Source organism: Tursiops truncatus, chromosome 13 (genome assembly GCF_011762595.2).
Source record: "Tursiops truncatus isolate mTurTru1 chromosome 13, mTurTru1.mat.Y, whole genome shotgun sequence".
Classification (NCBI taxonomy): Eukaryota; Metazoa; Chordata; class Mammalia; order Artiodactyla; family Delphinidae; genus Tursiops; species Tursiops truncatus.
Window position 1 is genome coordinate 18,001,622 of NC_047046.1, and position 141,531 is coordinate 18,143,152.

Below are 141,531 nucleotides of genomic sequence, written 5' to 3' on the forward strand. Positions count from 1 at the left end.
CACACATAAAACCAGGTTATATATTGATTGGTTGGCAAAAATGTGGCCAGAAGCCTGTAGGAACCTAACCTTTTATTTCCCCTAGGAGCAATGATTCAATATTCACTTGCTCAGTGTTTCTGTTGACTTTATAGAATATAACTACATAGAATAATGAGAATTGATTGTATCTTTGCATGTCACCATGATTATTGCCTTAGGATAAATTTCTGACAGTGGAATTACTGAGCCTGGGTAGAATACCTGTTCTGAGGTCAAGTTTGTATCAGTTAGTTCCTGCTGTGTAACAAACCTCTGTTTCCACCTCTGTAAAATGCTGATTTAAAAAAGCCATATTAGGGCTTCCCTGGTGGCGCAGTGGTTAAGAATCTGCCTGCCAATGCAGGGGACATGGGTTCGAGGTTTGGTCCGGGAATATCCCACATGCCACGGAGCAACTAAGCCCATGCACCACAACTACTGAGCCCGCGCTCTAGAGCCTGCAAACCACAACTACTGAAGCCTGTGCACCTGAAGCCCGTGCCCCGCAACAAGAGAAGCTACCGCAAGCCCACGCCACTGCAATGAACAGTAGCCCCTGCTCACTGCAACTAGAGAAAACCTGCACATAGCAACAAAGACCCAACACAGACAAAAGTAAATAAAATAAATAAAAAATTTTAAAAGCCATATTATTTCTCATCAGCTTAGTATGAGGATTCAAAGAGTTAGTGCCTAGCAAGTTAGTAACACTGGGCCTGGTGAGGACTAAGTGCTTAATAAATACAAGCTCCATCATAGTGTTTATTTGTATTAGAGATCTGTGGCAGGTACTCTCACAAACACAATCACAGGTTAGTATTATTTCTCCCCATTAAAGAGATGAGGAAACTGAAGCCCAGGGAGGTAACATAAGTTGTCCAAGATGTCCGAGCCAGGAAGTGGCAGGGCCAGTCATTACATCAGGGCTTCTACCAGCAACTCAATTCAGCAGGGCTATTGTGCATGGACTTAGCCTCCAGCACATGCCAGGCCCTAAGCCAAGCATGCAAGTTGCATTTTCTTCATAGATACATTTTCTCATGGATGCTCCCACAACACCAGTAGGACAAAAATTAATCCAACATGGATCACAGACTTAGATGTGAAATGTAAAATTATAAAACTTTTAGTGAAAGCATAAGAGAGGGACATCCCTGGTGGTCCAGTGCTTAAGACTCTGCGCTTCCACTGCAGGGAGCACTGGCTCAGTTCCTGGTCAGGGAAGTAAGATCCCACATGCCGTGTGGTGCGGCCAAAAAAAAAAAAAAAAGCCTTGGAGAAAATCTTTGGGATACATGCAAAGCATTCTTAGATCTAATACCGAAGCATGATTCCTAAAAGGAAAAATTGATAAATTGGTCTTCATCAAAATTGAAAACATTTTTTTCTGTGAAAGACTCCATTAAGAGGATGAAAAAACATAAAGCAAACTACAGACTGGGAGAAAATATTTGCAAACCACATATCCAGCAAAGGACTAGCATGTAGAATATATACATATATATAATGCTCAAAACTCAACAGTAAAAAACCAAACAGTCCCATTTAAAAATGGCAGAAGAGGGCTTCCCTGGTGTCACAGTGGTTAAGAATCCACGTGCCAATGCAGGAGACATGGGTTTGAGCCCTGGCCCAGGAAGATCCCACATGCTGCGGAGCAACTAAGTCTGTGTGCCACAACTACTGAGCCAGTGCTCTAGAGCCCACGAGCCACAACTACTGAGCCCACATGCCGCAACTACTGAAGCCTGCGCACCTAGAGCCTGTGCTTCTCATCAAGAGAAGCCACAGCAATAAGCCTGCGCACCGCAACGAAGAGTAGCCCCGGCTCGCCGCAACTAGAGAAAAGCCCGCATGCAGCAACAAAGACGCAATGCAGCCAAAAATAAATAAAATAAATAAATAAATATATTTTAAAAAAATAAATAAAAAGTAAAAATGGCAGAAGACACGAAGAGATATACAGATGGCAATAAGTACATGAAAAGATTTTCAACAGCATTAGCCATTAGGGAAATGCAAATTAAAACCACAACGAGGTATCACTATATACCTATCAGAAAGGCTAAAATAAAAAATAGCGACAACACCAAAGGCTGGTGAAGATGTGGAGAAACTGGATGCCTCGTAGATTGCATGTGGGTGGGACTGTAATATGATACGGTCACTCTGGAGAAGAGTTTGGCAGCTTCTTAGAATACTAAACATACAATTACACCCATACCTCATTTTATTGTGCTTCACTTTATTGCATTTTTTACAAATTGAAGGTGCGTGGCAACCCTGCATCGAGCAAGTCTACAGTGCCATTTTGCCAATAGCATTTGTTCACTTCATGTCTCTGTGTCACATTTTGGTAATTCTTGCAATATTTCAAACTTCTTCATTATTATTACTATATTTGTTACGGTGATCTGTGGTCAGTGATCTTTGATGTGACTATTGCAAAAAGATTGTAACTCGCTGAAGGCTCAGATGATGGTTAGCATATTTTAGCAATAAAGTGTTTTTAAATTAAGGTATGTACATTGTTTTTTAGACATAATGCTATTGCACACTTAATAGACTGTAGTACAGTGTAAACATAACTTTTATATGTTCTGGGAAACCAAAAAGTTTGTGTGACTGGCTTTATTGTGATATTTTCTTCATTGTGGTGGTCTGGAACCAAACCCGCAATATCTCTGAGGTCTGCCTGTACCATACGACCCAGCAATAGTACTACTGGACATTTTTCACAAAGAAATGAAGACTTACGTTCACACAAAAACCTGTACATGAATGTGTATAATGTTCATAGCAGCTTTGTTCATAATAAACCGCCCCAAACTGGAAACGACCCAGATGTCCTTCAATGGGAGAAGGGTTAAACAAACTCTGCTCTATCTGTGGAATACTTCTCAGCAATAATAAGGAACAAAAGGGACTTCCCTGGTGGCTCAGTGGTTAAGAATCTGCCTGCCAATGCAGGGGGGATCCCTGGTACAGGAAGATCCCACATGCCGCAATTAAGCCCACGTGCCACAATTACTGAGCCTGCGCTCTAGAGCCTGTGAGCCACAACTATTGAAGCCCGTGCGCCTAGAGCCCCTGCTCTGCAACAAAAGAAGCCACCACAATGAGAAGCCCATGCACCGCAACAAAGAGTAGCCCCTGCTCGCTGCAACTAGAGAAAGCAGCAACGAAGACCCAACACAGCCAAAAATAAATAAATAAATTTATTAAAAAAAAAAGAACGAAAGAAAAATGAAAAGATAACAGCAACAAAAAATAATAAGGAACAAACATGTAACAACCTTGATGCATCTCCAGAGATTTACACTGAGAAAAACCAGTCCCCAAAGGTTGCACACTATATGACTTCATTTGTCATTCTTGAAATGACAAAATTATAGAAACTGAGAACAGATGAGCAGTTGCCAGAAGCTAAGGAGGGGATGGGGGCAGGAAGAAAGTGGGTGTGGCTATGGGTGTGGGTGTGAGAGGTCCTCCTGTTGATGGAAATGTTCTGTATATTGTATCAAGATATCATTATCCAGAGTGTGATATTATATACTATAGTGTTTTGTTAACCTCTTTATTGAAGTATAATTGCTTTACAATGGTGTGTTAGTTTCTGCTGTATAACAAAGTAAATCAGCTATACATATACATATATCCCCATATCTCCTCCCTCTTGCGTCTCCCTATACTATAGTTTTGCAAGATGTTAACCACTGGGGGAAACTCGTAAAGGGTACATGTGATCTCTTTGTATTATTTCTTATACTTGCATGTGAACCTACAATTATCTCAAAATCTAACATTTACTTAAAAAAAGGCGTCCCAGGGAATTCCCTGGTGGTCCAGTGGTTAGGACTCTGCACTTTCACCGCAGGGGGCCCAGGTTCGATCCCTGGTCAGGGAACTAAGATCCCACATGCCTCACCTTGTGGCATGGCCAAGAAAAAAAAAAAAAAGGCATCCCATACTATTATATACAGAATGGATAAACAACAGGGTCCTACTGTATAGCACAGGGAACTATATTCAATATCCTGTGATAAACTCTAATGGAAAAGAATATGAAAAAGTATGTGTATATATGTATAACTGAATCACTTTGCTGTACAGTAGAAATTAACACAATATATTTTTTTGAATTTTTGAATTTTATTTTATTTATTTTTTATACAGCAGGTTCTTATTAGTTATCCATTTTATACACATCAGATTACTCTAGTAATCTGAGATTACTTCCAGTCACTCATTTAATTAATAGTATTATTATTTGTAAATGCTTCCACAGGGCTAATCCACTCAGCTTCCATGTTGCCCTGGCAACCTAAGGCTAAGGTCTCCATTTGCTACTAAGAGAAACTAGAAAAATGATTTGCTTAGGAGCTTCCAAATGCACGTCCCGCAGTTCTTTCTTCTTCATATAAGACCTGGCCTGTGTATCATGTGGGGTATGGAATCATTCTTCTTTTTCCTGATCATTAAATTCATCTTCATCTAGCATCAATCTTTTAAGGCTACTTCAGAAATCAGGTTTTGAGAGCAGGAAAAGACTCTCAAATCCAGCATCTTACCTGGACCTGAATCTCTCCATTTAGGGCCAGTTTGGACAGAACCAAGGTTTCCTTTCGGGCCCACGAAGGAAAGGAATTCAAGAACAATGGGATGATGGGGGAGGAGGGGTTTGCAAAGAGTTATGCAATTTTCCAGCTGCTTCTGGGAGTAGCAGCTCTCCACTGACCACATTTGGGTCAGGTGTGGTGAGGTGGCATTGCTTCTGGCTTTACATCCTTTCTGTGCAAGAATCACCTCCCCCACCTTAAGGATAAAACTGGAAGGCAAAGGCCTTGGGATCTTTCTCAGCGTATTCTATGGTTGCAGTATGGTGGTGTCATCCTGGGGGAATTGATGTCCTGGGAAGTTTTACTTCTAATTTTATCATTTATAGAACTGGGAGATGGGAATCCACATGTTTTAAATACCTACTGTATGCCAGGCACTATGCTGGATACTTCTCCATGATTTAATTCATTAAATCTAAACTCCTGAATCTTCAAAACCACTCTCTGAGGTAAGCATTTAGACGAATCCCACTGTATAGACGAGGCGAGCAGGGCACGGAGAGGGGAAGTGATTTGCCTGAGGTCACACAACTGGTAAGACGTGGAGCCTAGATTTAAAGCCGAGTCTGTCAGAATCTACAGTCCATGTTTTTCTCTTCTGTCATGCTGCCAGAGAGGCATCTTTAGTGTCATGACTAACTGACGGCTTATGCTGAGTCAGGCACCCTGCTAAGTGTATTACTAACCAGGAGCTCATGGAATCCTTCCCAAGGTGCATCTGCTATTATCCCTATTTTACTGATGAAGAAACTGAGGCTTAGAGAGAAGTAATTTGCTGTGATAGCTGTTTTGGTTCAGGTGGGCCCTGATTTACATAACACATATTTCTGTGGCTGATGCTTAACATGAAAAATTCCCCCGCTGTGAACTGCAAAAAGGCCTTGGTTTGGGAAGTAAATAGCCTACCCCATCAGCAGGTCTGCTTTGTTCATTCAGTTCATCAGTCCCAGTTTCCCCAAACCTTGGCATTTCAGAGCTCGGTATGTGAGAAAGGAACTCTGGCTATAAAGAGGACAACTTCACGCTACAGGTCAGGAGATTCAGGCCCACAGAGATGAAGGGAACTCAGGACACACAGTCTGACAGCAACAGAGATGGACTGGAATCCCGGTGCTCCGACTTTCAGGCCTGGGCCGCCCAGTTATTAAGAGAGGGTCTTTGGCCAGGAAAAAGAAGGGAGGGACCCTGTATCCTTCATTTCCTCACCTGCGAAATTGGGTCAAGATAGGCCCTTCTGTGTAGTGGGGGGGGGGATATGTGGGTGTGGTCCAGCCTAGGGGCCGCCACCTTGTGCTAGCAAAGTGACAAGGTCTAGTGGAAGGAGGATCATAGCGTCGCGAATCCCCAGAAGTGGTGGTGGGAGGGTGTGAGGGCAGCAGAAGCGGAACTTCGGGAGCCAGAGGCGGGGATTCGAGAATTCTGGGCGGGGCTTGGAGAATTAACGCTGTTAGATGGGCAGTGGGCGGGACTTGCGATGCTGCGAATAGGGTTACCAGCCCGTGGGCGGGGCTTCTAGAAATTGGGGCGGGGTTTGTGACGCAGAAGGGCCAGTTCTGAAGGAATGAGAGGGGAGCTGGGCTTAGGGAGCCAGGAGGCTGGCAAGGGGTTTGGATGGGGCAATGGGCGGGGTTCAGAGGAGCTGATGTTACGGTTTTAAGGGACTCTGGGGGAATTTTTGAGGAGCCGGGGGATGTGGCCCTGCCGAGCCGAACAGGTCAGTGGGCGGGGCTCTAAGGTAACCGCTCCTGGTTCTTTGGGGTCAGTGGGCCTGGCCCTCCGGCCACTCAGAGGACTAGCGGGCGGTGCTTGCACTTGGGCACCGCCTTCCTCCGCGGCACTCCTGCATCCCTCGGCGCGACCAGAGGGGGCGCTAGAAAGAGTGAGGCGTGGAACCCCGGGTGGGACGCGGGCTTCGCCTCCCGGAAGTGGGCGTGGTGCTCCGCAACCTGGCGGCCCTGGTTGGGCGCGGTGCGGCGCGGGGGCGGGGCCTGCGTGCAGCGGCGGGGGCGGGGGCGGCTGTCCGCGCCCCTCCCCCGCGCGGCGCTCAGTGCCAGGCGGGAGGCGGTAGCGGTTGGAGGTTTCTCCGGGCTTTGCAGTGGGGACTTCGGCAGCGGCGCCTCAGGCACCTCAGCCCTGGTGAGCTGCGCGCGCCCTGCGGGGCGGATTGGGAGCGAGCCGGACGGGCGGAAGGACCTGTCCTTTAAGCGTGTGCCGGCGCCGGCTGACAGGAGCGGGCGGGGCGTGGGACAGGGCCCGGTGGAGCGGACAGGGCTGGGTGGGCGCGCGCGGCGCGGATCCTTGGGCCGGGGGTCCGCCCTGGCCGGTGTACATGGGATAGGGGTAGGGGCTGCCGCGGGAGACTTGGGATCCGGTGGGGGAGGGAGTTGGGGACCGAACCGGTCGGCCTGGGGAGAGTGAGCCCAGGTTCCTGTGGGGAGGAGGCTGCCCTGGGGAGACTTTTAGGGATCCGGAACCCTGGCCGGGCGAGGAGCTGAGGGGGGACGAGGCTGCCCCGGGAAGAATTTTAGGGGTCAGGGCTCCGCCAGCTTGGGTGGGGTCTTGGGTGGGGAGGGGCTGCTAGAGGCTAGGGCGCAGAGCCCGGGGGGCGCCAGGCCTGGGAGGTGGGACTTGAGCCGCCCTGGGGAGCGAGTGGGTGGGGGGTGGCTAGGGGCCGGGCTCACGTGGCGCCGGGGGGAGCTGGTCCCTGCGTGGGAGGGGCGAGGGCGGTGGTCCGGCCTGGGGGTTGCCAGCTTTGGGGTGCGAGGCCGGCTCTGGACCCTGAAGAGCTGGGTTGGGGGTCGGGAAGGGTGGGGCAGGGCTGAAGCTGGGGTGATGTGGGTGGGGGCGACTCGGGAGGAGGATGAGCCGGGCGTTGGGAGCGGAGGGCTGGGAGTGGCGGGGGAGGGGCGGGGGGGCGGGTTGGGAGAGGAAGAATGGGGCAGGAAGGCTGCAGGGTCGGGGGCCTGGAGCGTCCGCGTGAACTGGGTGATTCAGAGATACGCTCGCCTAAGAGCGGAGCAGCTGGCGAGGGACGCAGTAAGAAGGAGCGAGGTGCAGGTGGGGCTCCGCTGCGCCTAAATGACTGAGGATGAACTCAGACGTAGAGGTTGGAAATGCAGGGACCGAGCCCTCTCCCGCCTGTACACACAGGCGCGCGCACACAGCTCTGTGTCTCTCAAATGACTTGAATGTGTTGGGAAGTGGCAGGCTGCGGGGAGAGCCGAGAAGAAAGGGGCTTCCTCTTGCAGGGAGGCGCTGGCCCTGCCGTCCTTTTTTGGGAGTGTTCAAAGGGTTTTTGATTGCTGGAAAAGGAAACGTACGCTTTACTGCATCGCGGTTTAGAATCACATCCTATATTTGGCCTTAATGTAGGCTGTCCTTGTTTTGTGGTGTCTGAAGTCCTTGCTCTACATGTTGCAAACGTGGGATTCAGTGTGAGAAGCAAATTGCAAGTCGCTCATCTCCCCCAGGAGAGCAAGAGGCCTTTCTTTCCTATAATACATTAAAACAGAATTGAATATAGTGCGTGTTTTTAAACTGGTACTCGGTGGCGAATGTGTTTACTTTTGCAAATAGTTATCACAAAATATAATATGAGGCCGTCTCACTAAAGCCTTCCTGCCCGGGATTACATCCTCGAACAGTACTTGTAGGGCTCGTAGTCACTCTGTGTAATAATGCATTTCATTGTCCTTATCTGGCAGAGCTCTCCTGACACCAGGGCCTGCTAGAATAGACAGAAACATGATTAAGTATAAGCAGTTGCTTTGCACCGTCTGTTCAGTTGTGAAGGCAAATAGATATCTGTTTATATGACTGCACTCTCTTCATTCCCTATAAAACTGAAGAAATGGGAAAAATCTATTTTGGACTTGATTCTGTATATTTCAGAAAACTAAGGAAACTAATTTTTTTTTTTTTGGCTTGGAGGTACATTTCAGAGTCACAATGTTTGGATATGAAGCCTAATAGTAACTCTTGGGTCTGAGAGGTTGCATAAATAAATAGGGGGGGAAAGTGAAATAAAAGTGGGAATTGTATATTAGGCCTTGAGCTGCCATGTTTTGTGGTAAATGTCATGTGTACTGGGTATAAAGGTTGGGTACACACCTTTTTGACAAATCTGGAATGTGCCCTGTCCGTATTTGTTTTTCATTATTTGCGGAAGGTACATGAAAGCTTGATGAATTCTAATAGACTCATACCAATGAGAGATCACTGCACAAAGTATTGAATTTTTCATGATCATTTGTTACTTTACCTGTAGATTGTGCTAATCAGAAGTTATGTCTATTACTTTATATATAATTTGGGATTAGATTCAGGGTTGACAGGACTTTCGGTGTGTGTGCTACTTCATTATTTTTTTTAAAAATTGAGGTATAATTGACATGTAACATTATGTTAGTTTCAGGTGTACAACATAATGATCTGATATTTGTATACACTGAAATGGTCACCACAATAAGCCTAGTTACGGTGTGTCACCATACAGAGTTACTTTTATTTATTTTGTGACGAGAACTTTTAAGATTTATTCTCTTGGCAACTTTCAAATACGCACTGCATTATTATTGACTATAGTCACCGTGTTGTCCATTACATCCCATGACTTAATTCATTTTATAACTGGAAGTTTGTACTTCTTGACTTCCTTCACCCATGACATACAACACTTTTTAAATACTTGGATTTTTTTGATGTAAGTTTTATGCTTAACGCAGCTGTCACTTTTGAGATTCACTCCAACCATGAGGAGAGTCACTCAGATGCCTATGAAACAGAACGTTCAAAAGGATAAGTGATCAGTTCTTTGTTATGTCACTGGGGGTGTGGAAATTCTGTATGATGGCGAATTATTTCTTAATACTTTGATTTGTCACAAACGGTGCTTTAGAAACATTATATTAACCAGGTTGTTTTACCTTTGACTTCTTTTTTCAGAGGTGGAACAATAATAAATTTGAGTGCCACTTTCAGATTCAGGGTACAAATCCTGTTGTTTCCTTTTGGTGACTTCCCAGTGTCACCTTATTCCTGTCAGAGCTCTTTTCTGACACTTGTATGTCTTTTTAAACTTAAGATACCTTTTCTTTATTAAAACATGGAAATACTCATGAATATTTCAGTATGACCTAGTACCTAGAATGTTAAGTAATAGAATCTCTCTGGGTTTTCATTGCCCTAGTTCAGATGCTTTAAAATGAGTGAACAAGATTCTACACTGCTTTTGAGAGCTTATTTTGTATTTCAGTGGCACATAATGGAATCTTCTTTGTTTTATAACCACTTTATTGAGATATAATTTACATACCATACAGTTCACCCATTTAAAGTGTACAATTCAGTGGTTTTTAGTATATTCACAGAGTTGTGCAGTCATCACCACAATTTTATTTTTTTTATTTTTTAATTTTTAAAAATAAATTTATTTATTTTTGGCTACGTTGGGTCTTCATTGCTGTGTGCACACTTTCTCTAGCTGCGGAGAGAGGGGGCTACTCTTCTTTGTAGTGCACGGGCTTCTCATTGTGGTGGCTTCTCTTGCTGCGGAGCACGGGCTCTAGGTGCGGGCTTCAGTAGTTGCGGCTCGCGGGCTCTAGAGTGCAGGTTCAATACTTGCGGCACACGGCTTAGTTGCTCTGTGGCATGTGGGATCGTCCCAGACCAGGCCTCGAATCTGTGTCCCATGTATTGGCAGGCAGATTCTTAACCACTGTGCCCCAAGGGATGTCCCACACCACAATTTTAGAACATTTTCATTGCCTCCAAAAGAAACCCCATACCCATTAACGGTCCCCCGCCCCCCTCCCCCCAATTCTTCTCCCTCACCTGCCCTAGGCAACCACTTATCTATTTTCTGTCTCTATGGATTTCTCTTGTTTTGGACATTTCATATAAATGGAATCATGCAATATGTGGTCTTTTGTGTCTTTTATTAAGCATAGTGTATTCAAGGTTTATCTATGTTGTAGCATGTATAAGTACTTCATTCTTTTTCTAATGGTTGAAAAATATTCCATTGTATGGGTATATACCACATTTTGTTTTTCCATTCATCAGTTGGTGGATGTTTGGGTGTTTCTACATTTTGACGATTATGAATAATGCTGCTGTGAACATTTGTGTCCAAGTTTATGCGTGGATATATGTTTTGCGTTCTCTTGGGACTTACTGGGTCATACTGGTTACTCTGTGTTTAACTGTTAGAGGCGCTGCCAGACTTTTCCAAAGCAGTTGCACCATTTTACAATCCCACTAGCAGTGTATAAAGGTTTCCGTTTCTCTACATCCTTGCCAACACTTGTTATTCCCTGACTGTTTGATGCTAGCCATCCTAGTGGGTGTGAAGTGGTATCTCATTGTGGTTTTGATTTGCATTTCCCTAATGGCTAATGATGTCCAGCATCTTCTCAAGTCATTAGTGGACAATTGTATATTTTCTTTGGAGAAACCTCTGTTTAGATGCTTTTGCTCTTTTTAAAATTGGGTTATCTTTTTGTTGTTAAGTTATGAGTTATTTATATATTCTAGATACAAGTGCCTTATCAGATATATGACTTGCAAACATTTTCTACAGTTTGTGAGTTATCTTTTTTTAAAAAATAAATTTATTTGTTTGTTTGTTTTTGGCTGTGCTGGGTCTTTGCTGATGTGCACGGGCTTTCTCTAGTTGTGGAGAGCGGGGGCCACTCCTCGTTAACGGTGTGCGGGCCTCTCATTGCGGTGGCTTGTCTTTGTTGCAGAGCACGAGCTCTAGGCGCGTGGGCTTCAGTAGTTGTGGCACATGGGCTCAGTAGTTGTGGCTCGCAGGGTCTAGAGCGCAGGCTCAGTAATTGTGGCGCACGGGCTTAGTGCTCCGTAGCATGTGGGATCTTCCTGGATCAGGGCTCAAACCTGTGTCCCCTGCATTGACAGGCAGATTCTTAACCACTGCACCACCAGGGAAGTCCTGAGTTGTCTTTTCACTTTCTTTTCTTTTTTAATTTAATTTAATTTATTTTTGGCTGCACTGGGTCTTTGTTGCTGCGCGTGGGCTTTCTCTAGTTGCAGCGAGCGGGGGCTACTCTTCCTTGCGGTGCACGTGCTTCTCATTGCAATGGCTTCTCTTGTTGCAGAGCACGGGCTCAAGGTACCTGGGCTTTCAGTAGTTGTGGCTCGAGGGCTCTAGAGTGCAGGCTCAGTAGTTGTGGCGCATGGGCTTAGTTGCTTCGTGGCATGTGGGATCTTCCTGGACCAGGGATCAAACTCGTGTCCCCTGAATTGGCAGGTGGACACTTAACCACTGCACCACCAGGGAAGTCCCTCCTTTCACTTTCTTGATGGTGTCCTTTGAAGTAGAAAAGTTTTTAATTTTGGTGAAGTTTAATTTATGCATAATGGAGTCCAAACTGATAATGAGTTAGAAATTATTTAGACGTTAAATCACATCCTCACTGGTAGTTTGGTTATATAAATTAAAATCCAAATGTGAAAGGATTAGGGAAAGATTTGAGTTAGTTCTACATCAAAAAGGGTTCATCAGGGAACATATCATTACCTGTTTAAATCCTCTCGTGGTCTCCCACCCCATTGTCTGTGGTTAAAGTTCAGACTTAATGTGGTGGTGGATGAGGACAGCTCTGATTTCAGCCTGTCTCATCTCTCACTGCTCCCCTTCCTGTGTTTTCATCTCCATTGCCACTCCCTGAACTGTCCAGCCTTAAGATCTTGTGATGCGCTTACTACTCGGCTCCCCTTACACCTGGTGAATCCCTCTTGTCCTTTGGGATTCTCCATGAAACCTTCCTTAGTCCTCACAGGCAGACATTGTCCCTGCTCTCATGCATCAGACATTCATCACTCCTGTCTGCTACGAGGAACTGGATTTGAACTTGAACCTACCGTCTGAAAGGCGCCTTCCCATAGAAGGCAGAATGTGGGAGAGAAATTCACATGGAAAGCAGACGGAGAGTGGTCTCTAGTGCCTACTGGATATTTGCTGAATGAAAGATTATTTTTATTGACGTTAACTGGAAAGATCCTGAGGTCAGTGGGTTTCTCTGGTTATTATTTACACCTTTGTTGCCTATGTTAAAATAACGTGAAGTACGGGGGTAATTCCTCTCTGCCTTTCTGGCACCCAATTCCAGCTCTTACCAAAAAATTGCTCAGATGTAAACCGAGTGTTTGAAACATTTTCCTGAGGGCAGAATATTCTTGTCCAGGTTCTTTCCCCCTAATAAACAGTGATGACTGGCGCACAGCCTTCTCAGCAGGGCAGATGGCCAGGGAGCACATTTGGTTTGGGATGATTTACCAAGACCAAATGCAGCAGGCTTAGCCTGGTGGTGTTGAGGCAGTCAGTGCTGGAACTACCCCAGTGCACGCCTGATGGTGGGTGTAAATTGGGTTTTAGAGGTGCATACTTCCTTCCTTTTCATTCTTTTGTTCATGCTCTTGCTTCTCTCAGAGCATCTGGTTAATACTTTAATTAAAAATACTGCACTTAGTATCTTCTTGAGAATTAGGAGAAACCAGTTGGCCATTTCGGGTATGTTTTCTGTGTGTTCACTGAAGTGATTGGATTGTGGCAAGGCAGTAAAAAGAAAAATAAATTTCAAATTTGTTCTTTGTCTCCTTAGGCTCAATGAGCTATCTGTACTTACATAGTTTCTTGCTCTAAGAGTTCTGTCTAGAGAAATTGAGGCAATGAAGGGTGCAGACCTTCAGAGCCAGACTGAGCTGGGTTTCACTCTCTGCTATGATTTTGTCAATTAACCTACCTCCCTGAGCCTCTTCTGTAATATGGAGATGCTAACGGTACCTTGCTGGGTTTTGAGTAGACACCCAATAAATTTGTGTTCCCTTTGTCTTCACTCTTAAATGCCTGTTTTGGTTTTTTTTCTTAATTAATTTATTTTTGGCTGTGTTGGGTCTTCCTTGCTGCGCGTGGGCTTTTCTCTAGTTGCAGTGAGTGGGGGTTACTCTTTCTTGCAGTGTGTAGGCTTCTCATTGCGGTGGCTTCTCTTATTGTGGAGCACGGGCTCTAGGCCCGCGGGCTTCAGTAGTTGTGGCATGCAGGCTCAGTAGTTGTAGCTTGCGGGTTCTAGAGCGCAGACTCAGTAGTTGTGGCGCATGGGCCTAGTTGTGTGTGGGATCTTCCCAGACCAGGGCTCGAACCCATGTCCTCTGCATTGGCAGGCAGATTCTTAACCACTGCACCACCAGGGAAGTCCTTAAATGTCTGTTAATGAATGGAACTCGGGAGAATCAAGTAGGGTAAATTTAATATATTTTATTTCTGATATTAAGCTATTGTTGTGTGGATTCCCCCTCCTGCCTCAGCATTTTAGACTTCAAATCAAACTTGAATCATTGGAGAGGAAAAAAGTGTCTAATTTTAGGATAGGAAGGTAGTGTTAAAAATGAGGCAGTTTTTGGCCATCTATCTGAATTGGAAATGTCTATTCAGACAGACTTCTCTTATTCAGGCCTTATGCTTCTATTCAGTCTGTCTGTCTATTTTAAGGGAAAAGGTTTAGTTCCTGGCAAAAGATTGATCTTTTTAGGGTTTGGAAGGAGATTGTACTGCAGGGTGTGAGATGCTCATGGGGTTGAGTATGATGTGAATGGCAGCATTGTGATACATTGTAACATTCTGTGTGGGAAAAGAGCCTCCATAGTCTCATGGGATGTTAAATTAGGCCTGTCATTTGAATCTTACATTAATGACAAAAATTGTTCCTCCTGTTTGCCATGGTCAAGAAAAATCAAATTAATGCAAAGATGGGAGTGAGAGAAACTACTATAAGTGGGAGTAGGAAGGCTTGTATTTTGTATGACTGAAGGTGGGTATTTCACAATACATATTTTTCCCCCTTCGGTCATGCAGTTATCTACATTAAAAAAAATTATGAATAATGGATCATATTTTTAGCCCCAGTGTCTCACCACCTTTTGAAAAATATATCATATTGGGGGGTTGGGAGATTATTTCTCACGCCCAGAGGTCCTCAACTTGATGCCCGTGAGGATCAGCTCTAGACCTTGGTCAGTCCAGCTGCCTGGGCTCCAGCTCCCTGGTGACTCTGAATCACAGCCAGAGCGGAAGGTACCTTGCTGCCTTGTTCCTCATCTGATGGACGAGGGGACTGTGGTCACAGGTGCTTGAAAGACTTGCCCAAGATCAGGAACTTGACTGTTTCTCCCTTCTGCCCCCACCTCCTTCCATGGGTAGTGTGAATTCATTTTTGTAGTAGGTGGTGTGGATTTATACTATGGTGTGGATTTTTTTTTTTAAACAGTGTGAACCCAGTGTTCTTACCCTGAGTTTTAGTCCTTGACCCAATGCAACAATTCCCTCTTAAGCTTCTGCCACAGTCTTTTGCCAGATTTACAAACTGAGCCTACTCACTGTTTATCGCTTCAGTTCATCATCACAATTGGTAATTAGTACCAATGGGTTCCCCCCCACCTCACATCTTCAGATCGTACATGTATTAAACTATGAAGCTTGGTCCAGATTTTCAGGGTTTCTTTTTAGTTGCAGTTTGGGGAAACTTGAAAATACGTGGAATCTCTTGGAAAAGCCTTTGGTAGACTTCATTTCCTAGTTTACATGTAAAGTTCCTTGACAGTATTTTATTGATCCCTTTTTGTGTCCTCAATCATGCAGTCTGACCATTAGTATGCAGTATGCAGTCTTGGTAAGGATTTATCTAGGGTGTTTCAAAGACCAATTAATATCACAAAGGTCATCCCCATTAAGCCATCCATATATGAAAAGGCTGATTTTGACAGGAACAACATCCAGCCAGTACTGGAACTACAGACAGGCATAATGAAAACCCCGTGGCATTGGCAGAAGTTGATCATTACTTCACAGCGTGGTCCTTCTATCTCTGGGGAACCAAGGCAGCCTGGTAATCTGGGCACATGGCAGTTCGGTGTAAGAGCCTTTTTTGCCCCATTGTGGACTCATATGTCCCCACGTCCTGACAGTTGCTGAGGCCTTCATTCTGGATGAACAAAGCTCTAGTTTTTCAGTTTCGTGAACGGCCATAAACACACATGGGAAGGGAAGTGTTGGGAGTGTGAAGCCTTTGGGGGTGTATTTCCACTCTTGACATTGTCAGGGTTCTTGACAAAATTCACAAGCTCCCCCTCTGTAGGACGAATGTTTACTCACCATTATTTGCTTACTTCACATGAAAGATACTTAAATTCCTTTTCATAATGGTCAAGCATTCTTTTCTAGTTAAAGACTCTAATTCCTTTCATTCTTAGGAACTTAAAGAATTGAGGCTGGTTTATTAATGTAAGAACTCAAATGCTGCCTGAGCGGTGACTGAGAAACACACAGAAACTTGAGCTATCATCTCCGTTAAGCAGAAGGATTTATTAGGAGACTGACTAGTCACTTTACAAGCTAGATGGTGAATTAATTTTGCGGTTAGTAGTGTCTTTAGCTTAACAATGTCATCCGAGTTTTTCTTGGCAAGCAAGAGAAAGGCCAGAGCCAACAAGTGCTGGCCACAGCTCTTTGGGGTGATATTTAATAAGATGCATGTTGTCTGTTTTAGAAATAGAGTAACCATCCCTTAGGCTCTCTCTCTTATGGGAACCGCTGTTGCTTTACAGTGTTACATAGGAAAAAGGAAATTGGAAGTATTTATTTATTTATTCATTCATTCATTCATACATACATACATACATACATACCCTGAAACGTCCCTGGTCTTCTTATGCAGTATAGAGCTATCGTACATGCACTGGGCTGAATTATTATACATCGTCAAGTGGAACAAATGATACATCTTACCTGCGAAGGATAGTTGCGAGTCATGTGGTTCTCCAACCATGAAAGGTTGAGAGCCCAGAGGCAGCTTCTGTTTTGGAGGCAACATGTACATTCAGTCCCCAACCCAGGACTGGGTTGTGTTCCAAAGTCTAACTCAGTTATTTGGAACTGAGAAGGCATTTTTGGGTACAGATTCAGTGTTACAGTGGTGGGTAGGTTCCCAGCCTAGACTGAAGAAATCTGTTTAATTCACAGCACAGCTTTTTAAACTGTTAATGATGATAGCTGAATTCTGGATCTTGGAAGCTGGGAGTCATGTGACAAAGAAGTAAGGAACCCTGCTCCACCCCAGATGCCTGTCTGTGTAGGCTGTGTGGCATCCATGCCACAGCAGCCCTCCAAGTTCATCTTCCTTCTCTCTTAACTTGAAGCTTCCACTCCCCTGGTTAAGCTGATCTCCTTTAAATAGTAGTCGCCAGGCAGATGGTTCAAATTCATTTCTGCTAATGTGCTCCTGGATGGCTACAGTTCCTACTAGGCTAGCACCGTTATTCAGTGCTAGAAGGACTGCGGGCTTTGTCTTATTTCACTCATATCTCAACCCTTTTAGAGCTACAGTGTTAATATTTTTACAAAGGAAGCTCCTTATTGATAAACATCATCTCTCTGAAATGTTGGCATGTAGTCAGTATAACAATGTTTCAAGGGGAAAATTGAAGGAAGGCGAGTGGGGTCAGACAGAGCCCATATAGAAGGCTAGCCCTGGTTGCTGGAATCGGGAAGAAGCCTTGCCTGCTTTAGAAAGGTTCCTCCTGTAACCTCGAAAACAGTGAATCTGCTCAGCTTTTTTCAAAATACACAGGATCCTTTTTTTTTTTCTCTCTTTTCATTTGGGAAACACAGCTTGAAAGGGTCTTATGTTTTAGCAGTGACTGGTTTCCAGGACCTTTGAGAAGTAGATCAGGGCAGGGTAATGGTTGTGAGTTGGGGCAACTTGTGCTACTAGAGCTGTGTGCTGGTCCCCGACTATATCTCTGTCCCTTTATAAACTCTTACCACAAAGCCCCTTCTTTCCTCAGAGGGAAATAATTGATCTTTCCTTTTTGTTATTGCCTCTTTGAAGGGTTTGGATTGTCTGGTTTTTAAGAACGTCTTATTCAAGCATTTTATGATGCTAAGTGTGATAAGGATCAGGGACTTGATTTTTCTGGTGCAGTTAGAAAAAGTCTTGTTCACAAAGTGTTAATGGCAGGCTTAATAATTTGATTTACTTTTAAAAGATATAATAGTTTTAAAAATACATTACAAGCTTCTTCTAGCCCCCAAGTATGTAATTCTTGACGCTGAATTCTCTGTGTGGAGCCTGAGCTCTGCGGGGGTTGAGAGGACAGGGTGGTGGGGAGTCAGTGTCTCTGGGACACTGGGTCGAGGCCCTGCCCGAGGGTTTGTGAAATAGCGCTGGGCTGACTCAGAGGAGGTGTAATTGGGGAAGAGTAGTGTCAAATGGATAAGGGAGATGGCCCAGATTGTCCAGGGTCATGAGAACAGAATACACATTTATACAGGTGTGTTTGTGTAAAAGGTAAGCATAGTTTAGATATAGAGCTATAAAGGTAGCTGGAAGTGTAATTTGTGGGTGTCCCTAACGTTATTGATTTCTGTGCTATTCCTAATTACATTTTGGGTTAAATGAGTAGAAATTTTAAGTAAACGTAAGTGTGGAATTATTATTTTCCACTTTGTGAAAGTGAACACTAGCCACGTTCTGTGAAGACAGAGAATGTCACAATGTTTTTGTGCCTCCGTTTCCAAGTGGGCTGTGTGACACATGGTAGGTGCTCAGTAAATGTTAGTCGAATAATTGAATTTCAGTTTTACATGGTACACTTGTGGTAGTGATTGTTAGTCTTCCCATTTTCCTAGAAGATGAAAGGAAAAGAGGAAATTTTCTGTGGTGTAGAAGGACTACTGATTGTAAACATTTGCCTAGTAAATTATCTTACGATAAGCTAGTCATGATTTTCATTTAAATAAGTGTGTTAGCATATACACACATTTATTTACTGAAACGTTTTATCTGTAAAGCAAATTTTGGAGTTCTGGTTATTTAAAGTGTGAATTCTGATGAAAAATAGGGTGGCATCACATATTGGTACTTTATTGCAAATTTACCTAACTAACTTCTTGAATAAATTGAAAGTACTGGTGGCATGGAGTTCTTAGGGCTTTGATTTGTGGTTTGGTTAGCAACTTCGACTTCAGAAAGAATCCATGAAGGAACGTCCTAGTGGAAGTGAGTGTGCCTTCAGCTGGAGAGTTTTGTCAAAACAGATATGGGAAGAACCCTAATTTGTATCAAGATGAGGATTTAAAGTTAAGGTAGCCCTCGAAAAAACTGAGTTTCCCTTTCTTGTCTTTCTCCTTTCCTCGAGTTTCTTATCTTTTAATCGACTGCCTGTAAAGTGTCTGCATTGGACGCTGAGGGGCCCCTAGGCCCAGCCCCAGGGGAATCACAGGGCAGGTCTCAGCTCATTTCAGTGGCTCCTGGATCTCCAAGGATTTAATGTGCTTGGGTTCATTTAACTTGAGAAATTGACAAGAACCAAGTACGTTAAGAAAGGGTGAATTGGGCACCCTTTCAGCTGTTGAATCATTTAGGAGTTCATTTGTGCAATATTAAAATTTGAAAATCTGTAGGCTTTGATTTATATCTTTTTTTTTTTTTTCTTTTTTACGGTACGCGGGCCTCTCACTGCTGTGGCCTCTCCCGTTGCGGAGCACAGGCTCCGGACGCGCAGGCTCAGCGGCCATGGCTCACGGGCCCAGCCGCTCCACGGCATGTGGGATCTTCCCGGACCGGGGCACGAACCCGTGTCCCCTGCATTGGCAGGTGGACTCTCAACCACTGCGCCACCAGGGAAGCCCTGGTTATATCTTATTAGTAACATGTGATCACAAAAAAAGAATCATTCTGTAGCTGCGTTTTTGTGTGTGTTATTTCTGGCCGTTTTTAGAGGTTACTACAAACCATACATGTAGTTTGTTTGTTGTAAATGTAGTTTTTTAGAAGAGTACTGTTAGGGGTGGGAAGCCCCTGATCTTTCTGCTAACCTTCTACTCAAAATGCTTAGAAAAGGATTCTTCCTGCTTTCATTTGAGGCGTATGGAATTTCTCTTTTAGTAGTTACTATTATGCAGTCCAATTAATTTAACATAAAGGATTAAGGACTATGATTTTCTTTTCAAATCTTTACCCAGTTTGGAGGGAAATTGGGATGGTTAAGGTTACAGTTTTACCAGCTAAGGCTGGTAAAAGCTTCTAGTAATAGAGAATTCACTCCCCAAATACTTAGCCCAAGTGTTTCCTCCTTAAAGTGAGTTTTGTTTGTCTCCACTTCCCCGGAGGTATTTTCATTTTATTGGTAAAAGGAGATGTGTGGCGTTTTCCCCCTAAAGAACTGAGACCTTCGGAAGGTGTTGGGTGGTGGTAAAGTATTTCTTTGGTAGTAACTACATTTTCCCCAGTTTCTTGTACGCTGTTGTAGACACTGATATTCTGAGTTTTTTGTTTTTCCCCTCTTTAGAAGAGAGGTGTGCTGATAAGGAAATAGTTTGTAATTTTACCAAAAAGGATCAGACAAAACAATTCGTCTGAAGATGCAGTAAGGTTTCAAGAGGTACAGGCACACCTCATTTTATTGCACTTCACAGATACTGTGTTTTTTACAAATGGAAAGTTTGTTAGCAACCCTGCATCCAGCAAGTCTATCAGTGTCATTTTTTCCAATGGCATATGCTCACCTCATGTCTCTGTGTCACATTTTGGTAATTCTCACAATATTTCAGACTTTTTCATTATTATACTTGGTATGGTGCTCTGTGATCAGTGATCGTTGATGTTACCATTGTAATGGTTTGGGGGCATCACAAATCACGCCCATAATAAGATGGTGAACTCAATAAATGTGTTTTCTAACTGCTCCGCTCTCTGGCCATTCCCCTGTCTCTCTCCCTCTCCTCAGGCCTCCATATTCCCTGAGACACAACAATGTTGAAATTAGGCCAGTTAATAACCCTACACTGGCTTCTAAGTGTTAAAGTGAAAGGAAGAGTATTATGTCTCTCACTTTAAATCAAAAGCTAGAAATTATTAAGCTTAGTGAGTGAGGCACGTCGAAAGCCAAGATAGGCTTACGGTTAAGCTTCTTGGGCCAGTTAGCCAAGTTGTGAATGCAGAGGAAAAGTTCTTGAAGGTCTCCAGTGAACCTGGAATGATAAGCAAAGCAGCCTTATTGCTGATATGGAGAAAGTTTTAGTGGTCTGGAGAGAAAATCAAACTAGCCACAACATTCCCTTAAGCCAAAGCCTAATCCAGATCAAGGCCCTAACTCTTTTCAATTCTGTGAAGGCTGAGAGAAGTAAAGAAGCTCCAGAAGAAAAGTTTGGAGCTAGCAGAGGTTGGTTCATGAGGTTTAAGGAAAGAAGCTGTCTCCATAACATCAAAGTGCAAGGTGAGGCAGCAAGTGCTGATGTAGAACCTGGAGCAAGTTATCCAGAAGATCTAGCTCAGATCATTAATGAAGGTGCTCACTAAATAACAGATTTTCCACATAGATGAAACAGTCTTCTACTGGAAGAAGATGCCACCTAGGGCTTTCATAGCTAGAGAGGAAAAGTCAATGCCTGGTTTCAAAGCTTCAAAGGACAGGCTGACTCTCTTGTTAGGGGCTCATGCAGCTGGTGACTTAAGTTAAAGCCAGTGCTCATTTACCATTCTGAAAATCCTAGGGCCCTTGAGAATTATGCTAAATCTACTCTGCCTGTGCTCTATAAATGGAACAACAAAGCCTGAATGACAGTACATCTGTTTACAACATGGTTTCCTGAATATTTTAAGCCTACTATTGAGACCGACTGCTCAGAAAAAGATTCCTTTCAAAATATTGCTGCTTGTTAACAACTCACCTGGTCACTCCAGAGCTCCGGTGGAGAGGTACCACGAGATGAATGTTGTTTTCATGCCTGCTAACACAGTATCCACTCTGCAGTCCATGGATCAAGAAGGAGTTTCGACTTTCAAGTCTTACTATTTAAGAAATACATTTTGTAAGGTTGTAGCTGACACAGATGGTGATTCCTCTGATGGATCTTAGCAAAGTCAATTGAAAACCTTCTGGAAAGGATTCACCTTTCTAGATGTCATTAAGATCATTCATGATTCATGGGAAGAGGTCAAAATACCAACATTAATAGGAGTTTGGAAGAAGTTAATTCCAGTCGTCATGGGTGACTTCAGTGGAGGAAGTAACTGCAGATGGGATGGAAATAGCAAGAGAAGTAGAATTAGAAGTGGGGCCTGAAGATGGGACTGGATTGCTGCCATCTCATGATAAAACTTGAACAGATGAGGAGTTGCTTCTCATGGATGAGCAAGGAAAGTGGTTTTTGAGGTGGACTCTACTGGTGAAAATGCTGTGAAGATTGTTGAAATGATAACAAAGGCTTTAGAATATGACATAAACTTAGTTGATAAAGCAGCAGCAGAGGATCGACCCCAATTTTGAGAAAAAGTTCTAGTGTGGGTAAAATGCTATCAAGCAGCTTTTCATGCTACAGAGAAATCTTTCGTGAAAGGAAGAATCAATTGATGTGGCATACGTCATTGTTGTCTTATTTTAAGAAATTGCCGGGAATTTCCTGGTGGTCCAGTGGTTAGGACCCTGTGCTTTCACTGCCGAGGGCGCGGGTTCAATCCCTGGTCGGGGAACTAAGGTCCAGCAAGCCGCGCAGCGTGGCAAAAAACTAAGAAAAGAAAAAAAAAAAAAAGGAAATTGCCACAGCTACCCAACCTTCAGTAACCACCACCCTGATCAGTCAGCAGCTATCAACAGAGAGGCAGGACCCCCAACCAGAAAAAAGATTATAACTCTCTGAAGGCTCAGATTAGATAGTTGGCTTTCAACAATAAAGTATTTTTAAATTAAGGTGTGTACATTTCTTTTAGGCATAATGCTATTGTGCGCTTAATAGTGTATAGCTACAGTATAGTGTAAACATAACTTTTATATGCACTGGGAAACCAAAAACTTCTTGTGACTCGCTTTATTTTGAGATTTGCTTTATTGTGGTGGTCTGGAACCAAACCTGCAATATCGTTGAGCTGTGTATGCCTGTATACTGCTGCTTTTTCTATAGGATGGCTGAAAATTCATTTTTATTTTAAACAGTGTTAGTTTCATTTTCAAATAGCCTGTTCAATATGTTTTTTGTTTTATGGTTATTTTTTGACTGCGTTGGGTCTTCATTGCTGCGTGCGGGCTTTTTCTAGTTGCGGCGAGCGGGGGCTACTCTTGGTTGCGGTGTGCGGGCTTCTCATTGCGGGGGCTTCTCTTGTTGCAGAGCAGGAGCTCTAGGCGCGCAGGCTTCAGTAGCTGTGGCAAGTGGGCTCAGTAGTTGTGGCTCACGGGCTCTAGAGCGCAGGCTCAGTAGTTGTGGCGCACGGGCTTAGTTGCTCTGCAGCATGTGGGATCTTCCCGGACCAGGGCTCAAACCCATGTCCCCTGCATTGGCAGGTGGATTCTTAACCACTGTGCCACCAGGGAAGCCCCTGTTAAATATGTTTACCTTCGAGCTCTGGGCACCTCTGTGGGCAAACTACCTTAATTTTGAAGCCACAGATCCAGTTATTAATCTGAAAAGGCACAATAAGTAATTTAAATATTTTCACTATGTTTTTGCTCTTTTCAGACACCCTACTTGTAAAGAGAAGGCTCTTGGGAGCTGCTCCTAAGAAGTGGTTCTTTGTCCTGTATTGACTCCCTGCCCCCGTGAACTTCTGTGTCCCAGTGTTTGTCGCAGCAGCACAGTGACGTTGGTGTGAATAATTGATTGTGGTGTCTCCTCCTGGAGACTGTCAACTTCGTGAGAGCCGGGCCCATCTCCTTGCTCACCATTGCATCTGCAGCGTCTAGCATCACGCCAGGCGCACGGTCAGAGTTCAGTAAATAGTTGTTGAATAAATGCGTGATGAGTGACTGGGATTAAAGACCTCTTCAGCATTCACAGTCGATTGTATGTGTTTTGTGTATAACCCCGTGGGTGCTGCAAACTCCGTTCTCCTTGAATTGTGTGTGTTTTGTTAGGGGATGTGAACTGGATCCCAGTGAAAGAAGCGTTCTCTATAGATTTGTAGGCTTTAGACTATAATAATTATATTAATAATAGGACCCTAGAAATAATTTATTTTAGTTCTCCTATTTTATAGATGAAGAAACAATCAACCATAGGACTAAAATGATTTAGTGGTTAGGTGACTGTGTCAGAATAAGCTAGTCTTGCATCCAGGCCAGAGTTATTCCTACTCTTACCTCCCCTTGAAATATGGTCAGGAGTATGTTTATTTAATCACTGCTTGCCCAGGGTATAGGGTATTAAAAAGGGAAGACAGGGCTTCCCTGGTGGCGCAGTGGTTGAGAGTCCGCCTGCTGATGCAGGGGACGCGGGTTCGTGCCCCAGTCCAGGAGGATCCCACATGCCGCGGAGCTGCTGGCCCCGTGAGTCATGGCCGCTGAGCCTGTGCTCCGCAACGGGAGAGGCCACAACAGTGAGAGGCCCACGTACCGCAAAAAAAAAAAAAAAAAAAGGGAAGACAGAAATTCTTCAGTTGAATGAGATTACTCTGTTTTTTTGACATTGCTACTTTTGCTATGGCTAGCCTTATGAGGGTCTTCATAAAAATGCCTTAAAAAAACCCACAAAAAGATCTTGGAGTCCAGTAATTTCATTTCCTGGTATAAGTATATTGCCAAAGAATTATGAAAATTTTATTCCAAGAGAAACTCCATCTGACTAAGTAGTGGAAACAGACTTAGCAAGTTTGAACAGTCGTACACAGTGTGCTTTCCCCCAGTTGTTGATAAGAAAAGTAGGTCATCAGTATAGAAAGAGTATTTTGAAACACATTCGTCATTAATTTTTAAGTGAGAGTGCTGGGCCAGTCATGGCGGTAAAAGTTCTGCAGTTGGGATGAGAGCTCTTGGGATTAATTTGGCTCTTTGAAGAGAGAGGCAGAGTCGAGCTTCCGAGCCTGATCTCCTGTGGGGCACTTTAGTGAGATGTTAGCAGCTCAGAGGATTCTACTCAGTTCCACCGTGTTGTCTGGGCAGGCAATGCCTGCTGCTGTCTCTGATGGGGTTTCTTCAGCAGTCCTTTCTCAAAGCTCCAGGGGGGGGTATAGTGGGTGTGTTTATAAAGATGCTGGTGATGAGCAGAAAACTGGGAGATAGAGGGATTGTAAACATGTCATCCTGACACATTATGTTCTGAAAAATCTGCTCTTCCTTTGATAATGTAGTTAAAAAAAACTCTGTCATTGAAGAGCTAGAGATGACCCCTACAACCTTGTAATCTCATGTGTTAGTAACTGTAAAATTCATGTCGTGTCATTCTTCTTTATTTTAAGGGAGTTCCAGGCCCTTTTTGGGCATCTTTTAGTTGTAAAGGGTCTCTCTTTAATACAAGTGTGAGAGAGTGGATTTGAGGGTTTTGGGTTTCTGTATTTAGGATCTTTATCTGTTGTTATTTTGCTGTCCATGTCACGCTTATTTCTTTTTTTTTTTAAATTTCAGCCTTACTGAGTGTAGTTGACACACCGAATTGTAAGATATTTAAAGTGGGCCTCGCGGTGATTTGATGTACCTACATAGCTCGTTTGGTCTCTTGTCAGACTGCGTTTTCGGCAGTCACTCTCAGAGCTGCACGTCTCACTCTGTCATCGGGGAGCGGGGAGTGCCTGTGTTGATGGCAGGCAGCCCCCACTTCTTTTTGTAACCAGTTCCTAAAATGAGTACAAAATTGTAAAGTGTGAAAGTCGAGTCCTTTTCTTAGAAAGCTTTAAAAAGAGTAAAAGCCTGTCCGTTGCACCTCACCTTTTAGAACTTGTTCTTGATGTGTTGATTCCAGCCTTTTAGGCATGTCGGTTCAGGCTCTTGGACAGTTGAGCACAGAGGCCTCTGGCCTAAGCCTGAGGGTTTTCAGTCAGAAGCAAAGATTGGTTTCCTTTGGCACAGCTAATGCTCTCTCTCGTTGGTCTCAGCATATTTGAATGCGAACAGCCAGTTTGTGTATTGTATAAAGTGTGAGCCAAGCGCAGTTTCCTATTTAAAAACGGCACCCACAGGCCAGGTGGAACTGTGAGCTGTGGACGCAGCACCCCATGGAGCGGTTCTGAGAGGCATCACTGGCTGACGTGGGAAAGCCAAACTGTATGTGTGTGTGGAGTTTATCACTGAAAAAGTATGAAAGTTCAGGCGGTGAAAAGTTGAATTGCTCCGTACTTTGTGGTTCGAGGTCATCGTGTCTCTCTCCGAAGTCCTTTATCTTTGGGCAAGTCACACAGTGTCTCTGGGCTGAAAATGAAAGTCCGGAACTGGTGACCCTTTTTACTCCAGGCTTCTGTGAGGACCCAGCCTGGATGTTTCTTGGTAAATCCGACTTGCATTTCTTTGTCTTTTCATTCCAAGAAACGTTTAAAAACCAAATAATAATGGGTTCTTGAGTCGAAACAAAGTGCACTTAGAGTCGGTACGCCTCCTTCTTGGCATTTTAACCTAGTACCTGGGTGGATAATGGGATGAAAGCGTTTGGAAGGCTATAATGAGTGTGAATTTTCACCCTTTACTTTCGCCATTCTTGGTGTCGTGATAAATTGAACCAACATAAGGGCTGTTCCATACTTGCAGTCAGTTGTCTTAAGTGGAGTGCAAACCTTTCAGGCTTAGCTGCTGTGTATGAGGAATGTTGTGTATCTACCTGACTTTCTGCTGTGCTTTATATAAAGCAAATTGTTGCATGCGGTCTTTTTTCTTCCTTCGTAAAACAACTTCTATTAAAGTAGGTAAATTAGGCGTATTTTTCTTGAGTATCTCATATATGAATCTGTTAACTAAGGAATTGGATGCAGTACAAATGATTTGTTAGGTGAACTCTTCAAGTGTCACTGATGAATTTTGTTTAAGGACATTCAAAAAAAAGCACAGCCGTCTCATATCCAGAAATGATGAACGTTGAATTTTTGTATTTAATCAGAGCACCTCCCGTATTTGCTTTCGGTGTCTGCTTTCTTGTGAATGTGTCTTCTACGTAGGCTTACATATTACCTTTCTAACTTCTTACAAAGAATTTTTAACTGTTGGCATTGCCATTTAAATAGCTGATTTCGGGACATTTGTTTCCTCCTCTGCTGTCCTGCTTGCCACTTTCTATTAAATAACGTGTCCGATCTCTCCCACATTAAAAAGGGCCAGAAAAGCATCAACTTAGAGGGAATGTGTTCTTTCCCTATTGGGACATTCTGGAGTCTCCTGTGGTTGCTGCTGGCTAGGGGACGTGCTCAGCCTTCTGAGTCCTTGAGTAATTGACGCCCTGGAATGGTCTCAGCTAATGTGCCGAGCAGGATTTTGCTGCTAGTAGGGGTTTTCCTGTATGTGTTCCTAGCAGGATGTTTTTCCTTTCATACAAACCATAGAAGTGCATCTGCTGGAATCTTTAAACAGGAAAATGTCAAAATTGTCGTCATTTTTTACGAGATTGATGGAAGTAGACAGAGAGAATAGAGAAAAGGTAGTAACATTTATTCAGGTGTTTTGAGTATATTTTATTTGGTGCCATTACAGTATTGTAAACACCCTGTCTTGTCTACAGTTTTCCCTCCCAACACCCAACACATTTCTTGTATGGCCTGTGCAATAAATTTTCTCTGTAACTTGACTAGGCAGTACCATAAGAAGCATGCCTTCACACTCCCCTGGAGGTTGAGGATGATCAACTGACTGTAAGATGGAAATTTTCTTCTGAGAATGATTTTTATCAAACTTTACTCTGATGCTTATAAAATAAGTCCTTAAACCATAGACCTTATTTTTACAGCTTGTTCTTGGTTAAGATGTTTACCCAACATGTAAAGAAAATTTTAATCATTTTTGTTTCCTTAGATGAGCTGCTAAGTATTGTGGATCTTGGTAGTCAGCTTTTAGATTTTCTTTATTTGGAGCAGAAAACAAGAATATATTATCTACTCATTAGAAATTTATGTGGGAATGTAAAATTGGTGCAGCCACTATGGAAAATGGTATGGAGGTTCCTCAAAAAATTAAAAATAGAGCTACCATATGATCCAGCAATTCCACTTCTGGGTATTTATCCAAAGGAAACTAAATCACTGTCTTGAAAAGATATCTGCACCCCTGTGTTCACTGCAGTATTATTTACAATAGCCAAGATAGTGGAAACAACCTAAGTGTCCATTAACAGATAAATGGATGGGAAAATGTGGTATGATGGAATATTATTCAGCCATTAAAAAGAAGGAAATCCCGCCATTTGTGACAACATGGGTGGATATTGAGGGCATTATCCTAAGTGAAGTAAGTCAGATAGAGAAAGACAAATAACATTTCAATATATCAGGGGTCCACAGCCTGTTAGGAATCAGGCCACACAGCAGGAGGTGAGTGGTGGGCGAGCGAGTGAAGCTTCATCTGCTGCTCCCCATGGCTCGCATTACTGCCTGAGCCATCCCCGCCACGCCATCTCACCTTGGTCCATGGAAAAATTGTCTTCCATGAAACCGGTTCCTGGTGCCAAAAAAGGTTGGGGACTGCTGCTCTATATCACTTAACATGTTGAATCTTAAAAATGAAAACAAAAACAAAACAAAACCCAAACTCATGAAGACAGCACATTTTGGTGGTTGCCAGAGGTGGTGGATTAGGGGGGTGGATGAAATGGGTGAAGGGGTCTAAAGGTACAAAATTCCAGTTATAAGATGTAATGTACAGCATGGTGACTATAAAAAAGATAGATAAACTAAAAAGAGGTTTACTACGATGGCTGCTGGACAATCAAGACTTAACTCTTGCTTGGCCTTCAGTATCATCTAGAAACTTGGGCAGAGGAGACATGTGTCTTTGTTTCTAAAACTGAGGTTTCAACCACATCTTAGAGAGAGCATTTCAGAGTTGGGCCTGTGCTCTCAACCTGCTCTCACATTGTCTTTCAAAGACACCTCAGTTTTTATTATAAAGAAAACCATTCTAGAATAGTCCCAGTCTTATTGGAAATTTGGGCAGGCCTATTATAAGGCCTTGGGTAGGGTTTGTAATTCCCAACATTTTGTGGAAATTAAAAACCACGTTGCATTTTTTCTAAAATCAGTTTATTTTGAAATTTGTAAACATTTCTTTCATTTGCTTAATGAATGACTTATTGCTACATTGTCTCCCTCCTTATTACTACGAGGATCCTTTATTACTGTGATAATTGCTAAGAAAAGTCCCTATGCAGTTTGAAGAATTTGTACTTGAAAGACCTAATGAGCAGGCAACCTCTCCAAGGTTGAACTCTGACAAGACATTTAAAATTGAGAACTTCCCTGGTGGTCCAGTGGTTAAGACTCCAGGTTTCCACTGCACGGGGCGTGAGTTCTATCCCTGGTGGGGGAAGTTATGCATGCCTTGGGGTGTGCCACCCCCCACCCCCACAAAATTGAATGTACTCTATCCTTGGACTTTGTGTCTATGTATTAGTTCAGGATTCTTTCACTTACTCCTTTTAATATAACTGAAAATTAGATTTCTTTATAAAATGCTTTAGTTTTGGGGACACTCTAGTTGTATAATTTGGAACAAGATATTTAATAAAAGAACGCCTAAGTTTGATGATATGACGTTTGGAAATTTATAGCCAAGCGTTTAAAAAATTGGTGAAACACTAATACCATTTGATAATGCAGGCCTCTTTCTTGAGAAGAGGGTTTTTTTTTTTGTAGTAAACAGCATACTGAGGTGGGAGAACATAAAATTTTGTAAAGGTTCCTTGATAACTGATACTAGTTCATTAACGTGAAAATCATACTTTTGGCTCATAATCAGTAGGAAATTGATTTGGGTTTTCTCCCTTTGGGTAGGGAAACCTATTAGCAGTCTCTTAAATAACAATTGTTGACATTTATGGGACAGTGCCTATTACTATGCTTCAGATTCTATGCTAGGTACTTTGCAGATTTTTAAAGAACAGCTTTATTGAGGTATAATTCACATACCATACAACTCACCCTACTTGAAGTGTACATCAGTGCTTTTTAATTTGTTCACAAATATGTGCAACTGTCACCACAAATTACAGAATATTTCCATCACTTCGGAAAGAAACCCTGTGCTCTTTAGCTGTAACCTGCTATTCTGCAGTACCGCTTCCTCCCCTCCAAGCAACTGCTAATTTACTTTCTGTGTCTCTAGGTTTGCCTATTCTGGGCTTTCGTGTGAATAGAAATCATAATATGTAGACTTTTGTAATTAGCTTCTTAGCGTAATATTTTCAAGGTTTATCCAAGTTGTAGCATGTATTAGTAAGTACTTTATTTTATTTTATTTTTTAAATATTTATTTAGGCTGCGCTGGGTCTTAGTTGCGTCATGCAGTTTCTTTAGTTGCGGCATGCAGAATCTTTAGTTGTGGTGTGCGAACTCTTAGTTGCAGCATGCATGTGGGATCTAGTTCCCTGACCAGGGATCGAACCCGGGCCCCCTGCACTGGGAGCTCAGAGTCTTAGCCACTGGACCTCCAGGGACGTCCCCGACTTTTTTTTTTTTTTTTAATTGCCAAATAACATCCCATTGTGTGGATATATCACATTTTGTTTTTCCGTTCATCCAGTGGATATCCAACTATGGGTTGTTTTCACCCTTTGGCTGTTGTGAATACGCTGCTATGAAAATTCCTGTACAAGTATTTGTGTGAATACCTGTTTTCATTTCTTTTGGGTATATTCTTAGTTGTGGAATTTCAGGGTCACATCATTACTCTGTTTAATCGTTTCAGAACTACCAGACTGCTTTCCAAAGCAGCTGCACCATTTTACATTCCCGCTACCAGTGTATGAGGGTTCTGATTTCTCTGCATCCTCATCCGTACTTGTTATTCTCTGGCCTGATATTAGCCATCCTAGTGGGTGTGAAGTGGTATTTCATTGCGGTTTTTTTTTTTTTTTTTTTTTTTTTTTTGCTGTACGCGGGTCTCTCACTGCCGTGGCCTCTCCCGTTGCGGAGCATAGGCTCCGGACACGCAGGCTCAGCGGCCATGGCTCACGGGCCCAGCCCCTCCGCGGCATGTGGGATCTTCCCGGACCGGGGCACGAACCCGTGTCCCCTGCGTCGGCAGGCGGCCTCTCAACCGCTGCGCCACCAGGGAAGCCCTTCATTGTGGTTTTGATTTACCTTTCCCCAATGGCTAAAGATGTCCAGCACCTTTTCATGTGCTTATTGGATGTTTGTGTATCTTTTTTGGAAAGATATCTATTCAAGTACTTTGCTCATTTTTAAATTGGATTATTTGTCTTTTTATTATCGAGTTGTAGGAATTTTTTATATATTCTAGATACAAGTGCCTTATCAGATATATGATTTACAAAAATTTTCTCCCATTCTGTGGGTTGTCTTTTCACTTTCTTGATGGTGACTTTGAAGCACAGAGGTTTTTAATTTTGATGAGGTCCATTTTGTACACTTTTTATTTTGTTGCTTGTGCTTTTGCTGTCATATCTAAGAATCCTTTGCCAGATCCAAGGTCATGAAGATTTATTCCTATGTTTTCTCCCAAGAGTTTTAAAGTTTTAAGCCCTTATAGTTATATCTTTGATCAATTTTGAGTTAATTATTTTATATGATGTGAGGTCAGGGTCCAGCTTCTTCTGTATGTGGCTATTCAATGGTCCCAGCACCATTTGTTGAAAAGACTTATTTTTCCCCTCATTGAATGGTTTTGGTACCCTTGTCGAAATCGCTTGACCAAAGATGTATGAATTTATTTATGCGCTTTCAGTTCTATTCCGTTGGCCTATATGTCTGTCCTTGTTCTGATTTTGTCAGATTTCTGTGAGATGATCATGTGATTTTTGGTTTTTATCTGATTGATACATGTTACATTAATTGATTTTCAGATGTCACACCAACCTTGCATTGTGGGATAAGTCCCACTTGGTCATGGTGTATAATCCTTTTCATATGTTGCTAGATTTGGTCTGCTAGTATTTTGTTGGGGATTTTTGTGTCTATATTTATAAAAGATATTAGTCTAGTTTTCTTGTGATGTCTTTGTCTGATTTTGGTATCAGAGTAATACTGGCCTCATAAAATTTGTTTGGAAATTTGTTCCTGTCTATTCTTTGTAAAAATTGGTGAAGAACCGGTATTAATTCTTTAAATATTTGATAGACTTCAGCAGTGAAGCCATCTGGACCTGGGTTGTCAGATGTTGTTTTTAATTCTTATGATGGGTATCATCCCCTTCATTTTATAGATGAGGAAACGGAGGCTCGTAAAGGTTAGTGGCAGAGCTGGGATTTGAATCTGGATTACCTTATGTTAAGTACTAGGATGATAACAATAGCTGACATTTATTGTGTATTTAGTTATGTGTTTTTAACCAGACAGGGTACTTCAACGAAATCATCTCCTGCTATAGTCCCATTAGCAAGTGCTCATTTAATATCACTTTAACTTTATATGTAATGTACCCCTTTCCAGATAGAGAATCTGACACTTAAGGAGATTATGACTTTGCCCTACTGAACCACGGCCAGGAAGTAAATGGTACAGCTGTGCTTCTCACTCACAAGGTTGCCTGACTCTGGAGCCTGCCCTCTTAATTGCCTTTCTCTATTGTGCGCAGCAAAAGCAGCTGTGCCACATGTGGGCAGCTGAGCCCAGATCACATTCGACCTTGGATGTGAATGGCCTGGCCCAGACAGCACAGCACTCCGGGAGCCCCGGCTTTTCTCACTCTCTCTGCTCTATAGCTAACTGTCCTCCATGGTTGTAGCAAAAGAACCTGTTTATCATTCTGACTTCGTGTAGTTAGATGAAAATTTGTGTAACATACGTCACTCTGTGTAATACAGAAATGACTTTTAAAGGTGTGTCAACCAGCCGGCAGATTTGTGTGATATCTTTCAGTGAAGACATTCAAAGCACTTTCCATATTTATGTTAATATTCATATTGTTGGTGAGATTAGATGGTATCTTGGCCTATTTGAGTGAAGAGGAAAGATTGTCTCCATTTTTCAGGTTGAAGGGCTTCCTCAAATGTCCGTTCACATTGATTAGTGGGCCCCAAAAAACTGACCCCAGTGCCTGTGTGGGTAGGGGGGCTGGGTGGGTGGTGGGCCTTACAGAGGGTGGTGAGGGCTGACTTCCTGTGGGGCAGGGCGGGTGCTATCTCAGCCAGGCAGCCAGCCTTCTGGGAGCTTCCAGAACACAGGGCTGGAGGCTCCCCTGTGCAGGACCAGGTCGTCTGTGTGGTACCTGCTGGTACCCGTGCTCACCTGTGCTGGTGGTGTTCTGTCCAGGGCCTGCCCTGTGGCTTCTGGGACGGGTGAGGGGTGGCCCCTGATGGTGCAGCACTCAGGAGCAGAGCTGGGTGTCTAGCTGCTCCTAATTAGGTTTTTGGTCAGTTTTCCCTGCAGCCCCTCTCCCACGTCTGTTTCCCTTCTGAGTGCTCCGCGGTTTCACAGTGGGCCTGGTGTCCTTCTGTGAGCCGCTCCTCCTGAGACCGCAGCTGAGTGGAGAACACTCACTTCTGTCAGTTACACTTGCCTGACAGCTTTCCTCTTCCACGGTTTTGTGGTCACGTTGCTCTCTTGTAGGCTCCTTTCCAGTGTCCTTTCGCTTTTCCTTTGGTGTTTATACCAGCTTTTATTCCTTTCCTGTCATTTTGTTAGGATTTCAGGAAGGAGTGGAGGTAAAATGCCATTTGTGTTTCTTTTGTAAATTACCTCTTCATGTACTTTGTGTAATTTCCTGCTGGGATTTTCATGTTTGGAATCTATAAAAACTTTATATATGAAGGATATCAACTCTTTGGTATATGGTGTAATTCCCCCTTCTTCTTTGTTAACTTTACTTTTGAAACACTTGCTGGAAGGTAATGGCAGGGATTCCGGCTTCTGCTCACTTGTGCAGATGGTCGGGTAGGGAAATGGATCCTGAGACCAGCTGGCTGTACATTGGCTTTTGTGTGGATGTGCTTTTCTTTTGGTTTTCACCACCTCATGGAAGCTGTCTTATCTCCTCCAGTTTGAGAAGTATTCATACTGTTTCACACATGGAGGACCCCGGCCAAGCGGAAGCAAGTCATTTGCCGTCTCCTCCACCAGGTGCTCTCAGCCTCTGGTCCTGGTGGTCAGCTGGGAAGGTCTGGCAGCAGCTGGGCTGAGGAACACGCCTGCTCACCAGCCTGCCAAGGCTTTGTCACCTCAGCCCAGCCACACGCCCTAGGCTTGGAGAGAGGCCGCTTCTGCACATGCCTTGAAAGGGTAGAAGGAGACTGGCAAAACTAACTTCTCTCCTTTTGTGCTTAGCAGTGGGCCCAGAGCCACGAGGAAGGGAATTCAAGGGGAGGAATTAGCAGCAGCCCCACATGTGTCCCGTTTGGCATGAGTGGACAGGTGTTAGTTAGCCCTCCTGTCCTTGGGGATCAGGCGCACTTGTTTTCAGCTGAGCTGTGAAGGTTTGACTGTGTTCCATCTCCACTCGTGTTTTCTCATGGCTCCTTCCTCCCTAGCCTGCGTGAACAGAATGCCCTGGCATTAGCAGACGGGAAAAGGACGCTGTGGTGCAGCCCAGGAGACCTCAGGCAGGTGGGGCTGCTGATCCTAAAGCCTGAGCGCTGTCAGTGCACATGTCAGTTGGACAGCCCAGTGGAAGTTGGGGTCCGAAATGACCCATGAGGAAGCCTGGGAATACCAGCTTGGTGTCACTTCCTGTCCCCTAGGCCCTCTGGTTTACTTGGGAAGTGGCTGTGGTGAGTGATCAGCTCTGACATCCTGGTTTCCGTTACGCTCCCTGAGTTTTTCTGTTCCTCTGTCTCACTGCCGCTGCCGGGATCAGTACAGGCCTTTCTCAGGCCCGGTTCACCATCACAGCCTCTTAGCCCATCCCCTTGCTTTTCGCTTCTTGCTCTCTTAAGAGGTCCAGTGTGCTAGCGTCAGACCACTTGTCATCCTCGTCTCTACTTTCCATTAAAATTTTTGCTACTCTTTTCCAAGACCTGGCTTTTGTCCCATGGTAGCATTCAGACTTCTGGTAGCAGTCAGCACCAGGAGTTTGGTTCCGAGTTGCTCTGATTGTCCTGCCTGTGTTGGAAGCCTCTTGAAGGCAAGGGTGGTTTGCTTGTGCTGAATTCTCCACTGCATGTAGTTGGTCTTGTGGAAACGCTCGTGAGCAGTCTCCGCTCTCAGACCAGAGTGCTGATGTCTGGAGAAAAAGCTGAAAAATGGAAAAATTGCCTTGGCAGACTGAGGAAAAAGCCACAATATCATAATTTGGGGGAGGAAGGATTCCTCAGTTTCAGATCTGTCAGATAACTTCACTTTGGAGTTTCCTTATCTGTAAAAGGGGAGGGCGGGTTAGAGTGGATTGTCTTTCCATTCCCACCCAACTCTGAAAGGCTAATTTCCCTTCATTCTTTTTTTTTTTTTACATCTTTATTGGAGTATAATTGCTTTACAATGGTGTGTTAGTTTCTGCTTTATAACAAAGTGAATCAGTTATACATATACATATATTCCCATATCTCTTCCCTCTTGCATCTCCCTCCCTCCCACCCTCCGCATCCCACCCCTCCACGCGGTCACAAAGCACCAAGCTGATATCCCTGTGCTATGCGGCTGCTTCCCACTAGCTATCTACCCCACGCTTGGCAGTGTATGTATGTCCATGCCTCTCCCTCGCTTTGTCACAGCTCACCCCTCCCCCTCCCCATATCCTCAAGTCCATTCTCCAGTAGGTCTGTGTCCTTATTCCTGTCTTACCCCTAGGTTCTTCATGACATTTTTTTCCTTAAATTCCATATATATGTGTTAGCATACGGTATTTGTCTTTCTCCTTCTGAGTTACTTCACTCTGTATGACAGACTCTAGGTCTATCCCCCTCATTACAAATAGCTCAATTTCGTTTCTTTTTATGGCTGAGTAATATTCCCTTGTATATATGTGCCACATCTTCTTTATCCATTCATCCGATGATGGGCACTTAGGTTGTCTCCATCTCCGGGCTATCGTAAATAGAGCTTCAGTGAACATTTTGGTATGTGACTCTTTTGGAATTATGTTTTTCTCAGGGTATATGCCCAGTAGTGGGATTGCTGGGTCATGTGGTAGTTCTATTTGTAGTTTTTTAAGGAACCTCCATACTGTTCTCCATAGTAGCTGTACCAATTCACATTCCCACCAGCAGTGCAGGAGTATTCCCTTTTCTCCACACCCTCTCCAGCATTTATTGTTTGTAGATTTTTTGATGATGGCCATTCTGACTGGTGTGAGATGATATCTCATTGTAGTTTTGATTTGCATTTCTCTAATGATTAATGATGTTGAGCATTCTTTCCTGTGTTTGTTGGCAGTCTGTATATCTTCTTTGGAGAAATGTCTATTTAGGTCTTCTGCCCATTTTTGGATTGGGTTGTTTGTTTTTTTGTTATTGAGCTGCATGAGCTGCTTATAAATTTTGGAGATTAATCCTTTGTCAGTTGATTCATTTGCAAATATTTTCTCCCATTCTGAGGGTTGTCTTTTGGTGGTGTTTATGGTTTCCTTTGCTGTGCAAAAGCTTTGAAGTTTCATTAGGTCCCATTTGTTTATTTTTGTTTTTATTTCCATTTCTCTAGGAGGTGGGTCAAAAAGGATCTTGCTGTGATTTATGTCATAGAGTGTTCTGCCTATGTTTTCCTCTAAGAGTTTGATAGTTTCTGGCCTTACATTTAGGTCTTTAATCCATTTTGAGCTTATTTTTGTGTATGGTGTTAGGGAGTGATCTAATCTCATACTTTTACATGTACCTGTCCAATTTTCCCAGCACCACTTATTGAAGAGGCTGTCCTTTCTCCACTGTACATTCCTACCTCCTTTATCAAAGATAAGGTGACCATATGTGCGTGGGTTTATCTCTGGGCTTTCTATCCTGTTCCATTGATCTATCTTTCTGTTTTTGTGCCAGTACCATACCGTCTTGATTACTGTAGCTTTGTAGTATAGTCTGAAGTCAGGGAGCCTGATTCCTCCAGCTCCATTTTTCGTTCTCAAGATTGCTTTGGCTATTCGGGGTCTTTTGTGTTTCCATACAAATTGTGAAATTTTTTTGTTCTAGTTCTGTGAAAAATGCCAGTGGTAGTTTGATAGGGACTGCATTGAATCTGTAGATTGCTTTGGGTAGTACAATCATTTTCACAATGTTGATTCTTCCAATCCAAGAACATGGTATATCTCTCCATCTATTTGTATCATCTTTAATTTCTTTCATCAGTGTCTTATAATTTTCTGCATACAGGTCTTTTGTCTCCTTAGGTAGGTTTATTCCTAGATATTTCATTCTTTTTGTTGCAATGGTAAATGGGAGTGTTTTCCTGATTTCACTTTCAGATTTTTCATCATTAGTGTATAGGAATGCCAGAGATTTCTGTGCATTAATTTTGTATCCTGCTACTTCCCTTCATTCGTTACCTTGATCTTTCTCTTGAAATTAAAACTGTTGAGCTGTTTCTGGATCTTGAGTTAGGAATTTTTCATTTCTTTGTCATTCTTGCCCTGACACATTTTGCAGTTTTCTCTGGCTACGTGCTGCTAAAGGAAATTTGGATTTGCTATTTGGCTACATATTAGAAGAGCAGACAAAATGCCATACCATTCTGTTATTTTTCAGCTTTTCATTTGTAAAAGTAAAGCTTTCACTCAGGGGCATGATTTTAATATACTTTTTGTTCTCCCACAGACACGATGAGGCGAGTGGTACGACAGAGCAAGTTTCGCCATGTATTTGGACAGGCGGTGAAAAATGACCAGTGTTACGATGATATCCGGGTTTCTCGAGTGACCTGGGATAGTTCCTTTTGTGCTGTCAATCCCAGATTCGTTGCCATAATCATAGAAGCGAGTGGGGGAGGAGCGTTCCTTGTACTCCCTTTGCACAAGGTAAGTCATCTGACTTTCCATCCTGTGAGACACCCTCCGGTAATCTCTGTTTAGTCAGTAATAGATTGATTTTGGAGATTGATAGTCACTAAGCATTGTGTGATTTCTAGGAACATTAGACTTGGATGTAATTGAGCTTAAGTTCCACACGCTTTACTAACCACATCAGTTTTTCTCTGACAGAGAATCATTAAACAGAATGGCAAATTCTGTTCTGGGTGTGCTCTCTGCGGATGAAAAAGATTCTTATAATGATGCTGTGAGCATGGACAGGCACAGGAATTTTGCGACTTGGTTCATAATCATCCACTTTTCATAAAAGTTTTTCCCAAAAGTGCAATTTTAGAAACAGTTATGTTTTTAAATGGGCAGAAATTGATAAGATTATAAGGGAATCTTTTTTGTGTGTGAGGTCATGAGGACTGAGACTTTTCGGTTTTGCTTTGTTTTTGGTTTTGAATGGTAAATGGGATGAGGGCTCAAGAAAATGTCCGCAAACAATGCAGATTTCAAGTCTGGACAGCAGTAGGTTTCAGCATAGGATCTAAACAGCGTTAACAAGCGGTGGAAATAAAGGCTCTGTATTGAAAGTGGTTCTGTGTGAGTTTGAACCCGCTGGGCTTCCTAGTTCTCCCTTCTTCTGACTTTATCCTTCCAGAGAGCCCTCTCCAGTATAGGGGAGAAGATTGGAGATTTGTAATTTTCTGCCTGTTCTTGAAAATTGTAGATGAAAGTCTGTACTAGCTTTAACAGGAAATCCCAGAATTGCAAATAATGGGGGGTGGGAAACACTGTGAAGAGAGAGCTTGGAAAGAGTCATTTTCTGATTAGCTTTTAGGAGGAAAATAAGTTTGGTGAGTCCTGAGCCCTAATGATAAGGATGCAGATGTTGGGTCATGTTACAGCTGTTTCCACTCTGCTGGGAACAGTGGGTCTCCCTGAGTCTGAGCCATGCCTAGTAGAGGCATGTCTCATCATAATGGACCATGTGATTCTGAAAGTGGTTACAGTAACATGAATTTCTGTCAAAGTATTGTATTTTGGTGTTTTTTCCTTAGGAAAACTCTTGCTGGGAAAACTTCCAATTCTCTTGTACTTTTCATTCTCTCAGATGCTCATGACTAACTTGTTTTATTTTAACATCTGATTTGTATCTCAGTGGCTGGATTGATGTGATATTACACAATAGAACCATCTCACTACAGAGGAGATGGATGCCTTTGGGGAACAAATCTGACATATGTTTCCAAACGTACTTTCTTATTGGCGAAGTTGTTAATCATGTTTTAAAGGAGAATCTTTTCATTAAATTGAAATTAAATTTTCTACTCAGATACTTTTGCTTTTGTGGAGGAGATTGTTGTTTCAGTGATGAACAATACATTACACTATTGTAGCTGTACTTACCTGATTTGGGAGTTTGGGTTGGAGTTTAATGCCAGTCGCGTTTGATCTCCACGACTTTCTAGTCGATTTGTTCACCAAGAGCAAGGAGCATTTGGAAACTTGACTTTTCAGTTGTGGGTCTTATGGCAGCCAGCTGAGAAGACACCTCAGCTTGTCAACCAAGGTCAGGCACTGAAGTACCATGATCTCTTTTGAGTTCAATAGGGATAAATTTACGACTTTTTGCTTCAAAGAAGGAGAATAAGCCAATTAAGAAGCCCCAAATAAACTTTTGAACGGCTAATCTTCCTCCAAGTTCAGACAGTTCTCTTCAAGTCCCACATTCACAAAAGGCTCTGTGAGTCCACCTTTGCTTTCACAAACCGTGGGAAACTTAGAGTTACATTTATACTGTTTAAGGGGGCCCTGTGTGCAGGTCCTAAGCTAACTGGATCTTATGCTTTGGTTTTCAGTTGCATTAAGTGACCAATACCTAATAAATAGGTTTTATTATTTTGTTCTTCAACCAGCTGTTTAGGAATTGGGACAGAATAAGTTGCTTCAGAAATTATCATGTTTGAACGAAACATTGGTTTTTGGAGGAGCCTCGAGGGTCTGTCTTTTTCCCAGGCTTATAATACATTCTGTGTGGCTCTACTCCTTAAATATTAATTTGTGTTGGAAGAGGTGACATTGGCATAAACTAAGCCCAGTGACACCCATTGGAAATAAGGTCAGTACTTGGGGTTATCGACTTTTATAATCGACAGGTTCACACGTATTCTGGGATTTTTGTGTATTAAAGTGTGTGTATTGAGCCCTTAGGGTCAGTGTGGCATCGAGGAAGGAACATGGGTCTGGAGCCAGGGGTTCAATCCTGTCTTGGTCACCGACTTGTGGTGAGACATGGATATGTCACTCTGTCCTTACGCTCTCCCATATCTCTACCTGTAACGTGAGGGGCTCTATATAAAAGTGATTTTCTAAATGGTTCTGAAGAACTCTAAAGAACTTAGGGGCAGGATAAAGATACAGACGTAGAGAATGGACTTGAGGACACGGGGAGGGGGAAGGGTAAGCTGGGACAAAGTGAGAGAGTGGCATGGACTTATATATACCACCAGATGTAAAATAGATAGCTAGTGGGAAGCAGCCGCATAGCACAGGGAGATCAGCTCGGTGCTTTGTGTCCACCTAGAGGGGTGGGATAGGGAGGGTGGGAGGGAGACGCAAGAGGGAGGGGATATGGGGATATATGTATATGTATAGCTGATTCACTTTGTTATACAGCAGAAACTAACACACCATTGTAAAGCAATTATACTCCAATAAAGATGTTAAAAAAAAAAAAGTGGTTTGCTACCCAAAATTCAGCAAAGGAAACACTGTTGTTCCTTTTCTTTCCCTCCTTAGTGTCAACATGTAACTTTGGGAAGTAGATGCCTTTTTACTCGTGGCTGCTTTTCCTCAAAGGGCAAGGCTGAGCCCAGCAAAGAAAAGTGGTCTGTGGCTCCTGTAGACAGTTCTGTGTCTCGGGAGGTCTTAGAAGGATCCGCTGTGATGGCGGGGCCTAGCCCGGAGCCCCGAAGTGTCAGGTGACACCCACCTTTCTTTTCTTCCTAAGACCCTTTCCCTTGACTACTTACTATCTAGGCTTTTAGAAAATAGAACTATGCTCCACGTTGTCAGAAAACCTGCATTTCTGCCTGCATTAAAGGGCTGATTGCCCTCTGGATATCTATTTCCTTATAATTTTAGTATAATAATGAAGATTTGAATACGGATCGTAAGTTTTACATTTTTACAGATATTTCGTTGTTCATATAGTACGAGGTCTTCACTGTTCTTTGACTATGCACGTGTAGTTTGATTGTCTATAGACTGAGTGTCTGCTGGGTGCCATCTTTGCTCTCCAGGAGCACTGCATCTGCTTTTCATTGTGGTCAGTTTCCCCGGCCCCCAGGAGATTGCTGGTACTGCGGTGTTTGTCTCACCTTTAGAAGTGCAACCTTGAAGGACGAAAACATTGGGGACCTGAGTACATGGTGAACCCACTGATCCTAGTACAGGACTCTGCCCTGGAAAAGAGATCCTACAACTTCAGTGTCTTGGCAAGTTTGAAATAGTTTTACAATGAGGTGCTGCTTTTGTTTAAAGGCAAAGAAAAACCAAATTCCCACATATAATAAGAAGTGATGCTTGAAATGAAGATTGTGGGAAATGATGCTCTGGGTGTGTACTGGGCTCCTGTACGTGTTGATGGCAGTCTAGAATTTCTCTAAACATGAACTTAAGGAGGTGGGTATGGTTTTTAATCACTATCTCAAGAGACTTCTGGCAGAGTGTGTGTGTGTGTGTGTGTGTCTGTCTGTCTGTCTGTGTCCCCCCGCTGCTTTTTTTTTTTCCTGGTTATAGTCAGCCAGGTTGGTTTTAGTGATGCTTTGGGGGCTTTCTGTCCATGTTAATATTGAATATGTGTGTACTGATCTTAAGATGTATTGTGACTCTTTCTGAAAGGCTCCCATTTTAAAGCATGGCCTTCCATGAATTCTTCTTCAAAGTTAGTTAGCGTCAGCAGTAAGTAGGACCTACTGCAACCTCGTGAGGCTTATGATTAGATTCCAGGAGAATCATGGTCTCTGTCTTCCAGGACTTCAAATTAAAAATGGAAAGAGTGGTAGAGACAAATACATGGACACATACACAGCAAGAGGTAAGCTTAGGAATGCATATATGTTTATTTAAGTGTATGGTTTATGAGGTTTTTGTTCGAAAGGTTTTATTAGAGAAAGTAGGATTTTAAGAGATCACTGCTGGGGGAATACGGAAAGTGCTCAGCCCTGAGGTGGGGCGATTTAGATTAGCACACATGATTCAGGGTTTCTTTTGTCATGCTTCCCTCAAGCTGTGGCATGCTGTTCAGTCATGACTTCTCAAGGTGTGGCTTAGTACATTTTCTTATTCTTTGGTCTTTCATAGGATGAATAATATCAGTCTTGTTGAACAGAAGTTGGCTTTGTGGTTTTGGCCGTTGCGTTCTCCCCACAACTACACAAGCTGCCTTGTCAGGAGCACACAGGTTCCAGCCCCCTGTGCGCTACCACGTGGGCACGAAGGGCACGAACGAGCCTCTCCTTGTGCAAGAGCCACGCTCGTGATGTGAGACCAAGGCATTCCCATCCCTGTTGTGAGCCACGGTGGCTCCTACAAACAGCAATGTTAGATGTGTGTGGGCACAGGCGTGCACATACACACTAAAACTTCAGATCCCAGTGAACCTGGAGCAAGGGTTGAGGGAGTTGGTTAGAATTCTATGCTCTTGATGTCTTGACATCCGCTTGGAGGGAGGATGCAAATTGGAGGGCTCCTGTCTTCCCTAATCGCTTTCTCCCTTCTTCCCTTGACTGTTCTTACTTTGGAGGATTGGAGTGATGGCTAATTTCATCTTCCCAGTAATTGCCTAGGAGAGCAGCTCTGCTCTGGGCCATGATGGGATGGGTGTGGCCAAGTCTTTGTCAGCCTTTTGGGTCACTGTCTCCTCTCTTCTTGCTCCTCTGGTGTAGCTGTGAGGTGCCTTCTTATACACAGTTATGTTTCTCCCATATATTTTAAGAACTGTGTGTGGGAATATTTGGGATCTTGCTTTATTTATGTCTGTGAACTATCTTTTCAACTCATTTTGTAGTCTTTCTCAACTAGAGTTTTGTGAAAGAATTCAGCCCCTACAGAAAATCATTTCAGTGAATATTTTCTTAGTTTTCTCAAGAAAGGGACATAGCTAAGCCTTATAGATGGATAGGAGAGAAATTAATCCATTACATAAAGTAGCTGCCTTAGGGCATTAGGACTTAATTCCTTCACAGAACCCAGGTTGACAAGGGCTGCTTTAGTGTATTTTTCTGTCATATTTATTGAAGAAGAAATTTATTGAGGAAGAAATCTTGATTCATTTCAGTCAGTGTTCTAAGTGCTCCTTCTTAATGTTTAGTATCCAACTCAAATTTTATCTCCAATTTGTTGAGACAGTGGAAATCATCCTCTGGGATTCCTTAGCTGCTTGTCTCATGCCACTAGTACCACAGGCTGCATTATCACATTGTAATGTAATTATTTTCTTAGCCACATAACAGATAACGGGAGGGTGGTTGGAATGATATGCTCTTGATCTCTTGACCTTCGCTTGGATGGAGGATACAAAATGGATGGGTGTATGGTAGGGTTCTCCAGCATCTCACCTTACTCTCTTGTGGTAGCAGCCTCCAAGATGGGCTCCAATGGTTCTTGCCTCCTTGTGTCTTGCCGTTGTGTGGTTCCCTCCCACATTAAATAGGGCTGACCTGTGTAGCCACTAGGATATGGAGGAATTGATGGAGTGTGACTTCTGAGACTCGGTCATAAAAGCATATTGGCTTCTTTATTTCTTTTGGAGCTTTCATGCTGTAAGGACACTCAAGCAGCTCTGTGGAGAGGTCCATAGGACCGCCCGCCAATAGCCAGCACTGACTTACCAACCACGTGAGTGTGTCATCTTGAAGGTGGATCCTGCAAACCTAGCTGACACCTTGACTCAGGAGAACCCTCAGCCAGAACCACCCAGATAAGCTGCTTTTGAACTCCTGACCCACAGAAACTGTGTGAGATGAGAAATGCTTATTGTTTTAAGTAGCTGAATCTTAGGGTAACTCATTAAGCAGCAGTGATAACTAAAACATGTACAGTTGACCCTTGAAAAACCTGCCACGGGGGTTAGGGGTGCAGACCCCTTGGCAGTTGAAAATCTATATATAAGTTTACAGTTGGCCCTCTGTATCCATGGTTCTGCATCTGTGGATTCAACCAACCATGGATCTTGTAGTACATATTTTTTGGAAAAAATTTGCATATAAGTGGACCTGCATAGTTTAAACCTGTGCTTAAAGGGTCAGCTGTATTCTCAGGATATGGCACTTGACTCAATAATGTTAGGTCACACAATGCACAAATAAATGAGTAATTCAAAGCGGCCTAAAAGGCCTTTGGATAATTTTAAACACTCTTTCCACCTCTCCTTTTAAAAAAAAAATCTGTATAGATAGATACATACATATAGATATACAGCATTCTATAATAAATCTTAAATGAATAATTGAGGGATTCTGTAGTAGTAATATCAGAAATATTACCAAAGCTCTATGAAGAGCGAATTGTTGTTTAAGCTTAAGTGAAATCTAAAACAGTACTTTAAAAAAATTACATTAATTCATTCACATACTTATTTCTCAGACATTTGAGCACCTGCTCTGTGCCAGGACCTGTTTCGAATCTTGCTCTTAAAAAAGCTTTGCTAACAGTTGACCTCGATCTCTCCAATGGGGAGGTTTGTCTGTGTCTAAAGGGCTCTGACACAGCGATGGGAGATGAGTTCTAAATGAGGCTCAAGGAAGATGTCACAGAGAAGGTTCTGTTGGAAGTTGGGTTTCTCCTGAGTGTAGGAGCCAGGGATGAAACAGAAGAGGAGCCCAACCAACTCACTAAACTGATGTGTTAGAAGAGGGGCTCTGTTCCCAGGAGGGCGAAGAACGGGGGGGGGGGGGGCACATTCCTTCTTTCTGCGTTGGGATGGCCTTTTCTCGTATTGGAGAAATGGAATGCTTGATTGGAGGGGGATTGGGAGGAGCTGTAGGACAGCTTTTTGGTAGAAAAATTACATACTTCTTGGCTCTTTTTTTCCTTCACTTCCAGTGTAAATAGTACAAAACTAGTGTTTTCCTTCACTGTTATACGGAGAAGAACCAGGATAAGCACTGCTCTGCATTTTAGGATTTTTGTTAAAACTGGATCTACGTGGCATCTTTCCACTGTTTCAGCTTCAGGAAAAGGCAGTGACTTCATGTTATATTCATAAAAATAAGGCTCCAGAGTGACATCAGAATGTGCTTGGAGGGTCCCCTTCATATATGATGTCTTAGTTTTTGCACACGGTGGGGTTGCTGTCATACCTCTGTTCTACAGTTGCAGAAATTGAAACTCAGGCTGAGTGACTGCCTGGAGCTGTGGGGTCTTCCATGGATTAGAACCTAGGTCTCTGAATCTTTATTTGGTTTGTACATGTATATGTGTGTGTGTGTATATATATATATATATATATATATATATATAGTTTTGTTTTTTTGAGGTACACGGACCTCTCACTGTTGTGGCCTCTCCCGTTGCGGAGCACAGGCTCCGGACACGCAGGCTCAGCGGCCATGGCTCACGGGCCCAGCCACTTCGCGGCACGTGGGATCTTCCCAGACCGGGGCACGAACCCGTGTCCCCTGCACCGGCAGGCGGACTCTCAACCACTGCACCACCAGGGAAGCCCTGTACATGTATATTTTTGATTAACATTTTCTTCCCACTGAGTGTGAAAGATTTTTTAATAGAAACCGTGGTCTAATTGACACTTAATCCTTTGCATTCTTTCTCTGGGATTAGAAGACTTAATAACAAAAACACTAGCCTGTCAGGGCTCTGATTCTGGCAGCTCGGAGAATTGTCTCAAGGTTTGGAAAGTGCTTGGTCTCTACCGTGCCTTGCGAGTAGACAGTGGCAGTGATGGAGTCGCAGCAGCTCACATCATTGAGGGCTTCCTTTAAGTGCCAGGCGCCGTGCTGATAAGTGCCTTCTTTCATGGACTAGTTCAAAAGAAATGGCAGTCTCCCGATGGTGCTTTTCTCTGTGACCCCCAGTTACTGCCAGCACCTGCTGGATTTGCATTGGCTGCGCCTCCCCCTTACTGTACGCTGCTGACAGGCAATTTCCATTCCCACAAATAGCGGTGCCCCATTTTGGACAAGGGTGGCGATGCTAGTAGCCCTTTGTACAGATGTGGACATCTGGCACAGGGTAGCTTTGGTGTGATGGGCAGGGGCTTTTATTCAGTGCCAGTGTCCTGATGTGTCCTGGGATGCCCATTCACCGCCTCCTGAAATAGATGCTGTCTGTCTGCTACCCTGAGCACCTTAACTGTCAATTGTGTGGGCTGTGAAAGGCTGGGAGGCAGGGCAGGGCCAGCAGTGGAGGATGCGGGGTGGGGGGCACCAGGTGCAGAACAATGACTTCCAAATTACTTCCGAGCTGCCAGCCCCACGAGCATTGCACGGCCTCATTACCACATGAAGTGCCACAGAAGGACCTTTTCATCTGCTCCCAGTGACTGTTTTCCACAGTCTTGTTGGGTGGAGGGGGGATGGGAGGGGGACACCCTACTCACCCCCAGTTAACAATGGAGCACAAAGTCCTGGCAGAAGGAATCTTACCATGTACCCTGCGGCTATTTTTGATTACAGTGAGTGGCTGTGACTCAGTGTGCCCTGGCAGATGACAGCTCCCCCCTCCCCTCCCCTGCCTTCCTCCTACCCCCTCCCCTGGAGATGAGCAAGCAGCCTGTCCTTTGTGCGTTTCCTTGGCCGGCCTCTCACGCTGCTGCAGTTCACTGATATGTCCACAGCAGCCGGCCTGCAGGCCTGACAGGGCTCTGACAGTGGTTTTTACCATATATGGCCATCAGAGCGCTGGGGCTGTCAGCCGGCCAGGATCATTTCCTTCCTTTGCTTTGATTGGCTGCCTGGCTCGGAGAATGGTGGGATCTGGGAGTGTGTGGTGAGGGGAAGCCACTGAGTCAAGTGCAAAGAACATTTAACTCTTTCCTGGTTTTCTGGAGCGTGAGTCTGGGCTGAGCACATGGGCAAGTGCTGCTGCCAGAAGCCGCCTTGTATAAACGTGATGATGACCCAAGTCAGGGAAGCAGCGAAGAGCAGGTTTCTGAATACTGATTACTCTACTAAAATAGACTCCAGGTGCAATGGACAGATTTCTGCTGTCCCCGTTTGTCCAGAAGCCTCTTTATAACCATATGTAGTAAACGTTCTGCTCTCACCAAGTTGAATTCCATGCTAGTTGGGGGTGGGACCTGAGCTGAGTCCAGGGAAGGCTGAGCCTGGAGGGCAAGTGATGAGCACAGCACGTGTTGGCTTTCTCAGAGGAACGGGGACTAGGGTTTCCTTTCTGGCTGAGCTTTAAGTCGGGAGTAAATGATACAGGCTACTGAATTGGGTCTCTGCTCCAGTCCTCCTGCTGTTTACAACCACTGCAAGATGTGAGCTGCCTCGGCCATGCAGCCCAAGGCATTTGCCTAAAGAAAAAGAAAAAAGAGAGCTGTGATATTTTTCTGTTTTTCATCCCCACTTCAAGAAGGGTGGGTTTTTGTTCTGAGGCTTGTGGGTAAACCAGTGCAGAGCTGGGATTGGAAGGGGTAGCTCTGGGGCTTTTCCTCATTCACCAAGGGTCCCATGGGAGGAATCTCCAGTGTCATTGGAGATGACACTCAGTACCAAGGGTTAGGCAACAAGTTACTCTCCTTTCTGCTTGGATATTAAATGCTTTGTTTTAATTTCCTATATTTGCACTTAGTTCGATAGTTCTTTTGCTTTCCAGTTTTTCCTTTCGAGCTGAATTGTATTTTGACTAGGTTCTACCTCATCTTGGGCTCCTAGTTTTTCTTTGTTCTCAGACCAGAGGGATCGTGTGGAATTACTTGTCTGCATTGATGAGGATTTTGCTTTATAAATTTTCTGCTAAGTCAGGAAGTTAAGAAATAGAGCTTCTCCATTTGCTGTTGTGTATTTAGGTGTGGTTGAGTAAGGAAATGCCAACTCTTCCACCTTTTTGCTTTGTGATAATGAAATATCCGTAGTTTTATAGTAACTGCCCTCAGGTTCTTAATGGACTTTTAAAATGGTCTGTTCACTATTCAACGCAGTTTTTAAAGAGGACCTGTGATGCCAAAATGGTTTGCTTGGCATTTTCACTTGTGCCCGTAAAGACTGTTCCTTTTCACTCACAGGCAGGGGAGGGCTCTCAGCACCATGCTGCCTCTCCCTGGCAGCTGTGGCGGCTGGCTTACTTTCCAGGACCCGGTAACCCAATCTCTATGTGCTATTCCAGAGCACCTCCTCTCACCCTCAGGGTTGGCGTTTCTGGTTCCCTTAAAGTAAAACCTCCCCAGAATGTTTTATTCCTGGGCCACGAACTGTCACTCTTGGTGACCAGCCTGTCAGCAGGCCCTGTACTGTGTGCATCGGTCTTCCTGGTAAGCTGCAGGGGTCCCTGTCTTGCTCTTCTGGCCAGTCTCTCCCCTGTGCCACGACCACTGTCACTGTAGCTCCTCCCTGTGAGGGAGCAGGACCTGAAGAGATTGCAGTGGAACATGTATCCACATAAATAATACTGTTCCAAGAAAAAGGAAGTTGAAAAAAAACAAAAACCCACTTCAATAGATATCCTTTTTTGACTCCTTTGAACTCTGCACAATATGAATGGAGGCCTTATGCCCAGGCTGCAAACTTTTCCTTTGCTTCCGAGCACATGTTTGACTTAACCATTCTCCTTGTGGAGGGTTCAAGAATTCTCAGGGTATTACTCCAAGGCCAGTAATGAGGTATTATCTCTGCCTTTGAAAAGATCTTTTAATGTGTGGACAATATGATAAAGTTACTGAACTTTGGACACATCAAGTGATTTTGATGAGCATTTTTTCCTAAAATGAAAACCTGTATGAATATAAAGTAGGGAATGAACAGTTTGAAAATCTTTGTTCCTTGAGTCAGGGTGGGGGGTGGAGTGGGGCCTGTTTGGGCCTTACATCTGAGGGTGGTGTAACCAGTTTGGATAAATAATAAGCTCAGATTATAGTAATGGATTATAAAGTGGCTGGATTATAAGAAGAATGCAGATGAGAAGTTTGGAGGGAGGTCCTGGGAGGGAGCTTCCTGCTCTGGACTAGCTGAGGGAGATGGCCTAGGAAGCGATCACAACCCACCGCCCCAGACCAGCTTGCGTTTCTAGAACTGAATCCAGAGTGTAAACTAGAAGGACATTGTATGTCGAATACCCTGAGCATCTGAAAGGGGAATATTTGATTTGAGTGATAAAAGTAATGGGTGTCACTTTTTAGCACCATAGGAGTTTTTTTTTTTTAACTTTGTGGAAATGTATGTTAGTTGTGAGAAAGAGTAAGCCTGCTGGGTAAAGTGTTATGTGGCTTTAACCAATGTTACTTTTGGAAGGAACCAGTAATTATTAGATTGAGCCTCGTTGGCACCAGTTTGGTAGTATCTTCAGTCTAATATTGAGTGAGCTAATGTGTGGATCGAAAACAATTACCATGTGAGGGGTCTGTCTTACACTAAGAAACAATCATTCTGAATGATTAATGCAAAGGTCATATGGGAAGCATCCCAATGTTGTATTTTGAGACTTTGGGAGGGTGAAAATGCCTGCACCTGTAAAATACGCCATTAGCTTCCTTGAAAATAACATCCTAGGGTGGAACTCCTTTATAGAAACATCTATGAGAAGATTTCTGTACGTGTCTGTTTGTATATATTAGAATTCTTTTGATTGAACGGTAGTGTCTTCGGCGTGTGGGATGAGTGCACTTCCTAAATATGGATGCCTTTTTGAAAGGAGATATGACAAATAAGTAAGATAGGACCTCCCTCGTGGTGCAGTGGTTAAGAATTCGCCTGCCAACGCAGGGGAAACGGGTTCGAGCCCTGGTCTGGGAAGACCTCACATGCTGCAGAGCAACTAAGCCCATGTGCCACAACTACTGAGCCTGTGCTCTAGAACCCGCAGGCTACAACTACTGAGCCCACACACCGCAACTACTGGAGCTGTGTGCCTAGAGCCTGTGCTCGGCAACCAGAGAAGCCACTGCAATGAGAAGGCTGCGCACTGCAACGAAGAGTAGCCCCTGCTCGCTGCAACTAGAGAAAACCTGCGTGCAGGAGTGAGGACCCAACACAGCCAAAAATAAATAAATAAGTAAAATAAAATTACCAAAAAAAAAAATAAGGTACACTATTTGATATAAATGGATGCAGTTGTGGTTTCCTATTCAAACTAATGGGAAATACCTTTACAACTAGAAATATCGTTTCATAAGAGTTACATTGAATTTTGTATGCCTAAGGAGGAAATGTTTTTGCCAACTTATTTAAAATTATAAACATTCCTTCTTAGAGCAGTTTTACAAAGATATGTATTTACTGATGCTTCAATTTTGATTTTTCACCCCTCCCCCCCCAGAAAGAAAGAAAGCGAGCCTGTAGGAGGAGAGTATTGCCTAACTCTGTGAGCTTAGTTGAAGCATCAGTCTCCAGGAGCTCTGCTGAGGCTTTTGGCTGCTTTGAAATTTTTGAGGGCCTTCCCCATACCCAAAGTGAATGATAGTGCCGGTGTCTTGGTGGTTTTCTGCCACCGTAAGGGCTGCTAGCCAGAACATGTCAAAGCCATCAACCTCAGCTTGGGCCGCCGCATGGAAACTGTGCTGTCACACCTCTCCCTCGTGCCAGCTGTACGCACACTTTGGAGGCTGCATTTTCCCTGGGGCTCATATTGCTGGGCCTCCTGCAGGCCACCGGATCTTTTAGATAATAATAGTCCTTAAGCCAGTGCCCTGACCTATTTCACCAGCGTCCCACAAGTGTATGAACTGGGGTCTGGGCCAGAGCCTTTGGGAACCTTGGTGTTGGTCATTTTCGCCACTTGAGTTGACTTGCTGGTAATTCTCATCACTTGGAGTTTTAGCTAGAGAGGTACAATAAAAGCTCTATGGCATGTGATCGGGATAACTAGTAAGTAATCAATACATTTGAATAATTATTTAAAGCAAGAAATCTGAATCTCCAACTGGCTAGTCTCAGCTAAACTTTCAATTCCATGCTAGCAAAGTAGTAATATTCTAGATGATGTAACTGAGGTGATGCATCCTTAATGAAACAGTGGACTGATTTGTTAGTAAATGAAATTATTCTATATGTAACCCTTGGGAAATTGATGAGTAGTTATTAAATCACTGTTCAGCCAAAAAAGATACTTTAAAAGGTGTTACTAAGTTTTTGTCAGTCTTTCTCCCAGCCTCAGCATTCATTTAAACTTGCTGCTTAGACGTGCAGGTAAGCCGTGTTGTCACCATGACTTGCAATGATGTCTTTCTGAATGGTCCTTCACAATCTAGAATTAGACATGGATTCCTTGGTTTATTCACGGGATGATAAATGAGGATGTGTCATGATTATGAATGAGAAATGCATTCTCATTAGATCCCAGGGCAAAATGACTTTCAGAAGTGATGTGCCCTCATCTTTACCATATAAGGCCGTTACTGTATGGTTTCCTTCAGTTTCCATGGACTTGAGCTCTCAGCAGTTTATAATTGCCCAGCTCCGCCCTTTTAAAGATACATACTTATGGGTGAAATATGTTGTTGTGCTTTAGGTTTGATTTTGTTATGGGTAAGAAGCTATTTGGAGGTGCAAGCCCTTGGAATCACAGCAGCTGATAACTTGACTGTGTGTGGAGCACACCCTGTGTGTAAACCCATCATTGCACATTTAAAACGGCATTTTTTTCTCATACTTCTTTTTGTTCCTCTATCACTGTCAGACATTTAGTCGATTCCCTTTCTGTTGTGCTGCAGGATGATGCTACTTTCCCTGTTTTATTTGTTGTGAGGATTTATGATGATGTTATAACCAGAGGAAGCAGCTGTTTGCAGGGTATCATTTTTTATTAACTTGTGTTTCTGATGACCAGCTGCCACTAATTTCAACATTACTCTTGTGCCTTTTTCACAACCCCATGGCATAGTGGAAATTTTCTTTCTCTGTAGAAACCTAGTAGGATTGTCAGTGATATTTTAGATGTCTGCTTCTTGGTTTTCTCTGTTCCTATTTCTTTACTTAGAAAGTGGGAATAATAGGGTTGCTGTTTCATGAAGGTAGTTGTGATAATGCACATAAAAGATTGTCCTACAGTTCTTAGCATGTAACGTAAGCACTCTGAAAGTGCTAGCGATTTTTATTACTAATTATTTGTTTTTGATAGAAAGGGGGGAAATAAGTGGCAGTTGTCTTTTGAATTACATTCAAGTTCCCGTGAAACTGTTGGGCTCTTTATTACTTTTATGCTATAGACTTTTCGGGGCTGAGTTGAGAATGGCAGAAACGCTTCTTACTATTCTCAGATATCTTACTTGATTGAAGAATACTGGTGAGTAGCTATTTACTTTTGGCCAGGGTTGTATAATTTTAACCTTAAAAAGAAAAGTCATTTAGTAAGCTTCTGAGTATAATTAAGAGCAACTAGTATTAATGTACTACCAGATTCCCCTCAAAATTGCTGTATATCTGAGCAAAAGCTCTTCCTAGCCCAGATTGAAAAAAATTATTTGGTGTCCTTGGATGTTTAGAGTTCACTGACTATACTCTGCCATCAAGGATGCCAGATGGGGTGTGCTGGGGTGAGCCTCCGAATGCAAAGACCCTGGGATACAATAAAACATTTCAGGTAGAAAAACTCTTTTCCTTGGGATTAAAGGGTTTTTTTTTTAGATTTTTAAAATAATTAATTAACTAATTAATTTATGGCTGCGTTGGGTCTTAGTTGCAGCACGTGGGATCTTTGTTGAGGCATGCAGGATCTTCACTGTGGTGTGTGGGCTTCTCTCTAGTTGTGGCTTGTGGGTTTTCTCTTCTCTAGTTGTGGCGCACAGGCTCCAGGGTGCGTGGGCTCTGTAGTTGCGGCACGTGGGTTCCAGAGCACGTGGGCTCTGTAGTTTCCGGCTCACGGGCTCTAGTTGAGGTGCGTGAGCTCAGTAGTTGTGGCATGCGGGCTTAGTTGCCCCACAGCATGTGGGATCTTAGTTCCCTGACCAGGGATCGAACCCACGTCCCCTGCATTGCAAGGCGGATTCTTTACCACTGGGCCACCAGGGAAGTCCCATAGATTTTTTTTTTAATGTAAATTAATAACAATATATTGGTGTGTTTCTCAACTTTATTATATTTTAGTTATTTTTTAAAAATAGGAAACAAAATAATAGGACACTCATGTACTCACCTACAAGGTTAAACAGATGTTAATATTTTGCCATGTTTGTTTCATATCTCCCTTTTTTGAAAACAGTAAAGCATAACAGATGTAGCTAAACTACCATTCTGCTTTCCATTTTTTCTCCTTCCCCAGAGGTAATTGTCTCCTCAAAGTTGGTATGTATCATATGTTTGTACTTTATTACATGTGAATGTACCTATAACATAGGCTATTATTTGGTATGTTTTAAACTTTTATATAAGTGATATTTATTCTCATACCAAAGGACAGTTACATTGCTTCTGCTTTTTTCACTGTTTCCAACAGTGCTTCCATGAATACCCTTGTGCAAAATATGGGAGCGTTTCTCTCGCACAGACCATCAAGAAGTGGTATTGCTGAGGGGCGGGCAACTTCAGCTCCAGTTGTTTCCAAATTGCTCTCAAAAGGAATCGTAGCAGGATACTCTCCTGTGCGTAGTTTTTATGAGTTCCTCTTTCCAAACATGTTTGCCAGCACTTGTATTTAGACTTCTAAATTCTTGCCAATTTTAATGGGTGTCAAATATTACCTTATTGTTTTAATTTGCAGTTCCCTGATTACCAGTGAGATGGAGTACTTTCCATACATCTGTTGGCTTTTCAGGCTTCCTTCCCTGTGGATCCCTGTTCATATCATTTGCCCCTTATTCTATTAAGTTGTTTATTGATTTTGTCAGGTATATATTTTATGTATACATACATGTATATATGTATGTATACACACACACACACGTAGATACAAAATCTTCTCCCAATCTGCAACTTGTCTTTTCACTTTACTTGTGTTTTTTGAGAACAACCCACACTGCTGAATTTGCATTACTTTTTTTCCCCCTCCTTTTTTGAGGGGAGTTTGCATCAATATTTATAAGTCACATAAGCCTAAGTTTCTCTTCCTTACACTGTCCTTCATATCAAGGTGGTACATTCCTTATGTAGTGAGTTCAGCAGTGCGCTTTTATTTTTTATTCTCTGGGAACACTGGTTTGAGATGATTTCTTCCTTGAATGTTTGGGAAAACTCATCTGTAAAACCATCTGGGCCTATTATTTTTGGTATTTACTGATTGATTTTGGGTGGGCAGTGATGTATGGAGTTACAGTACTGGTTCTTTTTTATTATTATTATTTTTGACTGCGTTGGGTCTTCATTGCTGCATGCGGGCTTTCTCTAGTTGTGGCGAGCGGGGGCTACTCTTTGTTGCGGTGCGCAGCCTTCTCATTGCAGTAGCTTCTCTTGTTGCAGAGCATGGGCTCTAGGTGCGCGGGCTTCAGTAGTTGCAGTGTGCGGGATTCAGTAGTTGTGGCTTGCGGGCTCTAGAGCGCAGGCTCAGTAGTTGTGGCACATGGGCTTAGTTGCTCCGCGGCATGTGGGATCTTGCTGGACCAGGGCTTGAACCCGTGTCCCCTGCGTTGGCAGGCGGATTCTTAACCACTGCACTGTGGGAAGCCCACAGTACTGGTCCTTTTATGATTCTGGGTCTCTTTAGGTTTTCTGTTTATTGAAGGAGTTTTGATACATCACACATTTTCTAGGTGCTTACTTATTTCATCTGGAATTTTAAGTTTTGTTTTAGCTATATCCCACAAGTTTTGATATGGCATGTATTTACTGACCAATTTTAACCTTTTTCTGTTGGCTATTATGACTTTCTATGTGAATTATTTAGTAAATTAGAAATTTTGGGGGGACTTCCCTGGTGGTGCAGTGGTTAAGAATCCGCCTGCCAACGCAGGGGACACGGGTTCGAGCCCTGGTCCGGGAAGATCCCACATGCCGTGGAGCAACTAAGCCGGTGAGCCACAACTACTGAGCCTGTGCTGTAGAGCCCGCGAGCCACAACTACTGAGCCCGCATGCCACAACTACTGACGCCTGTGCACCTAGAGCCCGTGCTCTGCAACAAGAAAAGCCACTGCAACGAAGAAGCCCCTGCTCACCACAACTAGAGAAAGCCCGCGCTCAGCAACGAAGACCCAACGCAGCCAAAAATAAATAAATAAATTCATTTTTTAAAAAAAGAAAAGAAGAAGAAGAAGGCTGATACCGTTTATGTTCCTGGTACGGTGGGAAGGGTAGGAGTGATGTCGAGGACTTGGATAGGTTGGCAAACACTTTTAAAAAAAAACAAACTTTTCAGATGCTTTGGAGATTTTTGGCTTGTACTTTTCTGTTAATTTTTAATTGTATTGCGTTGTACTCAGAACATGTTCTGTACAATATCGATTCCTTGGTAGTTTTTGAGATTTGCTTTGTGGTATTCTATTTGGTGATTTAAAAAAAAATGTTTATTAGTGTGCTTGGAAACAAAAAAAAATGTGTGTTTTAAAATGTTGGCTATGGGCTTCCCTGGTGGCGCAGTGGTTGAGAGTCCGCCTGCCGATGCAGGGGATGCAGGTTCGTGCCCCGGTCCGGGAAAGTCCCATGTGCTGCGGAGCGGCTGGGCCTGTGAGCCATGGCCGCTGAGCCTGCGCGTCCGAAGCCTGTGCTCCACAACGGGAGAGGCCACAGCAGTGAGAGGCCCGCGTACTGCAAAAAAAATAAATAAATAAAAATAAAAAATAAAATAAAATGTTGGCTACAAGTTGTATATATCCGTTAGATCAAGCTTGTTACTTTTGTTAAAGCCGTTTATATTCATACTGATTTTTGTCTGTTTGATCTCTTAAGTCTTTATTACAATCTCTTAAGATTATGGTTTTGTCATTTTCTCCTTGTACGTCTGTCAATTTCTGCTTTAATTATTTTGAAGCTTATGTAGTTAGATGAGTTAAAGTCCATAGTGACTATAGCTTTTCTCTGATTTGTTTCTTTAAATGTTAAAATGTAATCTTAAATAATGCATTTCACCTTAAAATCTATTTGTTCTGGTATAACCACCTGGTACATATTTTTATATCCCTTCCCCTCCTTTAGTTGCCTTTTTGTATTATTATTTTGTAAATGTGTCTTATAGCTGGTTTTAATCTGATCTGAAGCACCTCGTCTTTTAGCAGGTGAGTTTAAGTCATTCATATTTACCGCAGTTTGTGATTTATGGTTGGTTTTATTTCCACCATCTTATTTTGTGCTTTCTAGCTTTCATGCTTTTTCTTGCCCTTTTTTCTTTTTATTTCCTCTTTCTCTTATATTGAATGAGTTTTTAAAATTCCACTAACCTTCCTACCACTCCATACACTTTTTGGAAGTTATATATTCTCTTTTAGTGTTTACCCTTAATTTTAACATACTTACATGACTTAAAGTCTAAAACTAGTCAAATTTTCTGCCTTTTTCTAGGGAAGGGCCCTGAAACCTTTGAATTCTGGTCATATCTTTCTATCTTACATGTTATTGTTGTTTAGTGTTTTAGTTCTGCCTTGTCTTACCTGTACTCCAGTTAGTCATAATTACTACTGTTCTATACAGTCAATGCCTATTTACATTGACCACATTTACCAATTTGTTTGCTCACTTCTTGTTTTGGTATCCCAGTTCTTTCTTCTGGTTCACTTTCTTTTCCTGAAATAAGTCCTTGAACTTAGTTCTTTGAAATTAATTTTGAAATTCTTTGAGATAAGTCCAAGAATTTAATTCTTTGAATAAGAGTCTTTAAATGGTAAATTTTCAGTATCTTTTTGTTTAAAAATGTTGGGGTTGTTGTTTGTTTGTTTGGTCATCACTTTTGAATGATAGTTTATCTGGGCATAGAATGCACAGATGGTTGTTTTTCTTCCCATTTCTGAGATAGTTTCTGATGTCTTTGTTTCTGTACTTGCTTTTGAGAAGTCTGCTCACAGCTAGTCTAGTTATTCTCTCTGTAGGTAATCTGTCTTTTCTTTATGGCTGCTTTGGTTTGAGATTTTATCTTTGTTTTAGGTGTTCTGAATTGCACTAGGATATTCTACTTGGGACCTGTGCTTCTTCAATCTGAAGACTTATGCCCTCAGTTAAACTTGGAAAATCCTCAGCCCTCATCTCTTCAGTTTTTTGTTTCTCTTGCATTCTCTCCTTCTGGAATGTCTGTTGCAATGTGTGTCAGACCTCAACCTGGCCTTTGTGTCTCAGAATGTTTTAAATTACTAAATATCACACATTCAAGAGAGTAACTATATCTATAGCTTAAATAATAATAATACATAATAAAACAGTAATAATATTAGAAAATAAAACACCTGTGAGGTCACCGCCAGCACCTTGAGTAGTAGACCATGACGTGGGGTAGGAACTCCAGGGGAGGAGCACTCACAGGGGGAATTAGGTGAAACTACCTGGCTTGGGTGCTTAGTAGCAGCTCCTTCTTTAAGGAAGGATACGGTCAGGGGTGTTGGTAGAATGGATTCCGGCAGTTGTTAAATGTTGGGTAACGTTTTTTGAGCACTAGAGGTGCTGGGGCGGTACCAAGTGCTTTACCTTGATTGTCTCAGTTAATTCTCACATCAGCTCTTGAAGAAAGAATTCTAGCGTTCTCATTTTACAGGTGAGAAACTGAGGTCATTTGGCCAGAGCCTCGGGAGAAAATGGCAGTGCCACACCCCAGCCCTGGCAGCCTGGTCCCTGACCCTCACTGCTTCTCGGCCTGTCAGTGACCCACGTGGCTTCTCATACAAGACCCAGGTTCTCTGTAATATTGTGTTTCTTCCTTGGCGTTTTCGTTTATGAATTCCTGTTTTTGGTGATGCAATTCAGGAGACCGAAACTCTGGGTTGAATTAGTTTTGCAAGAGAAAGGGGGAGCGTGTGAAAAAACCCAGGCCTCAGGTCCGTAGGCTGGTGCACCTTCACACCTCAACTCAGAACTCACCTTTCTGCGCAGAAAACCTTCCCAAAGGCTGGAGCCCCCGCACAGCTGCTTGAATGTCCTTCTTCTGTGTTCCTGCCGCCTTGGGCCTGTCCTGGTGCTGCACGTCTTGTGCTGCGCTGTAACTGGAGCTTTAGATGGACTCCACGCTCGGCCAGGACGTGGAGGGTGCCCTGCTCACCTCTGTGTCAGCTCAGCTCAGTGTCTGGCCCAGAGTTCACGGATAACACACGCTTGTAATTCTTTAATGATTGAGTAAGTTAACATTATACAGGAAGAACTAATAGTAAGCGCCAGCTTTTTATTGAGTAGTTACTGTGCTCTGGGTACTCTAATTAATTTAGTTACTGTGCTCTGGGTACTTTAATTTTTTACACACCTTATACAGATGGTTGTAATGCTAGGTTATGATTTACCTCATTTCTCATTTACTCCTCACGGTAATCCTGGGAGGTAAGTATTACTGTTACTCATTTTACAGATGACAAGCTGAAGCTTAGAGAGATTACCTGTCTGAGATCACACACTGTTTAACCAAGAGAGCCTGGACTTCAATCCATATCTGTCTGACTCTGGAGCCTGTGGTCTTTGTGCTTTAGCACACTGCTTCTCTGGAGATTTCCACAGTCAAGTCAAAGTGGAGAAATCCAAATTTACTGATCTTGAAAATTTTCCAAGAAGCCTGCCCCCGTGTTGTGACAGCTGGCCATAACAGGAGAGTAGCATCAACCAAAAAATAGGTTCACTTTTGCATTGTGGTGATTCCTTTCTGTTCACCTGCGTTTAGCATATGTAGAAGAACGTCAGCAAGGACTGGCATTAACCTTTTTAAAAAGAAGCAGCCTTTGTACAGCTGTTGTTGTAATAGCATTTGTCTTGGTTAACACCAGACAAAATTGGTCCGATAAGCCAGATTGGCTGGTTAGGTTCAAGTGTGTAACATGAGCACGTTGTGATGGTTGCTATGACCAACATTAGAAGTTGTGTTCTTAATGAGATGTGGATCTGGGTAATGGCTGAGAGCTAAGCTGGTTAATTAGAAGGCCCAGCTGGCGTTTCTGTTGACGGAAGAGACCGAGACGTTGAAACGTACTATGTCCTTCGGCCACTGAGCAGTGGTTAAAGCTTTTCTTTTCATTACCTTCACTTTGCTTGCTCACTGGAAGTGCCATCCACTTGCAGAACTGTTAATTTGTATATTCAAGGGCATTAGCTTATCATATTAAAGGTTATATTTTACATTTTGAATAATACCAGGTTTGGTTTTTTTTTTAAACAGTAAAAACACACCTATAATTTACAGTAGGCTATTGTTAGAATTGTATTGTGATGAAAAGACTCTTGTATTCTCTTTTGCTGTGTCTATTAGTGCCATTGATTAAATAAAATCTCTGTGGTTCTGGAAATGTAGATCCTTGATTTGATGGAGTATCCTTGGTAGTAACTGTTTTTTAGAAATGCAAGTTGACATTTCTTAACAGTTGACGTTGGCTGATATGAACGTCATAATTTGTAGATTCTTGAGAGTTTGGGGTAGAAGTAATAAAGGAGAAGTGGGTCTGACAAAACATAAGAACTCTGTGGCATTGATGTTACATAATAGGTCTGTTTCTCTCTCCTTTCAGACTGGTCGAATTGACAAATCCTACCCCACAGTGTGTGGTCACACAGGACCAGTGCTGGACATAGACTGGTGCCCACATAACGATCAGGTCATTGCCAGCGGCTCAGAGGACTGCACGGTTATGGTAAGTTCCCTCGGTGTGGCGGGCACACAGGCCAGCGAGACTCACCTACTGCCTTCAAAGAGTGTGTGTGTGTGTGTAGGCTTGAAATGCAGAAAATCATAGAGCTTTGATTGTCCATTGGACTATACAAGAATTTAGTGACACTGAAGTTTAACTGCAGATAAGCCGTTTTACAAGTTTATATCAGGGAGTTGTACTCTCTTGTCTTTTTCCTTCTTTTGCTTCTGTGTGTGCGCATACTTGTTAACAGTTGACACATCTGCTTGATGGGAAGATTTTAGGGAAAGTAAAATGACTTTCAAATAATTCTGTGAATGCCGTTACACCACATGACCTTCCTCCCCTCTAAAAAAGGAGAGATAAAATTGCTACCATGATATATTACAGTGCATATTACAGTGAAATACGATGCCAAAGGTTATATAGACAGATGGAATGTGAAACAGATATTGAAAGATAATAAAGAGTTTTTGTAGGTGCTTATTTCCAAGCTAATGTCTAGTGGACCCTGGTTAACGAAGTCATTTTTATGCAGATATACAAATAACCAATTTGAAAGGTTGTTAAAGTAAGTTCTGTATGTTCCCCGGTTTAGATTCCAAAGGTACGTTATGTATGAAACCAGGCTTTGGAGTACTTGTGAATGAAACCACGCTTTGGAGTACTTGTGAATGTGAAGCTTCTTGTTCTTGATTATGTTCTTCTTAGCCTTCAAATGTAATTATGAGTTTGGATCCATTTTTAATCCTAGCGCAACATCTGCTGCAAAGACTGGGCAAGAGCGCAGACAGGGAGCCCTGAAGTCATGCCTGGAGTGGATGCAGGTCGTCCCTCAGGCACCCTCACACCTGGCAGGTGGAGAGCTGCAAGACCTGCACTCTGGTTATCCCCCTCTTGGTTTTCTGTGCACTGAACCAGACTTAGAAACATTGTTTGGAAGGCTTTGTTAATTACAGTTATTTTACATAAAAGGAAATTAATTCCTGAACTGTGCCATTTAAACGTTTACCCATTTTTCCTCATGGACTTTTGGCTAAGGATAACTCCTCCTGTGATCTCATGATTTTGGCAGCCAAAGTGTATTAAAGAAATATGCTGCTATTAAAAGGAGTTGTTCCATTTAACATGCCTTGCTAAATTGATCATTTGAATGGCTGCAGACACATTTTGCTAAGGGGAAGGAACAGTATTTAGACCTGATGCCCAAATCTTAAACTGAGAGTCTTAACCTTTCTTGGAGAAGCGGGTTTGATCCATCCCTCCCCATCTCCAGCATTATTGGTCACATTGCCCTTTAAAAAAAAACCTTTGTATTATAAAACAGACTAAACGAGCAGTTAAGTGAGTTCAATTAAGTGAAAAAGTGAATTGAGGGACTTCCCTGGTGGCACAGTGGTTGGGAATCTGCCTGCCAATGCAGGGGACACGGGTTCGATCCCTGGTCCAGGAAGATCCCACATGCTGCGGAGCAACTAAGCCCGTGCACCACAACTACTAAGCCTGCGCTCTAGAGCCCGCGAACCACAACTACTGAGCCCACGCGCCTAGAGCCCATGCTCCGCAACAAGAGAAGCCACTGCAATGAGAAGCCCGCGCACCACAACAAAGAGTAGCCCCCGCTCGCCACAACTAGAGAAAGCCCACCCACAGCAACAAAGACCCAATGCAGCCAAAAATAAATAAATTAAAAATAAATAAATTCATTAAAAAAAAAAAGTGAACTGAGTTAGGAGGTTTATTACTGAGTGAACACCCTGTGACTGCCACCCAGGTCAAGAAATGGAACTTTCCCAGGCTTCTCAGTCTCTTCCCTGTGCCCCATCCCAGTCCCCATCCACCCCTCCCTCTCCAAGTAACCAGTAAAACTCACTTCCTTGCCTTTCTTTGTGGTTTTAATCACTCAAGTGTGCGTCTCTGGACGCTAGAGCTTAGTCTTCCAAGTTCTAAAAACTTGATATGCCTTTTAAGTCTTTCCTAATCTACAGGTTCCTCCTCCATCCTTTTCTTGTTGAAGAAGCCTGATCTTTGACCTGTTGCTTCCAGAAGTCCAGAGTTTGCTGATTGCACCCTCGTGGTCCAGTTCAACCTGCTACTCTGTCTTTCAGATTCCCTGCAAGTTGGCAGCTGGATGCTAGAGCATGATTAGATTCAGATTCCATCCCTTTGACAAGCCTAGAGCTCGTGCTCTGGTCTCCCCTCAGGAGGCACGAGGTGTCAAGATGCCTGGTTTTTTGCTGTTTTTTGATTTGTGATTGATGCCCAGCACCTAGATCCAGCAACTCATTAGGGGGTCTCAAAATGGTGATATTAAATGCTGTGATTTTGTTTTCAGTTTTCAGCTGGTAAAATTTTTAAGGTGATGCTCTCTCTTATCTACTATTTAGTTACCCAGGAGTATAGTTCATATAGGAAAGCAGGATAAATGCTTGATTCTTTCCTTTTATTTACCCAGTTTTCAAAATAATGAATTGGTTCTTTATCTTCCTCAGAAGGTGACCAATTAGTTTTTCATTTGGAGGTTTTTTTCCCCCTTTCATTTCATTTTGAACTGAATGGGTTTCAATCTGTTACAATTCTTTTCTCAAAGCTCAGGGGATTCAGTCTGTGTTGATGGGAACCTCTTCACAGTTCCTGAGTCCTTCTGAAGTGACCCTACTTGTTTCTGTTGCTTCCTTGCTCTTCTGTATGTCCAGGTGTCTCAGGCCCATCCCTGACCCCACACCTCAAATCCGCCACTTCTCTCAGAAGCTCTGGTTTGTTTTAATGGAAAATGGAGTTTCTAGATCACTCTCTGAGTGCTTAGGGATGCTCATTGTTACCGTAGCGATCATTGTTTTTAAGACTTTGCAGTAAATTTGGCTAGAATATACATATATATTTAAAGATATAATACCTTGTGACTTCGTCTTAATCTTTCCAGTTCAAATTCAGGACTGTATAGTTTTTACCTAACTTCTTTAATAATACATCTCTGCTCCTTTCTTTCACACCAAGAATCCTGGTTCTCAGGAGTTCAGGATGAATTAGAATATCCTAATCTATCTCATTTGCTTTTTCACAGTATACATACAATAGTCTCACACTAAAAATACTAAGAGTATCACCACCATTATGATTACTGAAAGCAGTTTAAAAAAAAAAAGGCACTTGGATCATCTGAAGCTCCTTCTCTAGTAGATTCTAGACCCCAGTACTCTGGAAACCAACCAGAGAGGGCTCCCTTCCAGGACAGGCCCCACCCTGAGGAGCAGTTCCAAGGGATGGAATCAAATAGGAAAGGCTCGTGGGAACTGTATTCTCTAAGTTCTTCTATATTGACAATAGCTTGTTGTGACCTTTATACTTAAAGGTGAATTTTTCTGGATATAAAATTCTTGGCTTGCAGTATTTCCTTGAGTATCTAAATATTTCATTTTCTTTTGGCATAAAGTGTTGCTGTAAAAAATCAGATGATCAGAAAAAATCTGATTTTCTTTTCCTTATAGACTATATGTTCTTTTTGCCTAGATGTTCATAAGATTTTTTTTTCTTAAAATGTAGTAATTTTACTAGACTATTGTTGGTTATTCTGAGTTGGTATTTCTGTGTGTGATGTGCTCTTTCAATATATGGTTTCAGGTGCCGCCAAACCCCCCCCCCCCCCCCCCCCCCCCCCCCCCCCCCCGGGCAGGGAAGTTTTATTGACTTAGAGTCTTCAGTATTTGTTCTGTTCCTTTGCTTTGGTTTTTCCCTTCAGGGACTCCTCTTATCCAAATGCTTTATCTTATTTACCTATCTTCGATATTTGTCAGTTTCTCTCCAAACCTTTTTTCTTACTCATTTCTTTTAGGCTAAAATTTTTCTGCTTTTTACCTTTTATTTCTTTGGGGACATTATTTATGTTTATTTGCTCTTAGCTTCTTCGTTAGTCTTCGTTTCTAAAGTACTTTTCCTTTTATTTCTATTTTTTTTCTTGATTTCCGCCACCTTACTTTTGAGTTTTTCAAGTTCTGATTTATGTTTCCTGTCTTGTATTGTTTTCTTAATAATGTCTTTCGAAATGTGTGTGATAGTTTTTATCTTTCTTTGGAGCTGGTCTTACTCGCATTCTTGTACTGTCTGCAGGGATGTATTCTCTTTTTTTCTCCTAGTAATTTTGGAGCCTTGATTTTTTTTTTTTTCTTCTCCCGCTCTTATTTTTATGTGAATTTAGTTTTCCCGAGCTTTCAGAAGCTGGCTTCCTTCATAAAGCTGTTCTAACTTCACAGAGCTCCCTCTTCTGTCCTTTTCAGGTAGTGTTCAGAAACATGGTGGCTTGCTGTCAGATTTCCTGACCTGCTTTTTTTTGGTCTTTCTGATTCCTTTGTCCATCTTATTTCTGTCCTGCTCAGATTTGAGTCCATTTCTTGGAATTTCCACTCAGTGTGGGCCTGTCTCAGAAGGGAGTCCTCTCTGGTTGGTGTCTAGGGTATTGGGGTTTAGATTTCTCCAGCCCCTTCATACCTTTTTCGTTTCAGGTCCTTGTTCTCACCTGCTGTTGGAGAAGGCAAAGCTCCTTCCCGTTTCCGTTGTGGCCTCATATTGGCCTGCTCTTCTCAGATCTGTGGGGCACCCCATTGCTGCCCCATGATTTTTTTCGCACAGAGGCCGACAACACACGGGTTGTGTGGCTGTTGGTGGTTTTCCTCCACACACTTGCATTTGGGTTATCACCTAGTTTTGTGTATATATTGTCCCTGTGTTTTTGTTTTGTTATCTGCCTGCTCTGTGTTTTTCTTGAGGGACTTGGGAAGATCCCAAAACTGTGCTGCCACTGACACCACCATTGTCCCAGAATCCTCTGACGTTGCCCCTTTATTGGTATTGCCCGAGTGAACATTTTGTAAATTAAATAATGCTTTGGGATAAATCTTCCTCCTAGTTTTTTTTCACTCCCTTAACTATGGTGCTGATATTTTAATCACTTAATGTTTCCCAAATCATTTGTTATTATTATTGGGGTAATTACAAAATGCTTTAACAACTCAGCAGTTGAAATAAAATTTTAAAGAAGTATTTGATCTTCTACCCCACATGCTTCTTTTTTTTTATTTTTGAATTTTATTTTATTTATTTTTTATACAGCAGGTTCTTATTAGTTATCTATTTTATGCATATAAGTGTATATATGTCAATCCCAATCTCCCAATTCATATCACCACCACCCCCATCCCTGCCACTTTCCCCACTTGGTGTCCATACATTTGTTCTCTACATCTGTGTCTCTATTTCTGCCCTGTAAACCAGTTCATCTGTACCATTTTTCTAGGTTCCACATATATGCATTAATATACGATATTTGTTTTTCTCTTTCTGACTTACTTCACTCTGTATGACAGTCTCTAGGTCCATCCACTTCTCTACAAATGACCCAATTTTCTTCCTTTTTATGGGTGAGTAATATTCTGTTGTATATACGTACCACATCTTCTTTATCCATTCATCTGTCGATGGGCATTTAGGTTGCTTCCATGTCCTGGCTATTGTAAATAGTGCTGCAATGAACATTGGGGTGCATGTGTCTTTTTGAATTATGCTTTTCTCTGGGTATATGCCCAGTAGTGGGATTGCTGGGTCATATGGTAGTTCTATTTTTAGTTTTTTAAGGAACCTCCATACTGTTCTCCATAGTAGCTATATCTATTTACATTCCCACCAATAGTGCAAGAGGGTTCCCTTTTCTCCACACCCTCTCCAGCATTTGTTGTTTGTAGATTTTCTGATGATGCCCATTCTAACTGGTGTGAGGTGATACCTCATTGTAGTTTTGATTTGCATTTCTCTAATAATTTGTGGTGTTGACCAGCTTTTCATGTGCTTCTTGGCTATCTGTATGTCTTCTTTGGAGAAATGTCTATTTAGGTCTTCTGCCCATTTTCTGATTGGGTTGTTTCTTTTTTTAGTGTTGAGCTGCATGAGCTGTTTATATATTTTGGAGATTAATCCTTTGTCTGTTGATTCGTTTGCAAATATTTTCTCCCATTCCGAGGGTTGTCTTTTTGTCTTGTTTGTAGTTTCCTTTGCTTTGCAAAAACTTTTAAGTTTCATTAGGTCCCATTTGTTTATTTTTATTTCCATTACTATAGGAAGTGGATCAAAAAAGATCTTTCTGTGATTTATGTTAAAGAGTGTTCTTCCTATGTTTGCCTCTAACAGTTTTATAGTGTCCAGTCTTACATTTAGGTCTCTAATCCATTTTGAGTTTATTTTTGTGTATGGTGTTAGGGAGTGTTCTAATTTCATTCTTTTACATGTAACTGTCCAGTTTTCCCAGCACCACTTATTGAAGAGACTGTCTTTTCTCCATCGTATATCCTTGCCTCCTTTGTCATAGATTAGTTGACCATAGGTGCATGGGCTTATCTCTGGGCTTTCTATCCTGTTCCATTGATCTATGTTTCTGTTTTTGTGCCGGCACCATATTGTCTTGATGACTGTAGCTTTGTAGTATAGTCTGAAGTCAGGGAGACTGATTCCTCCAGCTCTGTTTTTTACCCCTCAAGACTGCTTTGGCTATTCAGGGTCTTTTGTGTCTCCATACAAATTTTAAGATTTTTTGTTCTAGTTCTGTAAAAAATACCACTGGTAATTTGATAGGGATTGCATTGAATCTGTAGATTGCTTTGGGTAGTATAGTCATTTTCACAATATTGATTATTGCAATCCAAGAACATGGTATATCTGTCCATCTGTTTGTGTCATCTTTGATTTCTTTCATCAGTGTCTTATAGTTTTCTGAGTATAGGTCTTTTACCTCCTTATGTAGGTTTATTCCTAGGTTTTTATTCTTTTTGTTGCAATGGTGAATGGATTGTTTCCTTCATTTCTCTTCCTGATCTTTCGTTGTTAGTGTATAGGAATGCAGGAGATTTCTGTGCATTAATTCTGTATCCTGCAACTTTACCAGATTCATTGATTAGCTCTAGTAGTTTTCTGGTGGCACCTTTAGGATTCTCTATGTGTAGTATCATGTCATTTGCAAACAGTGACAGTTTTAATTCTTCTTTTCCAATTTGGATTCCTTTTATTTCTTTTTCTTCTCTGATTGCCATGGCTAGGACTTCCAAAACTATGTTGAATAATAGTGGCGAGAGTGGACTTTCTTGTCTTGTTCGTGATCTTAGAGGAAATGCTTTCGGTTTTTCACCATTGAGAATGATGTTTGCTGTGGGTTTGTCATAAACGGCCTTTATTATGTTGAGGTAGGTTCCCTCTCTGCCCACTTTCTGGAGAGTTTTTTAAATTATTATTATTTTTTATTTTTTTTAACATTGTTATTAGAGTATAATTGCTTTACAATGGTGTGTTAGTTTCTGCTTTATAACAAAGTGAATCAGCTATACGTATACATATATCACCATATCTCCTCCCTCTTTTGCGTCTTCCTCCCACTCTCCCTATCCCACCCCTCTAGGTGGTAACAGAGCACTGAGCTGATCTCCCAGTGCTATGCGGCTGCTTCCCACTAGCTATCTGTTTAACATCTGGTAGTGTATATATGTCCATGCCACTCTTTCACTTCATCCCAGCTTACCCTTCCCACTCCCCGTGTCCTCAAGTCCATTCTCTATGTCTGCGTTTTTATTCCTGTCCTGCCCCTAGGTTCTTCAGGACCTTTTTTTTTTTTTTTTTTAAGATTCCATATATATGTGTTAGCATATGGTATTTGTTTTTCTCTTTCTGACTTACTTCACTCTGTATGACAGACTCTAGGTCCATCTACTTCACTACAAGTAACTCAATTTCATTTCTTTTTATGGCTGAGTAATATTCCATTGTATATACGTGCCACATCTTCTTTATCCATTCATCTGCTGATGGACACTTAGGTTGCTTCCATGTCCTAGCTATTGTAAATAGAGCTGCAGTGAACATTGTGGTATACGACTTTTTGAATTACGGTTTTCCCAGGGTATATGCCCAGTAGTGGGATTGCTGGGTCATATGGTAATTCTATGTTTAGTTTTTTAAGGAACCTCCATACTGTTCTCCATAGTGGCTGTATCAATTTACATTCCCACCAACAGTGCAAGAGGGTTCCCTTTTCTCTGGAGAGTTTTTATCATAAATCGGTGTTGAATTTTGTCAAAAGCTTTTTCTGCATCTCTTGAGATGATCATATGGTTTTTCTTCTTCAGTTTGTTAAGATGGTATATCACTTTGGTTGATTTGCATATATTGAAGAATCCTTGCATCCCTGGGATAAATCCCACTTGATCATGGTGTATGATCCTTTTAATGTGTTGTTGGATTCTGTTTGATAGTATTTTGTTGAGGAGTTTTGCATCTATATTCATCAGTGATATTGGTCTGTAATTTTCGTTTTTTGTACTATCTTTGTCTGGTTTTGGTATCAAGGTGATGGTGGCCTCATAGAATGAGTTTGTGAGTGTACCTTCCTCTGCAATTTTTTGGAAGAGCTTGAGAAGGATGGGTGTTAGCTCTTCTCTAATATTTGATAGAATTCACCTGTGAAGCCATCTGGTCCTGGACTTCTGTTTGTTGGAAGATTTTTTTTTTTTTTTTGCGGTATGCGGGCCTCTCACTGTTGTGGCCTCTCCCGTTGCTGAGCACAGGCTCCGGACGCGCAGCCTCAGCGGCTATGGCTCACAGGCCCAGCCGCTCCGCGGCATGTGGAATCTTCCCTGACCGGGGCACGAACCTGTGTCCCCTGCATCGGCAGGCGGACTCTCAACCACTGCGCCACCAGGGAAGCCCTGTTGGAAGATTTTTAATCACAGTTTCAATTTCATTCCTTGTGATTGATCTGTTCATATTTTCTATTTCTTCCTGGTTCAGTCTTGGAAGGTTATACCTTTCTAAGAATTTGTCCATTTCTTCCAGGTTGTCCATTTTATTGGCATAGAGTTGCTTGTAGTAGTCTCTTACGATGCTTTGTATTTCCACGGTGTCTGTTGTAACTTCTCCTTTTTCATTTCTAATTTTTTTGATAGGAGTCCTCTCCCTCTTTTTCTTGATGAGTCTGGCTAAAGTTTTATCAATTTTGTTGATCTTCTCAAGGAACCAGCTTTTAGTTTTATTGATCTTTGCTATTGTTTTCTTTGTTTGTATTTCATTTATTTCTGCTCTGATCTTTATGATTTCTTTCCTTCTGATAACTTTGGGTTTTGTTTGTTCTTCTTTCTGTAGCTCCTTTAGGTGTAAGGTTAGATTGTTTGAGATTTTTCTTGTTTCTTGAGGTAGGATTGTATTGCTGTAAACTTCCCTCTTAGAACTGCTTTTGCTGCATCCCATAGGTTTTGGATCATTGTGTTTTCCTTGTCATTTGTCTCTAGATATTTTTTGATTTCCTCTTTGATTTCTTCAGTGATCTCTTGGTTATTTAGTAACGTATTGTTTAGCCTCCACATGTTTGTGTTTTTTACGTTTTTTTCCCTGTAATTGATTTCTAATCTCATAGTGTTGTGGTTGGAAAAGATGCTTGATATGATTTCAATTTTCTTAAATTTACTGAGGCTTGATTTGTGACCCAAGATGTGACCTAATCTATCCTGGAGAATGTTCGTGTGCACTTGAGAAGAAAGTGTAATCTGCTGTTTTTGGATGGAATGTCCTATAAATATCAATTAAATCTATCTGATCTGTTGTGTCATTTAAAGCTTGTGTTTCCTTATTAATTTTCTGTCTGGATGATCTGTCCATTGTTGTAAGTGAAGTGTTAAAGTCTTCCACTATTATTGTGTTACTGTCGATTTCCTCTTTTATATCTGTTAGCAGTTGCCTTATGTCTTGAGGTGCTCCTATGTTGGGTGCGTATATATTTATAATTGTTATATCGTCTTCTTGGATTGATCCCTTGAGCATTATGTAGTGTCCTTTCTTGTCTCTTGTAACATTCTTTATTTTAAAGTCTATTTTATCTGAGTATTGCTACTCCAGCTTTCTTTTGATTTCCATTTGCATGGAATATCTTTTTCCATCCCCTCACTTTCAGTCTGTATGTGTCCCTAGGTCTGAAGTAGGTCTGTTGTAGACAGCATATATATGGGTCTTGTATTTGTATCCATTCAGCGAACCTGTGTCTTTTGGTTGGAGCATTTAATTCATTCCCGTTTAAGGTAATTATCGATATGTATGTTCCTATTACCATTTTCTTAATTGTTATGGGTTTGTTTTTGTAGGTCCTTTTCTTCTCTTGTGTTTCCCACTTAGAGAAGTTCCTTTAGCATTTGTTGTAGAGCTGGTTTGGTGGTGCTGAATTCTCTTAGCTTTTGCTTGTCTGTAAAGCTTTTGATTTCTCTGTCAAATCTGAATGAGATCCTTGCCAGGTAGAGTAATCTTGGTTGTAGGTTCTTCCCTTTCATCACTTTAAATATATCATGCCGCTCCCTTCTGGCTTGTAGAGTTTCTGCTGAGAAATCACCTGTTAACCTTATGAGAGTTCCCTTGTGTGTTATTTGTCGTTTTTCCCTTGTTGCTTTCAATAATTTTTGTCTTTAATTTTTGTCAGTTTGATTACTGTGTGTCTCGGCGTGTTTCTCCTTGGGTTTATCCTGCCTGGGTCTCTGTGCTTCCTGGACTTGGGTGGTTATTTGCTTTCCCATGTTAGGGAAGTTTTCGACTATAATCTCTTCAAATATTTTCTCTGGTCCTTTCTCTCTCCTCCTTCTGAGACCCCTATAATGCGAATGTTGTTGCGTTTAATGTTGTCCCAGAGGTCTCTTAGGCTGTCTTCATTTCTTTTCATTCTTTTTTCTTTATTCTGTTCCATGGCAGTGAATTCCACCATTCTGTCTTCCAGGTCACTTGTCTGTTCTTCTGTTTCAGTTATTCTGCTGTTGATTCCTTCTAGTGTAGTTTTCATTTCAGTTATTGGATTGTTCATCTCTGTTTGTTTCTTCTTTAATTCTTCTAGATCTTTGTTAAACATTTCTTGCATCTTCTTGATCTTTGCCTGCATCCTTTTTCCGAGGTCCTGGATCATCTTCGCTGTCATTATTCTGAATTCTTTTTCTGGAAGGTTGCCTATCTCCACTTCATTTAGTTGTTTTTCTGGGGTTTTATCTTGTTCCTTCATCTGGTACGAAGTCCTCTGGCTTTTCATTTTGTCTGTCTTTCGTGAATGTGGTTTTTCCCTCCACAGGCTGCAGAATTATAGTTCTTGCTTTTGCTGTATGCCCTCTCCCCACCTGTTTCTTAATACCTCATTTTCCCTTTTGTTCTCCTGAAGATGAAGGACCAGTGTACAACAAATCAAATGATTTCAAACAGCAACATTATTAATTTAAAAAAAAAAAGCAGAAAAGTTCTCTGTAGTTTCCCAAGCGTAGCCTCCTGGCAGTAATAGCCCAGGACCTGCAACTGGAGATGGATATGAAGGTCCAGCTCCAGTAGAGAAAGGATGCTGAGATAAGCCCAGGTCACTTAAATGCTCTCAGCCTCAGTTGCCTTACATGCTTAAAAAACTAAATTAAATAAAACAAGCCAATTGAGAGGATCCAGGAAGTATAATGAGTTACTGTTTTTTCACAGTGAGTTTTGATATATACTTATAGTGGATTCATGGTAGTAAGAATATCTTTAGCAAATAATTCAGTAGAAAAAAACAGAGTAGAACCAATTTACCAAATGATCTGTAAACTGATTAACTTAATTTAAAAAAAATACTTTTTGTATTTATAGTATAATTCCATTATGTCCTCTGCATTTAAGCAGTGATTTATTCACTGTGTGAGAATTGATTCTGTGGCAGTCATGTTACATTGATTGCAGTTTTAGAGAGGGAATGCCAGCCTTATGGTACATTCCTCCATCTTTTAGAGATGGCTTCTTTAAGCAGCCAAAAAGTAAATTATATTGGCATGGTTTGCCTTTGGTGTACTACCTTTTCTTTTTTTTTTTTTTTTTGTTTTGTTTTCTGTTTTTTGGCCGCATTGCTTGGCATGTAGTGTGGGATCTTAGTTCCCCAACCAGGGATCAGAACCTGTGCCCCCTGCAGTGGAAGCATGAAGTCTTAACCACTGGACTGCCAGGGGAATCCTGGTGTACTACTTTTTTTTTTTTTTTTTTTTTCCGGTACCCGGGCCTCTCACTGTTGTGGCCTCTCCCGTTGCGGAGCACAGGCTCCGGACACGCAGGCTCAGCGGCCATGGCTCACGGGCCCAGCCGCTCCACGGCATGTGGGATCTTCCCGGACCGGGGCACGAACCCGTGTCCCCTGCATTGGCAGGCAGACTCTCAACCACTGTGCCACCAGGGAAGCCCCATGGTGTACTACTTTTGAAGTGATGTTTTGTATGAGCAGATAGCAATGATATAAACCCCTCTTCCCAGAAACTATACGCTGCTCCTAAGTTTTCCAGATTTTTGGTACTGTGAGTTCTTTTTTCTAACTCTCCTCACAGAAAGTTTTAACAATTGTAGCTGTTAAGTATTTTACTTGGGAAAATTTTAGCTCTAAGAAAATAACAGTGTTTAAATAATACAAAGCGCAGCCAAGGGGAATCCCCTGGTGGACCAGTGGTTAGAACTCTGTACTTTCACTGCTGAGGGCCTGGGTTCAATCCCTGGTGAGGGAACTAAGATCCCACAAGCTGAGTGGTACGGCCAAAAATAAATAAATAAATAAAAGAGCAGGCAAGGCAAGTTTAGTGAATGATGTTGATTCAACACTGTCCCTTATCTGCAAACACAGATGCAAAAACTGGCGAATTCAGACAGTGGCGCTGCCTGACTGGTTCTTCCAGAGTCTGGGAGAGGGAAAGATCTTGCAGGAGGAGCATCTTATTTGCCTTTACCTAGATGTTCTGATTGGTCCCAAATGATGAAGTTTAAATGGACACTTTTCCCTTTTCTCAAATCAGTCTTAAACTCCTGTGGAAATCAACAAAAATAAACTCCCTTTTTTCTTTTTTTTTTTTTTGTGGTACACGGGCCTCTCAGCACTGTGGCCTCTCCCGTTGCAGAGCACAGGCTCCGGACGCGCAGACTCAGCGGCCATGGCTCACGGGCCCAGCCACTCCGTGGCACATGGGACCCTCCCAGACCTGGGCATGAACCTGCGTCCCCTGCATCAGCAGGCGGACTCTCAACCACTGCGCCACCAGGGAAGCCCTAAACTCCCTATTTTACCCATTTTTGCTTCTGTTGTAAATTTTCCTCTTGCGGTTTTTGCCTTGAAATAAAGGTAGAAGTGATGTGGTTGGTGATGGGAGCGCATTCCCCAGGACTCTGGTCCTACTCAGTCATTCAGCAGGACTTCTTGTTATTTCCATTCTGTACAGATTGCGTCTGGGCCATTGGCCAAGTGGGTATTATAACCTTGGCACATCGGAACCCAACTCTCACTTCTTGATTTTCTCAAAACCAATGTTGTTCTCAGTGTCATGGTTCATTTAGGGATGTCCTGACTCTCTGCATCCTGCCCCTTGGGGTGTTGGATCAGTGGCTTCTGCAGGGGGGTTGCTGCTCTGCAGCTGCTGCAGAATCTCAGACTCTCCCTGTCTCTTTAGATCAGCTCTTTCCTTAATTCTGCCTTTGGAATTGGTTTCCTCTACATTTTAAAAATGTGGCGTTTGGGGGGAATAGCCGTTTTTATTGCTGTAACTCTAGTGCCTAACCTGGTAGCAAGTTCACGATGGGTGATTAAAACAGGGAGGCAGTGTCTGGAAGCACTTTGTGTTTGCATTAAATTTGCGCTGTGTTTGAGAAATAAAACCATCAAATAAATGTACTTTTAAATGACTACTTGAGAGAAACCCACTCTTAACTTTCCTCGCTTTTTTTCTTGTTAGAACTGTTCTCTTGAGCTGTCCTTTTTCCATATTTAGAAATTCACATGGGAAAAGGATGCCAGTGATATAGTCATTCCTGAATGGATGCTTAAAGTTGTTTTTTCCAGAACCATGTTGGGTTTTCACCGATTGATTCACTTTTTCATCTGGAAGCCCTAGAGACTAATTGTGGTTTTTTTCCTTTCTTTCAAAACAAAACAAGACAAAACATTGCCATAGTAATGTGTTGTCCACATAGAAAATTCCAGGAATACACAGTATTATTTTTAAAAAAAGAAAAGAAAAAATCAGGAGGAGAGGGGATAGCTTGTAGTGGCTGCCGTGCTGAGATGCCCACTCAGGGCACAGCAGAGGGTGTTTGATGCCACTTTTCCTCTCTACTCACCGCATATGTTTTTGGAAGAGCCGAGTGGTATGAGAGTCCTAGCCGCAGCCACGGAACAGAGAGAAGCTGACGGACCAGCCTGGAAATCAGAGCCGATCTCATTTGTGCTAATTGGCCCGGGCATGAACTGGAGCTTTCACACATATGATATCTTGGATATAAACAGCCCTGCAGTTGGGTACAGGGCTGAATTAATTTGAAGACAAATTAATTTCATTCCATAGAATCCTGCTGTCCAGACTTGAAATTACATGTTGGGGTCATAGGGGTCACAGTTCCAGCAAGAAAAATAATCATGAACATATAGTAGATCCTTTTTTTGCCAAGTGCTGTTTTAAGCGTTTATGTGGTGATTATATTTAACCATTGTTAACAGCACAGTGAGGCAGGAGTGTGTCCCATTTTACCACTCAGGAAACGCAGGCCCAGGGGGTGACAGTTTTGTCAAAGGTCACCCCGTTTGCAGTAGTTCACATTCGGGTAGTGCTTGGGGGTGCAGAATGTATCAGCTCATTTGACCTTTGCATTTACCCCTGAGGAGGCAGAGCCGCTGCTGTCCTCCGTATGGAACAAGGAAATCAAGGCTCCTGGAAGTGAGACCCCTTCTTAATGCTGACACATCCAGTTAGTGTCCCAGCTCTGGTGGAGACCGTGTCTTCTGATGCTCCAGGCCAGCATCCTTTCCACCACACCAGGCTGCATCCCAGGTTATGCACAAGAAAACTAAACAGGGACCGAATGGGACTTCTGCAACCTCTCCAGTCCAAACTGGAAGGCCGTTGCCGGCTGCAGCAGAGAGCCCTACAGAGGGCAGAGAGCCGCGTACTGACAGGCCTGTGAGCAGGGCCAGCAGGCCCGAAGCAGGGCTGTGTCCGCTTCGTGTGGAAGGACTTACAGATGTGCCGGCCCTTCCCCACAGGCCGCCTTTCTCCCCACAGAGGCCGGAATGCCACTGTCTTTGCATTTCATCGTACAGGCTTTTCTGGTCACTCTCCCCTGCCTCTGGGAATCCTCATGCTGGTGTTATCTTTCTTACTCTGGTGACTTTTTCCTGTCAGCCCCTCAGCCAGCCTCTTTGGAGCATCAGCTCTTTAGAAAATTGCTCTCTGCATCTGTGTTTTTTATTTTGAAACTGGATCGTTGATTTCCTTCCTTCCTTCTCCCTTTCCATCTCTTTTTTTTCTTTATAAATTTATTTATTTATTTTTGGCTGTTTTGGGTCTTCGTTGCTGCGCGCAGGCTTTCTCTAGTTGCGGCGAGCGGGGGCTACTCTTCATTGTGGTTCGAGGGCTTCCCATTACGGTGGCTTCTCTTGTTGCAGAGCACAGACTCTAGGCACACAGGCTTCAGTAGTTGTGGCTCGCGGGCTCCAGAGCACAGGCTCAGTAGTTGTGGTGCATGGGCTTAGCTGCTCCGCGGCATGTGGTATCTTCCCGGACCGGGGCTTGAACCCGTGTCCCCTGCATTGGCAGGCGGATTCTTAATCACTGCACCACCACGGAAGTCCCATCTAAGTGCTTTAGATTCATGTTACCACATCGGTCTCCAGACAACCCCAGTGAGGGCAGGTTCATTATTACTCCCATTTTATTGGCGAGGAAACTCAAGGCCCAGATAGGTTAGGTGAATGTCCCCAAGGTCATACAGCTGATACGTAGCAGAATCAGGATATTCTTCACCCCTGCACCGTACTGGGGGCACAGACTGTGTGCCAGGCACTATTCCAGGACTTTCTTAACTCAGTCCTCACAGCAGCCCTAGGAAGCACAGGTACTGATGCTTCCCTGTGCAGTGATGTTGAACTGTTTGCCGAGGACCATCACAGTAAAAGGCCCGGGCAGGATTTGAACCAGGGTCTCTTTGGCTCCAGAGCCCATTCTCCATCCAACTGCTTGTCTTTGCTGTCTTTTTGACTTTCGGCCTCATAGACAGCTCTGCTTTGTTAGACCGTAAACCCTTTGAGAGCGGGACCTGGGTTTAGTTGTCCTTCCCCACTTGCCTGGTAATGGGCCTGTGTTAAGTGGCTACTCAAGAAAAGTGCTGCACAGGTGAGTAACCGAGGTAGTGAGATGGGTTAGGTGCCTGGATGGAATACACAAGCCTCATTGAGGGAACCATGGAACCTGCCAAAAGTGAGATAAAGAAAGGGACAGAGAGTTTCCTCATTTTTAAAATTATATAATAAACGTTTTGTTCCATCATTAACATCTCCTCGCCATCCAAGGAAAAGATGCATGAAGAAGCTAGAGAAAGGAAAAGATCAAGTCCCATTATGAGCTCTCATGTTTAAGACAGGAAATGCTGCTTATATCCAAAGCCTCCCATCACTCCACGCCTCATTAGGGATTTAGAAAACACACTGCTTAATCTCGGTCATTCAGGCAGTGAAGGTTTTACTATCCTTGTGGGAAAACCCAGCAGCCCGTGGTCACAGTGCCCCCTGGAGACGGCAGGTGGAATTACCACGCTTTCCGTCCTAAGCGTGAGTCGGAATTCATATTGCAAAATGCATTTCCTGTTGAGTCTCTGAAGTCTCGTTTCATAATTGTTTCTCTGCCGACTTCGCGCTTTGATTAAACCAGTAGTTGTTTTCTGTTCCTTCTATTCACAGTTTCAGTCCTGCTTTACATTCAAATAGCCAAGTTCAATGTGGAGCAGTTTTACTGTTCATAAACCCTTGAATAAAAATAGGTGAAAGCAAACAGATAGCTCTGGAGGGTAACAGATGCCCACGCTCGGAGTCTGTTATGTTTGGTGGAGAGAGGCAGTGGTCTGGGTGAGGGGTTGGGAGAGGCAAGGTAGGTTCCCTTTGCCTTCCATGCTTGTTCATATCTGCCGTGTTTAAAATCTGCTGAAAGATGAGCATGCAGGGGAAATTGGGTGACATCCTAAACTTATGCCCTCAGAAGGCAGGTTTATGAACGATCGCTTAATTCACAACTTTCCTGCAGTCCTCAGACTGGCAACATTTTTGTTCTGATTTTTTTCAGGACGAGAGAACCGAGCTGAACCTTAACCACTCCTAATTCAGACTCTGCCTTTCCACCAAGCAGTCAAAAACAGACAGTTGTTTGTCTCCTCCTTAAAAATCCCCAACAAGGGAAAATTCTGTTTCTCACTTGTTCCACTGTTGAGTATGATTTTTTCCCCCTGGCAAGTTCTAAATTTGTTATGAACTAGTTCCATAAGATCTTTTTTGGTAGAAGATTTACTCATTTTAATCTTCATACAGAAGAAGATAATTGTTTTAAACTTTAGCCTGTTCACAAACTTAAATGTTACTTAATATCTGGTTTTAACAGCTTTATTGAGGTATAATTCACATACAGCTTACCCATTTAAAGTGTACAATTCAGTGGTCTTTAGTATATTCATAGATATGTACCACCATCACCACAGACAATTTTAGAATGTTTTCATCACTTCAAAAAGAACCCCCCCAAAAACAGAAACCCCGTATTCTTTACCTATTGCACCCCTCCACCACCCCCAGCACTAAGCAACCACTAATCTATTCTCTGTCTCTATAGATTTTCATTTCTGGACATCTCATATACATGAATCCTACAATATGCGGACTGTCATCACTGGCTTCTTTACTTAACCTAACATTATCAAACTTCATCCATGTTGTTGTGTGTGTCAGTACTTAATCTCTTTCTGTGGTCATATATTCCTTCATGTATCACATTTTGTGTATCCATTTATTAGCTGCTGGACACTTGGGTTGTTTACACCTTTTGGCTGTTACGAATAATGCTGCTATAAAATTTGTGTACAGGTTTTAGTGTGGACATATGTTTTCATTTCTCTTGGGTAGGTACCTAGGAGTAGAATTGCTGGGTCATAGGTAACTCTGTGTTTGATCATTTGAGGAACTTCCCAAACTGTTGCCCAAAGTGGCTGCACTATTTTTCATTCCCACCAGCAGTGTATGAGGGCTCTGAATTCTCTATACCCTTGCCAGTGCTTGTTGCTATCTGGATATGAAGTGATGTTTTATTGTGGTTTTGAAGTGATGTTTTATTGTGGTTTTGATGTGCACTTCCCTGATGGCTAATAATGTTGAGCAGCTCTTCATGTGTTTTTTTGCTCTTCATATATCTTCCCTGAAGAAACATCTAGATTCCTTGCTCATTTAAAAAATTTGGTTATTTTCCTTTTATTGTTGAGTTGTAAGAGTTCTTTAAATATTCGAGATAAAAGTCCCTTTTCGGGGGCTTCCCTGGTGGCGCAGTGGTTGAGAGTCCGCCTGCTGATGCAGGGGACACGGGTTCGTGCCCTGGTCCGGGAAGATCCCACATGCCGCGGAGCGGCTGGGCCCGTGAGCCATGGCCGCTGAGCCTGCGCGTCCGGAGCCTGTGCTCCGCAACGGAAGAGGCCACGACAGTGAGAGGCCCGCGTACCTCAAAAAAAAAAAAAAAAAAAAAGTCCCTTTTCGGATAGATATATGACTTGCAAATTATTTTCTCTCATTCTGTGGGTTGTCTTGTCACTTTCTTGACAGTGTTCTCTGAAGCACAAAAGTTTTAAATTTTGATGAAGTCCAATTAATGTTTTTCTTTTGTAAGAAGATTTCTTTAGTACATGTTACAAAGCTATTAGCTATCTTTTCATTTTCTCAATGTAGAATTATAGAAAATATGATGTTTGAAAAACTGCACCACCCCCCAAGAAGGTTTGGTGGATGGAGTTTGCTTTCCCCTCAAGAATCATGGACTTAGCTAGGGGTTTTCACTCCAATGCGTCTCTTCATGGGTGCTTCAGTCATTTTGTATTTTTCTTTCAATTTTTTGGTATGCTTCTAACTGGAGAGTTTTGAACTTAACAGGGAATTTATTTTATTTTATTTTTAAATTTTATTTTGCGGTACGCGGGCCTCTCACTCTCGTGGCCTCTCCCGTTGCGGAGCACAGGCTCCGGACGCGAAGGCTCAGCGGCCCTGGCTCACAGACCCAGCCGCTCCGCGGCATATGGGATCTTCCCGGACCGGGGCACGAACCAGTGTCCCCTGCATCGGCAGGTGGACTCTCAACCACTGCGCCACCAGGGAAGCCCCATTAACAGGGAATTTAAAATAAAATCTCTACTAATAGTAAATAAAAGCAGAGAGGTCTAACATTTTTAGACCTTATGGATATTCTGCTCTTTGCTCTCCTACTGCATTTGAAAAACAGCTGTACGTGTTTCACCACATTCTGCCTTTCATCCAAAGACCACTGTATGTTCTGTTTATGCAGAGCAAGGCTTCACACTGGATGGTCACAGTTAATGTGATAATGAAAGCCGACCGCTTTCATGTGGATGACCTTTCTTCCTTTGCCAACAGGTATGGCAGATCCCAGAAAACGGACTCACTCTTTCCCTGACTGAGCCCGTGGTCATTTTAGAAGGCCACTCAAAGAGAGTCGGCATCGTGGCCTGGCACCCGACGGCCCGCAACGTGCTTCTCAGTGCAGGTAGGAGCCGAGCTGACCTCTGCTTTCTCCTTGCCCTCACTTCTCGTGGCCTCTGTGTGGAAGGAACAACAGACGCATGCTGACTGTGCTGGCAGTTGTGAAGCAGATCATTGGAACCCATGACAGGGTGCCTAAATGTGGGAGTTCCCCAACACCCGTGTGCATGTGTGTGTGTCGAGGCCACTTGGGCAAAGCCAATGGAAGCTGTGGACTTCCTGCCTAGAATTAGGAACAGACACATGCTTACTTATATAATCACATTTCAGCAGAGTCGTGGTTCCTGCTGGGGCCCTCCATGCCTCCATGGCCCTCAGTTGTAGTTATTCCTGATGTAGTAGAAGGAGCCCGAGTAGGAGCCAGGAGCCCTGGGTTCCAGTTTTGGTGTTGCTGCCAACTTTGGGGTGATCCTGTTAGTCAAATACCCTCCTTCCTTTTAAAAAATACTTTCATCTTTCTCCTTATACTTGTAGTCCACGTGTACTATGGAGAATATATATAAACAAAAGGGAGAAAAGAAAAATCATTTACAATCCCACCACCCGGAGGAAACATCATTATTACCCTTCTGATGTTTCTTTCCAGAGATATTTCTGTGCCCATAAACAATTTTACATACAAAGATGGGTTCAGACACTGTACATGTGACCTGCTTTCTGCACTTGCTGGTACACTGTGGTCCTTTTCAGGTGCCATTACATGTTGTGTGATATTTTTAATGACTCCATTAATAGTCCATTGTCTGGATACCTGTTTATTTAGTCAGTCCCCTATTTTTGGACACTGAGGTTGTTTCCGATTTTTCACTGTTAAACAGCACTGCAGTGAACCCTTGTGACCAAGTCCTAGTGTTCCTATTGGTTTCCCACTTGTGTAGTTTCCAAGTTTCATCTTAAAGAAATCTTTTTCTTTGTCTAAAATCTGAGATTTTATCTGCTTTTATAGAAGCAATACAAAGGACAGGAAGGAGCTTTGTGGGGTGATGGAAATGTTGATCTTGACTCTGATGATGGCTACATGAATATGTACATGTATCAAAACTTAGCCAATGTATACTTAAAATAGGTGCATTGTATTTCATGCAAACTATACCTTAATAAGATTGGCTTAGTAAAAAAGCAGTGCTAATGTTAGCGGTAGAATTTTAAAGATCTTTCTCCTCACCAGTAAAAAGGAGAGGAGCAGGTCAGTTTTTAACTGGGTATGAAAGGTATTTGTGACGTAGTGAGTTAAGTTAAAAATCTAATGCCTGGTACCTATTGAAACCAAGAACTACTTTAAAAAAAAAAAGTAAGACTCTCTTTTTTTAAATCACAATTGACTATAACTGGGAAGCCTTCCAGTGTTCTACTCAGAACCTCAGTCTGATAAGGAGAGAAAACAATTCCAAAGGTGGAATTCCCTCATGGAAAATACCCTATTGGCCGCCTCATCGAGGTCAAATCTAGGGTATCGTCAGCAGACTGAGCCCAGTCTCTCTTTTACACGCAGAGGAGAATGGTTGATTGCAGCGTTGTGCATAGTTTTGCATAGTTTAAGACTACGTGATCCATCCACAGTGGCTGAAGTTACTCATTTGCCTATGATGAAGGAGGCAGAGGATGGGTCAAATCTCCATCGCAGAGTTTAGCTCCAACTTTTCATACTGTCTGTCGTAGTTTTTTTCACCCATTTCCTACTTCTGACCCTAGGTAACGTAGGTGTCCTGGTTATTGGTGGCTAATTTTTCTAAGTGCTTGCAGAATTGGCTTATTGACAAGAATCCATCTTCAGGATGTCCGTCCCTTATTTTGCTTCATCCTTGAGCTAATGTCCTGGAAGCAGCAAATGGTGCCTCTTTTTAAAGGGGCCTCGGGGACTTGGGGCCAGCCCTGGAGGGAAGGGAGGATGGAGCTGAAGAGCTGAGGGGCTGTGGCTCAGTGGACCTGTGGCCTCTTTGGGGATCAGGTTCTGAATTCACGTGCCTGTTTGACGACAGTTGACGACAGTTTGTGCTTCTCAAATCAGGCCAGTCTTGGCCTATTTTTCTCTCCTTTTAAAGATAAAGATCTGCTGTGAGCAGATGGCTAGGCATTTCCCTTCACTTGTAATTTCCATGCTTTTGTGCAAGACCATGTCTTAACAGCATGGTTGATGGGAATAACCTGCCATCCAGTCTTTGTCTTGAGCCTCCTAAACCACCATTTAAACCCTTTATTTTTAGTTCCTCTGGAAAAAAAAGAAGCTGTATTCGTTCTGATGCTTGTTTTACTAGAAAAGGAAACTTAAGATCACTCAGGGTCCACCAGCCCAGTTAACTCTTAAAAAAAACCATAGGGTTCTATTTTTCTGTTGTTCTTTGTTTGGTTGGTGTTTTTGTTTGTTTCACATGAGCCCAAACTTCACAAGCTGTATTTTTCCTTTAATGTGTTTCTTTTACACAAATTTCTTTTTTTCTTGGTCACGTCAGTTTTTGACTGCCAGTAAGTAAGCCTTCTTATAATTAGCATCTCCATTTCAATACATAGGTGTGTTTATCCTCCCTGTATTTGTATCGATAGTTTTCACAAATTGTTGTTGTGCAGGCGTTTCTTATCCCTGCTTGCTTTCAGGCTGTGATAACACCATCATCATCTGGAACGTGGGGACGGGGGAAGCCCTTTTAAACCTGGACGATATACATTCGGACATGATTTACAATGTGAGCTGGAACCGGAACGGCAGTCTGATCTGCACAGCCTCCAAAGACAAGAAAGTGAGAGTAATCGATCCTAGGAAACAGGAGATTGTTGCTGTAAGTATTCCTAGGACAAAAGCCCCAGTATGTGTAGCGCTTTAGGGAGTGAGAACTTTCTGCGTTTTAAGGCAGACCACAGGGGCTGGGACTGCCAGTCCGTGGACCTTTGCTGTGTGCAGACGCCAAACTGTGAATCAGAAGAGTCTCGGCCAGGCTTCTGTCTCCCAGTTGCCCTTCTCTCCAGAGCTGTGCATTTCTAGCTTTTACCCAAGCCTTCCCTCTCACTTGGCGACCATTTCTCACAAAGAAACAAAGTTTTTTTTATCAGTTTGCTTAAGAATGTGCACGTCTAGAGCAGCTAACCCACAGAGTTTACTGCATGCTGGCTTAGGACTGCAGGTGGATCTGTTGATTCCCTCCGCTGCTCCCCAGTCGGTCTTTAAAGGGCCTGACAAGATGCCATGGGTTCTCTCCACAGCTCAGCGTCCCCGTTTCTGCCACCTGAGCTAGGCCTCCACAGAATCACACATCACAGCAAAAGATGGACACTCGGGCCTTTAGTCAGGTTGATACTGCAAGTGTCGAATCCAGAGGTGCCTCACTTCCACCCCACTCTGCCTCGTCACGGCCCTTCTCTGAGAAGGTGGCTCTTGGCCGGTGATAATTCCCAAGAGTCGAGTGACAGGCATGGCTGGTGCTTATCAAGGCCCCACACCCCGTGCTTTCTCCACTAGAACCTTCCAAGGGGTGGGGCTGGTGGGCTCCCGCTGAAGAGATGAGGCTAAGGAACGGGTTAGCCAGACTCCACTTTCTGTCCTGTGAAATTGCGAGATGCTGTAGCGACCGTCCACCTTCAGGTTATCATCATACTCTTGAGAAACAAAGGCTTGGCAGAGCTCTTTCGTGTGTTTTGTTTTTGCAGAGCCTGAACTTGGGTTGGTGGCAGGGCCTGGTGGAAGGACTGAGGCCTTTCAGTCCAGACCTGGCGCGATTGCTCGCTCACCAGCCAAGGGGCCTTGGCCAGATCCCTTGGTGTCGCTTTGTTTCCTCCTCCTTCAGGGAGGGGAGGTGGCCAGTACTGACACGCTCGTGCACGTACGTGCACACGCACACACACACACACACACCTTTGACGTGAGTGCCATGTGGGGTGGCAGGGTTCACTGTCTGAGCCCCCGCTTTCCCCCACTTTTCCTTCCTGCAGTCTGACTGTGTAAGCTGCCTCTTTGCTCTCTCGCCCAGGAGAAGGAGAAAGCACATGAAGGAGCCCGACCCATGAGGGCCATCTTTCTGGCTGACGGCAACGTCTTTACCACTGGTTTCAGCCGCATGAGCGAGCGGCAGCTGGCCCTCTGGAACCCGGTACGCCCCTTCCCAGCCCTGCCACCCCTTCCCCAGCCTCGAGTTTTCTCTTTTCTGAGCGGGCCTTTGGGTTGGGCAGTAGATGATAGGGTTCTCAGTGTCGTTTGCTGAACTCATGCTTGTTTTAAGTTGGATGTGAAGTTCTCATCCTCACTGGAGACTTACTGCGAAATGTATTTTAAAAATGCATTCTTGATACTCCCAAGGAGTCTCTGTTGACTGTAGATTTTAGAAAGAATGCGTGAAGAATCCAGTGTTTTAGACTTGGGAAATAAGTTCTAAACTTAGTTAAAATATTTCCTAAAGAACATGATCAAATGTCTAAATCAAAATAGTCATGCTTGGGAAAATGTTCATGACAGCACAAGTGGGAAAAACGTACTGAACTGCATATATGGTATGATCCCAATCTGTGTGTGCTTCTATGTTGGAAGGAAATAGGCCAAAATGGTAATTGTTTCTACCCCCCACTGGACCGTGGGATTACGGAATATGGGATGATTTTTATGTTTTTCCTTGTACCTTCTGATTTTTAAAAGAACATGAGTTTATTTTTGTAATAAGAAAAAAGTACTTTTAAAAAAGAAAGCAGTCACAAAGGAGATGGGCTCTCATCTCTGTCATGGGATCACACTGATGTGTGCATTATGTTGCCAAATCAACACAATTTTCAGTGAGTTGGATCTCATCTAGTATTCCTGTTGGTAATTACATGTATGAATATCATATGTGCATTGTTTAAACTTTCATTATTTTAGGGAAATGGCTAACTTAATTAGGGATGAAAAATGTATCATCTTATAAAAATTCACCTTTTAAAAATGTGTGTGCGTGTGTGTGTGTTTTTTTTCCCCAGAAAAATATGGAGGAACCAATTGCTCTTCATGAAATGGACACTAGCAATGGGGTGTTGCTACCTTTCTATGACCCCGACACCAGTATCATTTACTTATGTGGAAAGGTAAACAGTAATTTTGCTGTTTGATCTTAAATTTAATCCTGTAAGAAGAAAAGTTTATCCTTCAGAGATTTAGTAGATGAGCAATTGTATAGAGAAAAGTGCTCCATGGGTATAAGCTTTTGAGGGCCTCAGAGACTCTCCAGAGGGTTCTCGCTCCTGGAGTTCAGTGTTAAGGCCCAGGCCTTGCAATTACATGGCCTGACTCAAGTGTCAGGAGGTGACAGTCGTTACAAGAAGACCCCACACTGAACTCAGGACACCTTCCTGCTGCCTGATGCTTTCTGCCTAACTAAAGTGTTGGTAGCTTTATTATCATTACTGTTACTTCATTTTAGAAGGTAAAGACCTCAGTATTCCTCATTCTTCTGTAGGCTCAATTTCCCTTAGAATTTTTGTAGTTGAAATAAATGAATTAATACAAATGGAGCTGTTGATATGTTCCCTTCCCCAAACCTGTCAGATAGTCCCTTGCTGGGGATGAAGCTGGGGGTGTTTTACTTCTGTTCACAGTTGATGGAGTGGGCTGCAGACCTGCTTGACATTTTTATAGGTCAGTTATTTAGAAACTGAGATCTTGTCTGTTTCCTTGAAAGTCATTTTACTTGAGATGTTAACAGCTGCCATAGACTGCATTGTTACCCAGATGTTACTAACACTGGGTGGAAAGTTACTGTGAGTATGTAGAAAACAAATAGTGTATGATTAGCTTGTCTTCCATTTTTTTAGATAGTTACATCCTTGAAACAAATGGAAATATGAGAAAGGAGAGGGTTGTTAGGGCAGAGTACCGCCTAGCTATTCATCACTTCTTCTTACACACACATCTCCTCCCTCAGGCAGGATTGCCTTCATTGTGCAGGTTCATGTAACTGTGCAGACAGTTATTTACACTGAGAGAGGCTAGCACGTTCTTCAGGTCTTCAAAAAAATCTGACCATTCTAAGCCAAATTATCACAGAACTTGACGCATTGTAATGGGATAGCATTCTCCTCTGAACTTTTACTCACTAAAACTAATGTCTCTTCATTAGAAAAATCTTACTTCTTATTATCCGATTGTCTGGTGTTAGCGCCCTCAGGTCTGTGCCCGTGGAGGTATGCTGAAAAGTCAGTAATTGCCCGCTAGCCCCTCTTGGTCTGCTGTTTGTTTGTTGTGGCGCAGTTGTTGGGCGGAGGTGTTAACCTTTCTGCTCCGACTCTGACTTGGGGCCAGACTCAGTGCAGGAAAGTCAGAACCTTCAGGAGGAGGCAGAGGAGGCTGTTTAAAGGGCGAGCTAGCCTTGCACAAGCGAGGGCTTGCTCTGCCAGGAAGAGAAACCATCATGTGCTCGAGGCAAGCCTCCTAACGGGAGGAAAGGTCAGCCAGCGTAGCGGAGTCCCAGTCAGTGCTGGGTGTATAGAGGAGAGAGACACCCACCTAAATCAGATATTTCGGCTAACGTGAAACGCAAACCTGTCTCCGATTCCTTGTAGGGTGACAGCAGTATCCGCTATTTTGAGATCACGAACGAATCCCCGTATGTCCACTACCTCAACACATTCAGCAGCAAGGAACCTCAGAGGGGGATGGGTTACATGCCCAAGAGGGGACTCGATGTCAACAAATGTGAGATTGCCAGGTAAAGAATCGGTATCGGAAAGTGTTCAGCCTGCTTACGCCATTCGTGTCCACGCCTGAGTCTTTCTACCTGTGTGTGTGCAGTAGAATCGTAGAATTAGTATCTTGTTTGCTGCCTGTTCTTAGAAACGTGGAGTTTGAAAGCAAGAAGAAACTCTTCAAAATCATTTCATCCAGCTGTGCCCTCCCCATCCTTCAGATGATAAACTTGAAATGCAGCGGTTAAGAGGCTTCACTGGGGCGTATCACACCCTGATTTAAGTAGTGAAACCATCGTTGCTTGTCTTCAGGCTGCGACTGTGGCCAGTGTCCCCTGGGAGGCAACCAGGAAGAGCCTTTCCCTGGGATGGAAATGAGGGATGGTTTTTCTGCCCTGCAGAGGGACCAGCCAGGTTCCAAACCGGGTTGTGGAGCCCGCAGATCCGAAACTAGAGAAACAAAGTTCTACAGCGGGTGTTAGGTTAGCTTGGCTTAGGAAGCTTGGCTGTGTGTTGTAACTTCCGCCTCTCTGGACTACTCTGTGGAGTTTTTATAACGCTGCGTTTATATGGACATTTTTCTAAGCGTGCTGACCTGGTCACGCAAATAATTGACACTTACATCTTTAAAAATATAAGAAATCTTTATGAGCCCTTTTTTTAATATTAATCACTGCACGGTTCTTTTTGTTTTTGTTTTTTTTATAATACCTTCAACTCTATAGCTAGAGTAATGAAGGAAAGCTGTCACAGGTAATTCTAAATTGTGGTTTAAATCAAACTAATCAAAATGTGGTTCAAAACAGATTGAATCTGAATTTCAAAATTACATTCAGGATTTGGGAACACATTTATTTTACTGTCATCTAAAAGTTTAAAAGACGTAGTCGGCCCTTTGTATTTGCAAGTTCCAAATCCAAGGATTGAGCATATTTGGAAACAAAAGTTCCAGAAAGTTCCAAAAAGCAAAACGAATTTGTGGCGCATGGGAAACCATTTACGTAGCATTTACTTTGTGTTTACAACTGTTCACATAGCATTTACGTTGTACTGGGTATGGTAAGTAATCTAGAATGACTTAGAATATAAAATGCTATGCCATGTTATGTAAGGGACTTGAGCATCCACAGATGTTGGTGTCCGCAGCACCTCCTGGAACCCACCCCCCGCAGATACCGAGGGATGACTGTATAAGGAAGTCATTCAGGACCCCTCCTGGTTACTCAGTATTTCTGGGGCGTTGGTTACGTGTTGGGCGCTGTGCTAATCACACAGCCCGGATCCCCTTTCTCTTTGTACCTGTGCTGTGAGGCGGGTGCTGGTTTACCCCCCATGTGGGCTTGAGGCTGGGTCAGGTGGGCACATGCCCAGGTGTGGGGGGTGGAGCTGGCCATCCAGCCCAGGCCAGCCGCACAGGTTTTGGGCTTGGTCTTCCTACTCTTCCCACACCCTGGATAATTCCAGATTTTTCTTGAGTGTTATGCATGATGTGGTTTGCTCGGATGCCAACATTTAATTCCTAGGATTGTCTTCGTTTCCTTTTTAAAAATCCTATTTACACTTAACGAAAGTTCAGCCACTTCACGTTGGCAGAAGACGTGGCATCCAGGTCATAGGTACTCTCTGAGACATGGGTGTTCACTGTCTTCTGGCTTGGTAATTTTCTCATAAGCGGCTCATTGTCGGTGGTGTTAATCATTTCCCCACAGTTGATTTGCCCCCAGGTAATTGGAACTTGACTGTCACCATGATGCATAGGCCTCTGTTCGGTCTCCTATCCGCTGTTCCCTAGCATAGCTCCTCTCAGCTTCTGTTTTCTCCTCTGTGAAATGGGAACGCTGAGTTCTACCTGCTCCCCACGATGCGTCCGATGAGGTGATGGGCAAACACAGAACGTACGAGTGAATTATTAAGCCTGTTACTTGGCCTCCTGTTTCACTTAATGCAACTTTGCCTTTATTTCTTCTTTGAAGATTCTTCAAACTTCACGAGAGAAAGTGTGAGCCTATTATCATGACTGTCCCCAGGAAGGTAAGTGCCCAGTTGTCTAGGCAATCCATGTTTTTAAAAGGTTTTAAAAATCCCAGAGCTCCCTTCCTTACCTGTGGATTTCTCCACTGTGTCTCGTGTAGTCTGACCTTTTCCAGGATGACCTGTACCCTGACACGGCGGGGCCCGAAGCGGCGCTGGAGGCGGAAGAGTGGTTCGAGGGGAGGAATGCAGATCCACTCCTCATCTCCCTGAAGCACGGATACATTCCCGGCAAAAACAGGGACCTCAAGGTGGTCAAGAAGAACATTCTGGACAGCAAGCCCACGGCAAACAAGAAGTGCGACCTGATCAGCGTCCCCAAGAAGACCGCAGACACGGCCAGCGTGGTAAGGACCGCAGGGCCTGGGGCGTGCTGGGCCGGCTCAGCCTGGCCCTCCCGAACACGCCTGCCAGCCTGGGCGTCTGCGGGCACTGTCCCCGCTGGACGGATGGGGTTCAGTAATGGTAACAGGCACTGTTTGTAGGAACCACCTTGATGACGTGACATTTATGAGTTTGACTCCTTTAGCTCTCTTTTTTATGATGACCAGGATAGAAGTCGGTCTGTTACCGATGCCGGGAAGATGAGGTCCCAGGAAGGAGGGAGTGGTGAGAGATTTTAGAAGTTGCTAAGTGTTTGAGTGGCAGAAGGATCTGGGGTGAGTGGGACTTAGAGGCAGAGATGATCCTGGGCATCTTGGCAAGAATTGTTTCAGGGGAGTGATGGAGACCAGAGGCTGACAGTGAAGACCCCTGTGGCCACGGGAGAGCAGGGTCGAGCCAGGGAGGAGAGGGGGCTGGTGTCGGCAGGCTGTAGAATGGAGTTCTGGGGGCCAGGAGGGGCCGGGAATTGTCGATGTGGAGGTGGCAGAGACAAGAGGCAAAGTGCCCTCAGGAGCTAGTGTTTTGACTGTGACCGAGCAAGCCACATGAGGCACCACAGCTTTGGGGACTGCAGGGTTTCCTGCAGAAGAATCAGCTCCACAAGGGAGAAGCTCAGGCTCTTTAGAGGAGCAGGCAGGGCAAGGGATGTGGTTCCCAAGGACCTTTCTAGGAGCTGATGGGAGCTCAGTAGCCTCTGGCGGGTCACCCGTCACCCTGGTCACATAGAAGATGCTCCTGCTGGAGTTGGCTGATCGGGGTGGTTGGGATGTGGGGCAGCCTTGCAGGGATCAGTCTCTTCCTGCAGTTTAGTTGTGTCCCAGGAGTCTCCATCCAGGTTGGCGCACAGGTGGGGCCAGGAGCCGTGATACACTGTTGCTTTGCTGTGGGTGCCAGTTGGCCCAGCCAGCGTTCCTGGCGTTCCTACAAGGCTCAGCCGGGCTGCTGCAGCCTGCCACTTCCAAAATGGGAGGCCACAGTTATACCCGTGCATTCCACCTGTGCTGAACGTTGCTGCTTTTTAGTCATCCTCTTCCCTCCCCTCTTTTTTCGTTTCCTTAGCAAAATGAAGCCAAATTGGATGAGATTTTGAAAGAGATCAAATCTATAAAAGACACAATCTGCAATCAAGATGAGCGTATTTCCAAGTTAGAACAGCAGATGGCAAAGATAGCAGCCTGAAGGCCCACCCCCACCCCGCAGACGGAGCAGGAACGCGCTCGTGGCTGGTAGTTGGTGTGGTCCCAGGGAGGGCGAGAGGGAGGCACTGCCCCTTGGAGACATTTCAGATCTGTCGACCAGCGATAGGCCACATTCCAGTAAGGACTCAACTCGTCTCCCAAATTTGCAGAAACAAAATGTGGTTTAAAAGCTGAGCTTTTTACCAGAAAGCTTTTTTTGATGTTTTAAGTGTTATGTGACTTGTGAACTTCTAAAAGACAAAAGTGCTACTTTGATAATCCCAGATATTCTGAATTTTAGAAAACCAACCAATTCTGATTCAGTGTCCTGCCCAAGTACCTTTGTTTTTTTTTGTTTTTGGTTTTTTTTTTACAAACAGGGACCAATGCCACATTGCTTTTTATATTTCTTTTTTTTTTTTAATGTTGCCAAAACCAAAAGTAGCTTTTTTTTCTTTGTATTTTGCTACTTTGCAGTATTTGTGTGTGGGGTTTTTTTTTCTCCTTAATTTGAAAGGGACAGCACTGTGTATGTTTATAAACTAAATGAAGATATTATTTTGTATAAACATTCATCTGAGAACAATCAGAGCAGTAGCCACTCTGTGCTGGCTTCTTTGCAGCACAAACCTGGTCATCTTAATGACTGTACAAAAGGAAGACTTGAAAAATCACGTGGATTCATATTCCCACCCCTCCCTTTCCATCGAGTCTTCTGATCAAAAAAAAGCTCATATCGAATCGTTTCCTTTCTCTTTTCTAGAAATTGGGTGGTTGTACCAGAATGGAACTTTGCTTCTTGGTTATCCTGTGCTTCAGATGATTATAATCGAACCTAAACTAGCATGTGTTTCTGCGGTTTTGTTACACACATAGAATCTATTACCTTCATCACTTTAACGTCATGTTCCAGATTTTGGTCAGTACTTGACAAGGGTGTCCAGGACGAGGAGCCACACGTGCTGTGAGGTGTTCCTTCTTGTCCCTTTCAGCAGCTGGCCTGGCTCCCGAGTACCCTGGGATGGGGTGAGACAGACTAGGGAACCTGGAGGGAAGCGTTCACCCCACGTGATCCTCTGCTTTCCCGCGAGTCCCGTGCTGCCCCCTCGCTGTGCTAGACAGGTCCCCCACACCCCTGGAGCTCCTGCCCTTTCTTCTCCCTCCTGTATGCAGCCCCCTCTCTCAGGGCTCCCTCGGCCATCCTCCCTCCTCCTGCCTTTCGGTGCTAACTGCATTCTGCTAAGCTGAGGCCAGAGGGTGCTGTTGAATATTGATATTGAGACTGGGGACGAGGGTTGAGAAGGAAGCAGACGTCTGCTGTAGCTTTGATGGTGCAACTGGTCCCTGCGCACCCTCTTCACGAACTCCCCCGCACCCCCCTGCAGCTGCACTGTGGCTGGATCTGAGCACAGAGACTACCCAGCCCCCGGCCAGACACTGATCTCCCATGGCCTGCCCCACTCCCGGGTTAGCTAGGACTTCTCTCCATTTCCATTTTCTCAGAGTGCGTGCTTGAGGAACAAGATTTAAAGAGCCTCTGCTTTGGAAGGGCTGAGGGCCTGTGGTGGAACGGGAATCGTGTCAAGCATTAGGACCACGGCGGGGACGCTTGCACGTGCTCTTGCTGGCGTGGGGACGGTTTGGGACTGGCTGGAAGCGTCTGTGCGCAGGGACCCAGGCTGAGGCAGAGCGTGGCGTCGGTGGGTTGGGCTGCATGGTCAAGCTGTCCTCGTGTCTGAATAGAGAAGAAGGTACCGTGTTCTTTACCAGTCGTGGGATTGCCGTCTCCATGGTTTCAGGGCATCTGAATGTTTGGTGTGGTTTTGTGTGTGCGTGCGTGTGTGTTTTAAATATTAAAGTGGATAATGAGGTGTTAAGAGAACAATAATAGTGATTTATATTCAAACCTGTATGTGTTTCTTTATCAACATAATCTGTTGAGGACCTTCATTTTTAAGATTCAGAAGTGTCCTAAGGTTCAGACACCCAATTAATTAAGTGAACAAAATTGTTGATGGCGGTGAAACACCGTAGGGAATGCGGTTCGGAGAGAAGAGGAGGGTGAGGGCGAGTTATCCTGATCTTAATATGTAGTGTAGGCTTATTTAATGGACGGACTCCCTGCCAGTCTCAGTGGGCGCCTCAAGCTCTGTGGATTATTTTTCCTGTTTTGCCTTTTTTTTTTAAATCCGTGCTATCCCAGAGGAAAACCAGTGAATTACTCCTAGATCGGCTCTTATAGAGCGGCCATCGTATTCTGTCAAAACACTTGCTTCCATTTTCAAAGATAAAAAAAAAAAATCATTGGTTACCAAACGGTGTCCGTGTTTATTTCGCACGCCACTGTCTGTGAGGCAGCACGCGGCTTGCTGCCTGACCCAGCGTCTCTGACTCGGTGGAACCACCCTCCCAGGGGGTAAGTACGGGGCACATGTGGGTGGGCCCCAGGTTCCGCAGATGGAGTGGGGTCTATCCTGCCTCCAGCCTCTGCCAGGGGCGGATCTGGGGCAGATAGCCTAGTCTGGATGAGCCCCGAATTGTGAAGGAGGGACGAGACTTGCGTAGAGTTCAAGTGAGAGGAATAGCCACGTCTGGCCACCCAAGGAGCCCACTGCACGGCCACCATGGGTCCCACGACAAGCTGATTCCCTGGGAATGGGGGCCTTGGAAAGCAGCTCTTTCTTCAGTAGGAAGCCCAGTACTCCTGGCTTAGCTGTGCTTTTTATTCCAGCAGAAGGTTTTCAAGGTCACTTGAATTTCTTGGCCCTCTCTCCTCTTCCCTTTTTGCACTGAAACATTGTCCCATGACATCTCAGTGATGGTAGCAAAGAATTTCCCTCCATTTGGTTCTTCTAAATGTCACTATGATGACTACTTGGCACAAAGCCTCCCGTCCTCAAACACCCTCTTCCTGAAGTTGCTGTAGTCTGTGAGGAGAACGGCGGCCAGGGTCGTTGTCAGCCCTTCTGTGGTTGCAGGAAGTGGAAGTCGGCTGCTTCCGTCTGCAGCCCCTCGGTGCCCCCAGTCAGGGGGCAGATGCGTGGTGTGGGGCATTTACGACCGACTGGTTTCTCACCTTGGCCGCCTTGCTCCTTTGCCAGAAGACCCAGGGTTACCACGTTAGCCCCAGACAGCCAGCCAGGCCCCGTCGAGGGAGAACTTCCGTTTTTTAAAGCCTACTTCCCTTGCTGTACTTGGTGTTCTGTGTCCAGAAGAATTTTGGTTGGCTCTTCAGAATCAGTTAACTCGAAGCAGCCCTTCCCTTTCTGCTGATAGCACATTCCCACGTCCTAAAGCCATCATTGGGTCACAGACCCGAGACGGTCAAGGACACACACCTCTCCTTCTGCAGGTGGGCAGCTGCACAGTGCCCTTTGTTCCTTTTTCACATGAAAAATGTTTTTTCCTCCACTGCTGGAGGGAGCGTGTGTAAATTGGTACTCTTGCCGAGGGCAGGTTGACAGGGTAGATCAGGAGTTTTCGACGTTCTTACCTGTTAGCCCAGGATTTTCACCTCTGGGAATTTTGTCCCCAGGACAGTAGCGGGAGGCATGTTTGGGAACTGGGAGAGTGAAAATTAGTCCAGCAGACGGTGGCTCAGTTATTAACCACCCCGGAACAGATTGTTTTTGACAAACCCTTTGAAGGGATATGTGCCTATATTGATAATAATGAATATTTCTGTGTAGGGTAAAGACCACAAATGTTGCTACGTAGGGTAGCAGTTGTGGGTAATTTTTCATTAATTGGATTTTTTCTGAATTTCTAAATTTCCTATAAATGTCTTTATTCCCAGAAAGAAGTTATTAAAAGTAATGTATGGGGCTTCCCTGGTGGCGCAGTGGTTGAGAGTCCGCCTGCCGATGCAGGGGACGCGGGTTCGTGCCCCGGTCCGGGAAGATCCCACATGCCGCGGAGCGGCTGGGCCCGTGAGCCATGGCCGCTTTTCCTGCGCATCCGGAGCCTGTGCTCCGCAACGGGAGAGGCCATGACAGTGAGAGGCCCGCGTACCACAAAAAAAAAAAAAAAAAGTAATGTATGAGTGAGAAATTAATAGTACCTTAAAGCAGGCATCGTAAGTCAGTGGTGGGGAAGGAAGTGGTGGGACATTAAAGTCGCTCTGGGGGCAGGGACTCCTTAGCGCCTCCCAGCAACACCAGTGTCCGTGGTTAATGGGGTCAGTAGTTTTGTTTTCAAATTTAGAAGTAAAAATAAGTCCCTTTTTATCTAGACTTCAGACTGGCAATAGAATAAATCACAAGGGAAAAGATAGGGTGGCTGCGTACAAATCGAATTACGTATTCAATATGTCCAAAAAGCAAAGGCCACAGAAACCGGGAAATGTGTTTCCAACCAATACAATATGGGATAATATATTTTAGTATGCTTAATCCGAGTCCCAGCTGCCGCCTCTGTTTGAATGGGATGGTTTCACCTCCCTGGTGGAGTGTGTCCAGTTTTAAGTCCGAGAGGGTCTTGACGTGCAGATAGCAGTGTTCTTTGTCCCACCCCCAGGAATTTAGTCCACCAGCGACTGGTTTAACACAAACTTAGAAGTGGAAGGAGTTTGCTAGGAGACGCTAGTCATAGTGTGCTTGGGGCAAGTTCCTGGAATGGAAAAGTGGAGGGAGAGAAATTACTCCAGGTCCAAAGATCCTCAGGGGTCAGGTGGCTGCCAAGTTTGGTAGATGGGTTGCAACCTTGAGGAAGGTGAGTTGAGAGAGGCTGGTGGGCTCTTTGAGATTCAGTGTAGTTTCACGTTACTGCATGGAAATGAAACTGGGTGAGAAAACTGATTTTCAGAGCCTGAGTTCATGAATGGGGGGCGGGGAGTGTTGCGGGGAGGAACCCAGCTCCCGTGAGGGGAGAGCAGTGCCGGTCCAGTTTCCCGGGGAGCCGGGTCAGACCGGAAGTTAATCCACTGAAGCACTCAGCTCAGGAGGTTGGGAAGCAGTTGAAAAGCAAGCGGACGGATCTCTTCTGCTACCAAAATCACTAGGTGCTGAGGGTTTTTTTGTTGTTGTTTTAATGGAGGCTTCCTCATGCTGATCTGAAAGACTCAATGAATATTTTTGGAAAGGATGATGTGGTGGGTTTGGAGCAGCCCTGGAGAGAAACGATTCAGACAAAGGCCCGGCAGACAGTTGTGGGTATAGGGAAAGCTTTGGGTTGAAAGAAACGGACAGTCATCAGTGTCTGAAAGGGGAAGAGCAAGGAGCTGGCCTGGTGTCGGGTGCTCTGCTTGAGGGCTTCAAACACAAAGTTAGTACCTTCCCCACCTTCACGGCCAACTAGTCCAGGTGATGCAGACGGATCACAGTGTGAACGGGTCACACACAGAGTCCCGGGGCCCCTGAGGTGCTACAGCAGCTGAGGGGGCAGGGCAGCCTTCACCTTCTTCACAGCCCTGCTATCTTCTCATTACTCATTTCTAAACCACCCCTCCCCACCATGGTTCCATTCATCTTGGCATTCACTGAGGAAATACGAGATTTTAAGGGGCCTGCAGAAAATTGGAGTGGAGCCAGTGACTTAAGTGGCCCAGCCAGGAAACATTGTTTGGACTGAAGCTCAGTTCCCTGAAGGTCGAGAAATCAACCTTCAGGGTTTCAGCAACAAAATCCAAGCTTTGGAGCTCTAAGCGACAAGGTCTGAGAACTGGGAAGTTGCCCCATACATAATAGGAAGTTGTTGCAGGTTCATTTCTGTGCCAAGATGCTATTTGGATTGTAGAAGGTAGACGAAGCACCTCCTGGTTAACGCACTGCCGTTCTCAACCGCAGTTCCCAACGTGACAAGCGCGTTCTTACTGCCCTGGCCAGTTTCTACCAGGGCAGTGGATTAAATGTCACAAAAGACGGCAAGGTGGAGATTCCCATATGGGCATCTGGGCACCTGCCAGAAACCCCCCCTTGTAGAGTGACCAGACTATTGTTTGAACAGCCTTGTAACTGGTTCCTCTACCTCTGCCCGCCTGTTCCCTTTTTTGCTTCCAGAGTGAGGTTTTCTAGAACAGAATCTGTCAAGATCTCTGAGAGAGACACAAGTGGTTCCCCTCTTATCTCCAGCTCTTCAGCTTCCCCTAGGAGAGCCCCCTTGACTTGCCCCTTCCTCCCTCCCACCTGGTTCCTGTCTCCTCTCAGCCACTCGTGTTGGCTCCAGCTTCAAAATACATCCATATTCCAGCTACTTCTCACACCGCTGCTGTAACCCTGCTAGTTCGTGCCCCCATCATCTCTGAAATGAGCTGAGCTTCTTCTCTACTGTGTTCTCCAGAGAAACGGAACTAATAAGATGTGTCCATATACATAGTGAGAGATTCATTATAAGAATGGGCTTGCATGATTATGGAGGCCAAGTTCCCATATCTCCAGTCAGCCAACTGGAGACCCAGTGTTTCAGTTTGAGTCCAAAGGCAGCAAAAAACCAAGCTCAGAGGCAGTCAGGCAAGGAGTTCCTGCTTACTGAGCCTTTCTGTTCCAGTCTGGTCTTCCACTGATTGGATGAGGCCTACCCACTCACGCTGGGTAGGGCAGTCTGCTTTCCTCAGTCCACCAATTCAAATGTTCATCTCACCCAGAAACATCTTCACAGACACACCCAGAGTAGCCTTGACCAAATTTCTAGGTACTCTGGCCCAGTCAAGTTGACACGTAAAAGTTAACCATCTTCCAAACCAAGCTTCCTGTTGTCCTCTGCTTTAGTCTGTTCTCCACACAGCAGCCAGGATAACCTCTTAAGGTATGAAGGCAGGGTTGGGTAAGCAAAGGCCCACAGGCCAAATCCAGCCCACTGAAAGTTTCTGTACAGCCTACAAGCTAAGAAGAGCTTTTTCACATTTTGAAATGGCTGGAAAAAACCCAGTGACAAGTAAAAATTACGTCAAATTCAAGTTTTAGCGTCCATAAATTTTATTGGAACATAGCCACGCCCATTTGTTTGAGCAGCATCTATGGCTGCTTTCACTCTGCACCCGCAGAGTTGAGTAGTTAGAATGAAACCCGATGGTCACAAAGCCTGAAATATTTACAATCTGGCCCTTTAGGAAAAAGTTGGCTGACTCCTGTTTTTAGGCCCAAAACCCTCCATTGGCTTTTCATCCCACTCAGTAAGGGCTGTAAGATCCTCACAGTAAGTTGAGGCTGGCCCTCGACCTCCTGACCTCGTCTCCTGATGTCCCCTTGTCACAAGGCCTCCTACCTCTGAGCTTTCACATGTGCTGTTCTCTCTGGACCACCCATCCTTCCCCCCACCCCCAGTGTCTGCAGGGCTCATAACACCTATCACCACCAGCTCTATCAACTCATGAGTTTCTGTCTCTCCCAAATTGAATGAGAACAGGATGGGAACTTGACTATGGTATCCCTGGATTCTGGCATATGGTGTTAATAAATACTTGCTGAATGAGTGAATTGAAAATATAGACATTATTATCTGAGATGGGGATACCTGTGGGATTATCTGGGCAACAGTGCTTTGCTTCCAGATTATAACCCTCCCCTGACCACAGTCCACCCCAGGCTGGACCAGCGAGCCCACCACCTTCCGTGCCGGCAAATCTGAGTTCTCCTTTACAAAGGCCTGGGATTTGGGGGTGCAGGGAGCTAGCAGGCAGGACAGGTACACAGTGATGGAGAAAGCGCTCTGGGTCCCTTCTGCTCCCTAAGTCCATGCCCGAGATCCTGCTGCACGAGTTACCCCAGGAATCCTACTGCCACCTAAGCCGGTTTGAGTTGAGTTTGTCTGCAACCAAAATTCCTGCCTCATGCAGCTCTGTCTCCGTCATCAGAGCCCCTTGAGTTCCGAGGTCCAGAGTTCTTCATCTTTGTACCTTTAGGGCCAAGCCCAGGCTTGGGGTGGCTCCTTGGAGACATTGATTTCTTCAGCTGCTGTGCTCCTTGGAAAACTCATGGAGTCTGGAGCACTTTAGATTTGACTGCCATCTGGCCTTCTAGGCCTGGGACCAGCCCCTGCGCTGGCCACTGTCCACCCTAAGCTGACCCAGTGAGCCCTGGAGAGTCCCTGTCCACTCTGGAGGACTGGCTTACTTTGCAGGCTCCCATCCCAGCCGCCAGCTCCTGAGAGGCAGCCAGAATCGGGCTGAACGTGAACTCCTCAAAGTTCGGTTCCCATTTGAGAGGGGAATTGTTGCAGGAAGGGGGACCCCTTCCAGGGCCCAAGAGTGGACTCTTGTCTAACAGTCAGAAATGAACGGTCCGAGGAGGCACACGTGCTGACAGAGCAGGAGACTTTATTGGGAAGGGACGCCCAGGTGGAGGGCAGCAGGGTGAGGGAACCCAGGAGAACTGCTCTGCCACGTGGCTCGCGGTCTCGGGTTTAATGGTGATGGGGTTAGTTTCCGGGTCGTCTCTGGCCAATCATTCTGACTCATGGTCCTACCCGGTGGCACACGCGTCACTCAGCCAAGATAGATTCCAGCGAGAAGGATTCTGGGAGGTTGGTAGGGACATATGGACCGGCGTCTCCTGACCTTTCCCGAATTATTCTGGTTGGTGGTAGCTTGTCAGTTCTGCATTCCTCACCAGGAGGTCCTGTTGCCAGGCAGCTCATGCAAGTGGTTACTATTGGGCCTTGCCAGGGAGGGCAGTTTGGGTCATTGGTTCCCCTAACAGAATGACGTCCTGGCTGTGGTGGCGCCCAAAGCGGCCGTTTCCCCTTCGGACATTCAAATCAACCAATGGCAGCCTGTGAGCCCTCCCTTGGGTCAAAGAGGGTGTGTGGGGAGGAAGAAGGGAAGGGCAGGCATTTGGGTTTGGTTCCCCTCTGCCTCTCCAGGGCTGGGCCTTTTATTAGAATATCCCTGTTCTCTGTTTCATGAGACCTTTGCTTTCACTTGAACAAAGTGTCCTGTGGGTAAATTTGAAAACTGCTGCGCTGCCAGCTGGACTCCTGTTTGTCTGAGAGGAAGCCACAGGTTTTGCAGTCTGGCCCACCTGGGCCCTTCCCTGAGCCCCAGCTTCCTAGGAGGCATGATGGCCACTTAGGAAGGCAGGCATGATTCTATGGGACGCCACCCCCGTTTTCCTGCAGTTTTTTCCATTTTCAGGGAAATGGGCATAGGGTCCTACAGGAAGTGGACACATCTTGTGAGGGAGGGGCCCTGCGGGTCCCCAGCAAATTACAAAGATGATTGGATCTCAGCTACTCCTGGCCTGTCCTTGCCTATCCACATATTTCCAGAAGTCCACAAGTGTTTTTTTGTTTGTATGTTTTTTCTCGTTTTCCTCAATAACTGACCAGCTTATGTCTGGTGAATACCACGATGGAGCTAAGCTCTGCTGGCTTTGGCCACCTAATGTTCTCTTTGTCTCTATGGTATTAAGTTTCATAAGGACGGTTTCCCACTGCACTCCACAACCAGAAACGACTAAGGAGCAACAACCAGATAGGCCTCTGCACAAGCAGAGCTGTGCAGGCAGTGGTGAGGCCGTTGGGACTGGGTGCCCACCGTGAGGCTGTGACCGTCACCATGTGGTAGGTGCAGCACTTTTGCCCATCAGCTGACGGAAGCACGACCGCATTTAGCGCACAAATGATCGTCTAGGAGGGTCCGAGTATAAGGAGGTTGTGGACTGTTTGGATATCAAATCCTTCGTCGTCCAGTTGGCGGCCCAAGGAGCCACGCCGTTCCCTTTAAGATGGGGCTGCTCCAGCAGTAACAGGCTTTAGTTAATGCCCAGGACCACATTTTTCCAAAAGGCCCATAAATGGGCCTTTGTTCCCAGGCTAGCCCACCACTGGACTCTGGTAGAGAAAGGAACTTAACACCCATTGGCTTTGCTGATTGTAATTCCTGCTCCACACCCCAGCTGCTCACTTCAGGTTAGAGGGTGGTGGGGAGCATTGCATCCCCTTGGACCGGTCATCGCAGGCAGGCCCAGCCAGGAAAAGCTGGAATTACTTGCATATTTATTCAACAACCTTTTATCTGATTGAATGCAGGCTCTGTAATCAGACAGCCTGGGTTCAAACCCTGATTCTGCCACTAACTAGCTGTGTGACCTTAGGCAAATTACTTAATCTCTCTGGGCCTTGGTTTTTCTCATCTATAAAATGGGAATACTAATAGTACCTACCTCGTGGGGCAATTGTGACGATGAAACAAATTAGCACATATCAAAAACCTAGGACACTCTCTGGCACAGAGAAGCACCTGATAAATGTTAGCAGTTTTTATTCCTATGTGCCAGGCTCTGTGCTTGGCCCAGGAGATGCCACAGTGAACAAAACAGACATGGTTTTCTCCTGGGGCTTCGGGGGAAATAGACATTTATTAGATAATCCCATGTACATTGGAGAGGGGCACAGGGTTCTGAGGTTGCAGAATGGGGCAGGGTGGGCAGGACAGGCTTTTTCTGAGGAGGGGGCACATGAACTGGGTCTGAAGAGTGGGGAGGGGTTACCCAGGTGATGACCAGTAAAGACTGCTCCAGGCAGAAGGAACTGCGCATGCAAAGACCCTGTGTCGGGGGAAACATAAAAGGAGCTAGAAAAGAGCCGGAGCAGAGAACAAGGGGGCATGTGAATGAGATGAGGCCAGGGGTGAGGGGGGTGGTTAAGCATTGCCAGCCATACTGGTGATTTGAGTCTTTATTCTAAAAACAATAGGGAGCCATTGAAACCTGCATAGGGAGAGAGTTCCTGCACTTGGAGCAAAGAAGGGGCTTCTGCTCTTATTCATTGAGGAATGGCATCCTGAAACCTATGGCAGGTTTTGCTCTTGAGTTTTAGGGTAAATGGACTCAGGGAGTCAGAGAGGTGAGGCAGTTGGCCTCTGCGTATATTGGCAGCCCTACCTGTTTACTCTCAGGCCTTAACTGAGTCCTTCCATTGTTTTGCACTAAGCATTCAAATCTCCATTTTCCAGATGAGCCAGCCTCAGAGAGCTCAAGTGAATTCCCTAAAGCCACACACAGAAAATGTGAAGCAAGGACCCAATTCTCCTGATTCTTAGGGCTGTGTTTTCTACCTGGCTGCATTCAGTGGCCCTACCTGGTAGCTTTTGGCCTGACCACTAACCTGAAGGCCCCAAGAGGACAAGGACAGTGTGTGTCCTGCTTGTGGCTTATCCCAGTGCCCGGCGCTTGTCAGGGCTCAATAAATGTGCCCTGCACTGAGAAAGCCAGCAGTGTAGTCTTAAGGGGACCAGTGTTTCTTTCTGCCCATCAGTGGGGACCAGGTGGGTCCCTTTTCCAATCTGGTTCTCCTCATAGCCAGTGACTCCCATTTTTCTAGGCCAGGGGTCAGCAAACTGCAGCCTGTGGGACAAATTCACCTGTTTTTGTAAATGAATTCCACCTGGTTTTGTAAATAAAATTTTGTTGGGACACAGCCATGCTCATTCATTTACATATGGACCACGGCTGTTTCCATGTTACAACTGCAGACTTGAATAGTTATTGACAGAGCCACAAAACTGAAAAGATTTGCTCTCTGGCCCTTTACAGAAAAAGCTCCCTGATTCTATTCTAGGGAATGCATTGTTCTCTTGAGAGTTTAGTCTGTGATATGAGCAGGTTCCTAAACCCCTCCAGAGAATCTTCCACGGAGATCTTCTGTAGTCAGGCTGAGGAGCATTTGGAGAAGTGATATCGTTGGTCCCATCGCTGTGGCCGGGGGGCATTGGGAAACCATGGCTGGCAGCCCCGAAAAACACAAGCTTAGGGGGTGGGAGGAGCTGTCCCCCAAAGACCCCATAAGGATAGAAACAGACAAAAGCAGCAGATTGTCTAGCCATCCTGAAATGTAGGGTGTCTGTAAAGTCCTCGTAGAATTTAAAATCTGTTTCCTGATAATAAAGCTGACATATACATCATTATATACATTTTTCTATTTAAAATTATAGAAAAGGAAAATAGAAAGGGCCGCTGTCATGCTTACAGGGCACTGTAAGCTTTTTTTCAGTCCATCCTCTGAGCACCCACACCCCTGAAAGTGTGCTGTTTATACATTCTTACCCCTGCTTTTACACCTAACGAGGGGTGAGTGCTTTACAGGCATTCAGCATAAAGGGGACTTTAACACCTGCGTCTTATCCCATTAGGGGACAGGTTTCCATTGCATGGGACGTGAATGTTTCTTCCCAGTGTTTCTTAGGTGAAATACCATTGCTTCAATCTTTGAGGGCATTCTGGAGTACTTTTCTGGGTTCCATTTGTGGAAGTGGAAACCTGCTCACTTTGAATGCTTGCATCTTACAGGTGTTTATGTGCCACGAGGTGTGCTGTACTTTTATGGTCTTCGCACAGGCACCAAGAACCAGTATTCTCTTAGCAATATTTCCTCCTCTACAAGGCAGATTTAGCGGCACAAGTCTTCCCTTGACATAGCTTTACCTGCTGCTAAGTTATTGCTGGTATAGAGAAGATTCACCAGCACTCAAATACTCAGCCAGCACGATCCCAGGCCAGGGGTGGAGGTTGGGGGCTTTTTTCTGTCTCCCTGGACTCTGCCGCTGACTCTGTGTGACCTTGAGAAAGGCACAGCCTTGCTCTGAGTCTCAGCATCCCCACCTCCAAAGGCTGCTGTGAGCCTACGAGAGGATAGATGCACAGCGTCTGGCGCAGAGCAGAGGCTAAGGAAATGTTAAGCATTTGTATTACGAGGCTTTGCAGGTGAGGAAACAGGCTCCGGAGAAGTGACTTGCCTAGGTCACGCAGCTTGTAAAAGGCCAGTTACGAGGCCCCTGATCTTGAGAGTGGTCCCTTCCAGGGCACTGCTCCTGGCTGGTTCTCAAAGCTCACAGGGGCATAAGGGACTGGGGGCTGGACAGTGGCAGAATTAACTTTTCCCCAGGCTGTGCCCAGATCTTCTGAGAAGCAGCTTGTAGCTGCATGGGGGTCAGGGAGGAAAGGAGGCGTCTGGGAGATGCAGGGCTCTGCATCTGCTTGCTCTAGACCCCCTGGCCAGTACCCCACCCCAGTGCCACAGGTGAAGCTAACAGCCTCTGATACCCCATTCGGAAAAGAACAGATGATCAGGTCCCCTGGCCCTGTGGCCTGGGAGGGGCTGGTCCCTGCTCTAGGACAACCTACTCATCCCACTTTGCCTGGAGCTGACCTAGTTTTAGTACTGGAAGTCCCGTATCCCAGGAGCCCACTCAGTCCCAGGCAGGCCGGGATGGTCAGTCACGCTCTGTGTAGACTGTCAGCCCAGACAGTCTGGGTCTTGCCTGCTGCAAAGTCATGGATGTTCCCCTCTCCACCCTGACAGGTGGGCGATTGGCCCGCTGGAAGTTCCTGTCAGAGCTGCCCTCGTGCCCCTCTGACTTGGCCATCAGCATCCTCCCCAGTTCTTGGAGGACCTGCCATCTTTGGAGGTTTCCTATTTTATAGATAGGGAACTGGGACCTGGATGGGGGGAAGTCACCCCAGGGTCACACAGGTCCCTGACTCCTGGTCCGCTCACTCTCCTTGACCGCTGCATCTTAGGGATCTTGCCATTGGCTTCACACCTGTGGGTCTGGTGATGGGCTGTTGTTCAGGATGCGCTGGGATTCGGGGTGGACATCCGGGGCAGATCCTAGCAGAGAGACTGTCCCGCCCCCAAAGTGCTTGTGAACCCAGGCTAGAAGAGACGTACCTGGAATGCTTATGGTCGGGGAGTGGCCTTCCTTTCCTGAGTAAGGCTTTCAGAGTTTCTCAGCCCCTGCCCCGGAGGGCTGGCTACTCCCCCACCTGCTGGGGAGGAGCGGGAAGCTCTGAGTGTCTCCCTTCCTCTTTGGGGACTTCAGTTTCCCTGTCTGTACAGACTGAGTTTTGGGCCCCTTCCAACTGTAGCTTCCTAAAGTGATCAAGGTTCTGTCATGTGAACAACCCACTGGGGCTCTGATTTTCAGTTTAAAGCAACCTGTGTGCAAGGCAGGATGTGAACCTCTCTCTGCATGTGTCCTGAGCCCCACCTTGTACAAAGCCACTGGCCAGACACTGGGAGACAGCCCTTCCTCCTTGGCTTCCTTGAGAGTCTGTGCGTTCTCAGGCCTCCCGGCCATGGCTCCTGCTCTACCCTCTCCTTGGGCTGCTGCTTTCCCCCTGGGCTGCCCGCCCAGCCCACCCCTACTTGTCATCTCAAGGGCCACTTCTCCTTGGAAGAGTCTCCTGACAACTCCCCCCCCGACCCAGGGTGGGTTAGGGGCCCCTCCCTGGCTCACCCCGGGGTGACGTGACCACACTGTGTCCTAACGGTCTGTTTACCTGTTTACTTGCTGGCTTCCCCACCATCCTCCTTTGCATCTGGTCACTCCCTCCCTTCCAGGATGGGTGCCCTCTCACCTCCACACTCCATCCCCGTGGAGTAGTGCTGTGGCATTTCTTGCTGTGGCATTTCTCAGCTTGGGCCGCCCCCCTCCCCCACCAACTACCCCTCCCCCACAAGTTTCCATGTGGTTCTAGGTGTTTTCATGGTTACAGGAACCCAAGAGTGGCCTCGGGCTCAGCAGGACCCTTTCTGCTACTACACACCCAAGCTTGATCAACGTCCCCAAAGCTGCAACAAACAAGGAGGTGTGGGCCGTCACGTGGCCTTGAGTAACCACACTTTTGCTTCCTTCTTTTACACACGGCCGTTGGGGGTTGGAGCGGTCTGAGACCACAGCAGAGGTGCCACAGCCGTGCTTGGCAGCACAGGCTGGGTCCTTGTTACTAAAGCAGAGAAGCCGCTTCTCCTGGGCCCACGAGGCAGCCGTCTCATGCTCTGCTGAGCACGGTAAGTACCAGCTTGCAAAAACCACAGGGAGTGGCTGGGTGGCAGGGTCTCCAGGGACCAGCAGACCTGCCTGACAGCCAAGGGCGGGCTGGGGGGCAGCCCTGGGCAGAGCCTGAGCTGCAGCCCCTGGAAAGGACACCCCAAAGCCCTGGGCACTCGGGATTGAGGTCTGCCTGGAGTTGGTAGCCTTATTCTGCTGTCTCTTCCGGATCCTGCTCTGCCTTTCCTGTCAGGTTTGCCAGCAGCTGCCGGTTTAGGGGCTACTCTGAATTCAAAAAACTGGAGAAATCAGGAGCATTTCCCTAAAAATCATCCTACTCCTTCTTTCATGGTTGGGAAGCCAAAGCCCAGAGAGGTGAAGGGATTTGCTCAGGCTATGGGTCCAAATAGTGTTTCCAAACTGTGTTCTTCACATTCTTATAGGATTGAGAAAATGGTGCTTGTCCACAGCAAATTATTAAAATATTAGTTTTAAGATACTACTGCTAGCAAAGGAGAAAATAATAATGATTAGAATACTCTTTTTTTTTTTTTTTTTTTTTTTTTTTTTTTTGTGGTACGCGGGCCTCTCACTGTTGTGGCCTCTCCCGTGTGGAGCACAGGCTCCGGACGTGCAGGCTCAGCGGCCATGGCTCACGGGCCCAGCCGCTCCGCGGCATGTGGGATCTTCCCGGACCGGGGCACGAACCCGTGTCCCCTGCATTGGCAGGCGGACTCTCAACCACTGCGCCACCAGGGAAGCCCTAGAATACTCTTATTACTTTTGTATCTGGGGTGCTTTAGGGGCATAAAAGAGAATGGTGGGGGGCTGGTAGCTAAAGCAGTGTCCTCTTACACACACACACACACACACACACACACACACACACACGCCCATAGACAAGGATCAGGGCAGGCAGGCTCTGGTCTCCTAGAATTCTTTTTTCCTCAGGAGGTGGCTCCCCGGCCCCCGGGCAGGCCACAACCTACGTGGTAGATGCCTCCCTCACTGGGCTTGGCCGGCAGACAGGGGAGATTGAAACTCAATGGAATGGGCTGGGATGCCAGGCTGAGCATTCCCTGGGAACCTAGGCCTTCAGAGGGGCCAGGGAATCATCTGAGAACCCTGCCCCCTTTTTACAAATGAGAAAACCAAGGCTCAGAGGGGGGAAGCAGCAGCCCATGGCAGCATGGCTGGGAGGTGGCCGAGCTTGGACTTGTGGTGGCCCCATCTGGCTGCAGGACCCTCGTGAAGCCCACAAAGACCCAAGGCCTCTGTCTCTCTGTCTCCTTTGCTGAGCTGGAGCAGGAAGACAGTGGGGGTGGCCTCTGGCTAGAAGGAAATACGATTGTTATCTGTTGTACTTCTTGCTGCAGGACAGGCCACTAAATCAAGAGGCAAGGTGTTGGGGCAAGGAATAGTGACTTTATTTGGAAAGCCAGCAGACTGAGAAGATGGCCCACTAGTGTCCCAAAGAACCTTCTTACCTGAGTTAGAATTCAGGCTTCTTGTATCCTAAAAGGGGAGGGGGTGTGGCTGGTTGTTGCAAACTTCTTGGTGCTGGAATCTTTTGTTCTTGCAGCTGTCCACATAGTTCTGGTTGCGATGTTCCTGTAAACCTCCAACAAGACAATTGTTATTTTCTGTTCTGCAACTTTTTAATCTCTATATGAATGGAAAAGTGTTATACCTTTAAAGGTCAAGCCCGGGAATATTTCAACCTATAGATGACATTCTTTTACAAAGGTGGAGAGCCAGTAGGACTAAGCAGAGGCAACAGAGCACAAAGGTCAGCGCTAAAGGAATAGATCCAACATGGAGTCAGGCTTGTTCTTCTCTGTTACAATTCCCTACTGTCAATGTCCATTCCACAATCTTGCAGGATAAGGGGTGACGACCACTCTGGCTACTTCCTGCTGAACGGGGGCAAGGAGGGGGTGATGGTGGAATAGAATTTATCAACTTGGAACTGGTAGTATTCCCGAGTCCTAGGCTGGGTATAAGCAGTTTGCATTATGAGGATACTGCTCCCCCTTTTTATGGCCCTGTCACAACACTTAGACAAGCACTTGAACATATATATAAACTCCAGCACTTGGGATGAGGGCACCTAGGCTGCTCTGCCCTGAGCTGTCTTTGCATATTTCCCCTGTTGGCCACACAGATAGCTTTATTAAAGCATTTCCTTTCCAACAAGTACAAGTGAAATGGGAGAGTAAAGTCATTGTTACTTATCTGGTAGGAGGCTGGTAGGATCTTAACAGCAACTTAAGATCTTCTGATGGCTTGCAAGTCCAAGTCTGCAGACCTATTGGCTACAGATTCTCCTGCCTGGACAGACACCTATAATGGCCTACCATCCAATATTTCAAAAGGGCTTAATTTAAGCTTGCTTCTGGGAGCCGCTCTAATCTGTCGCAGGGCAACTGGCAAGGCCTTATCCCAAGAGAAATGAGTAGTTTCCAATCAATATGATACCTGTCGGGTTATACTTGTAGACAAAAGCAAGCCCATTGTCACTTTGGTGTTAGGCAATCCAAATTGAGGAATAATTTGCCTTTCCTGGGGCACCGTCAGCCCACACTTCTCATCTTACCTTTCTGTAGACCTCAGGGGGATCAAGTTCTGTCTGTGTTTCTGAATTTTCTAGGAGAGCCCTCTGTAGGCGTTAAAGCATGTTCTGGTGGGACTCTGATATCAAGTTGTCCTGGTGAAAAAGTCACTTGAGCATTCAGTTTACAGAGGCAATCTTGGCCCAGGTCGGGGATAGGGCATTCAGGCATGTACAAGAAACTACGTTTTAATATCAGATCTCCTAATTGACACTCCAGTGGTTTGAAATCAATTGTCAGCTCTGTACTTCCCCTGATACCCCAGTGACTGGGGTAGACTGGGATGTCCTCTGTGCCAACTTAGTGTTTAGCATGGAATACGTTGCCCCTGTGTCTACCAGAAAGTCAATCAGTTTTCTTCCCACTGTCAGGTTTACCTGGGGCTCCTGTGGGGATACTTGAATTGAGTGTCATAAATCCAGAGGAGCCCCTGGGTCTCTTCATTCATCATCTAAACATTCTTCCCTCTCTACATCTGAGAGGCCCCACTCCTTTCCTTTTTTAGCCCTCCTTTTTAAAAAAAATTTTTTTTAATTGAAGTATAGTTGATTTACAATGTTGTGTTAGTTTCAGGTATACAACACAGTGATTCAGTTATACATATATTTATATCTATTCTTTTTCAGATTCTTTTCCCTTATATGTTATTACAAAATAGTGAGTATAGTTCCCTGTGCTATACAATAGGTTCTTGTTGTTTATCTATTTTATTTATAGTAGTGTGAATATGTTAATCCCAAACTCTTAATTTATCCCTCCCCCACCCCTTTCCCCTTTGGTAACCACAAATTTGTTTTCTATATCTGTGGGTCTATTTCTGTTTTGTAAATAAGTTATTTTGTATCTTGTTTTTGAGATTCCACAAATAAATGATATCATGTGATATTTGTCTTTCTCCGGCTTACTTCACTTCATATGATAATCTATAGTTCCATCCATGTTGCTGCAAATGGTATTATTTGGTTCTTTTTAGGGCTGAGTAGTATTCCATTATATATATATATACCACATCTTCTTTATCTATTCATCTGTTGTTGGACATGTACGTTGCTTCCACGTCTTTAGCCCTCTTGTTCTTTAATTGCAGGCATTCTCTCTCTCAGTGTCCTTTCTCTTTACAATAAGTGCATCGTTCTTTACCTAGTGCTGGCTTATCTTTCTCAGAGCCTCCTGTCTTCCAGGGATCCAATGCAACAATTAGAAAAGTACATTTCACCTCGTGCCTTCTTTTTCTGTTTGTGTTCTCTGCTGTTGAATACCTTAAAAGCAAAGTCTACCAACTGAGAAAGATTCATTCCAAATGCACCATCTAATTTTTGTAACTTTCTCCTGATATCTGGGGCACTTTGCCCGATAAAGTTCATGTTTACCTTTCTAGTATTTTTAGGGCCCTTGGGATTGGCATCAGTATAATGTCTGTAGGTCTGATAAATCCTTTCCAAAAATTCAGAGTGGTCTTCATTTGATTTGTGCTGAATTTCTTGAATATTTTCAGACTTTTTTGTTTTGGGACCCCTTTTCAAAGCCCTGCCAAGGTGCACTTAGGGCAGTGCTCTGAAAAGGGCGTTGCTGCCTCACTGAGGATCCCAATTTGGTTCAACTGTGGGTGCTGCCAGGTGGGCTTTGGGTGTACCATTTGGGCCCATTAGGTGGAGCTGGTACGCTTCTTCCCTGGCCTTATCAGTGACCATCCTCCTTTCATCTCCTGTAAGGATCATGTTGAGAAGAATGTGTATGTCTGTCCAGGAAGGGTGATGGGTGGCAAAAATGGAAGCAAACAGTTCTGTCATTCGGAAAGGATTCTCCCTATAAGGAGGATTGTCCAATTAAACAAGTCCAAGGTTGACAAGGGACTGTGCATCCACAGAAACCCAGCCAGGTGGCCATTTTCATTCATGCACCCTACGGGGTAATTGCCCTGCTCTGGGATGGCTCCCAGTCCAAATTGGGTGCCCTGTTGGGTCTTAGATGGTGATACCAGATAAGGTCCCTGGGCCCAGGAAAATAAGTGATCCCTGTAAGGAGAGGGAGCCAGTCTGACCACTCCCTGAGCCCCAGGGTTGGGAACTGGGGCTGGAGCAAGAAGAATGGGAGGCAGTGGAAGAGGTGGAGGTACTGGCATAGTGGCTGGAGTGGCTGGGACCCAGCTCAGCCAGGGGAGCGTTTAAGGTTTGGAGCAATGTATCCTCATTCTTGTTCCCTTCCTTTCCTTCCTGTGTGACAGCTCTTGCCTCGGGTTTCTTTTTAAGCCTTTATACCGTAAGGCGACAACTGTCTGACTTTTTCTCATCCTGATGTAATAGCACAAGTGCTTGCATGTAGGGGATTTTATCATTCTTCCCTGCTTCTTCACAGAATAGCTCTAATTTCAGGATTGTATTGTAATTTAGAGAGCCATTCAAAGGCCACCATTCCTTAGATCCTAACAGGTACTGTGGCCACACACTGTTACAATAAAATATCATCTTCCTCTTACTCGTGGGTTCATAGCTGTAATCAGACCACTTATCCAACATGCACCCCAGAGGACTTTCTTTAAGGATAGTTGAAATATTCCCCATCCTTTAAAGACAGAAATACAAGATGGAGTCGGGCTTATGCTTCTCTGTTACAGATGGCTGGTGTGTGTCTGTGTGTTGGTCCATCTGTCTACAGACAGACAGATATCCCCTGAAAATTGTCAGTGTTAAACTAAAACCAGGTGTAAGTCTCAGTGAATTCATTTGTGAAAGGACCTCACTTCCTCCGTACCAGGCTAGCAAATTTAGGTACAACAGTTGAGAGGTGGGTTTTTTGGAGGGTGGGAGGGAAGGCAAAAGAAATCTTAGCTATCACTATGGTTTGTGTCCCTGTAAAGGGTCACAGAACATTCAACAGATTTATCTGCAGTATTAAAATTTCATGGGGGCAGGTGGTAATTAGGAAAAGCAATGTCTGGAAAGGCTCCTTGATAGGGCTGGGGTAATTGATTAGAAAAGGTTGGGAAGTGCAGGATGACAAATGTGAGGCCAAAATCCTGCAGGTGGCACGTCCTGTGCAGCTGTATGCCTGTTGCCCAGCCTCACTCCTGTGTCCACTCCTGCAACACGCCTTTAATGAGCCCCCAGGATGCCAGGCCTGTGGGGGCCAGGGATCCTGTGGAGACTTGTGGTCTGGTGGGGGCAGTAGGGCAGCCACAGTGCCTGTGCTCCAGTGGGCCAATGTCACAGCGCCCACCAAGCACCTGCCCGTCCGCTAAGCCCTGGGCGTGTAGCGTGAGCCGTAAGATGTCTGTGGTTCCTGTCCTCTTAGTGTTTATGAGCTGATGGGAATGAATGTTTTGAAAGTAAACAAACGTTTTTTAAAAATGGTTTAAACAACCGGACTAATGATGCCTGGGCAATCTGGGAAGGCTTCTTGGAGGAGGCAGCATTTGCTTCGGCTCCGGAGAATGGCCAGGTCATGTTCACAGGTGGTACAGAGCGGTGACTATGAGGTGGCCTCTGGAGCAAGACCAACCAGGTTTAAGGGCTCTGGAGCAAGACCAACCAGGTTTAAGTTCCTGCTCCTTCTCTTATTGGCCATGTGACTGTAAGCACCAAGTGGGCCTCAGTTTCCCCATCTTTCATGTGGGGTTGATACGAGGAGGCTGTGGGGCCCAAGTGAGCTAATAGTTCATGCATAGCTCTTAGAACAGTGTCCAGCACATTGTCTACACTTGATACACAAACCAGAGGAGACCAAGGCTGTGTATGGCACCCAGGACTTACTGTGGAGACAGGCTTCTGGGGCTCCTGGCCCCAGCTCTCTCTGACTGACAAGGTCAGAAGTGTGTCAAAGCTGTCCCAGGGGGCACGTGTAAAAAAAAAAAAAAAAAAAAGCTGTCCCAGGGTTGTAGATTTTTCAGGGATGTGGACCTACATGCAGAATGACAGGGACAACACCTGGCCTTTATTGAGCACTTACTTTGTGCTAAACGCTCAACCTGGATCAGCTCACTTTCACACATAACAACCCCACCAAGTGTAGGCGCTACTGGTATCTTGTGTTCCAAGTGAAGAACCTGTGGCTCAGAGAGGTGTGTTCAGTTGCCCAAGATCACACAGCTTGTAAGCGACAGAGCTGGGACTGGATCTGGTTTGTTACTGGATTTGATCCTGAGCTGGGCCAGGTCCTGTCTGTTACCAAACCAAAACTGGGGTCTGCTCGCTTGTGTGCAGTAAAGCCAATCTACTGACACCATGTTGTGGTGAAGGAAAGTGCAGCGTTTGTTGCAGGGCGCCAGACAAGGAGTCTAGGACAGCTAGTGCTCAAAAAGCCCAAACTCTCCGATGAGTTTTAGCAAAGCAGTTTTAAAGGCCAGGTGAGGGAGGGGAGTTCCAGGGACTGTGATCAGCTCGTGCACAATTCTCTGATTGGTTGATGGTGAGGTAACAGGGTGGCATCACAGGGGTTAACATTATCAATCCTCATGCGCCAGGTCTGGGGTCATCAAGTAGTTAATTTCTTCCATCTGGGGTGGGGCTGTGTTTAGCATCTGTAAAACAACTCAGGAAATGTGCATCAGATACTGTTATCTAGGTACTTCAGGGAGGAGCTAAAGAAGAGGATATGGGGGAGGGGTCTGTCCTGGGAAGGCCCCACAGGGTCCTGCTGGGTTACATGTCCAGTGCAGCAGGACTCAGACCTGTGCTGCGATCTGGGGGGACACTTGGGCCCCTGCTGGATCCCCTCTCTCGAGGCTGCTCAACCCACACGCTGAGACGCTCAGTCTTTTGGATCCTGAGATTTCAAGCTCTTGAACGCTGGGACTCCTGGGATTCAGGATTCCAAATGGGAGGTCCCAAGCTTCTTGAGTCCTACAAGCACCTTTCCTGAGTGGTCCAGGGCAGCCATGTGGTGCGGTCTCCGGAGCTGGGGTGTGGCCCCTGGCAGCTCGCTCCTCCACACAGCCTGGGTGGGGCTTGGGGCAGAAGCACCCTGGTTTCGGGTGAAGACGAACCGGGCAGTGTCTGACCTCCTCCGTTAAGCAAGCAACAAGCAAAATAGGATGTGGCATCTCCTTGCGCCTATCTCTGAGCCCTGCCCACCCCACTCCTGTGGTAAGTGACTGTTTTCCTGCCATCAGAGGAGAGAAGAGGTGAAAGGTGGGGCCTGAAGGAAGTGACCTCACTGCCCTGAGCCTTGCTTCCCTAATCTGTGTAACGGGAACCATAGCAGCCAGTGCTGGAGTGAAGATGAATGAGGCCCCCAGATGATGAGATACTGAAATGATCCATCCGCAGTGGGGGTTTTATAATGCATCACAAGTGTGTTTTAGCACAGATTAAAGTTATTATCCTACCTGCCATACACAGTGCTTACGCTCTGCTCCTCTCCTTGTTAACTGCGTGCCTCTTTGGAGCCACAGAGCCTCTGGAAGCCATGTGGGTTTCAGTCACATGGGCTGAAGCCTGCCCAGCCACGGCCTGGCTAGAGGCTGCTGTGTCCCTGGTCCCTTCCCCTTGAAGCCCACAGTATGGCAGGTACTAGGCACCTGGATTGCCTGGGACTGACTGGGACGAGGGATTTTCAGTGCTAACACTGCGGATGTCTGGGATAAGCTGGTAGCCGTAGACAGGCCCAGGCAGGGAGATGCTGGTTTCCCCAGTGCTCACGGTTGCATCCCAAAGAGGCGGGGAGGTCTCTGCTCTCACACAGGTCTTTGCAGCTTCCCTAACTGCTTCCCTAATGTAGGGAGGTAGGGAGGTCACCATCTCTGTACTCTCCCTGAGTTGGAGGCCCCCCTCTCCTCTGCTCCTCTGTCCACAGCACCCCTGCTGGATGCCAGCATCAGGGGATCTTCCCTACAGCATCTCATTCCATTCTCATATTTGAGACAGTATCGCCCATTTTACAGATGAGGAAACTGAGGCTCACACTTGGTGAAGCGATCTGCTCAGGTTACACAGCGGCTAAGTGGTCTCTCCTCCACCCCAGGCTGCCTCTGTGTGCAGGGGACTGTGGGGATGGGTGCAGGGGGAGAGCCCACATTGGGGAACACAACCTGGTCCCTTCCATAGTACCCTCCCAGCCTCCCTGACTCGCCCAGTTACCTCCCTGACCCAGGAACTGGTGGGTTGCATCTTCTGTTTTTGTTTCTCCCTCTCTGCTTCCAGGAAGTGACTGAGGGCTCTGCCTTCCAGGAACTGAGAACTGCCCAAGTGGGGGTGGTGGGTGTGAGTCTTCAAGTTATGAAATATGTCCCAGAGCTGGTGGCTTATTCCTAAAGTCCCCCACCTGCCGGAAAGTGGGGCCAAGGTTAGGCCATATTCTCTTCCCCCAAGAAGGAACTCGACTCCCTGTGCAAAACAGTCTGCCTCCCAAAGGCAAGTTCAGAGGCAACGAGTGTGTGTGCGTGTGCGTGTGTGTATAACACACTTATTAAGCACCTACTGTGAGCCTAGAACCTTTGAATCCCTCATCTCATTGCATTCTCCCATCAGCCCTGTGAGATGGGTAGTGTTTGTTGTTCCCATTTTACAGATAAAACTGAGGCTCAGAAAGGCAAAGATCTGGGTCAAAGTCATTCCTCTTGTAATGGACAGAGCTGGGACTTGAACATCATTTTGTTAGACCCCAAAATCTGTGCCCTCAATCTTGTGCCCTTCATAGCACCCAGTACAGAGGGGGCTGACCTTTCTGGGTGATACGGCCTTCAAGGTCCTCCTTATTCTTACTTGGCCCTCCATTCCCCAGCTGGGTCCCCAACAGCAGCCACAAACCCATCAAGCTAAGCTGTCTTCCAAGCCTTTGCTCCTTCTGCCCCTCCAACTAGATCGGGTCTCTCCACAAAGCCTTCCTGAGTCCTCGCTGGCTTCGAATCTGATCTCTGGCACTCGGCAGCTGTGTGGCTTTGGGCAAGTGGCTCTACCTCTCTGAGTCTCATCCCTCCTCAGTAAAGTGAGGACAACTGTGAGAGCCAGATGTGTCTGGTGCAAATATCATCAAGTTTGGTTTAAGAAATTATTTTAAGATAAAATCAGGCTGGCATTTTAGAAACCATCATAATTCTAACTAACATGTGAGAGGTTGGATTGAGCCTAGAAGCTGAGGGATCCATGAGTGAGTTACAGTCACTCAAAGAATGATGAATAATTGCTCTCTGCCCCGAATTACATGAAGTGCAAGGAAAGCTATTGAATAAATGGAAAAGAATTTGAGAAAGAATAGATATATATGTATCAATATATGTATACTTGAATCACCTTGCTGTATCACCTGAAACACAACATTTAAATCAACTATACTCCAATTAAAAAAACAAAAAACAAAACAAAACAAAAAAAAACAAACAAGGAAAGGTACTGGAAATTATCCAGGCTCTGCCCCAGACACTGTGCCTGGGACTGCGTATTGCTGAAGGGTGCTATGTCAGGGAATCGAGTGATATATGAATCCTGCCCCAGAACACAGCTGTTGGTCACCACAGGAGTCTCAGCTGCAAGATTTTGAATCCCACAGATACCAGCCAGTGCCAGGGGGAGCGTAAGGGGAGAGAGGGAAATCCAGAGGGCGTGAGCGTTCACAAGGCCAAGTAGAAAGATCAATGAGATGTCCAAAGGGAAAGGCACTGCCCTTTCTGGCCACCTGTTCGGGAGGCTGAGGGGTGATACCAGGATGGACAGTGGCCCTCCCTACTCACAGGCAAATGAGATGACTGTCAACTCGCTGAGGACAGCCTCTTCAGAAAAGATTTGAGTTTATCTCCTGGCCCCAGATAGAGCAGTTGATGGCTCTGGGCCCTTGAGGACTTATGGGATAGATTTACTGAAAGAACTCAAGTAGCTGCCCTTTGTGGGAGCTGGAGATGGGAGCAAAGTGCTAAGGGCTTTGCAGGTATCTCCTCATGTTATCCTCACAATAGTCTCCAGATAGGTGCTGTCATCCTCATCATGTGAGTGAGGACCCGGCCAAAGGGAACTGGGCCAATCCAAGACACCAATAAAGGATGAGAAAACCGAGCATCTGAGGGACAGGACAGGGCTGTGTGGGATGGGAGCCAAGATAAGGAAAAGTGGAACAGAATGATGTGGAGAGAAGAGTCAGGATTGGACTCTGAGAAGCCTCAAAGGGCCAAATGAACAGCTTTATCCTGCAAACCTGCAGCCACCAAACTTGCTCATGGACCCCATCAGTGGACGATATAGGAACATTGGCCTGTTTATTAATTGTATACAAGGACCACTGCACTCATAATATATTATAAATGTATACAAAGATAGAAATTAAGAAGTGACATAAAAGTTAATATAACTAGAAGATCTAATATTATCTTCCCGCACCCCAGTAGATTGTCTTGCCCACAAATAAAAAGTTTTAATAAAAAAGAATAAGGAGGCAAACACATTTCTATGCACCATGTAGAGGGAGTTGAAGGGCTACCCCCCAGACGGAGTCATTGATGTTGATAAGTAATAATAGCTGCTATTTGCTGAGGGTCTTCTGTGCACCAGGCATGTGCTGGATCACAAGGGTGCCCCAGGCCAGATGAGCTCCCAGCTGTGGCCATCGAGGGCGCTTGGCAGGTCCAGGGGTACAGCTATCCTGACATCCCTCTGTCCGTATCCCCCTCCAGGTGCCATGTTTCTGAAACTCCTATTGCTCCTGGCCCTGCTGGGCCCTGGAAGCAGCCTCCAGCTGTGGGAGACCTGGGAGGATGGAACCAAGGAGGCCCCAGGCCCCCTGCTTGTCCGTGGCCGGAGAGAAGTGGATGAGGACGACTCCGACATATATGACTATGACATACAGACGGACCCTCCAGAAATGCTTAACTATAGCACCGAGGCCCCCAAGCTTCTGCCTGTGATGGGAACATTGGAGCAGAGAGAGTCTGCAGGGCCTTTAACACCTGAGCCAACCACTCTGGAGGTGGCCAGAAGGGACCCTGCTGTCCTGGATGCAGGAGGGGCAGCCACTGGGAATGTGAGCATGGAACCGGTCATACTGGTCACTCTGACCAAAGAACCAGTCACTGTAATCCCTCCCATCATGGAGGTTCCATCCACAGAATCAGCTGCAGTGGAGGCCCTGTCCACAGGGCCAGCAGGCAGAGCGGCACTGGCCACAGAACCTGCAGCCACAGAGGCTCTGTCCACAGAGACCCTGCCCACGGAGCCAGCAAGCACAATGGCACTGGCCACAGAACGCACAGCCACGGAGTCCCTGTCCACAGGGGCCCTGTCCACAGAACCCACTGCCGCGGAGACCCTGTCCACAGAACCCACTGCCGCAGAGACCCTGTCCCCAGAGGCCCTGTCCACAGAACCCACTGCCGCGGAGACCCTGTCCACAGAACCCACTGCCACGGAGACCCTGTCCGCAGAGGCCCTGTCCACAGGATCCACTGCCACAGAGGCCCTGTTCATGGGACCCACAGTCATAGAGGCTCTGTCCACGGAACTGGCCACCACAGCAGTTCTTTCCATGGAGCCCACTACCACAGGGGCCCTGCCCACAGATCCAGCCACTGTGAAGACCCTGCCCACAAGACCTGCTACCACAAGGGGCCTAACCACAGCCCTCGCTGTGCCCTCTGACCCTCCCAAGAGCACCATTGTGGCAGTTGGCAATTCATCTGATAACTTGATCTACAAATGGAAAAATGGTCAGAGTCTTTTCCCCCGGAGCTCTGTGACCCCAAGCTCCACAGAGGGCCTGCTTGACCCCAGCTCGGTGAAGCAGTGTCTGCTGGCCATCCTCATCCTGGCCCTGGTGGCCACCATCTTCCTCATATGCACCGTGGTGCTGGCCATCCGCCTGTCCCGCAAGAACCATCTGTACCCCGTGCGCAATTACTCCCCCACCGAGATGGTCTGCATCTCATCCCTGCTGCCCGAGGGGGGTGAGGGGCCAGCTGCCATGGCCAACGGGGGCCTGCCCAAGGCCAAGAGCCAGGGCCTGAAGGCGGGGTCTGGGGAGGACCGCGAGGGGGATGACCTCACCCTGCACAGCTTCCTCCCTTAGCTCCCGGCCGGGCTGCCTGAGCAGGACCAGCCCCCAGGCGGCCTCGCTGGGCCGCCACCCATACCCAGACTCTATGCCATGGGTCCGGGCTTCCTTGGAGCCGCCTGGGGATGGGAATGTTTAGGGTGGGAACCCTGGCCGCCCTACACGGGACTGAGAACAGTCAAGGTCCAGGCACCAGACCAGGCCTGACAAACGGAGCCTCCAGTGGAGGCTGGAGAGGCCGCCTCCACCTCCCTGCCTCTCATGTGTTTTTTTTTTTTCTCCCATGTGTTCTTGACCCCCTCTAATGCCTCCCACGGCTGCTGGAATCTCATCCCCATGTGCCCAGGAGGACTCAGCGTTCCCTGCCCACACCCCCACTGCCACTTTCTTCTGGTGGCCATGGTCACTGCACAGGAAGGGGGCACTTTTGGGGGGGTTACACCATTCCTGAGTTCATTTCCTGTCACTCCCGGTTTGGGGTATCTCTCCCAGGAGCCCAGGGTGAGGGCTGGGCATGTGACGGCTGGACAGGCTTGGAAAGCCCAAGGCTGCAGGCTTCTCTGGGACTTTGTGGACCAATGAGCTTCCATCTGGTGACAGAGTGACCCCCGTCCCGCCCTCCCTCGCCTCCCCCTGTGGCCTTGTTTCAGGGTGGGCTCTGCCTTCTTCCCCGAAGTCTCCCAGGGCCCAGCTCAGGGGCCCGGGAGAGCACAGACACTCAGTAAATGTTTGGTAAACAAGCGATGGCTGAACGAACTCTTCAAGGTACCAAGGTGCTTCCTTCAGGTGGGGAGTTGGTCCTTTGCTGTTCACGCCCGGCCCCAGGCCCCTCAGGAAGACCCTAGCACGGGCTGTTGCGGTTACTTCAGGGGGCATCTTGCTGTTCCCTTGGGCAGCTGGGAGGCGGGGTTCAGGCTGTTGGAGGACAGAGGGTGCTGGCCTCAGGAACCACTTTTTTCAGCACCTCCCGTGACCCAGTTCAAGCCTACGGAATTTGGTTCCCCCGCCAAATCTCAGCCAGATACCCCTCTAAACATCAACGCCATCCTCCCCAGAAGCCCACCCTGACCCCTCTGTTCCACATGGGGCCCATCTCCCGTTAACACCCGGCGGCCCCTCCTCACAGGGGGAGCCTGGCTACATCCTACAAGGCCTTCCTACAACTGACCACCTGTCACGTAGAGTTGGGGGCCAGTAAACTTTTTCTTAAAGGGCCAGACCATAAATATCTCGGGTTTGGCAGGCTTCTCGACTCTGTCATCATGGCGTGAATGCAGCGATTGACTCTGTGTCATAAATGAATGAGTTTGGCTGAATTCTATTGAAACTTTGTTTACAAACAGGCAGCTGGCTGGGTTAGGCTCTAAAAGTTAGCTTGTCCCCGACTTAAGTGTAGAGTGACCAGATGTCCCGGTTTGTTTGAGACTGCCCTGATTTTAGCACTGAAAGTCCTATATCATGGGATATAAGACTTTCAGCTCCAGCAATCAGGACAGTGGGTGGCCCTATTTAAGCACTGAAACCCACGTGGACCCTGAGGGTCAGATCAGGAAGCCAAAGGCTTAAGAGAAGTGAAGAGCCTGGCTTACTTCCTGACCATGGTTGAGCTGGGATTCAAACTCTTGATTTTTTTTTTTTTTTTTTTTTTTTTTTTTTTTTGCGGTACGCAGGCCTCTCACCGCTGTGGCCTCTCCCGTCGCGGAGCACAGGCTCCGGACGCGCAGGCTCAGCGGCCATGGCTCACAGGCGCAGCCGCTCCGCGGCATGTGGGATCTTCCCGGACCGGGGCACGAACCCGCGTCCCCTGCATTGGCAGGCGGACTCTCAACCACTGCGCCACCAGGGAAGCCCCAAACTCTTGATTTTTGCTTCCCAGTGCCTTTTAGTCATTTTTGTACAGGGAGAAGGACAATACACACACACACACACACATTTCTACCTTCTAAAACATTCATCTCAGGGGACTTTTTCTCTTCTAGAAAAATACCTCCAGGGGCCTCTTTGGGAATGCAGGACTCCTCCACTCCAGGGCATAACCTGTAGAGAGAGAGTTCAGAGAAAATGTTGAATCTGAGGGGTATTGGCTGCAGCTTGGAGAGGCGGGTTGGGGGAACAGGAGAGACTGTTCCCTTGGAAAGGCAGGAGGAACACGAAAGGCAGCAGGGCCGTGGGGGACAGAATCAGGGATAAGCAGAGAACTGTCTGCTTCTACCCTCCCCCACCCCACCCCGAACCTCTAGAACAAGTGTGATGCACAGGAAGTTGTGTTCAAGGTGCTTCGGCAGGGGCGCTGGTGGAGAGGGTTATCTGCCGTGGGCGGGAACAACTGACCCTGCAGGAGGCCGGTTCCTAAGGGAACAACAGGAGTTCACTTCGCCTTTGGCAGTGATCAGAAAAGTCGGGGGGAGCTCCACATCACGGCGGTGGGGACCCAGAGGCTGAAGGACTTGGGGGCACATTTGGGCAGTCCCTCTGGGGTCTTGCTTCCCCGTCCATCTGGGCAGGGAGCAGGTCTCTGCGTTCCCCTGAGGGCTCCCGGAGCGCCTCTGCTCCAGGACGTTGGTTCTCTATCTCTACTGGAAGAGGACCACCCCTCTGCCGCCTTCTCTTCAAGGTGCAGGATTTGTCAGCAGCAGGGATGGTGGGTGCTTGAAGAAGCCACCAGGGGGCGCCCGCCACCAGCTCTTGGAGCCAACGGCAGCCTGGAGCTCCCTTGGTCCAGTCTCTGAGGATGAAGGAGGGATGGTTCAAACAGGACCCAGCTCCAAACCCAGTGGGGTGCTGGTATACATTTAACAACTGGCTCGTTGGGTGGATTGGTGCCCAAGGTACGATTTGCAGTGCTTGCTAATTTCCTTGCTGTAAATGTTCCCATGGCTGATTTTGAGAAACCAACCATTTATATGGTAGATGATACAAAAAGGTAAATAATGCCAACAGGGTAGGTAATAGTAGGATGTAGTAAAATCATGAGGCAGTGATGAGTTTTGAGTATTGAGGACCTTGGTTTTTAATATAATGTAATTTAACTGTGAAACAACTGACTCACAAAATTCTGAAAATTTGACAGCTGGCTCTCAGAAACTGGTACAGGCTGGCTCCTGCATCTCAGTGTGTCTTTTCCCTTGTCCAGACCTCCCCTTGCCCTTGAACATCACCCCCTGAATCTCCCCATCCGTCCACTGAGCATGAGAATCTGCCTCATCTCCATGGATCCCCTCAAACAGCCTAGGAAGGAGGAACTAGGATTCTCCCCATTTTACAGAAGAGGAAGCTGAGGCTCAGAGAGGTGAAGTCACCTGTCCCAGGTCTTACATGAGGATCTGAGATTGGAACCCAGACCTGGATTAGAAAGCCACGTTCTTACCACTAAGTTACGCTATCCTTGAGATCACAGCGGGGTTCTGGGGGAATCCCATGCCCCAAACTCCCACCCCTGAAGACCTGTCCTGGCATCTGGAAGTCCCCCGTCAGTCACCCTTTGTGGCTTCTGGTAGCTGAGGGAAGGCATTGGGACTTGGGAGAGTGACAAGGCCGAACCCAGCTTGCAGAAAGCAATGACACAGCAGAGCTGGAACCCAGGACAGAGAGAGATGGCTGGGACAGGAGCTGGAATTTGCTGGGCACTCAGTCCATGCCCAGCCCCACGCCAAATGCTTTATCTGCCTGATCGTTTTCAGGCCTCACGACAACCTGTGACATTGGGACAATTATTATCCCACTTTACTGCTATGGAAGCTGAGGTCCAGAAAGCTGGACCGCTGGCTCTAGCAGGTCGCACTGCTAAGAAACCAGACTCTGCTGACTTCAGCTCTGGCGCAGGGAAGGAAGGAGGGTAGACAGGAAATGGGGGTCAGGAGGTGGCATGCTAAGTTTACTCCAGTCCCTTGTCCCTTTGGAGGGGGGGCTGCCAGCCCTGCGGGTGGTTCATCTGGCAGCTGATCTGGGCAAAGGCTCCCCAAGCCCTCCCTCCATATCCCACCCCCACCTGCCACTGAGCCAAGCCTTCCCCGATGCCTGGGATGGGGTAAGGGCTGCATAAGCCATAGCTGTTAGGATCATAAAATGCAGAAAAAAGACTGGAAGGAAGTACACCAAGGTATTGAGAGGTTAGCCATCGCGTGTGGGATTGTAGGCGAATTTTATTTGCTTCTTTCGACTTTCCTGTGTTTCCCTAATATTTTTCGATGTACGGAACAAAACCGTAAGTGTTTAGGAAGTCTGAGGGTCCCAGGTCTCCCCAGCTAGTGAGTAAAGCCATTGTTCTTTAGCTATTAGTGCCCACACAGGAAGGCTCTGAGCTCGTGGTCCTCCCCTGGGGGCGACGTTGCCACCCCAGGGGACATCTGGCAATGTCTGGAAATACTTTTGATTGTCGCTACTTGGAGGACCATTACTAGCATCTAGCAGGTGGTCAGGGACCCTGCTAAACATCCTGCAGTGCACAGGACAGCCCCACACAGCAAAGAAGTGTCTTGTCCGAATGTCAGTGGTGCTGAGGTAGAGAAACCTTGCTTTTCCCACTCGGCAGTGAGAGCCCCACGGAGCTCCCCTTCTCAGAAGTTTTTGGAAACCCAGAGGGGCCTCTGTGTGGCCATGAACTTAGTTGTTCCTTTTGGTGGCTGGAAGGCTGTAGCCCTAGCTACCCAGGCTCTTGCCACTTGGGGGGCCGGCAGAGCCAGTGCCCCATGCCTGAGGCTGGCAAAATAAGGATGCTGTCGCTGAGCCTGGCAGGGGGACAGCCTTGGAACTGTTTTCCTAGGAAAGAAGGAGAGAGGAACAGGCCCAGGGCAGGAGACTGGAGAACCAGAGGGGCAAAGACTAGTCACTTTCCCAGGCACATGAACCCTGCGGGGGGGGGCGGGGCATGGGCAGATGAATCAAGGTCCTCTCCTGTCTCAGCACGGCTTCTGGGCTGCCCCCTCCCTTGGGGAAGTCCTTCCAGGAGACCCTGTTGTTCTGCCTTGTGTCCGGCCTCCAGGCCCCCTAGAGGGACAGGCTTCAAGGGATCTCCCCCAGAGTTTCAGTGGCCCCTCAGCAAATCACTGGATACAAATGAATCTGTAGGACAGTGGGGTACCTAATTCCACCAGCTGAAGCTTCTGGAACACGACTCCTGCCCTGCTTGGACCCCCATATCACCTATTGACAAACGTGTTGGCTGGATGAGTGCAGGAAAGCTGTCACCTCTCATTCTCACTCCGCTCCGGCCCCCATGAGACTTCTTGTTCTTTCTTACTCACATGCTCCTGCCCCAGGACCTTTGCACCTGCTATTCCTCTGCCTGGTATCCTCTTCCCAGATGTCTGCGTGACTGGCATCTTCTCATCCTTTATGTCTCAGCTTGAATGTCACCTCTTCAGAGGGGCCTTCTATGCATCCCTGCCCCCAACTTTTCTTGAGGACAACCCCATTTTCCCCTTCCAGGTACAGATGACCATCTGGACAGATGTTCTTGATATATGGATTTTTGCTGTGCAAGGGCGGGGCCCTCTGTCCCTCACGTTCACTCTCTCCTTTTCACTGCACAGTGCCTGGCACACAGCAGGGGTTCAGGAAACATTTACTGAATGGACAAATGGGCAAGGAAGGTTGGCGAGGGTGTGAGAATGGAAGCAAGGCCACGTGACTGGCAGAAATCAAGGGAAGCTTAGATTTGAGGCTCAGAGTCAGGCAGACTGGGCTCGGATGCCCGCTCTGCTGTTTACAAGTTGCTGGACATTGGGCGACTCTAACCTCTTGGAGACTTCGCTTCCACACCTGAGAAATGGGGAGAACGGTCCTTGCTATTCGTACGGCTCTGACATGGCTGGCACACTGCAGGGGCCCAGCTGGGGCCACCCTGGAGGGATAGTCCCTGGCTATGGGGCAGTCATGGACCCTCTGAGGGGAACCGTGAGGCCTCCGCGTCCCCCCAGGCCTGTCCCCTCAGCCCCTGTGGTTTGCTTAGCAACCCCCGCCCTGCTGAGCTCGCCGTCTTTTGGCCTAAAATTAGCTCACAAATTCCTTAACTGCCTGGTTGGTGCTTCCAACTGACAATTCAAACCAGATGTTTCCAGCTGTCGGGGGCCCTTCCCCCATGGACAGCGCCTGCGTGTGCCCCGGGGAGGTCGGACCCTACCCAGGAGAGATCAATCCGCTACACGCACTCAGGGCCCCGGCAGCAGGGCAGGTGCAGGAGCCAGCCTGGGCCTCTGGGCTCACCCCTCCGAGGATGGGGGCCTCCTCGCCGGCTGGCCTGCTGGTGGGTGAGGGCTGCGGTGAGTAATTGCTCTGCTCTTTTCCGTCCAGGAAACTTATGGGGCGCCTGCTGTATGCCAGGCCTCTGTATTTGCTGCTGTCCAATGCTGTGAGAAAGACCGTCAGTCCGAGGTGCCACCTGTGTTGCTGTTGTTATTATTAGTGTATGTATTTAGTGCCAGGCACCAAGGCTCATTGCATTCTCACGATAACCCAAGGAAGTGAGTGTTACTATTACCCCCATTTTGCAGATGAAGGAACTGAGGCCCAGAGTGGTGGGATGACTTAGCCCAAGGTCACCCAGCTCTGAAGCAGCAGAACCCAGAGGTCCCTGAAGGGCAGGTGGTCTCAGCTCACCCTGGGTGTGTTTTGCCTCCTTGCTGTCACCCCCATGTGGCCCTGTCCCTCCTGGTGGATGGATCTGGGGGTTGTGGAAGACCCTCTCTGTCAGGCTGTCCCTGGGCTCAGGTGCAGAAGGCTGACTCATGCAGCTGCCAGGAGAGCTGGTTCATTAGGGAGCCCCGGGAGCCATGTTTCTGGTCCCAGCTGAGTCAGAAGCCTGTGGCCAGGGGAGAGCTGGGGATCTGCATGGACTTCGCAGGGGCTTTACATGGAGTCCCTTCCCCTCCCCAGAGGTGGGACCCAGAGCCCTCTCTTGGTGAGGATCCTCAAGAGAAAGGGCACGTGTGTGTGTGGCATCGGGGGTAAAGAGGAGAGGGGATGGATGCAGGGGGAGGAGAGGGTCTCACACACATGGGGAACCATGGTTGGCCTTCACTCATAGAGCCAAAGCCCCTGCCAACGCCCACAGAGGCCTGATCTGGCCCTGGTGCCCTCCGACTTCACTTCCTCCTACTCTCCCGCTCACTCACTCTGCTCCAGCTTCATTGGACACTTCTTTCCCACGCCTTGAAAATTCCAGGCGCCCCCTACCTCAGGACCCTTGCACTTGCTCTTCCCTCTGCCTGGACTGCTCTTCCTCTGATCATCTCCCTGACTCACTCTCTCACATCTTTCAGGTCTCTGCTTGAACATCACCCTTTCCCTGCTTTATTTTCCTCCATACCCCTTACCACCATCTTCCATACTGTATATAATTACCAAGTTATCTTTTCAATCGTTTTCCAGTCCCACTAGAATGCAAGCTCTGTGAGGACAGGGATTTTCATCTGTGTTCTCTGCTGTAGCCCCAGTGATTGGCACATAGTACGTGCTCAATAAGGATTTGCTGAGAGAGAGAGAGAGAGAGAGAGAGAGAAGGAAGAAAGAGAAGGGAAGGACAGGAAAGAAGAAAGGAAGGAGGGGAAAAGAGGAAAGATGGGAGAGAGGGAAGACGGGACAGACGATCTCAGTGTAAAGTGAGGGGACACAGAGCAGGAGACACATGAGACGATGTACTGAGTGTTTGGGTGACTTAGGGGCCCTGAAGCCCAGCTCCAAGCCCTCCCCACTTTGCCCCTCTGCTCCAAGACAGGCAGCCCCCCCCAACCCAGTTCCAACAGTGCTGCAAAGGCAGTCCAAAAGAATCATCTCAATTCCTGCTCGTGATGGACGGTGGGGATGGGCAGCGAGGGCTCCTGGGGAGTGCCCGCCCAAGGGCACCCCGTGGGCAGCTGGCAGAGCAGGAGAGCAAGGCCAGGTCTGCAGCCGGTGGTGCGTGTTTACATTCCTGCCCTCCGAGATGGCTCCCATGTGGGGTGCACGGAACTGCTCCTTGCACAGGGCCCTGGGGAATGTAAATGTTTACAAGGCAGCGTGCAGCTGGCCAGGCCACCATGGCCACAGGAAGCCAAGGATCCTACTGGCTCTGGTGCCCCCCTCCCAACAAAAAAGGAGAGAGATGCAGTGTTCTTAATTTTTAAAGAAAACTTTGAGTCATAACCTACGTAAAGCACCATCATCTGAAGCGTGCAGCTTGGTTTTTCTGTGTACACGTGCCCACGTAACCGCCACCCAGACATTGTACGTCTGCAGCCCCAGAAGTTTCCTTTGTGTCTCTTTCCAGTGAACACCCCCCAAGGGTAACTGCTTTTCTGACTTGTGTCCCCGTAGCTTAGTTTTGCCTTTGTTCTAGAACTTCCTGTCAATGGAATCACCCAGTCTGTGTTCGACTGGGTCCATTTCTTTTGCTTGGTGTGTCTATGAGATTCATCCAAATTGTCCACCTCCCGTCTTTTCCTTCCACTGGGGGAAAGTGTCCACTGCATGGACCACAGTCTGTTCATACATCCTCCTGTTGGTGGACGTTTGGGTAGTTGCCAGGTTTTTTTGCTCTTATGGATAAAACGACTATGGACATTTTTGTCTTCGTGTGAATGTGTGTTTTCATTTCTCTTGGGGAAATACTGAGAGAAGAGATTTCTTCTTCTCTCATCTGGGAAGCACATGGTTAACTTGATAAGACCCACCAGACTGTTTTCCAAAGTGGCTGTGATATTTTTCTCCCCCTGTGTTGCTGGGTTGTTTGCTGGGGTGGGCAAACAAGTGGAAAATTCACTTCGAATCACAGAGAGAGAGGTTGGAGGAGCCTCCGCTGACCCTTCCTGGTGCAGGAAGGGAAACTGAGGCCCAGGTCACACAGTGCATGAGGGGCAGAGCCAGGAGCGAAGAAAGCAGGTCTCTCAATTTCCAAGCTCGAACGACTCCTTGGTGAGAACTGATCAGCACCCCGTCTGGTTTCCCTGGAAGAGGCCTCATGCCAAGCCCCTTTCTACCACAGGGCCTTTGCATTTGCTGTTTGTTTCCTCGGCCCAGGAAGCTGTTCCTTCTCCTCCTTGAGTGCTTGATTCCTCTTATCCTGCAGATGTCAGTGCTGATACCTCTTCCAGGAAGCCAGCGCTGACCACAATTGCTAAAACAGCTGCCCGGACAGCTGCCCCTGCCCCTTCCCAAGATATTTCCTGTCTCCTCGGCCTTTTTATCTCCTTGATAGCATTTTGCAGTGTTAGGTTGTCTTTCTGAATTGCCAGCTGACTTGCTTCTCAACTGTCTCCCCTGATAGGAGCTCCCTGAAACAGAGCAAAATTATGTCAGTGAATCCCCTCCCTGGGCCTCAGTTTCCCCATCTTTAACGTGGTCAGGTTGGACTAGAGTCGTTCAGCCAGTGGAGGGGCATTTACTGAGCACCTACTGTGTTCCAGGCACTGGTGCTAGGGATACAGTGACAGAAAAAGCCCTCGTTCTGGACCAGAGAAGCTGACAGTCTAGAGGCACATGGAAACAGGCCTTTACGGGCCAGTGTACTCTAGGCAGGGAATGGGGGTGCAGGAGCATAGAAAAAGCTGCTGATCTCCCTCCCCAGAGGCTGGGGTTCAGGGAGGGCTTCATGGAGGTGGTGATGATGCGCAGGTGGGTCAGGCGTGGGGGCCCACGGAGGGCAGCACTTCAGGCAGAGGAACAGCCCGAGCGGAGGTGCGTCAGCATCTGTCTCGTTCACAGCCCTCTCTGGGCCCGGCACAGTTCCTGGCACGTGGAGACACTTGGGAAAGAGCTAGGGAATAAAAGAACATCTCTAGTTTACAGATGGGGAAACTGAGGCCTGGGGAGGTCTCACACACATTCTGCCTCCTTGGAGCCCCCGACTGGAGGCCTCTGCTCCACGGGTGTCCCTCCGAAGGCCAGGCCTGTGCTGTGATCTAGCTGCAGCCTGGGCCTCTCAGCCACATGAAAGGCTTGGGATATTTTTGCCTGGAGAGCAGGCCCCGGTGGCCTCGGGGGCTGTATAATTATAAGTGGCTCTGAGCCCACAAGAGGCTTGAGCTGGGGGCTGTGGTGGGCCAGGCGGCCCTCCCCAGGCTCAACCCGGCGAGGACTCTGGCAGAGACTCAAGTCTGGGTGAGGTTTTCCCTCCTCCTCGGCCCTGGCTGTTCAGTGGGGTGGGGTGGGGGGCACGGTGGGCACAGGGTGGGGTCTCTGAATCGCTTCAAGGCTGGGCAGACGACCCATGGCTCTCTGCCTCTGAACATGCAGGTCGCAAGTGAGTGGCCCGGCCACCTCCATGCCCCAGGCCTGCCCTTGCCTGGAGCCACGGTGCTGCGGACTATGGGGGTCACCCGGGCCAGACCCCTCAACAGGTCCTGGAGCTGGAGAATGTGGACCGTGAGTCCCTCAGGACGGATGAGGAGTGGCTGGAGCCTGGGGATGTGAGAGTGGAGGGCAGAGTGGTCATTGACATCAAGCATTTACTGAGCACCTACTGTGTTCCAGGCACTATCCTAGATGCCAGAGTTATGGCGGTATTCAAAACAGGCAAAGTTCCCGGACCCCATACACCTAGTTCATCTATTCAATAATCTTCAGGAACTGCTCTGAAGGTGCTGGATTCCCATCTACCTCAGGGCCTTTGCACATGCCATTCTCACTGCTAGGAATCCTGCCACACCCTTGCCTTCCTAAATACCTCCTCATCTTCATGAGTGACTCTACTTTCACCTCCTCATGGAGGTCCCCAGGAGCTCCAGGCCTAGACTAGCCCCCCAAGACTGGCCTCCCATAGCCCCAGAAATGCCCCATCCCAACCCTTAGCTCAGTTTGCAGTCAGATATTCATTTCTTTGTTTACTTGCTTATTGCAGGTCTCCTCTCTTGGTGCCTGTGTTTGCTCATCACTGTCTTCCAGGGCCTGACACTGGGCTGGGTGTAAAATCGATGCTCAAGGAATGTTTGTAGAATGAATAAAATTTAGAAAGTTACAGCATTGGAACCTTACCACTGGCAGGCTTGTGGTGGGCACCTAGACTGACCCCACATTTGGCTGCAGCCCAGAGAGGGGCAGAGGTTTGCCCAGCCACCCACAGCTGATGCATGAGGGGGGGTTGGAACTCAGGGATCCTTCTTTCTCCCATCAGTGACTGACATTTTGCTCTTCTGTCCTCAGGTAGAAGGTTGAGATGTTTGGCTTAAGGAGATCATGTGTGTCTTTGTGTGCGTGTGTGTGTGTGTGTGTGTGTGTGTGTGTGAGAAACATGGTCTGATAACACTTTAACAGGGTCACTAGCCTGGCAATTTCACTTCCAGCTAAGACACAGAGGGGCTGGTGGAGAAGCAAGCGCTCTGATCCCCAACATGCTGTTGGATCCCAGGTAGGTCACGCCGCCATGAACCTCAGTTTCCACATCTGTTGAATGGGCTTTGCTTACTCATTCACCTCTCTCCCCCTAAGGTCTTCTGGAACCCGCTGGGTTTGACGCACAATGATAGGTTCTATGGGGGGAGGAAAACCCAGTGCTTCGGAGGGTGGAGGATTCCAGCCAGCTCTGCAGGGAACAAGTAATCATAGGCAACCGTGGTGTGAGAGACAGAATAATGCCCTCCCCCCCCCAAAGATGTCCACATCTCAATCCCTCAAAACCGTAATATGAGTTTGTCACCTTACCTGGCAAAAGGGATTTGCAGGTGTGATTAAGTTAAGGCTCTTAGGGAGCTGATCCCGGATTATCTGGGTGGGTCCAATATCATCACAAGGGTCCTTAAAAGTGGAAGAGGGATTGGAAGAGAGAACCAGAGAGGTGGCAGCGTGAGAACTCAGACCCTGCAGCTGACTCTGAAGATGGAGGAAGATGACTGTGAGCTGAGGAATGCAGGTAGCTTCTAGAAGCTTGAAAAGGCAAAGACTCAGATTCTCCCTGTGAAGACTCTGGGATAAACAAAGCTCGGCCGACACCTTGATTTTAACCCAGTGAGACCCATTGCTGACTTCCAGCTGCCAGAACGCTAAGATAATAATGGTGTGTGGTTTTAAGTCACCAAGTTTGTGATATTTGTTATAGCAGCTGTAGGAAACTTACACACTTGGCACCTGGCCAATGCTTTTGTATTGTCCAGCAAGTTTACACCCTCTGACTCCGGATTTTCCCAGCAGCCTTGTGAACAGAAAAAATTCTCTATCCTCGTTTTACAGATGATGAAAGAGGCTCCCCATGGGGCAGGACCTGGTGAAGGCAGACCTAGAACCTGGGTCTCTCTGTCTCCGGTCTGGGGCTGCTCTGGCCCCAAAGGAGGAACACAGAATGGGACCGCGACTTAGTCTGGGGCCTCTGGGCCACCCGTGCTGGAAGCAGGCCCTGTTCAGGTTAGTTGTACCTCTCTGCCCCTTGATCTCGTGGGATCCAATCCCCCTCAGCCCTCAGACTATTAGGGCAGGGGCTCCTCCCCAGGCGGTGGGCCCTGGGGCAGGTCTGGCCACTCCTGCTCACCTGCCATCTGGTCTAAGATGGGGCTGGGACACCCCCTGGCCATCTTCAAGAGGGCTCAGCTGTTACAACATGTCTGTGGGCAGCCATTTGCCCCAGGGGGCCTGTGTGCACATGAGTGTGTGTGTGTGTGTGTGTGTGTGTGTCCATTGGTGGACGGTTCCCCATTCCCTTAGGATGCAAGGTTTGGGGTGGTCTCAGAGAAGATGGGAAATTTTCTAGTTTTATTTTCCAAACAGCTGCCCCTTCTTTGAGCAGGTGAGTCAGGGCTGCTGGGACCATAGAAGGGAATAGCTACAACCTAGGGCCCTGGTTCCTAAAGGGGGGTCATGATCTGTTCATTCACGTACTCCCCCTGCTCCAAACCTTCCCTGGCTCCCTACTGCCTCGTGGATGAATGCCATTCTGAGACTTCAGCCCTGCCTGGGTGACTGCTCCCACCCTAATCAGCAGCTCCTCCCTTTCGTCCACTTCATGCTCCAGCCCAGTTTAATTACAGCCCCTTGTCCGTGCGTGGCGTTCCCAGCCACCTGCCTTTTATCCACGCTGGTCCTTCCTTCTGGGATGCCCTTCCTGGGTCTCCTCTTCCTGGGACTCTGCTCATTCACAGCCACATCCTCTAGGGCGACTTCCTTGCCTCCTTCTCTCAGGGGATCTCTCTCCGTCCTAGGGCCCTTGGCCTCTCTCCTGCCACAGACCCATTTCTGTTTTGTAAAAAAATAATTTACATACGTGTGCTTCTCCTTGGAAGTCTGCGAGCATCCTGAGGGCTGGGCTCTGATTTACCTCTGAAGTCTGCTCAGCACTGCGCCTGGTGCTCTACAGGTGTTCATTAAGCATTTGATGGATGAATGAATGAATGGTGCAGGAACGAAGGAATGCAAAGGACTACTGTCCCCCTGGATGCCTCAGGTCTGCCAGAGGGCCCGGTACCCTGGGTGAGCCTCTTGAATTCACCCTGCCTCACTTTCCCCATCTGGGAAATGGGGCCACGACTCCTGCTCTGCCCATTCCATTGGGATATCACGAGGCCACAGATCTCACGATGTTACAGCCGTAGGGAACCCAGAGGGCTTCCCACCCACCCCTGCAAATGGGGAAACAGAGGCCTGCCGAAGGAAAGGGCCTGACCAGGGCCAGACAGTGGGTGCCAGGACTCGCTCCCTGCCTCAGGCCTGACCCTCCATGCATCCCTTAAATGCAGCCCGGCTCCCACTCTGCACCCTGAGCCTCGGAAAACCTGAGTCACAGCTGGAACCAAGTGCGGGGAATTTTCCTTCTCATTTTCAGGGACCTCGGAACCTCCCTGACCTCATCCCCTTCAGAAGGGGAGGCAGGATCCCAGCTCTCTGGGCCGTGAGTGCTCCACAGGACGGCCCTGTCTGTGTGTCTGTCATCCTCAGACTGCCCTGGGGACCAGCGGTCAGGGAGGAAATGCCCCATCTGGTGTTCCCGGGGCGTGGAGGGGACGCCCACGGGTGTGAGCAAGGGGGGACTGTGTGTGTGGCCGAGCTTGGCCCCGCCCCTGCCCCTGTCCCCACCCCAAACCCACTTAATGAAATCAAGCTGGCCCTGCGGAGGGGAGGAAGGGAGGCGGGAGGAGGCGGGAGGAAAGGGGCGGGGCGGCGGCAGCCCAGAGCCGCGGCCACAGGGCACTGCCACGGACTTGCTCTGCTCCACCTGGCGGGACACCCTGTGTGCAGAGGAACTGGTGAGTCCTGGGGGCCCCTCCTCTCTCCAGGGAGCCTGGTGTGTCTTGGAGTTTAGGGGGCCAGTGTGAGTGCTTTGGGGGGCTTCTCTAAGTGTGTGTGAGCTTTGAGTGTGTGTTGGTTGCTGCCTACTTGTGTGTGATCTGCGCTAAGGGGGCGGGTGGCGGGATGTGTGTGCACCTTGGATGCCTCCCGAGTGCGGTGCTGGGTTGGCCGGAGTGTTGCGTGTGTGCAGTTGTGTGTGGGCAGTTGGGGTCTTGCTGTAGGGGATGTGTTGTTCTTGGAGAGTGGGCACCAGGGTAGGTGCTCCCAGGGTCTGCGGGAGGGTGGTATGGATGGGGGTGGTCCCGTCCGTGGGGATACACGGGGGGAGGTCAGGGGGTGCATATGTGCACATGTCAGAGAACCAGCCCGTTGTGTGTCCACGTGTGTCCTCTGTGTATCTGTGCTGGTGGCCAATCTGGGGTGTCGAGATGTTATGCGTCTGTGTCTTTGTGCCTGTGCTGTGTCTGTGTATTGTGCGCCTGTGCTGCCGCCGCTCTGTGCGTGTGTGTGTCGATTTTGAGCCTTCAGGACGCCCGTCCCTCCCCAGGCCTCCCATCCAAGGGGCCCAGGTCCCTGTCTTCGGCTGCCCCAGAGCAGGGGGTGCAGAGCTGCAGCCAGAACCCCTCCCCACAAGGCCACTAATTGAAGCCAGGTTTATGTGGGCCACCCCTCCCCCTCTGGCCACCAGTCTCTGAATGGGGGTGGGGCAGCCACTCTGGCCCATCAGTCTCAGGTGCTGGGGGACTTGGCCTTAGGGATGGATTTGCCTCATCTGCCTATTCCTGACCTCAAGTGGGGCTATCACATTTGAAAACGATAAACTCTATGGTGAGTGAGCTGGGCTCTGAAGAGAGTCCCTGCTCCCAGCTAGGAGTCCCGGATAGTCACGTGGTGCCACTACTTGCCATCCACACTGTGCCAGCCGCCTCTATTTCTCGTCCGAACAATAGTCCAGGAAGGTGGCCTTATCCCCATTGTACAGATGTGGACACCGAGGCTCAGAGAGGTGATCTGCCTGCTCTCAAGACACACAGCTGGGAAATGACCTCCTCCCAGGTATTCGCAGCCGCCTCTCCAGTCAGGCTCTGCCCTGACTGGCTGTGCGACCCTGGGCAGGCCTTTCCGAGTGTTGGGCCTGGGTTTTCTCTTGGGTTAAACAAGAGGGGATGGCCTGACCCCACCTCTTAATGGCCTGTGAGTTTCCACATCCTGGAAAAAATGAGGACGCAGGGAGGAGGTGGGGGCAGCTGATGGGCAGAACGATCATTTCAGAGCAGCCCAGGCCAGGGTGCCCATTCTACAGATAGAAGACTGAGGCCCAGAAAGGTCAGGGGGCTAGTCAAGCAGGGTCACACAGCCATCTCCTGTGAGGCCCGGCCGGCTCCCGCACTTTGCCGGCACCTTTCCCCTGGAGCCCTGTGGGGAGGGTTGTGGTGGGTGTGAGGGACTCTGAGAGTCGGGGTCTCAGCCTTTAAGACCCAGAGGTAGTTTCTGTGGCCTCTTTCCTTATCCTCTGCCCCTGCCCCCAAGGATCCAGGGGAAAGGAGGACTTTTCTCTGTCCGACTCACTGCCGCACATTCGTGTGTGTGTGTGTGTGTGTGTGTGTGTGTGTGTGTGTGTGTGTGTGTGCGCCACACATTCGTGTGTGTGTGTGTGTGTGTGTGTGTGTCTGTCTGATCCTGGATTCCTCACTGGCCGCTCAACGAGATTTCACTCAACGAGGTAAGAAAGTTGCTCTTTCCTGGAGAATGGGGGGAGACAACGAGCACATTTACACATCAGGTGAGAATAATCGTCATTTGTCAGCCTGGGGTGGGAAAATCGGCTGATCCTGCATCTCTGCTGGGGTAGAAATTCGACTGCTTCTGAATTTCACCTTCCCTCGGGGAGCAGCTGCTCTGCGCCAGGCGCTTTCTGAATGTGATCTCATCCGGTCCTAACAGCTCAGTGAGCCAGGCCCTGTGCTTACCTCCTTACGCTGCCCCCAGTCTACAAATGGGGAAAGTGAGGCCCAGAGGGCCGGGGCAGCAAGCTAGGCCCAGATGGAGCTAGGATTCTAATCCCGGCCTAACCGGCCTTATCACTCTGCTGCCTGCAGACCTTCAGTACAGAAACTTCACAGCTGTCCCCCCAGGAAAGGCCCCTGTTCTTCAGGCCCCACTGGTCAGAGTTGCCGTCTATGGTGAGAAGTTTCAGCTGCCACCATGAAAGGTCTCTCCCAGGCTTGACACAAGGCGGGGGAAGGCAAGAGAGAAAAACCCCAAAGATAAAAGCTCTTTGTAGGAACCTTTGCTAACAAGTGTCAGAGAGTGGAGGGCCCAGGAAGGCTCCTAAACTCTGTGGAACACCTCAGATCCTGGTTCCAGCTGACAAGTGATGTCAGCCAGTGATGTGAGCCCATTCCTGGGCCAGCCTGAGGCACATGAGAGAGAGTGTGCAAGGTGTGTGTGTGTGTGTGTGTGAATTCTCAGAGTCACAAAGAAGAAGGTTCAAATCCCAGCTCTGACACTTAGCACCTGTGTGCCCTTGGGCAGGTCACTGTCTGTCTCTGAACCTCTGTTTCCCCATCTGAAAAATGGAGACAATGTTAGTGCCCATGGCTTCTTTGGAATTGCACCCACAAAAGGGGCTCAGATGAGTAACGCGTGATAAAATACACAGTGACCAACTCATTTAAAATGAACCCTGGGTGAGTGTTGCCTCATTTGATGTCCTGGGAATTATCTTTTGTGTTTTGCCATCTGAGCCAGTTTGTCCAAATTCGTGTCACATCAGGTGGCCCCGGGTCACTTGGAACAAGCCACTCAGTGGCCCCATGTCATTCCTACATCATCTTCTGAATCCCCAAGTCAGCGTGAGTCGGTACTGTCACCCACTTTATGGAGCTGGGCCTGAGGCCTGGGCACTCGAGGGGACCTGCCGCCAAGATGTTGGGCACCTGACTTCCTGCTCCAGCCCGGAACTCACTGTGTGGCCTGGGGCCTGCCCCTTGCCTTCTCTGGGCCTCTGTCTCCCCGTTTCCATCCCCTGGAGAGGGCACCTCAGTCAGGGCATCGTGAGGCTTTTCCGTCTTGGCACCTGTAGCCCCACCCAGAGTCCTGTGCTCTCTGCCGGGTGGGGCAGAGGCTCTCAAGGGGCAGCCTGGGGTGCGCAGGAAGGGGTTGCTGGGTTTTTCTGAGCGGCCGGGCTCGCTCACGCTGGCTGGGAGATGTACTGCGTTAGAAGCCGACTGCTGCGTAAAGCTGGGCCATAAGGAATTTATTAGTCAGCCGGGCTGTCTGGGCCGGGAGGGTCTGGGGGCTTCACGGCGGGAGCTTTCCAGCGGGGGGAGGGAGGTGCGGGGTTCATCTGGATCCCATTTGGTGGCGGCCACAGGACTTAGGCTCCAGCTTTGTTCCAGGCACGAGGGTTCCCTCTGGGCCTCCAGGCCCTGCTTTGAGCCTCGAGGTGGGGGTTAGCCATGGGGCAGATGCTCACACAGGCCTCTGCTGAGCTCAGAACTGGGATGCTTCAAAACCTATGAATCTTCCAGAGACGGGACCGCAGAGGAGCTGGGAGCAGCGAGGATGGCTTCCCAGAGGAGGGGGCAGCTCTCTCAGTTACTCACTGAGCCCTACCGTCCTCTCTCCCTCCGCACCTGCATCCAAACCCCAGCTCTTCCTCAGCAAGTCACTTAATCCCTCTGAGCCTCAGTTTCCTCACCTGGAAAATGGGGAGAATGTAGTACCTGCCCTATTGGGCACTTCTCAGGATTCAATGAGAAATTCCATGTAAGAAATGTAAAGTAGTGTCTGGCACATGGCAAGCAATGAAAGGGTAAGTTCTTATTCATTCAGCCAACTCCATCAATGTGCGTTTATTGAGCACTTGCTGTATACCAGGTATGATGCAAAACCCTGAGGGTGCCGAGATAAACAAGATTTAGCCCTTGCCCTCCAGAAGCTCAGAGTGAAGTCGGGGGGACCAGTGTAAACCCCGGGATGGGGTCCATTGTATGGTGGGGAGGCTCAGGCCCGGGGAAGGAAAGCGACTTGCTGGAATAGGTTCTGTGTCTGCTGCGCCTCCTCGGGGTCCCCTGAGGCTGGGGCCCCGCCCTGACGTCTCTTCTGCCTTGCTTCCCCACAGGCTCCAGGCAGCATGGTTTCCGCGGCGGCCCCCAGCCTCACGGCGTCTCTGCTGCTCCTCCTGCGGGTCCTGCCCACGGCGTCCTATTCCGTGTCCCTGCGGGCCACCTTCCTGGAGGACACGGCGGGCAGCGGGGAGGCCGAGGGCGCGTCGGCCTCCTCCCCGAGCCTCCCGCCACCCCGGACCCCAGCCCTCAGCCTCACCTCGGTGGGGCCCCAGCTCACGCCCCTGGCGGGCCCCAAACCCCCCACCAACTTCCTGGACGGCATCGTGGATTTCTTCCGCCAGTACGTGATGCTCATCGCCGTGGTGGGCTCCCTGGTGTTCCTACTGCTGTTCACCATCTGTGCCGCTCTTATCACCCGCCAGAAACACAAAGCCTCTGCCTACTACCCCTCATCTTTCCCTAAGAAGAAGTACGTGGACCAGAGTGACCGGGCCGGGGGCCCCCGGGCCTTCAGCGAGGTCCCCGACCGTGCCCCTGACGGCCGGCCCGACGAGGCCCGCGATTCCTCCCAGCAGCTCCAGGCTGACATCCTCGCCGCCACCCAAAACCTCAAGTCTCCCGCCAGGGCCGCCCCGGGCATGGGAGACGGAGCCAGGATGATGGAGGGCAAGTCGGAGGAAGAGGAGAAGGGCAGCCGGGAGGCGGACCAGGAAGCCCAGGGACACGGGGTCCCGGCAGAGAAACCAGAGGCGCCGCCAGAGGAGCCCTGCTCGGCGCAGGCGGATGGGGCTGTGGCAGCTGCTGAAGGTCAAGGGGAGCCAGAAGCAGCTCCCTCATTAGCCCTCGGAGCTGCGGGCCCAGCTGGTTCCCTCGAAAACCCCTGTGCTTGCGGCAGTGTCCCCCCCAGCATCTAACAGGCCTCTAGGGCTGCCGGCCCTGATTGTCGGACCCCTGGTGGTCACCTCCTTGGGCACAGAAAGGTCCTCGGCCCTTACCGTGCTCTGACACCCCCTACTCGGCCACTCCCCGCGGCAAATCCCGGCACATCTGATCCTACTACAGCAGGCAGAGATGCTGGTCTCTGTTCCACCCTCAGGAATCTCATCCACTTCGAGAACATTTATCCCCGCAGCCCCAAGGCCTACATCCCAAAGTACAGCTCCTCTGGGGAGATGGAGCTGAGGATGTGTCCCTGTCACAGCCACGTCCGCTGGGAAACATATGTCTCAGGTCCCTTGTGACAATGCAAACGTCGCCGCTTTCCATCGAGGTAGGAAAGAGAAACAGAATAACTAGGAGTTTTGGAAGAGGTTGAACAGATGGGAGATGCAGAGGTGCCTGGGGTTGAAGCAGGGAGAGGTGCCGCAGAAGATCAGTCAGGAGGCTTCCGTGAGGGGTCCTGCACCGATCACGACAGGTTCCTAAGTGAGCATTTCCCAAACTGGGTTCCCTGGAAGAAAGATTTTGAGGTCCAGTGAATGAATTGAGGAAACATTGCTTCTCTGCTCTGCGTACCCCCCTTGGAGCCCCCCAAGGCTCTGACAAGTCCCGCAGTAAAGGTGTCCATGGAATCTGATTTCGCTTAGCCTTTCCCAAAAAGCTTTTGGCCGCGGAGTACTTTTGTTTTTGTTTTACAGCTACAGAGTAAAATCCTGAAGAGAACACTCTGGAAGTTACAGCTCCAGGTGTGCTCCAGGGCGCCCCCTCCCCAGTTCCTGGTTGGTCCGGGGTGAAGGCTGTGGAGGTGGAGGCTCGGCCTCTCAGGGCTGCCTCTCGTCCTGCTGCTGCTGTGGGCATGGGGCAAATGAATTGAACTTTCCTGCCAGGGCCCCAGAGCAACCTAGAAGTGGTGGGGGGCAGGGCTGTGTGTGAGGGGACCCCACTCTGGGGGAATCTGAGGGGATCAGGGAGGGTTTCCAACAGGCTGGAGCAGGGGAACCCTGACCCCCTGCCCTTCACACACACACACACACACACACACACATCTGGCAGCCTGTGCCCATAGCGTTCTTTAGTTTTCGACAAGGGAGCCTGAGCTCCGTCCTGATTTGGGGAGGCTCTGGGCGGGGGGGTTCCTCTTCCCCATCCCTCCGTCCCCCCTCCCCCCAACCTCTGCACAGCTCTCCAGGTGCTAGGATATAACAAACTAGCACAATAAACCTTTATTCTGGCCTGAGCGTCACTGGTTTTCTTGGGGCGGTAGCGGGGGAGGAGTGAATCAGCTGGGCGGTGGGGAGCGTTTCCCCTGGGCTGTTCCATGGGGGTGGGGCAACGTTCTGGGGCCAGGGGCTGAATGGGCAGATTGGTGTGGGAAACGGAGGGCGGGATGGATGCCCCATGGGAACAGGGGCCGGAGCTTGTGCCCCATCAGCCCTGGGCTTGTGGCCACAGGGGCAAGTTCCACGCATGCCTCTGCTACTTACTGTGTCTGTAGGAGAGCCGCCACCTCTCCGTTTCCCCCAAGGGGCAGTGGAGGGGCTTGGGGCTGAGGTTTCGGTTTCCCCTGACCCTGCAGAGCGGCTAAGGACTGGCCCGGGTGTTAGGGACAATGCCACACTCGCCGCACCCTTGGCCAGTGGTGCGTGGGGCTGGAGGCAGCCCTGGCTTGTGTCTCCTCGCCCACCAGCCTCCTCCCCGCCTTTGATGGCCATCCCTGCGGCCACTGCTCCCCCTCCGTGCTGGAGCTGCCAGCTGGAATCCAGATGCGGCTGGGCTGCGAGCACGTGCTGGATCCCTGGGGTGATGGGGGCAGGGAGGCCATCCTCCTGCAGCCCCTCTCCTCCGCCGACCCCACATCCATCCGGAGGGGGCCGGGGTTTGGGTTTCATAACACACAATGGCCACTGTCCTGCTCAGTAGGGAAGGGCCCTCCCTCTCTCAGCCCAGACAGGCTCCCGCCCAAGAATGTAGGGAGAATCGAAATACAGATACCAAATACCCGGATGCTGTGTGGCTGGGACCAAGTCACTCAACCTCTCTGGGTGGGACAGGCTCTCTCCTTCTTCCTGAACTCCTGCGGGGTCCTAAGCGCTGGGGTGTGGCTGGGAAGTGCATGAAGCTTCCTCATGACAGGCAAAACCCAGGTAAGACAGAAGCGGACTTTGGCGATCCCTGGGGAGCAGGCAGGGAGACATCTCCCAATCAGCAGCATCCTGGTCAGTGGCTCCCCATTGGTGCCCAGTGGGCCCTCCAGAGAATGTGGAGTGTGTGGCCTTCGCCACAGCCTGTGTCCCCAGGGACTGCTGGGGGGGATAAAGGAGGTGGTCTGAGCCCCAGTGCAGGAGTCAACCTCTCCCTCACCTCTGAGCTTCTACAGCTACTATTCCCTCTGCCTAAGACACCTTTCCACCCCCCTCCTTGCCTTGCTAACTCTCATCTTCTAGCTTCTGGCTTAGATGTCCCCTCCTCCTGGGAGTCTTCCTGGATGCCCCGCACCCAGCCTCTCTTCCACAGTCCCCTGCGCTCAAGGATGATAAAAATTGCTTACAGTTAAGGGACATCTGTTATGTGCCAGGCATTGCTCTAAACAGGGGACATCGTTAACTCATGGCAACCCTACGAGGTGGGCACTGTTATTATCCCCATGTCACAGATGGGGAAACTGAGGTCCAGAGAGGGGAAGTCAGTTGCCCAGGTCACACAGCCAAGATTCCAGGCCTGCAGTCTAATTCTGGAGTCTGAGTTCTCCGCTGGGCTCTACTGCTTTTCCGATGAATGAACGAGTGACAATGAAGGAAGTGCTTGGGGAGGGAACAGCAGGGCCCCACTACCACTGAGGCTTAGACCCGCTCCACTCTGCTCCCGCCTCTGATGGAGTTACCCAGGAGGGGCCGTTTATGCGCACACATCTGGCTGGCACCAAGCGGGGAGTGAGCTGCGGAGGGAGACCGTGGTGGGAGCGTGTGTGGCTAGGGCCAAGTGGGGGTGGGGGGGGGGGGGGGGGAAGAATGGGGCTTAAGCGTGTGGGTGAGGGGTTCCAGTGTTCCCAGGTATCCAGGAGGCTGCCAGGGCACAACCAGGGCCCCACTTTCCCAGGGCTTGTAAAACCTCACGGCGGCCCCCAGCCTGAGAGTCTGTCCTGGGGCCAGGCCCGCTGCTGCCGTCGAGGGGGAGAGGGAGGGTGAGCAAACCCACCCCGAGACATGAACCCTAGCTCGTGTGGGAATGGGGCTCCTGGTGATGTGTGGTAGGGTTGGGGGTTGCTGAAGAGCCCTCTTTCCTATGTCCTGCGCTGCTCTGATCGCTCGACAGGCCGGGCATAATCTGGCTGAGGTCATGTCCGGGATGTGGGCAGGAGGGGCAGAACCCACACTTCCCAGGCCGTTGTGTGCTGAGCACATCATCCTTAACCTTCTGGGGTGCTCAGAGTGGTTTGGGCTCTGGGGTGAGATCACTTGGGTCAATGCCAGCTCCATGCTTTCCTGGCTGTGTGACCTTGGGTGAATCACCTCACCTCTCTGGGCCTCTGTTTCCATGTGTGTAAAGAGAGGATGATCCTACCCAACATGGCAGGGCTCTCCACCTGCACAGTGGGATTACCTGGGAGCTTTTAAAAATCCTGACTCCTGGACCCCACCCAGACCAATGAAATCATCGTGTCTGAGGGTGCGGCCAGGCAGTTGTCACAGGCAACATTCACAGTCCACGAGGAGAGGGGCCTGGGGGTCTGTCCACCACTGTCTCCCTAGCACTCAGCACGGTGCCTGGCACATAGCAAGTGCTCCGTGTGTGTGCGCGTGTGTGTAAGGCTGAAGGAAGGCATCGTGCCCATACATCCATAACCACATTTAACCCTCCCCACACTCTACAGAGGGAGGAGCAATATCATTACCCCCATTTTACAGATGAGAAAACTGAGGCTCAGAGGTTGTAGTGACTTGCCTGAGGTCACACAGCCAGGCATAGCTGGTATTTGGACCCAGGTCTGTGGCTCCTCAGCCTGGACTCTTCAGCGCTGAGGCTCCTGCCTCATTTTAGAACTTTGTGGTCCAAAAGTAGAGCCCCTCCGCTGATGGTAGGGTGGGCACGTGCGTTTTGTATCCATTGCATTTCATCTTGGGTCCCCCTTCTTTGTTCCAACCCCACCCTCCCTCCCGGGGTGATGACAGTGACTGCCCAGTGCCTGTCTCTGTTTTCATTCATAGACACTTGGAATCATCCAGTTTTCCTTCGTTGGGATTAATTAAAACTCTGGATTCCAAGGTGGCCCAGGAGCGAGTAGCAGGGTCCTAGATCTTTTGTTTTCCAACCATAATTCTTTAATGAGCACCTACTCTGTGCCAGGTATTGGGGAGAAACTGTTAACAAAACAGATCTGAGGCTATATTCTCGTGGAGGAGATGAAACTTCATAAAAGAATTATCCAGATGCAGCCACAATGATTAATAACAGGCATAGCCTCCATTTAAAAATGGACAGTTATTCACTTCTGGCGCTTTACCCATATTACTTTTTACAGCTTTACCGAGGTATAATTGACACACAATATATGCACCTATTCAAGTGTACAGTTTGATAATTTTGACATATGTGTATAAAGCCATCACCACAATTAAGATAATGGACATATCCGTCACCCTTTGTAATCTCTCCTTACTGTTCCTCTGCATCCCCCACCCCAGTCCCCAGGCAACTATTGATCTGCTTCTGTCACTATGAATCATTTTTATTTTCTGGAGTTTTGTATAAATGAACCATACAGTGCAGTGTGTACTCTTTTTTTTTTTCTTTTCTTTTTGGTCTGGCTTCTTTAACTCAGCATAAATATTTTGAGATTCATTCATGTTGTTGTATCTATCAATAGTTCCCTCTTGTTTATTGCTGAGTAGTATTCCCTTGTGTGAATGTATGAAAACTTATCTGTTCACCAGTTGATGGATGTTTGGGTGGTTTCCAGCTTTTGGCTATTACAAATAGTGCTATGAACTACTGATATTATTTTATCTCTTCCTCCCAACCTTCTTATTGAGATGATGGTTAGTTCTCCCCATTTTACAGATGAAAAAAATGGAGACTCAGAGAGGTCAAGTAATTTATCCAAGGTCACACAGCCAGTAGTTGGAGCATAGAATCTTAAAGAGTGAGAATGTTTGAGCTACATGACTTTAGGGAACCGCTAAAGTTCAGAGAGCCTCAGACCAGCCCCTCATTTTATACTCGGGCATCTGAGGCTGGGTCTCGTCCAGAGCCGGGTGAGAATTTGGGGCTCCAGTGGGCAGTCTTGTGCTGTGTCTGGCTCTGCTCTGCTTTCTCCTGGCTCTTCATCTGGTTTGGGGGAAGGATCTGTCTGGAGTGGGATAGGGATTTGACATTTTTTCAGGAGGTTTTAATTTCAGGATTCCTCCGGCTGCTCAGAAATAGCAGGAAGGATTTGGTGCTGGCCCCAGGGCCCGGGAGGTTCCCCCGCAGCTGCTCCCCCTCCCCAGGCGGGTGCAGGGTTTATGGCGGCAGCTGCAAAGTATAAAATAGTCCTGCTCGTAAATCTGCTCTTGCCAGGGTCCCTGATGCCAGAGGCCTCTGCGATGCTCAGCATGGAGTCCCACCAGCCGCTGGGGACATGCAGGGACACTGAGGGTGCCCTGGCAGGCCAGAGGGTCCAGGTTTAGGGTATCTACCTGCGGCCTCTCCCTTAGGGTTTGGGGAGCCCGACTCAGCTGGAGGGGCTGGAGAGGGGAAAAGACTGGGGTTGCATACGGGGGATTGGGAACAGCGACGGAAGGGGGAGGTAGTGGATAAGGAAATAAGGAACCAGGAGACCCAATTAAGGGTCCTCCTAGCTGTGTGACTTGGGCATGTCACCTTTTTGAACTATGAGTTCCTCACTTGTAAAGCTGGGGCCACAGCCCTTGCCCTGT

General features: G+C 46.7%; 3 protein-coding genes and 1 non-coding gene across 11 annotated transcripts; all 4 read left to right on the forward strand.

The window, feature by feature from the left end:
• The first annotated feature begins 3,855 nt into the window (after positions 1-3,855).
• TRNAE-UUC (transfer RNA glutamic acid (anticodon UUC)) lies at positions 3,856-3,928 on the forward strand. The gene has a single exon. It is a non-coding gene; the product is annotated as a tRNA-Glu (tRNA).
• A 2,297-nt stretch (positions 3,929-6,225) lies between these two features.
• CORO1C (coronin 1C) lies at positions 6,226-89,979 on the forward strand. Of its 5 annotated transcripts, none has more exons than XM_033837087.2 (11): positions 6,226-6,354; positions 37,243-37,442; positions 59,172-59,294; positions 78,781-78,910; positions 81,499-81,680; positions 82,866-82,985; positions 83,842-83,946; positions 85,420-85,565; positions 87,516-87,573; positions 87,675-87,920; positions 89,017-89,979. In XM_033837087.2, the coding sequence occupies exons 1-11, from the start codon at positions 6,252-6,254 to the stop codon at positions 89,134-89,136; spliced, it is 1,533 nt and encodes a 510-aa protein (XP_033692978.1). In that variant the 5' UTR covers positions 6,226-6,251; the 3' UTR covers positions 89,137-89,979. The 5 variants fall into 5 exon arrangements, with proteins under 5 accessions (XP_033692978.1, XP_033692979.1, XP_073646341.1 ...); XM_033837088.2 differs by lacking the exon at positions 6,226-6,354 and adding an exon at positions 6,645-6,776; XM_019950350.3 differs by lacking the exon at positions 6,226-6,354 and adding an exon at positions 12,435-12,668.
• A 3,188-nt stretch (positions 89,980-93,167) lies between these two features.
• On the forward strand, positions 93,168-117,736 carry SELPLG (selectin P ligand). Of its 2 annotated transcripts, none has more exons than XM_033837090.2 (2): positions 93,168-103,859; positions 115,048-117,736. In XM_033837090.2, the coding sequence occupies exon 2, from the start codon at positions 115,053-115,055 to the stop codon at positions 116,433-116,435; it is 1,383 nt and encodes a 460-aa protein (XP_033692981.1). In that variant the 5' UTR covers positions 93,168-103,859; positions 115,048-115,052; the 3' UTR covers positions 116,436-117,736. The 2 variants fall into 2 exon arrangements, with proteins under 2 accessions (XP_033692981.1, XP_073646342.1); XM_073790241.1 differs by lacking the exon at positions 93,168-103,859 and adding an exon at positions 110,308-111,532.
• An 8,894-nt stretch (positions 117,737-126,630) lies between these two features.
• TMEM119 (transmembrane protein 119) lies at positions 126,631-136,848 on the forward strand. 3 transcript variants are annotated; one of them, XM_033837094.2, is made up of 5 exons: positions 126,631-126,758; positions 127,676-127,740; positions 128,559-128,729; positions 130,141-130,561; positions 134,731-136,848. In XM_033837094.2, the coding sequence occupies exons 4-5, from the start codon at positions 130,406-130,408 to the stop codon at positions 135,589-135,591; spliced, it is 1,017 nt and encodes a 338-aa protein (XP_033692985.1). In that variant the 5' UTR covers positions 126,631-126,758; positions 127,676-127,740; positions 128,559-128,729; positions 130,141-130,405; the 3' UTR covers positions 135,592-136,848. The 3 variants fall into 3 exon arrangements, with proteins under 3 accessions (XP_033692985.1, XP_033692986.1, XP_033692982.2); XM_033837095.2 differs by lacking the exons at positions 126,631-126,758; positions 130,141-130,561 and having other exon boundaries at positions 126,791-127,740; XM_033837091.2 differs by lacking the exons at positions 126,631-126,758; positions 127,676-127,740; positions 128,559-128,729; positions 130,141-130,561 and adding an exon at positions 131,555-131,660.
• Positions 136,849-141,531: the final 4,683 nt, after the last annotated feature.

What these genes read in the sequence shown, in the direction of transcription:
- TMEM119 (XM_033837094.2), top strand. Translation starts at nt 130,406, where the DNA reads ATGAAATCAAGCTGGCCCTGCGGAGGGGAGGAAGGGAGGCGGGAGGAG. An exon ending in CCCTGTGTGCAGAGGAACTG is followed by an intron (nt 130,562 to 134,730) that starts GTGAGTCCTGGG and finishes GCTTCCCCACAG; the next exon opens with GCTCCAGGCAGCATGGTTTC.
- SELPLG (XM_073790241.1), top strand. Translation starts at nt 111,481, where the DNA reads ATGTGGCATCTCCTTGCGCCTATCTCTGAGCCCTGCCCACCCCACTCC. An exon ending in CTGCCCACCCCACTCCTGTG is followed by an intron (nt 111,533 to 115,047) that starts GTAAGTGACTGT and finishes ATCCCCCTCCAG; the next exon opens with GTGCCATGTTTCTGAAACTC.
- CORO1C (XM_033837087.2), top strand. Translation starts at nt 6,252, where the DNA reads ATGGGGCAATGGGCGGGGTTCAGAGGAGCTGATGTTACGGTTTTAAGG. An exon ending in CAACGTGCTTCTCAGTGCAG is followed by an intron (nt 78,911 to 81,498) that starts GTAGGAGCCGAG and finishes GCTTGCTTTCAG; the next exon opens with GCTGTGATAACACCATCATC. An exon ending in CCGCAGACACGGCCAGCGTG is followed by an intron (nt 87,921 to 89,016) that starts GTAAGGACCGCA and finishes TCGTTTCCTTAG; the next exon opens with CAAAATGAAGCCAAATTGGA.